At 36.2% G+C, this 144,179-nt stretch overlaps 4 protein-coding genes across 9 annotated transcripts in view; 2 read left to right on the top strand and 2 right to left on the bottom strand.

Annotated features, from left to right (window-relative positions):
- Nucleotides 1-30,378: 30,378 nt before the first annotated feature.
- LOC117412499 (serine/threonine-protein phosphatase 4 regulatory subunit 2-like) lies at nucleotides 30,379-41,985 on the bottom strand. 3 transcript variants are annotated; one of them, XM_058988660.1, is made up of 11 exons: nucleotides 41,767-41,985; nucleotides 41,187-41,268; nucleotides 38,810-38,857; nucleotides 36,991-37,035; nucleotides 34,778-34,948; nucleotides 33,855-33,948; nucleotides 33,546-33,583; nucleotides 33,031-33,105; nucleotides 32,736-32,879; nucleotides 32,258-32,520; nucleotides 30,379-32,083 (listed from the first exon to the last, which is right to left on the bottom strand). In XM_058988660.1, exons 1-11 carry the CDS (start codon nucleotides 41,798-41,800, stop codon nucleotides 31,755-31,757), a joined length of 1,323 nt encoding a protein of 440 aa, XP_058844643.1. In that variant the 5' UTR covers nucleotides 41,801-41,985; the 3' UTR covers nucleotides 30,379-31,754. The 3 variants fall into 3 exon arrangements, with proteins under 3 accessions (XP_058844643.1, XP_058844644.1, XP_058844646.1); XM_058988661.1 differs by lacking the exon at nucleotides 36,991-37,035 and having other exon boundaries at nucleotides 41,767-41,984; XM_058988663.1 differs by lacking the exons at nucleotides 36,991-37,035; nucleotides 38,810-38,857 and having other exon boundaries at nucleotides 41,767-41,984.
- A 1,601-nt stretch (nucleotides 41,986-43,586) lies between these two features.
- Nucleotides 43,587-54,744, bottom strand: gxylt2 (glucoside xylosyltransferase 2). Of its 2 annotated transcripts, XM_034019629.3 has the most exons (7): nucleotides 54,235-54,737; nucleotides 51,549-51,738; nucleotides 50,811-50,942; nucleotides 50,273-50,524; nucleotides 49,944-50,067; nucleotides 48,499-48,671; nucleotides 43,587-47,940 (listed from the first exon to the last, which is right to left on the bottom strand). In XM_034019629.3, the coding sequence occupies exons 1-7, from the start codon at nucleotides 54,507-54,509 to the stop codon at nucleotides 47,761-47,763; spliced, it is 1,326 nt and encodes a 441-aa protein (XP_033875520.1). In that variant the 5' UTR covers nucleotides 54,510-54,737; the 3' UTR covers nucleotides 43,587-47,760. The 2 variants fall into 2 exon arrangements, with proteins under 2 accessions (XP_033875520.1, XP_033875521.3); XM_034019630.3 differs by lacking the exon at nucleotides 49,944-50,067 and having other exon boundaries at nucleotides 54,235-54,744.
- Nucleotides 54,745-55,710: 966 nt separating this feature from the next.
- Nucleotides 55,711-101,649, top strand: shq1 (SHQ1, H/ACA ribonucleoprotein assembly factor). Of its 3 annotated transcripts, none has more exons than XM_034903434.2 (12): nucleotides 55,711-55,805; nucleotides 63,919-64,073; nucleotides 64,261-64,325; nucleotides 66,222-66,344; nucleotides 66,936-67,084; nucleotides 68,286-68,398; nucleotides 69,610-69,737; nucleotides 74,785-74,939; nucleotides 75,762-75,815; nucleotides 77,527-77,650; nucleotides 83,765-83,885; nucleotides 100,793-101,649. In XM_034903434.2, exons 2-12 carry the CDS (start codon nucleotides 63,931-63,933, stop codon nucleotides 101,502-101,504), a joined length of 1,887 nt encoding a protein of 628 aa, XP_034759325.2. In that variant the 5' UTR covers nucleotides 55,711-55,805; nucleotides 63,919-63,930; the 3' UTR covers nucleotides 101,505-101,649. The 3 variants fall into 3 exon arrangements, with proteins under 3 accessions (XP_034759325.2, XP_033877034.3, XP_058844642.1); XM_034021143.3 differs by having other exon boundaries at nucleotides 66,933-67,084; XM_058988659.1 differs by lacking the exon at nucleotides 55,711-55,805 and adding an exon at nucleotides 62,839-62,946 and having other exon boundaries at nucleotides 66,933-67,084.
- Nucleotides 101,650-132,704: 31,055 nt separating this feature from the next.
- rybpb (RING1 and YY1 binding protein b) overlaps nucleotides 132,705-144,179 on the top strand; it is a 21,841-nt gene continuing 10,366 nt past the window's right edge. Inside the window, exons 1-2 of the mRNA XM_058988658.1 lie at nucleotides 132,705-132,846; nucleotides 133,339-133,464. Of these exons, the coding sequence (XP_058844641.1) occupies nucleotides 132,821-132,846; nucleotides 133,339-133,464 (152 nt within the window). The 5' untranslated portion in view covers nucleotides 132,705-132,820. The remainder of the gene's footprint in view (nucleotides 132,847-133,338; nucleotides 133,465-144,179) is intronic.

The following is a 144,179-nucleotide window of genomic DNA, read 5'->3' as shown; positions in this document are numbered from 1 at the left end:
ATGTAGGATCACAATTTCATAAACACAAGTCTAGAGTTTTGAAGTAATAAATAATACATCAATAAATGTAATACTTCAATGACTTGCACTGATGTTGCGTGCACGTATTAGGAAAATGCTCTGATGAAAAAAATGTGACTTTAGTCACTAATGTAAACCCTCCAAGATGTTCTGTAACCCACATTACACTCCATCAAAGAGTCGTGTGTTGTGCTTAGTTGCCCAGGCTTTTAAATATAGGATTATATATTCAGCATTTGTTCCAGAAAATTTCGAAAATTATAATGTATCTAAATAGCTAAAAGCAAAATTATTCTTGATCAGCAATATCAGCCGCAGAGGGTGTATTGCCGAGATAAAAAATAAGAAGCTATGGCTTAATCTTAATCCTAAGAATCCTTCTCATTCTGAGACTCTATTAAACTGTCACTATTTACCTGATTGCCAGATAGCAGAAGAAGTGTAGTATATTATGCAGTATGCAAAGGTAAATGAGCCACCACACTTTCTCCACCAACAAATCAATAAAAAAAAAGAAATTGATAGGACTTTCTATTAGGGGAAAACCTATTTTTACAGAACAAAAAATAAAAAAACTACTACTTTTCCCTGTAATTGTGTTCAGGCTTTGGAATAGCCTATATGGCTAATAGCAGATACAAATAGTGTTGTTTCGCTTCCTCACAGTAAGAAATGATCCATACACACAACTATTACATATTCCAGAATATAAGTTTCAAAACTACATTCATAGCAGCTGCTGCATCATTTTTACTGCCAAAATCCTACTGGAACATAAGAGCACACAGCAATTACAAACAGCAAGCATTTGCAATCATAACAGAATATCTATGTAACAGTTGTAACAGGTACATAAACCTGTTTTATTCACTGGCTATGACCACAGCCATTTCCCATGACCTAGCTGTAACCAGACGCCACTTCTCATGCTTATAGATCAAGAACAAGCTAAAGAAGCGAGCAGGTGCAGCATAGTACCAACACAATGCTTCTCTAAGAGCCAAGCTGTTATATTTACAACTAACTATTCCAAACCCATGCATTCATTACTTCACATCAACGGTAACATATTACCACTGAAGTATAGGTAATGTTCATTTTAATCTGAATTTGAATGGGAAAAACTTTTGACAGCTTTAAATCTATGTGCAGTACTTCAGTCTAGAAATGTTTAAAATATTCACAAAAATAGACAATGCGAACTGTGTATAACTTAGCCCAATATCAATACTACTGCCATATGCTAACAGTTAATTCAGTGTTATTCAATAGGCTTAGCCAATGCTTGGTTTGTTAAAGGATTAATACATCTCCTCTCATCCATAACACATAATCAAGTATGGCACATAATATGTATTTTATTCATTAGTATTTAGTGCAAACCTTAATCCTGGAATCAAAAACTACTTTGATCAGACTTTCTTTCAGTCTGTTAACACAGAGAATTGAAGGGCAGGCAGACATGACGCTGGTATCAAACAGCTCTACAAAAATGAGGTTAAAAAGCTTCTGACCCCTTATGGAAACAATATTTATTAGATATACAGTATATTTAGAGAACTGCAGGAAATGTTCTAATTATGCAAGGTTTTAAATCATTACATGCAACATTAGCATTAACATTAACATGGATACATTTTTAAGTGAAAAATTATCTATAAATTATATATATTTGGTGCAATTTGAATTTTCAATAGTACTCCATTAGGAATCAATTGGGCTCTACTTGCAACTGTGCTGTAATGATAAGACATGGCCAAAAATAAGATGAAATTATCCTAGTTTCTGTGATTACCACTGGTTTAGATTTTTCATTCACTTGTTTTTCATATTTATTCAACCTAAATAAATAACTTAAAATAAGGTGAAAAACTGGAGCAATCTAGGTAAAGTACCTTGCTCAAGGGTACAGCAGCAGTGTCCCCCACCTAGGATTGAACCCACAACCCTCCGGTCAAGAGTCCAGAGATGTATATAGATTTTTAAATGTTTTTTTTTTTTTTTTTTTTTTTTTTTTCATACAATATGTAACAAGAAACATACCATTAAAATCAAGTATTTGTTCCAAGCTACTAGAGCAGGCACACAATGTAGTCCTTGGAGAATAAATTACAGTTTAAGAAATACAATCTGTACAGACTGATAGTTTAAATCAAATGTTAATGTAATTCAGTTTATGTATTTGATTTATTTAAAGAAAATTTGACGGCACAAAATCATTCATGCTTCTCAGGAAAATACAGCAACCAAACGAGCAAGCCAGCTGCAACCATTCTCGTCACCTGGAATCACCTGCAGCTTTCGTTTAAAAAATATTATAATCCAATTAACAAAGCTAAAGATATTGATAATGATCTGCTCATTTTCATTTTAAACAATGCGCAGGTGATTTTCAAGTATAAATCGTCTTCAGTCGTATATAAGTGATAAAGTATCTATTCACCTTGTTGCAATCCTAAATCTCTACCCATATAGAGAACGCCTACTCAATGGAAATTGTATCTTATATATTGAACAACAGTGTTTTAAATGAAGCCTTTTGAGATTCCATAATTCAGTGTCAGATTTGAAATCCCCAATTAGGCTGATGTTCAGTAGAGGATTTTGAATAATTCTGCTCATTATTCAACTGCATTGAAGGGTATTCAGTCATAAAACATGATATCATAGCTCATTATAGCACTACTCTATGCTTAGGCTTTATCACATTCTTTTTTTTTTTTCAAAGTTCAATGGTCTACAAACATCTTTTAATGAAAAAAAAATCTTTGGCATGGATTTACTTTTGCTTTTTGTTCTCAAAATTAAAACTATTTTTAAACGCAGTAGTAGAAAGTTATTTCAACAAACGATAAAGGATTGTTTGTATTCCTTTTATTTGTGCTTGAGCAAAAACCTAGAAATTCTGTCCATCTGTACATATGTGTGGGTGAGTGTCTGTGTTTAACATTAAAATCACAAAGCTTTGTAAATTAGCCCAACACTGAAAACGCATGAATGACAAGAACACAGGTGCGCCTTATATTCCCCACCAAGTATTCCTGTGGTGAGAACCTTGGGTTATCACTTGTGCTCCTCAGTTTACAAAGCAGACACACATGCTTTTAACATGAATCGAAACGGTTAGTAGCCACGAGTGAAATGAATCAGGCCTCTGTTTTGCTGTACCAGTATCTGTTACTTCACTTTTTCTTGCAGTCTGAATGTTTTCTATAGACATGGTGCCCTTTCTGTAGTGACTTGTTCCTGCTTCATTGCCCCATCTATGACTCAGCTAAACTATTTTTCTATTATAGTGGGTCAGCCAGCAGCTGGTACACCTGTGTGCTTAGCTTATCTTTCCTCAACAGCACAACAGGCAAGAGTTTTACACATTGAGTCAAGAGAAATAATTTAATTTAGAAGTTGCTGCCTTTGGGCACATATTCAGTTTAAACACACTATTACATTTACACAAGTGTGGACTAGACCAACCAAATGTTGTACAATATTATCCTAACAATAAGAAAGATGCTAAAAACAGATTTCTGTAGCTGCATGACCAATGAGACTCGAGTTGTCAGACTTTTTTTTTTTTTTTACATTCATAGTTTCTGGATACACAGTATGTCTGCTGTATATATTAATAATAAACAGTTTTGAGAGACCTAAAATAATGCAGTTGGAAGCTAGAAGGTTTGACTGTAATTAGCTCTAAATTCATGCTATACATGAAGAAACATTTAATTATCTTTCTCCAAACTTTTATCGCAGAATACTTTCAATTTGCATGTGGGTATCATATGATAAACTGTAGATTTTATACACATTTTACAAATATTCTCAATTCTTGATTGTGACGACCTGCAGACAATGTTATAAAAAACCAAGATCATCTGCCAATGCCATATGACACACTTATGATTTGTACAATGTACTTCAGTCCATTTTAAATAATTGACCTTAAAATGTTAAGCATTTTTCTTGTTTACAGAAGCTGCTCTTTTAATGCAGTATTGCGCTTGGATAACATCAGGATCGTTGGTTTGATCATTGTCATTCTGCGTGGATAATGCAGCGTCTGTCCCAAATCTGGGGTCATTTCCTAACAAAGTGTGCATACTAGCTGCTGTAAAACTATTCAGATGAATGATTCTAACAGCAGTTCACAGTGTTGCAATCTATCTGACTTTCAAATTCATGACCAAGCCCTCATTTTTCACAGCAAAATGAAAAGACTGATGACACATACCATTAACACTGCTGGCTGTCAGGCATCAATCAGATCTGCAAACAAACAATGTATCCACCTGTAAACACATTATTCATGTCTTCCAGACGTCTGTGTAATTATACAGAAGAATGGTTTCTGCAGATGGCAGTGCAGTGGAAAAGGAATATATTCATTCAAAATACTAATTTGTGTCCACAACTCCAATTTGATGACAAAAGTAGATTTTGTGCAGAATGCACTGAAATTCCATTAACAAACGGGGCAAAATGGGTAAAATAAACTACAATTCAAACATATTTATAAGCTCTGTATTTATTAGCCTAATTAATTGCAGGACGAGCATAGAATGATCAAGAACAACTGGCTACAATGCCATTATTTCAGTGAAACCTGTTTTTGAATGGTTATCATTTTTTTTTATTTTTACAATTTGTTTCACTTCATGTTCATGTATGCCATGTGAACAAAGTTATGTAGAGCTTCTTACCTACAGCTCACCTGTCATACACAATCCTCCACTTCTTCAGCAGGCTCTCTGTCCCGGGGAGGGTGGCATTGGGTGGCATCCTACCCCTTATTCACAAAAGCTATTAGGTGTCTCAGGTTTATGCTTCAGGAAGCAAGTTAATGTTGTATGCCCAGCTATGGTATGAACAATATTGTTTACTGGTGGCATGTTTGAATATGAAAAATGTCTTCATACAAAGAAATATTATACATCAACTGTCAGCATTTTGTGTATTCTATTCTGAAAGAATAAAGTGATTGAAGAGGCGTATTATTTCAGCCCAGGACACAGTATATTGAAAAGCTGCAATGGCATTCTGCCAGGGAGCGATGAAATGTACATCCAAAATGACATTTTGCATAAACGATTTTTGTTGTGATCAGATTTATCACATATTTGCAAATGTCCTTATGATAATATAACAGAGCAATTTTTTTTTTTTTTGTTTAGCATTGCTCAACCCCTAGCAATTAACCAACAAGCCGTGTAGCCTGAAGACATTTGTGTCACTGGTTTGTCAGGCGTTGATTGATGCTTTCACTATCTGCATGCGTTATTGTTGCTCTCTTACAGAAGTACAGGCAACAGGGACTTGCTGTTTAATAGCCCCCATACTGTGACTGCCACACTGCCCAAGGGCTAGGCTATAGTTGCTTAAGTCACATCATAAGCACTTTATTCCTTAGAGACCTGGGAAGTGTTGCAGTTTACAGACTCAGCAGTATTGAAACACATGACTGCATGGAAGTGTATTTTCAGCATTGCAAAATCTTAACCCATAACTGTAAAACTGTTGACAAACTGTTGTAAAACAGAGCAGCTAAGTCTATAAGCACCTGTCTCTTATTTTTTAAAACAATAAAACAGTCATTTACTTTTACTTTAAATGTATAGATCAATGGTTTGTTTATTTTTTAGGGAGACATTGTTTGCTGTTCCAATAAAACAAATGTTAATGTCACTTCATATATGTTCAAGCTTGAAATAACTTGCCATCTGCCCTACTGTCTCCAGTGATTATTGTCTTATCATGTCTTATTATGTGTTGAACCTGTATCACATTTTGGTTAAACAGGTTTCGTTTTAATGAAGAGAACAAAATGTATAAATGTAATCTTTCACTGACCGCATTTCCTTCTTTTATTGTATGTATCAATGTTAGTAAACCTTTTTTTGTGTGTGTTCCAATAATTTTAGCACATTTTATTGATAACTTAAATAACTATGCAATACAACACAGAAATGTCTCACATATATAATCAGAAAGGAAACAGCGTTTCTATGTGTCAATTTGTTTTTGTCTGATCACCAAATGTATTATAGAACACAGAATACATATGTGCTGGAGGATACAAGTATTATCACAACATAAAAAAAATCAGGAGCTGTAACCTTAAATGCATAATGTATACATAATCACTATTGTGTGCTTTGTGAGATGTTCCATTTAACCTCATAAAAATCCATATGCTTAAGCTGCTGAAACAGCATTTGTTAATATTTATTTAACTCACAGTGCACATTAGTGGCAGCCGAATGCCTGTATATCTATAGAGTCCAGTACAACACATATTGTTTTGTCATTATATATGTCAAGCTGCACTTCTTCAAAAATATAACCAAATTATAAACAGCATTAATGTAATTTATAAAGGAAGGTTTTGCCAATATCCAATTACATTGTCAAGTAATGCGGGCCTGTGATTGATGTCTGTGAAAATTAGTCATATTAGGTTAAGAAACTGAGCTGATAAGCATTCATTGAGTCTTGACTTGAATAAAAGAGGTTTCTGGGCTACAATGCAAATAACCTGTATATGTTTTAAGTAAGTATGAAAATCTGAAGGTTCAAGTAAGCATCAACATGTAGCATGTATTTCCTATAGATATGATTAAAGCCCACATTTGCAATACTTGGTCATTTAATTTGTAGTTGCTCTAGCCTTTTATGTTCTACAAGTTTCCTTAATGGGTGCTCACCACAGGGATTCAGCAGCAATGACAGGTCAATCATAAATGAGTCTGCCATTAAAATGTTTTTCCTTATTCCCCCAGCATCTAATATTAAACTACCCGGGAGGTAGAAGTGGATCTTGCAAAATTCTTTTGATATCTGTAGGCATTTTAATATTAATAGACTAACTGAAATTAGGCAGAACATTAGGTTTAGATCATTACTCCTACAGTTTCATCCATTGTCTGCACTGATGATGGCTGTAAATTGACAGATCAGAAAATAACAAAAATAAACTGAACCTAGAAAACCTATTCATGCTTTGAAGTTGTTATTACGGTGCTGTGCTGTAGGATTACTGGCTTCACCAATGTGTGCTGTTCAGTCCCTTTTGTTGGGCTAATGCACTGCAAATGGTCTGTAAGAGTCTGAGCTACAGAACTGTAGAAACAAGAAAGAAAGAGGATATGATACTTTCAAATGCAAGCTGGAGCACTAAACAGTAACGAGTTAAGCCAAGGAAAAATACACTTAGAAAAGACATTTGAGTCTGAGTACACTTACAGACTCAAATCAAAACTCATTTGAATACTTTGCTTCTGATTTTTAAAATCTAATTTGGGTTCCAACCACTTTTCTCCTTGGCTGAAGAAGCGAACAGAGTGAGGATGTTAAGCTTGTATAAGAACCTCCTTCTGTTCTGTCAACGCTAAGCAAATTAGACTGTTTGGCTATGTTCACATACTTCAGCTGCACGCTTATTTGAGCCAAGGAAAGAAGGATGTGTGAATTAATATTTACATATAACAATTAAATATTTGTGTTTTGGGGAATTCTTGCTTTAAAGCACGTAATTATTTTAATTTGCCTGCAAACTATTTGCAAAAAAGACTGCAACAAAAAGATGCTATTAAAACAAAAAGGACAAAAGAGAAATGCCTTGATGCCCAGAATGCCACCATGGTATAAATCACCATTACTACCTATGCAACCTTTGAACTTAGCAGGGGTTTGTTAAGTTCAAAGGTGACATTGTAGTCTTTATTGCTTTGCTGAGCTATAACTCAACATCGTGCATTTTGTGAAAACTGTACACTTGCTCTTGTGCACAAAAATTCCCATAGAATGGCATGCCAATCAGTGATTGCAAATGCTCTTGGAAGTATTCAGGAATTTGTCTGCTACCCGGAGTGAAATCTTCTTATAGATTTATGGTGCTGTAGCTTGCTAAAAGTGAGGCTCTGCATTGCCATGGAACAGCAACAAAGGGTGAAAGCACGTGTGCAAATAGAGTCTGAGATTTCTTCTATACCCTTTACTCTCCTAAAAGGCTCCATTCATTGGTGTTACTGTCTGTAAGTAATATACATTCTAAACTTCTGCTTTCACTTTCAGTGTGTGTGCCAAGGACCGAAAAAGTATATGTATATGTATGAAGCATTCATAACGCCTTTATAAAGACTACAGTACATAACACTGTAAAACTATGTGCATAATCTGTCATAATGACTTTGAAAACCGATATAAGCAGCATGTAAGTATTCAAAAGACGCTGCCTTAATATTTAATACAAAACAAATGTTCTTAGAATTGCAAGTGCATGTGTGTGACTCACAGCCATTAACACTTATACTGTTAAGTATTGAGTTCTGTTTAATGATATTTGACGACACATTAACAATTCTGTAAGTCAAAATTGTAATTTGATCATTATTTAATTTTAATTGAACTTTTTAGACTCATTGGACTGTCATCACCATTCCTTCACAATCAATATAAGCCAGATTTTATTTATTTATTTATTTTAAAGATTGTTAAAAAAAAAAAAAAAAAAAAAACATTTTGGTTGACCCTAAACCAAACCCCCAACCATAAACAACAGTTATATGAACTCTTTGGCAGCTAGGGTATACCTAAATACAACTTCAAAGAATAGTTTTATGCAGTGTAACCACAATTCAATTGCATAATTAGTTATTTATTCAGCAGCTTCCTTGTGTTTTCAATATTGACAAAAATTGGTTATTTGTCTTAAAAAATAACATGAGATTCAAACACTATTGCATTTGCAGCATCGGTGTATTTTTTTATTTTTTTTTAATTATAAAAGGGACGCTGTACTGAAGAAATCTTTAATTTAACTTGAATGCTAATGGTTTGCTCCCACGGACAAAAGGAAATCTGCTATTGTATTACCTCCAGCAATGTAGCTACACAAGTGATGACTATCTGTCACAATGATGAGTAATTTTAATTGGATGAAGTTAAATTAGATTTATTGTCGAATAGTGTTTAAATATGCAGGTTTGGTTCTATTTAAGTGCAAGATTGCTGTGGTTACTGCATATTGTAATCTAACAACAAAGTGTCATCTATTCCAGAAAATCCACCTTTAAGATGCAGAATATAAAAATATTATAACCAGTTCAGTGCAGTGGCAATGAGAAATGTAAGGAAACAAGTTGTGGGGAAAAATGTATTTGAATATAATTCCTTTAAATGGTCTTGTGAAAGAAATTGTCAATCACCTTTTTTTGTAAGAGAGTGTCTATACATTTTAAGATGGTGTGACAGGGTAGCGTCACTGACCAGCTGTTGGGAGACTCAGAGACAATGAAGCTACAGCGCACTTTACTAATCGTTCTATCTAACACCCCTGATCACCTTATTTATACACCTGTGTTTGGAGCCTTAATTAATTATTTAATCACCTATTCAATTCATGGCTCCAGCCACATTCCCATTTGTATTGACAGGGAGCAATTTAACCCCCTCCCTGCCAACCCAGTATCCCCCACACCAACACACACGTGCACACTGCCACAGATGGGTTAGGGTTTTATATGAAAAAATATTATTTTAAAGGTAGATATAATTATTGTATCAATTTAGAAAAGGTCACAATATCACACGGTTTCTTAATGTGGCAGCCAGTTAAATTGGGCAAAACTCTAAAACACACATTTTAGCTGTGTGTTCTTAACTGAAAAACAAAGCTGCAAGTCCACATACACAAAGCAAGACACTTACTGAGGGAGGTTCATCTTAACTACACCTGTGGGCTGCATGTTTGTTCCCATATTATTGTGATTTTTGCCGTTTTATTTGATCGGTTCTCTGGAATTCTCAGCACATCAACCTTCTACAAGAGTGCTTTTCAGCCAATAAAAACAACTCTGATTTTAAAGCGTTTTTGTTTAGTACCAATATAAATGTACATAAAGCCTGAAAAAGAAGATGAAAACAAAAGAGACACCGAAACCACATTGTTCTTCAGCATGGAAACCAATTCCAATGATACATACTACTTTAAAACCAACAGTACAGTTGCTTTAATATGTGTAGCTACCACTATCATACATATGTTCTGCTTATTGGTATTGTTGAGCCAAGGAAGGGCTTTGAACTGATTTACTTCTATAATTGAGCTCCTTCAATACGCCCTGTGGCAGCAGTGTATACAAAGGTATGAATCCTCAGGTCTGAGATAACATTGAGCCTCCTGGGAGAACTGCTTTTCTTGGAAGATTTATAAATCTCTGTTATTTATTTTTCCTCATTGCTGTTTGCATCCTTTAGACCCTTCAGAATGTTTGTATCTCAGTGCTGCAGATTATGTGTTGACCTTGAAGCATCTGGAGTTTAACCCTTTATTTGCTTGGCTTTTATGAACCACGATGTCCAGCTGACACCTCACTGGAAGTTCCTTGGAAACCGATTAATGTTTGAGAATTGCGTTACTTAATTTGATTTCTTTCCAACAGGAAGATATCTGGAATAAGTACTGACAAATAACATAAAGAATGGTTTCTTACTCTATGTTTTTTAGATGCTGATGTACTATAATGAATGTATACTCTGCTAGAATAGTGTGTCCTATATAGGCAAGGCATTGGGTTTCCAATTTGCTGACTTGTTTTGTTAGATGCATCTTGCCAGTTCATTAAGCTCTTAAGCAAATTAACTGTAATTTACTAATGTACTCATGAGATCACTTTCCCTGCTTACCTCCATGAATTTAATGTACATCAGTGAGTTCTAGATGTTGTCCTTCCTTCTTTGTGCTTCTCTCAGGAAGGAGACCTCTGATCACCCGCCACCTTCACAGAATAGACAGGCAGAGCAATACTTCATCTTGACAAAGACTAATTGAGATCTTACACCTTCTGAAACACATTAACCAGCTTGGTTTAAAATGCAAAAATCTCTCCAACCACTTTAAAATAAATTTCCATTATAAGTATTACTTTAAAGTGCATTTACAGTGGAAGCACTGGACTTAAACTTAGGCGTTGCTTGGAGGGTCTATATAAAAATAAATGAAGAAACCATGTTTGTCTGAAGGAAGCTGAAACAAAGTTCTATGGGCTAATACTAACTCACTGTTATTTGTAGGAATTCTACTTCATATATACTACACAAGTGTTTACAACCTTTACACTGAATTTGCCACTAGATGCTTAGACTGACCCACATACAGGTAGTGGACAAAGAAATGGAAACACCTGGGTAAATGAGGGACACCAAGTGTATTGAAAGCAAGGGCTTCCACACAGGTGTGGCTCATGCGTTAATTAAGCAAATAACATCCCAGCATGCTTAGGGTCATGTATAAAAATGCTGGACAGGCCTGGTTGCCTATAATTCTTGAAAGAGAATTATAGTGACTTTAAAAGAGGGGTGATTGTTGGGGTGCATTTGGTAGGAGCTTCAGTGACCAAGACAGCTCAACTTGCTGATGTTTCATGAGCAACGGTGTCTAAGATGATGTCGGCATGGAACTCAGAGGGAAAGACATCATCAGCAAAGGGCAACAGTGGGCGGAAGCGCATACTCCAGGATTGTGATATCCGTGCATTAATTTGAAGTGCAAGGCAAAACAGGTGAGCAACTGCAGATCACTTAACTGCAAATTTCAACCTAGGGTGCGAGCAGCCAGTTTCATCAAAAACAGTCTGCCGAGAACTCCACAGAGCAGGATACCATAGTCGCCCAACACCCTATTAAGTGACTTTATATTGGTGTTTCCATTTTTTTATCCTGTACATTTTCCTTGATTGTATCATGAGTAGCAGTAAGAAAAATGTTAATTACACACCATAGTCTTATGGGAAAATAGCCATTAACCTTTTTGTAATAATTTAAAATGTGTTAATTAGTGTTAAATTCTATAATTCACAAAAACCAATATGATAACTTGCCAGTTTTCTTTTAAACAACCAAATCCATCTATATTTAAACTGGAAAAATAAACACTCCAAAAGCTTATTGAGCTTAGCAGTTGAACTTCACTGTTAAAATAGAAATTAAGTAATTTGTCATATGAAAAGCTACATTTAAAGCAGGCACTAATGGATTTAATGGCTTTTGACTGTTTCAATGTGGTTATTATTTTTGTCAAAATAGCTGGTTCAAATCAGACAAAAATGAACTTGCAAACCTATATCTTCATGCATGCTGGGTTAAGCCAAAATAAACAATACATGTGGTTTCCTATTTTGAAATTCCATTGCCCAAACTAGCTTCAAAATTGTTTTCTTTTTTTTATCATCGACATTTCATCAAACCAGATGTTTAAGGGAACAAAACAGAACAAAGCACTCCTTCTCCAGAGGAAAAAAGCAGAGAGATAGGGGAGTCTTGTGTCTGTGTGTTTATTGATTTGCACAGAGAATGCCCATGAAAGCACTCGGCCTTTGTTCCTACAAAAAATACTATTTGCCAAAACCTGGAATGCAGATTATGAAAAGCGTCTGTATTAAGATCACTGAGATAAGAAGGATAAAATCGAACATGGATTGCATTAAAATCTGTCTGCGCAGTTTGATTCGCTTCATTTCTGCTGATAATGTTGTGAGAACCTTCTTGACTATCAGCAATAAAATAAAAAGTCTCAGTAACTGAAACGGTTAGGGGGTTCTTCTGAGATTGTGGAAACACTGTTTGCTGTTGTATCAGATTGTAAAACTTGGCAATATTACACCTGGTATTCCATACATGTATTACTCCACCTGTGTCCTCCCAAACATTTTCGAAATGTATAAACTTCAAATAAATTGAATACATTTTCAAGACATACTGTATAGAGTGAAGCTCATCAAAACCCAAAGGTTCTTTCCAGCGTTGGGTCTATTTGATATTTCAATCCCTTTCATTTTGCACTTGTGAATGTTAGCATCAAATATGCAGTATTTAGGATTGCATAACAGTCTGGATGCTAAACTAAAGGGGCTGTAATTGCCTGTGTTCATCGAATGCCCTTTTAAAATATGCATGTACAACAAGCTGTGAATTGTTGGCTGATGAGACTGTGAGAGACAATGAGTAGGGTGGATGGCCCGCTGATGAGAAAAACGCATTCTTGGTTGCCTTTAGGAGAACCAATACAAAATTCAATTAGTTTTAAAGTAGATGCTACATTGTTTTGTTTGTAGTGTCATGGAGTATATTAATTACAATTATTTAAAATCTATTCATATACTACATTATACATCTAGATAAATAACACATTGGAAACTGATACAACTTCCATTAAACAGCAGTGCTAACAAAGATTTTTTCCCACCCTTGGCTATAGTTCAGACATATTAGAGATGCACTTTTGATACTGAATGTGAATACACAGTTAAAGTCAGAGGAGCAAGGATTTCTTAAACACACAGTTCATTTTTACACACAAGTTAAAACATACACAAATGCACCATGTAACTGTAGGCTTCGTTGAATTGCCACATCCAATCATTTCAGAGAGTAAGCCTCACCCTGGGTAGGCACTTTTTGGCAATTAAAAAGTGCCAGTGTCTAAATATTTGGAATGAAAAAATGCTGATGCTGGTGAGTATTGCCCAGATTTAAGCACAGCCCAGTACATACTGTACAGTAAAAGTTTATAAGCAATGTGCAACATCTTCAGGTAAACATTCTGGGAGGTCATTCACAACTGCATGTATTGATTAATTGACAGCATGGTCTATTTGTTAATTAACCCCTTAACCTAAATTAATAAGTTTATTAACAACAATTACTATTGGTTCAAGTAAACAGGCCTCTAATCCTTCAGTGGACATCCAAATAATTAATTATTATAATTCGCATTGCTGGCTTGCATATTTTTGGGAATGCTTTACACTTTAAACCATGGACAGAGGACAGTCCTGATCAGCAAACGGGTTGCAACCGCAAGGCGACATTTTAATTACGCAAAGGTCGCGTCTGCAGATCAGAAGTAGAAACTGAGTGTAAAGCAAGTTCTTAAAGATCGTTTCAGCCTCAGAAAATTAGTACTCAGATTTCATTATTATTTCATTATTATTATTTATTTCTTAGATTTCATATACTGCATGCAGCTGATCACCAAGGTTGAAAACGGGAACAGTGTAACAGGCATGATGCACTGCTGTTACAGACTGTGACCTCCCCCCGTTGGTGAGCTGAGGTTTAAAGCTTTATAGCCAAGCCTGCAGAAGGAGACTGGCTCTTGTGTGTAGTGCTTAAGACAGTCAATTGTGGTGTGCATGGTCGTTGGTTCACTCCCTTAGTAATAGATTCTGTTGATGTAATGGTAGAATGCATGCTTTAAATCCTGTAGAGTGTTGTGGTTGTGGATAGTTTATATGTGTTTGAAAAAGCAGTAATTAGTCCATAAAAGTATGGTATGTGGTTTTAAGACCAGTAGGTGTGTGTAGAAAGTATTAGGGAAGGTAATGGATCCAGTGGAAGTTGATATTATACCGTAATAACCGATTTGTGATTTGAATGTGTCAAGAGAGAGTAATGCTGCATGGATGAAACAGCTGCTTCACACCATCTTCTTGTGTTTATTTCACACATATTTAAGCAGGAGAAGTGTATTTGGTGTTTTAACATCCTTTTATATATATTGATTAAAAACATGTCTGATACCGAATGCATGCTTAAGACCTTTGTAAAACCAGAATTAACAAGCACTTGTGTTCTATGGGGTCTTGCGTTTATTATCCCTGTAATAATTACTATGCTGAGATACCCTGTAAAAAGTGACAATGAGACAATAAAAACACACCTGGCATGATTGCGGCACCCAGCAGGAAGCAGCCTGCAAGACTACTTTGACACATAATTGCTCATATTATTTTAAATAATGGGTCAATTCTACGGTTCCCAGCAGAATTTGAATTGGCGAAACTGGCAGTTGTCATGATTAAGAAGCATAAGGATTGTGCTAATGTAGAAATGTGTCATAATCCACTCTCCCAAAGGGAATATTCTTCCTGTCCAAAAAGAAGGGGAAAAACCCATAAGCCTAAAGGTTTGAGCAAAACATATCGCAGGACACAATCTGCCTTTTCAGAGGCAAGCAAGCTCACTGTAAAAGAAATATCACGTTGTATTCAGTGTATTTTTTTCTGCATTAGTTAAGTACAGCAGCTTCTTTCAGATAATATACTGGTACATTAACCAGCAATCTCTAGTGACCAAATTGAAACATGATTACATTTTTGACATTTGACATCTAGTTGTTTTAACCTGTACCTTTGGATCAATGAATCAATCATCTTGGTAGCTAATCAATTATATATCTATAATTCTATACGCAAATAACTTTTCAAGCATGAAAATGACAGCTAGATATCCCAAGGTCCTTTAAGATGTAATGGTAGTACATCTATGGTAATTACAGCATAATGCATTCCAAAGATAACATTGCTGTAATTGACACATTAGATTACATATTTTAAATATTCATAAAAGTAGTAATATAATGAATGTGCACATGTATAATATATTATATTTCTACTTAAAATATATACATGTAGAGTTTGGAGTTAATGTCTGCCTATTTATTTATTGGATAGGAATATATTTGATAGTGAAGGATTGTATCTGAGTATGAAACATTAAACACACACAGATGCATTTTTACACTCCATCCTTATGGTTGATTTTAGCTATTATACTGGATGGAATACACATTCATCATTTCCACTATATATATATATATATATATATATATATATATATATATATATATATATATATATATATATATATATACAGTACTGTGCAAAAGTTTTAGGCAGGTGTGAAAAAATGCTGTAAAGTAAGAATGCTTTCAAAAATAGACATGTTAATAGATTATATTTATCAATTAACTAAATGCAAAGTGAGTGAACAGAAGAAAAATCTAAATCAAATCCATATTTGGTGTGACCACCCTTTGCCTTCAAAACAGCATCAATTCTTCTAGGTACACTTGCACAAAGTCAGGGATTTTGTAGGCATATAGTCAGGTGTATGATTAAACAATTATACCAAACAGGTGCTAATGATCATCAATTCAATATGTAGGTTGAAACACAATCATTAACTGAAACAGAAACAGCTGTGTAGGAGGAATAAAACTGGGTGAGGAACAGCCAAACTCAGCTAACAAGGTGAGGTTGCTGAAGACAGTTTACTGTCAAAAGTCATACACCATGGCAAGACTGAGCACAGCAACAAGACACAAGGTAGTTATACTGCATCAGCAAGGTCTCTCCCAGGCAGAAATTTCAAGGCAGACAGGGGTTTCCAGATGTGCTGTCCAAGCTCTTTTGAAGAAGCACAAAGAAACGGGCAACGTTGAGGACCGTAGACGCAGTGGTCGGCCAAGGAAACTTACTGCAGCAGATGAAAGACACATCATGCTTACTTCCCTTCGCAATCGGAAGATGTCCAGCAGTGCCATCAGCTCAGAATTGGCAGAAAACAGTGGGACCCTGGTACACCCATCTACTGTCCGGAGAAGTCTGGTCAGAAGTGGCCTTCATGGAAGACTTGCGGCCAAAAGACTTGCGGCCATACCATGTGGAAACAAGGCCAAGCGACTCAACTATGCACGAAAACACAGGAACTGGGGTGCAGAAAAATGGTAGCAGGTGCTCTGGACTGATGAGTCAAAATTTGAAATATTTGGCTGTAGCAGAAGGCAGTTTGTTCACCGAAGGGCTGGAGAGCGGTACACGAATGAGTGTCTGCAGGCAACAGTGAAGCATGGTGGAGGTTCCTTGCAAGTTTGGGGCTGCATTTCTGCAAATGGAGTTGGGGATTTGGTCAGAATTAATGGTCTCCTCAATGCTGAGTACAGGCAGATACTTATCCATCATGCAATACCATCAGGGAGGCATCTGATTGGCCCCAAATTTATTCTGCAGCATGACAACGACCCCAAACATACAGCGAAAGTCATTAAGAACTATCTTCAGCGTAAAGAAGAACAAGGAGTCCTGGAAGTGATGGTATGGCCCCCACAGGGCCCTGATCTCAACATCATCGAGTCTGTCTGGGATTACATGAAGAGAGAGAAGCAACTGAGGCTGCCTAAATCCACAGAAGAACTGTGGTTTGTTCTCCAAGATGTTTGGGCCAACCTACCTGCCGAGTTCCTTCAAAAACTGTGTGCAAGTGTACCTAGAAGAATTGATGCTGTTTTGAAGGCAAAGGGTGGTCACACCAAATATTGATTTGATGTAGATTTTTCTTCTGTTCACTCACTTTGCATATTGTTAATTGATAAATATAAACTATTAACATGTCTATTTTTGAAAGCATTCTTACTTTACAGCATTTTTTCACACCTGCTTAAAACTTTTGCACAGTACTGTATATATATATATATAAGCTTCTTACATAATATTTACAAAAATGAAATAAATTATAGTTGGTTGGAATCATGTTAGTGTTTTGTTTTTGTGAAAATGGTGAATTGCCTTTGGCAAGACAGTCAATAATCTGTGAAGGATTCACATTATTAAAAACATAGCTTGTGACATATATTTAAAAAAAAGATAAACCACTGCTGAAACAGACACACAAAAACGAAACTGGAATAATTATTTTGTATCATGTTATGTATTTTGTATTGCATTGTAACTACATTTGTATGTTGGGTGGTAACACTGACATAAAACACAGGGAATACATTTCATGCTTCTTCATTTCTGGGGCATTAAAAGAATGCAGGCACGTCTTTTCTAAACTAAGTTGCAACCACCCTGCTTAATGGAGTTAGACAATTAGACAAGTTGAAAGTATCTTATTTTCTGTTGTACATAGCAATATATCTTTTTTTCTTTTTCTTTGTACTCCTTGGATGCAGGAATCTTTTTTTGAAGACAAATTGAATATGTTGGATTTTGTATTGTGTTCGTTTATCAGATATTACATTGCCACCAGTAATGCTGGTTATTTCTGTTTAAGAAGCATACGATTGGATGTCGAGACAGGGCTTTATCACAATAAGTTTTATTGAGCACTGAATGCAGTAATAACTCTGGGGAGGTATGATCTACAACAGGACATTAAACACACGATAAAGGGAAGGAAATGAACTACTAACTTGGAATGTTCTCGTTGTAAAATGTAGCGAGTTTGACAGCTGAAGCACACGCTGTATTTTCTGCAGTATTGATTTAGCATGTGCCCACTTTGGCCCTGAATGCTCTGCATGCAAAATTATGATGTAGCTGTCATTCAGCACAGTTAATAGGATCATAATTTCACAATATGCTGATGTCCAGCATTATGTAGATGAAAACTACAATGTGGTGCAGAGAATGTTGAAAAATACCTATTCTGTGATCAATTGATAAAACCTGACCTTCTGAACGTTGTTGGAATGGATTATCTACTAAAAGTTTACATTTACCTTAGGGGGTCTAGTGCATGCAATAATTGCTTAGACCCCCAACACACCCACAAAATTCACACATATAAAAGAATAAAATCAATAGTTTTAATTTTCACACTTAAAAGCATTTTCAGATGTCAACTAGAGTAGCTTACAACGGACACAAGCAATTTATTTTTACTGTTTTAATTGTTTTTAGTCTGGAATCAATAGCAATGATTTTTTTTTTTTTTTTTTAACAGTACTCTGCAATTTCTGGTTTATCAGATCTATAAAATTGATGTTTAGATTTATAAAATGATAACAGTATTTCTATCAGGTTGTATTTCTACCAGGTTAGTTTTTTTTTTTTTTTCGAAGATATTACTGTGTAATGATCCTTGACTAATTGGTTACTGCACCTTTAGGTAATGTACTGAACACAGTTCTTTAGCCCCACCAACTGGATTGAATATCTCCCAGTTGCGTGGCGTGTGAAAAGTTATGTAGACATGCACCAGATATATACATAATAATGTGGGTTAACTAGCAGGCTAAATCATAGAAGTACCTGACATGTATGTTATAAAATGGAACTGTGGAACAAGACATATATGCTCTGTTCCTGAAACCACAATCCATGTCCGGACTATACTGGCCTGGATTAAAAAGCAACCTGACCATCATTACAAGTGTATGTAAATGTACCCTAGCATTTTAATTATGAAGTTTCTATCCTCATACCTGCTTTTAAAATGAAGCATATTACAAAAGTATGATGACTGTGTGCAACTACCTCCTACTAACACAGAATCCTGTACACACTATGCCTTTAAACCGTATTAGTTGCCTTTAAACTAGTTTAAAAGTGCTAAATACGTTTAGTGTCCACACTACACAGCGTTTAATACCGTACTAGAGAACCAGACTCGAGACCACCTCGGGGGATAGTCTGGTTCTAAATTAGATTGCATCAGGTAGTGCGGTTTGTCAGAACTGTGGATGCTGTAATATCAAACTACATTTTTTGTGTATCCTCCAATATCCCAAAATGCTTTTTGATATGTTTTGGTGCATGGACATTACAAACACAGTACTCAGAACAGGCGCCTGAAGGAGCGGAGAACGACTATCAATACTGCTGTATCGTATATAATTTCTGATGCGTGTTGTAAAATGGTGGATCATGGAGCGACGTGATCAGATGCTGAAATCAAGGCACATTGATATTTGGAGCGATGAAATTGGTCAAGGAGAACTTCAAAGTTCAAAACAGAACGCACACATTATGATCAACGTTCATGCTAAGAAGTGCTACGTCTTCCGTGGGCATGGGTTCCATATTTGCCAGGCTGTAACCATAAAATACAGAGCATGGTGGGATACTGTCATATTAAGTCCCACAGTCCATTGCTCTCCTAGGAACTGTAACCAGACTATTTTAATAGTGTTTGTACGCATTAAGCCAGACTAAACATGAAACAGTAATTTAGTGTGGACTCTGAGCTGGATTAATGAAAACGTTTTTTGAGTACGGTTCTCGAGATCGGTTATGTAGTGTGGACAGGGCCTTTATCACTTTATCGCAGTTGTTTGATTTATTTATTTTTTGTGATTTCGTACTATAAGTAGAGCAGCACCATCATTTAAATCTAATCCTCTGGCTAGTGCTCATGAAATACATTGACTGTAGGAAGGCATTATGACAGCTTCCTCTCACAGCGCTGGGCCTCTGTCCAGTAGAACGGTGTCAGATTGTGTTGTGGCTTTGTGATCAGCTGAGACCATCAAACCCAAGCTTCAAACCCAGGTTCCAGAAGTGAAATGTGAAATGCTTGTTGCACCTCATATCCCCTCTGGTTACTGACTCTTTTTCTTGAATTTGAATTAAAGAAACGTAGAATTTAGATGGTGCCTGTGGCATTTAGCAGGCCTTCCAAACACCCCATTCAGTAACGGTTGACATTCAATTCATTCCCTGATGGATTCCCTTTCACACATGTACTACTCTGAATCAAAACCTGTATAACTTCTGGGTTTCATACATCTCTGTATTAAAACACTAAACTATATGTTTAATGTAAATATTTAAAAATATAAATGCATGCATTAACGCCCCATTTAAAAATTACTCAAGTTAAGTTGAGCAAACAGTAGTTTAACTTCACTTCTACAGTCAAGATCACCCATGACCATGAAACTATTTGATGCTGACTTTGCAGCAGACTGCCATTCTATAGTCCCTCAATGTTAAGGGTCAAGGTTACTAAGCCACATTAAAACTGTAAAAACAAAATGAATGAATTAAATACTTGTACTGTATATGGCATGGTATAGAGCAGGGGAGTCCAATCCTGGTCCTAGTGGGCCGGTGTCCCTTCTGGTTTTTGTTCCAACTGTGTCCTAAATTACTTAATTGGACCAATCATTACCATATCCATATATATATATATATATATATATATATATATATATATATATATACACACACACACAAACAAATCTTGATCCATACATTTGTGATTTTAACTAATTGTGTTCTTAAAAAGGGTTCGATTGTACACATTTTACTAATATTTAATTTCTTGTCTGTTTAATACACTATGATTCTACATTTTTGTAACTCTATTTTTAATCAGCCATGCTTAGCAACTATTCCTGCAAAGGATTCTTCTGAAAAGACTCCTCAAGATGGATATGTGTCTGTGCAACACTAATATCCCCACCTCAATTCCCCCGCAATCAGCCTTGAAGTCATAGTAAGTCGTGGAAAAAAAAATGACTTAAAAAATGACAAGAGATATTAAACAGATAAGAAATCCAATATTTGAAAGATGATTTAGTTTAAGGTATATTGCACCTGTGTTCATGTTCTCTATATGACAGTCAACTTCACATGAACACCAGTGCTTGAAATAAAATGTATTCTACCTCTGATGTATGCTACTTTGATGTTTCAATGTCTAGCATTCATAATGACAAGAGAGTGGAGCTAACAAAAGCCATCTCAGTCGTGAAATAACTTTCCATCCAACACGCTAACAAGCACTTCACAGATTTCCTCTACCAGCCTTAATGGACAGCAAAATGTACAACAGTACTATCAGCCCACCACTTATGCATAGTATCTCTGGTGTCAGAGCCGAAATTGCACAAATTGCATCTTCATTAGTCTCCCATTCACAATTTTTACAGCCAGATGCAAAGAGCAATGTGCCTCCCACAAAAAAGGTCACTAAAAGCCTTGCCATCCTAATAAACAAAACCCTTCAGATTGCTTAATTGAAGTAGAGGGGGAAATCTAGTGTCATCTTTACAGTGCTTTGCAGTAGTCAATTATGTTACATAATTGAAATAAGTGCAAACAACTATTGGGAGTAAAAAGCTTTGAGAATTAGGTGAGAAACAATAAAGTCTCAGAGAATTTTATGTTTTTAGTGTCATACTAGATGTTGGGTGGAGAATGTCAGTGGCAGTACAATATTATTGAAGTTACTGTCAAATTGTTAAATGTACGGGTAGATTTAAAACAAACTAAACCACAAAACATAATAAATGCCAGTGCATTTGGGTTATGAGCAGTGCCCTGGTAGCTAGCCTTATCTTTGTTCTATTGGTAGTTAGACTGCAATTTTACAGGACAGGTTAATGATTTCAACCTCGGGCATATGTATCCAGATATAGCCCCCGATTGCCTTTTCAGTGGTTAAGGCTGAAGCTTAATTTTTATGTGACCCGACATGCTTCCTTTCCTGTGGAGCATGCAGCTCAAATTTAAGTGGTTATGTACTTGCCCTTTGTATACAATGGGCTTGCAAAGCGCTGTGGGTGACCCAGCATATCAGACCGGTTCATCGGATTAGTTGAGTAAGCACTGCATTAGCCAAACCTGGTAGGTGGGAACTGTTCATTTCCTAGGTTTAGACTCTAATACACTGCTGTCCTTGCTATCCTAGTAGTTGGCTGGATATATCAAAGTATGTGTGTTTCACATAAGGGACTTACGTGAGGATAAGAGGATAGCAAATGTGCATTTTATTAACTCCTTCTGGTATTTTAGATGTTTTGACACTGCTCACTCATCCCTTTAAAACCACTGCAATGCATTCTGTAACAATATTAATCTGTACAAAACATGGTGCAGACAGAAGGCTTTACTGATTGATGACAGTGTACTGTTGTTGCTATAAAGGCATTTATGCACAGCTAAACTTTTTCAAAAAGAGGTGCCGACCATAAGGCACTTTGTATATTAATGTCTCTGCAGAGTTAAAAAAAAAAAATTTAAAATGGTTAACAGCAATGACATATAAGCCTTGTATATTTTGCTCAATGACACTCATAGAGACAAGGTCGGTCGCACACTCAAAAATCTCTTATTCTTTTAGACTTGACCGCTAATAATCATATGCATCAAATTCCTCTTGCATTTTACATATACATTTAACAGTAGACGTATTGGGAATTTATGATTAGAAATAGTCAAGACACTTCCAAAACTATAGGTAGAAAACTGACCAGAATGTGGAAAATCCTTGTAGTAGGGTTTCCATCTTATCAATCTAAGAAACATGTTGAAAATATATTTCCTGGGCTCTACACACCTTAAATTGAGCAGCGTACTATTCTTCATATACATTCTTGCACTAAAAAGGTTTCAGACTAACCATTAAACAATCTGAGCACAGGAATATTATACCTGTGAAAACAATGTAAATAACAATTTTCAATGTTCTGCATGAAGCCTGATTAGGATTCATCAAACCACGTAATCACAAGTGTAAGACAGTGGTCCAGCTGAAACCTAAGACTACACACTGGAATACATTGTAATGGTTATTCTAGCCAAAATAATATTCCATGAAACATGAGAAGCTGTCAGTGTTTTTTTTTTTTTATGTTATGGTACATAGGAAATTCCCAGTAAGTAACCCTTAATAGCAAGAGCTTGTTGGCAGGGCTCCATAAATTAGGTTTGACTCATTTGGTTTCTTTATGTAAATTTATAAGGGATCAAGAAAATATTGAACGCATTTTTCTGTTTAAATTCAGATATAATCTGCATGTTCATCCTCGTGGTAACAGGAAAAGGAGACATCATTTTAATGCAATGCAGAGGCAAATGAGATAAGGAATGAGTCTGAATATGTTCACAAATCCACATGGAGCCAGGATGAACAATAATAGAGAAAGTGTTTGCCCTGGGCTGTTAGAAATTAGTTTTTTACAGCTAATTGTGTCAATGGTTCACTCGAGGAAAGCGTCACGTCAATGCTTTAAGCAAGAAGAATCATTTAACTGCAGCTTTAAATTAAATAAATAAGACAAGGTTTCCCTTGCCCAGGGTCTCATAGAAGATCTGGCAATTGCCATTATTTTGATAGGAACCAATTGTCTGTTAGGGCAAACCTTGACAAGTTTCTAAAGCTGTTTTAGTGAAACATCTCTTTTTGCCGCCCCTTGCTTCTAAAGCTGAATAGCAGCCTTTGTTGGTCCCTACAGTACATCAATTCTCCATAGCTTTTAAGGATGTCACTTGGTGTCAGCACTGGTGAATATGCAAGGGAGCAGGGGAAGAAGTCACTAGCAGAAGGCTGGTTTTCATTCATCAGTTAAGTAGGGTTCAACTAAAGAGAATCTCTGGAGAAAAAAGTGTTACAACAGATCAGGAGACCAAATGATGTTTAGGCAGAGCATACATCACCGCCACGCCAGATGGCAGAGATTTTTAAAGGGAATTGGGATTATTATTAAAATGCTTATTGATATTCCTCTAGAAAGATGTGAAATATAAATGTCAGTCCCTAACCTTCTAGGCCATCCACAGACTACAGTAAAGAACATCTTTTTTCTCTCAAACATTTACCATTCATCAACATGACACAAACACGTCTATTGGAAGGAATAGTGTACTACTCCATTTAGCAGACATTTCAGCTACACATTAAAACATAGGTGCTTTCTAGAGTTGGACTTATTTAGTTAGTTTTCAGCCTTCTTATCTAAATTCAAGTAGATGTGATTTTTAGAAGTGCTACTACAGCAATAAACACTAAAAGAAGCTTGTGTTTTTGATAACAAAGGTGATGATTGTAAGTAGATCTTGGCAACAAAATTAACATGTGGGGTTACAATTAACCCTTGTCTAATCCCACTACCCCCACAGAGCATCCCCCTGCATCAAGCACCATCTGCTTCATCTTCTGCATGCTGGTTACTTTAAACCTCTGTAACAGGCCTGTCATCAACAGTTTGATGCAGTCGGCTTTGTGGACGCATAACATTGTTGTTGTTTGGATCCGGCCAAACTACTATGCCGAAAAAGGTTAGAGGTTATATACAGTTTATATCTTCTATTAGATCCCCCCCCCCCCCAAACACACACACACACCCCACAAGCATGCAAACTGCAACATATATTCAAGTAAGGTCAGATTACAGGTTAACCCTAACTCTAACAAATGTCGGTATATAGCCCAAGTGCTGATCTAAATCATCCATCGCCTCTTGTGCAATTTTCTGAATGGCTTCTTCAAGCACATCCTATTGTCTTCTCTTTAATCTGAATGAACGTTTTTAAAAACAACACAGGAGGAAAGCGGGCCTTATAATTCAATTCGGTACACTGCTGAGATATCCATCTAATGAAAATTGTCACCTGGTTGGCTTTTCTTACAAGCCACGATGACTGCTGAAAAATACTACGCAATGTAAGGTGGACGAATTGAGGCTGAGTAACTAGATTACAGGGAAAAGCCCCTCTAGCACAAGAGCCCTTGGTTTATTTAATTAAAAAGAGTACCAGATACCTATATTTAATTGTGCACGAGTCAATCAGAATACAGCTGAAAAAACATCCTGCCAGCATTTCAGCAGGTTACATTGTTCTCTACTGTTCCCACAGTGTCAAAGCGGTACAGTATAAAAGGGTAGAAAGCTAGATAAAAACAACAGTGTCTGCCTAACGATAGTGTATAAAAGCTGAACTGTCGAAGGATGAAGTGGAGACACAAAGAAATTACATTTTAGTGAAAAATAAATTGATCATTGTGCAGCTTCAAGTACATTCCTTTTTAAATATCACTGCGTACAATAACTTTAGGCACATTCTGTTTCAGAATCTTCTTGCATATCAGTAACTTTAGTTATTGTAAACCTTTTTAACGTGTTTGGTTGAAAACTAAACAGCTCCCCCTTTTGGTTAAAAAATACATTACAGTATAATTTGCTTTAATTCACAACAGAAGGATAACAACAACAAAAAATGTGTTGGAAAGCTGATAAGCTACCTGCATGGGCAAGCTGTTCAAATCTTGAATAAGCACAACTGGACTACTGGGTAAACAAACTAAAAAAAACGTGTGTCTGGCCAATTCCATAAAATGATATATCAACCGAAGCATTCATCAGGCAAGCCAAATCAGACATTCCGCATAGTGCAATGATGTAGTGTAGTGTGGCATCACTTTACTGGTAACTTCACACACAGCAGTGTAACACAATCATGTAATCAATGCACAATATAATATACATGTTAATATATGTACTTTTCTACAAGCACTGGAAATCCTGCATGCTACATTTTCATGTTAACCGTGTTCATTTCCAGTAGATCTTCTGCTCTTTAACACCTCAAATGTATTCAATTCAATGTATGCACATTTAATTGTGAACAATTTGATATGGTAGCACCATAAAAGTGATTGACTAGTTACCATGTGACATTTCAACACACAGCTTAGGTAAAGAGGAACATGTTCCTTTCTCTTTCTGAAACATTTCCCTGAGACAGGCTTCTTACTTTTTATCAGTGGAATATAAAATCCATTACCTGTACTTTTTAAGATAGTAGGTATTTCATAGACTGAGAATGAACACTGCTTATTAAAAAAAAGAAAAAAAAAGGTAATGGTGACTTCATGGCACAATATGAAGGTTCTCCTTAGAATGAACTGTATGGGCCGTTGCATTAAAACACAGAGCCAGTATAATAAGCAGTCTTCACAGACTGTCCCTTTTGTTTAGTTATAAAATGAAGCTGTCTTGGTTGGGACACAGGGTTACAATGAACAATTGAGAATTGATATAAAAATAATTTTATATTCCGGGCTAAAATAAAAGTGCTTCTCTTTTCTTCCGTTTTAAATTAATACATATATTACTGTCATCCCACGTAAAATGGAGTTATGAGCATAATATCTTACAAGTGACTTCAAGGTTATTAAAAACAACATTTCATGTTATATTATCCAACATACTTACAAATTACTTTTGTCATTTATAAGAGGTCACTATATTGTGATGAAATGTTAAAATGAGTCATGGAGTAATTTGAATATAGTTCAAAATTTCTGGTGAATTGAAATAATCCATTGTAATTATCCTAATTTGTTAGGCACAGCAACTGTCCAAGCTGACTAGCAAGCGAGATTTCGATTTGAAGTTCTCAGAAAAGACACAGAAGAAACAGTAATTGTATTGGCAAAAAAATCAAAGATAGTAACAGGCCAGTATACGCACAGTATACAGCTTTGTTATGGATGTCATTTTAACTTTGTATCACTTTAGCTGTATGGCCTTCTAAATCATCTTTATAGTTTAAATTAGGATGCAACAACTCAGCCAGGAGCTATAAAAAAAACCTTCATAAACAAGCTGCAGAATAAACCTTTGTAATACCTGCCTTGGGTTTGACCCCAAACACAAATTTAGCCTAATCCTCGAATTGCATTGAAATTATGTAAACTTTTTGCCTCTCCCAGTAAATAAGCAGAAAAGAGATCAACTAATGAAGTCTACCATATTGCTTAAAGCTGTACATCCAGAATAGTTTACTAATTAATTATGTACGTATCATTCACTGGCTAAATTATTTGACTAAAAAAACAACAAATTCCATTGTAGTACTGTGCCAAAGTTATATACAATGCTTAGATCTCAATCATGTTTATTAAAGACCATTTACAGCTACAGTGCTCCCTCACTAAGATGCTTCACTATAAAGCCCACACCCCAATTCACCCGAATTTAACCAGAACACAACTATTAGCCTGTCTCCATGTGCCACCTAAATGAAATTGAATTATGGGCAACTTGTATTGGACCGGCTTTCCTTACAGCACATTACAATATCTTACCTTTTCCTAATGCATCTTACATACGCTTTTTAAAAAAAAGTGTATCATACTTGTAAATCTTGATGTCAGGGATGCGCAGAAACTGTGAAATTAGCCCAATACCGCGATTTTTACAATATTCTTAAAAAAATAAAAACAGATTATTTCATAATTATTTGTATTTGTATGTTCCAGAAGTCCAGTGAAAACTGTGAAGCACGAAACACATTACATTTTGGCCTGACAGATGCATTTGTTTGTGCAAATATCGCTCTTGAAAAACAACCAAAGGTTAGGTAAATTCTTCAGACTGAGTGTAATGATTCCTCAGCCCATCTGAGACATGAATATACTTACCTAAAGTTGCAGAGTATCACAAGCAGGATATTCTGGAGTCTGGTTGCTTGTCAGTGGTCACTGACGAGTCGACTGATGTCCAAGAACAGTGGGTTACACGTTGTATTTGTTTTGCAAGACCTAAATGGTGAACATGCACCTGAAGCAGTCCTTGCAGATACACTTTACTTAGAGGGCCTCAGGCTGTTAATTACAACACCGTAAAGTACTTCAATAACTTTGGTGTTGATTTTTATGTCAGTGCATTTATCTCTATTTAATGTTTACAAAAAATTATAATAACCTCCACACATAATGCATAAAATAGTTCCATGCACATTCCGTGAAATATGACACTGCCGTGAATTTGAAAGATAATTTCTGCGATTTTCACAGGGCTTTAATCGTACTATAACATTGGTAATAGATTTGAAGATGTGATGCTGTTTATTAGATCAACTATGATATAAAATCACCAACTTTCAAAACCTTAAAAGTCTCTTCTGGTATACCTGTGAAACTCAACTGTAAAATTTAAATACAGAACATGTGGCACCCTCAAGTGGAGTATTAATTCAGTCAGGATGGCCTGTCAGCTGAACATGCAGCAGATATCCATTGGGTGCAGGGTAATGTTCCAAGGTTAGGACCACCTTCGTGTAAAGTTCAGTATTCAAACAGCAAACTGTACTTAATGTAATTTGAAAAATAACACAAACTTTCTTTTGGGAAAGAAATGCATCGCGATTGTAAAAAGCAGCATGTGATTACATTTCAGCAGCAATTCCTTCTTTTTAGCTAAAGTATATCACTTTGGAACAGATGGATTTAATGGTTTACTGTATTTTTAAAGAAATTGCTCCAGCTTTAACCCAGATTAAGGACAGACTTGGCGATGCCATGAATCTCAAAATCTCAGTAATATAACTGCATAGGTTTACAGTCCTGTAATGTTTTTTGTTTGTTAACTGGCCATTTAAAATCGCAGTTACCAGTACATTCTATTAGTGAGCATTTTAATGCAAGCAAACATAGGACAATTTTAAGAAGCACCAATCTTTTGGTAATTTTTCAAGGACCAGAAATCTGGATACTTTGTGAAACCCTGGCATAAACATCACAATGTGTCATTTTTAAAACATCACTGGCAGAGGGTTCTAATGTTAAGCTCAATGATTTCTTCAAAGACTAGCTAGCCTGAGAAACATCAGCCTCAGAGACATCAATCCTTTGGAACATTCAGCTGTATAAATTGTGTTTCTTCGACAGAATCCATACATGGGATGCAAATGCTTACATAAAACATAATGCTTAAATCCCCTTTAATTCCCTTCAATAAAAGCAAAGTAACATTATTCTCACAGATATCCAAAATGCAGATTTTCTTATTAAAACAAGATTACACACCCTTTTGCCTTGTGTCGCTTTTAGTAGTACACATGTCGTAAAGGTCTGTACAGGTTTCACAAAATTTATATACCAATAATTAAACTAGGCTTGACAGTTATGCAATGAAAACTCAGTATTACAATGACATTTCCAAATACAGAATATATTAGATATAAATAATGGTAATGTCAAACAAGAACTGGTTAAAATATCCGGACAACTAACATTACCCACATTCACATCCTGTCAGTATGAAGGATTCAGCCCCTTAATCTCTAGCATTTGCTTATCCATATCAAATTACTACTCATTTTATTTCAAGCTGTAGCCAATTCCCTATTGACCCTATCTTATTTCCTAAGAGATGGGCATTCAAAAACTACAGTTAAATGGCTGCCCATGACGTACTCCATAACTGGGATTTGGAAAATCCAGATTTATTTCCTTTGAGAATAGAAGCAAATTTCAATATAAATTAAACCAACAGACATCATATTAATTTTAAAGACTTAAGTACATTGCAATACAATCCAACATAAACACTCAAGTATACATTCTATTAATGGACTATTAATTGAAACACTGAAAAGGTTCAGACTTTCAGAGTACTGTTTATGTTCTATGGGTGTAAACTTTATTTCCCATTAGCAGAAAAGAAGTGTTCAATGTAAACATCATACATAATCCAATTTAACTTATTTTGAATTGATGCAGAAAGCATAATTGTATTTTAATGGTAGATTAAAATAATATTATTGGATTTATTAAGTAATCATTATGATACGTAAGCATCATCCTGTTCTCCATGCTATATAGACTGCATGTTATATAGGGATAAAGAATGCAATATAGCATATTAGTGTTTTTGCTCATGTAATATACTGTACAAGCAAATCACTGTAACCCAAAGCAGCTCAGTTATGTGCACACTATATCTGGAATACTACAGCATTATTTAGTAATTTAGCTTATACAAATGGTGTTTGCTGACTTCCATAGTTGGTGTTTTCACAGCAAAGCAGCAGTTACTCTGTAGACCATAACAAGCTTTAAAGTTAAATTTCCCAAACCAAAATACTGGTTACATAAAAATATATATATATACATTCAAATGCTACGGTTAGGAGGGGAGACACAGAACAAATTATTTAAAATCTTTTATTGCTGCCAAAAGTAAAATAGTTGTGTCACTGATACAAATAAAGCATACCCAAATTTATAACTTTAACATTTATTGCTTTATATGAATACTGTATTGAAAGCCCAAGCATTCAGTTTACACACAGAAATTATACAATTGTATACCGTTTCACAAAGGCCGTGAACACTTATTACAATCTACAAAATCTACTTTACAGAAATTTAAAAATTCTAAATATATCAAAAAGTACAGTTGCAGAAACAGGTACAAACTTGACAGCCAGTAATTGTAACAAGTGTTGTAGCTGACAGGACGTGGAATATACAAAGGGGGTTGTACGCTGAAAATATCTGGAGACTGAAGCAGTATTTGTGCTTTGAGCTGGTCTTCAAATATGAAACAACCACTGGCTGTCAAAGTAGTATGTTCAAAAAATAATTCAGTTCAAAATTGTATATAAATTACGGTGGTTCAATTCACCCCTAAAATTATATTTTGTATTGGGCTTTTTTTACAACATAATGTTAACATGCTAGATTGCTCTTCCAATACAGTCCGTGGTATGTCTAAGAAATGACCTCTGCATACATAAATCATTTTAGAATAGCCGACTTATACAGTCACACCATTTGAAAAATATGAGTTAATAACTTCAGTTTTTTTTTTCTAATCGGTGCAATTATATTTGCTAGAAAAGGCATTCATTCTTTAACTCAAAGCTTCAGTCAAACAGCTTGTAATTAGCTCAGTCCCTCGCATTAACCACTCTCCTGTAGCTAACTGAAACCCACTGATACAGGCACCTCAATGTATATGTGGTGAACAGTTTGACTTGCTTTCTTGGAATGTGTTTTAAACCTGGCAATTCAACACATTGTTGATTTTAGGGTTTCACATAGGTTAGGTTTTATGAGACGGAGATATTGAAACCTTGGCTTGTACAATTTTAGAAAAGTACATCTTGGAGACAGGAAAAAAAAGGATTGTATGAGCTGCACCATTCTAACAATGTTAAGAGTATTAAAAATGAAATTTGGAATTCTAAAATGAAACCCTAAAATGTGTTTAAATGTTGAAAGAACGTTGAAGAATGAAAAACCTGCCACAAAAGTCAGAAAACCAGACAAAAGCTTGTATAACTAAATGTAATGAGATCCAAAAAAGTTGTCATTATAATTATAACTTTCCAGTTTAAAAACTTTATTCTAAATAAAAATCTATACACAAACCACTGATTTGACCAAAACAAGAATGTCAGCGGTAAGCCTGATCTGAAGGAGCTGGTATTCACAGTACTTAGGATGAGCAACTCTTCCAGGTTTGAACTCCTTTGAGAAGTCATGGAGAACCTTCTCTTTTGAAAAGCTAAATGTCCACTTTTATTACATATATTTTTTACAGTGTAAAATCAGCGCCTCAAGGAAAATACTGCACCAAAAATATTCTAGAATTAGTCTTGTTCCATAGGTTCTTCTGCAGTATCTGTAGCTTCAGTGCCATTTTCCATTGCACTCTCTGATGGAATTTCAGGAGTTTCAGCAGATGAAGTTGTCCCTGGTTCTTCATTCGCACTGCATTCTTCACTGGTGCTACTGACAGGGGCAGTATTCTCACTGGTTTCCCTGGCTCCAGGGCTCAAATCCTTCTCCGTCTGCTCCTCTGACTGGTCCATTTGATTACTTTCCTCAGTAGAATCTTCAGTGCCAGCAGAGACTTCACTCTGAGCTTTCTCACCACTGGCTGGCCCATCTGGGGTTTTAGTCTGCGTGCTTGAAGGCTCTGAAAATATAAAAACGCCAAGATTAATAAGGTATGTGCTTACAATGTACATTATGAAGTCAGCATTTTCAAATTGACCGCCGCCCCCCCCCCCCCCCCCCGTGTATTAACCACACTTCCATATAATTAAGGTAATCTTTTCAACAGTATAAACTCTTAAAATGAATATACTACCTTCCTCTTGTAACCCTTGTTGGTCTGCACACGGACTGCTCTCCTTCTCCCCCTCTTGATCAGCTGAAGATGTTTCAGCTTCCTCTGGCATTTCAGAAGAGCTTTCACTGGGTGCAGCTTGGGGAGTTTCCTTCTCTTCTTCCTCTTTGTCAAACTTCAGCCTTTTTACCTCATGACCCTCAGCCTCCATAGGGTCCTCTTCCTCAAGGTGTTTATTTTTAACTGGGCTGCCCAGAGCACCTTCCTCTTCTGTTGAAGATTCACTTTGAAAAGAAAAGCATTTTTATTTAGTTAGCAGTCTTGAAAAACAGCAGTTAGAAAAGGTATGCTTTTATCAGATATGCTAAACCACTGTGGCAAACAACAATCAAATACAGAAAGTGTAATGTCAATAAGAATGACAACAGCTTTAAGGCAGCATATTTTATTGAAGAGATTTAAGCAGTTTATTTATTTATTTTTTACATTAAATCTTTACCCGTGAGTCTTTTCCTCTGTCTGCTCTACTGTAGGTTCTTTATTTTCCGTACTGTCAGGTAAACCATTTGTTGCTAAAGGACTTGATAACGAAAGCTTTGGTCTAATCATTGGTCTTGGTTTTCCAGGCCCGTTTACATTGGTTCTGAAAAACAATTACAATAAATTACTACAGAATATACATCAGCATAAATAATAATTATGCAAACTCCAGAGTTAATACAAGATCTTCACTTTTGCCAAAGGCAGTTCGACACTTTTGCCACACTTTCCCTCAAATGATTTGACAGTCTTACCTGTCTGAATACCCAGGAGAATTACCAGGAAACATAACTCCATTCATTCTGTTCAAACTACTGGAACCATTTTTCCTAAAAAAAAAGAGAATGGAACTGAATTACAAAAGGAAATCATCTGAACTGTTATTTCGTGATACTCATAACTGAATGATTGTACCATCTGAAATCTTCAGCTACAGAAGATGCAGAAAATAACACTGCCAAAAAAACTCCAGCTGTTAACTGCACACAACTTTCTGCAGTCAATTCATGCCCTTTGGTCAACAAAGATTTTTGCACATTGCGCAAAATCAACAGGAGGTAACCTCCCTCCCTTATTCATACGCATAGATTTGCATAATGATTTTAAAATGTACATTACTGCATTATTTTGTACAGAGTAAACATGTATCTAAGCTAAGAGTACATGTAACCATGCTTTTAGGAGCTCATTTATTGTAAGGCATAGAACATGAACAAATGTAATATATTCTAAAATTGCAGAACATTTTTTTTTTTTTAAGTTTACTTACTCTGATGTTGGATAAACACAGCTGACAACCATAACATTCTAAGAAAAAAAAAAAAAGTGTTACTAAGATACTGATGGTACCTTTCTTTTATATGCTTTTGTCTTTTTGAAATCAATACCGACAACAAATATTCTATCAAGTATTAGGCTATTTAAAAGTGCTAATGCAAGGGCAGATTAAATTCAACAAGATGTGCTCCAGTTGTGTAGTTCCTATTAAATGTATGAGAAATGTATCCATAAATGCATGTGTTGGATCTCGATTCTTCAAAGAGCATCACTTCCACAACAATGATTTAATCATGATTACCTTTTCTACACCTCTGAGAAATTTGTCTGTCCCTGCATAATTCCTCTTAGGATCAGTAAGTAATTCACAGAGTCGCTGAATGGTAAAGGGAATTCTGAAATTGACAGAAGAAAAGAACATTGCTTTATTTATAGATACAAATTGCAACAGATTCAAGAATACAATTAATTCTCCAGGAAATACATTTCTAATACTTATAAAAAGGGGACATTAGAATTGAATAAGTAGGGTTTTGAGTATATTAAATAACTAGCATATTAAATGGCAGTAGACAAAGTATGTCAACTGTGCATATTAAAGTCTTCAGAGATCTTTCCATCTAAATAAACATAGTCCTTGATTATTCTTCCTGACAGTACATACAAATTAAACACTCACTAACAGTAAACTTGGGGTTTTACTACTGTAAGTGGATAGGCCCATAACTCATACTTCATTAACCACAGCAGATGGCGCTATTTCACTATATGACAAATTTACATTCCAGATCATTTAATGAGTGTCAAATTTAATGCATCAAAGATTCTAAAACAGAAAACATATTAATACATGTAAACAAATAAAGTAAAAACCCTGGGGCAGTATTACAGAACACTTTCCTAACTTGCTTTCCTATCTTATCTTTCATGCCTAGGATAGGATTTTTCGTAAATTGGTACTACAAAAGCATTTCCTAAGGCAGCAGTGTTTACAATTTCCCAAGTGCCTCATCCTATCCTAACATTAGTTAGGAAATCCTATCTAACGCCAATGTTATCCATACATGACTGATCGAGTCTGAATAGTGTAAGTTACAGCTCAAGCTTCAGATAACTGTCACCAGAACACATAAATTACGGCGTCGATTCAGTTGTGGCAAAAACACGGGGCTCTACATTTTACTTGGGAAGAGAAAAAAGGTGGAATTGGTCCTATAAACGTACCCATTATATCCATCTACGATTTTAAGTATCCGTTCCTTCATTTTCTCAAAGGGAATGTATTCCACATTAGGGTTAGCAGGTCCTCGTTGTTCAGGGGCTGAGGCTCTAAAATCATCCATCACCTTCTCAAGTTTAAACAGGAAGTAGCTTTTGAACTGCGACCATTGAATCCTGGAGAAAGAAGGAAATAAAAAAACAAACAGTCACCATCAAACTAAACGTACAGTACTGTATATATTTACAACACCGTTGCAATCAGAAATGTGTTCTTCAGAGCAATAAAAAGCAAAGCAATTTATTTAATTATATATATATATAAATGAACCCTTTCAGTAACTTATTTAAATATCTAAAATTAGGAAGTGTGTGTGTGGGAAATTACAGCTACAAAAGTCCAAGATTTATCAGATGAATATGAAAATTATTTTACTACACACATCCCCTGCCACAGCTGTAACAAAATGAGAGAGGATCAGGAAAGTCCCTGTGACCTACAAAGACGCCTCCACTACATTCCACCCCAGCAAGGGATACATTATTTTCTCTTTATAGCCATCAACAGACAGTGAGATGACTTGAACAAGTCAAACACTAAATCTTTGTTCTGTGATGCTCATTGGGAATGCATTTAAACCTTTGTTAAAATACACTAGAAAACTATGCATTGCTTAGACATTCAGACCGCCAAACACATGCATTAGCCATGTTTGTGGTACTTAACCCGTAAATCAGTACTTTTACGGATTACAAAGGAGTTTGCAAACTACGGAAGGACTCAGCTTGTCTTTGTCTTCTCTCCTTCAAAGACAGGGTTAAGTTGATATTAAAAAAATAAAATAAATCATTCAGTACATTGCTGCTCTTGAACAAAATACAACTTTCACATTCATATCCACTATTTTCACCTATAGAAATATGACAGGCCATCAGCAATGCAGCTCCCGCAAATGGCAATAGTATAGTTAAAAGCGGAATAGTGACTGGTAACAAAATGAAACCAGTCTTTGTATAAAAAAAGAAAACAACAATAAATAATAAACTAGCCATTTTTGTTTTTGGTAAAGTGGTCCTCATTTCAAAAGTGACTGCTTCAAAAAGTTCAACATACATAATTTCCCGATTCCAGGTTGTAGCTGGCACCTCTAAATTATACTGCTCCTTGACCTCCCTGATGGTCCTACAGACATAGAATCCATCCATATATTTAAACAGAAATGCATCCCAACACCGATTCAGCAAAATAACCCGCTACACTGTGACTACTATGCACAGGCTGCAGCACGAATTCACAGCTTTTCTTCACTCCAGAAGAATAAAGTTGCAGTTTCTCACCATGTCCATGTAGTACAAAATGGGTAAGAAATCAGTCCAGAAAACGTTATTCAACCACCCCTCTTCAATCTCAAATTCTGCAAGGCACAGCAAGACAAAGAATCGTTCCTGTGGCTGCCTCCCCAAAATTCTAATTGTGTAAGGGACTGGTCCATCACACAGATGTCTGTGCCACACCAGCGTAGCATACAGCTTTCCACACTACTTGTGCCCAGTGATGCTTCCACATGGATTTCTGTCACACATTTCAACCAGTAGTGGGATTACCGTCAGACGTTAAAAACCAGTGATACTTGCCAACATGAAAAACATAAAATGATATACTGTAGAAATACATGAGCAAGGAAGGTTAATTAAGACCCCAAAAGCAATCTAGTAAATTATAAATCAATACCTCAAAACCAGAATGACTAATTTCCTAATTATTTTTTTGTCATAAAATGCTAACTGACTACCATTATTTCTCAGTACCTCACATTTAGTCCAAGCTGTGTTTAAAATTATGAAGTTTGACAAATGTACCTAGACTTAACAAGTGGCCCTTCTGAAGGGAAAGAATTAAAAAGAAAAAAAAAAAAAAAAGGATTTGCTACGTGTGTCAAAACCTACATTTCCTAAAAATCAGTGTGAACAATCTCATTTTGATCTTTAAACCTCTTTATGCATGCTTACATCCATCATTTATGAACATTTTCCAACCAAAAAAAAGCAATCCGTTCCAAGTCAAGTGTCATTTACCATGTGTAGTCTTCAATCTTCCCTGTTAAAGGGACCAGCTTTGTATTTGCTGGGAATTCAATGCAATTCAAACAGAAAACTGTACCCAACTACAGTATTTCAAGGGTACAAAAAATCAAAACCTAGGTATAATATTTAATTACCACGCTTGTTCAGAACAAATTCCCTTTTCTTCATTGGTGTGAGAACTGAATAGAGAAAAAGAAAATTATGGGATATTTAACAGGAATTTGAAGACTTTATTAAATTGACAGTTTCATTTCAACAAGAACATAAATTAATTTTAACTATCAAGAGTTCTAACAACCAAATACAAAACTGCTTTCAATGTCAGGTGTCATATTCAGCACTGATCAGAGAAAGAATTGGGAGATGTCAGAGTGTGTGGACTGTCGATTAATTTCCTTAAAGGAGTGACCTCTATTAGGATGCAATCGTTAGGACATAAACAAACAATGATAGCGCTGTACAGTCATTTTGAAAACCAAACCAATCAGACAGCAATCCATTGCGCTAAACAACCCAAAATCAAATTACAAAAAGGTTTCAGATTCCAATCGTGGTATGGCACGGAGCATTTAAACCTTTCTAGTCTTACTGTGTTCCAGAATTGTCTAGAAAACTGTTCCGGAAGGCTGCACTTACACTTGTATGAAACAGCAGGGTGTACTTCTCTCAGGAGAAGAGAATATGAGCATGCGTACTATGCAAGGTGAAGACATCTCACACTATGGTGTAATAAAGGGCGCCATCATATGAAGTGAACGTTGAAGAGGATTAGAAAAGCTTTTGGAAAGGTAAGCAACATACATTTAATCTTATTTTACTTTTACTATGTTAGTGTAATGTATAACGCAGTGACTATTTAAAATCACTGTATTTAATGCTACCACCTAGTTAATCAAAGGAAAGCAGCAAGGTGAGAACGCAGCTGGCTTGGGTGCAGTGCCTGCTGGGAATTTTCTCAAATTGTTCTGGAACGTGTCCTCAGTGTGGTTACACTGGCAAATATTCAGGCTGTACCAAAATCTAATCCCCTAAGACCTATATCGTCACATAGTGCGACTCAATCATTCTTAAGTTACAGATTTACAAAAATGTGTGGTTTTACAAATCATAAAATTGATTAAAATGGTCACTGTACATTAGGCCTATCAGATTTGGACTCCTTGTGATAAAAACATTTGTACCATCAGTACTGTTTAAAGTTTATGATAAACTCCCCCTCCCTTTCCACGTTGTGCTTTTCCAAAAATGTTGATACTGCAAAAACTTCAGGAGTTTTTTTTTTTTTTTTTTTACTTGTACTTGAGCATTTTGTTAAATATTCAGGATGTTAACATTCAGCAGCTTCTATTACAAGCCCAGGCAAAAGTTTTTATATAGTACAATAGGGTGTATGCTGTGTTCACTAATTTGCATCATATGCGCACAAGCTTTTGGGTTACACATGCAACACTTAAATCCAACCACTAAATTTACAATGTTAACTTTTTACAATATAATAAAATTATCTTCATATTATAAACAAGTTTGTGTTCAGAAATGCGTTTAAAGACAGCTAGTATGAAACTGTGGACATTCAACTTATTTGATATTATTATTATTATGGAGTCATTTAGCAGATGCTTTTATCCAAAGCAACTTAGACTAGGGGGTAAAATATGCACCAACAACTGCTGCCGTCACTTACAAATAGGACCTTGGTTTTATGTCTCATCTGAAAGACGGCGCACAAGGAAGTTAAGTGCCTTGCTCAGGGTCACACACAGTGAGTCAGTAGCTGAGTGGGGACCTCCTGGTATCAAGCCCCTTTCTTTAACCACTGGACCACTAAGTCAGCCATCCATATTAAACTTGGCACCCAAATATGTTGTGGAATTAAAAAAACAGGCCAAAAAAGATACAATACATCTAAAACTCTACAAATTAAAACATTCTTTAGGTAAAATATTTAGTTACCAAGCCTGTTCAGGACAAGTTCCTCGTTCTTCATCTGGGCGAGAACAACTGAATGTGGAAAAATAGAAATGTTGTAGGTATTTAAAAAAAAAACTAAAACCAATATCATAATCTGTATGTATTGAAATCATTCAGTGGTTTACACAAAACAGAAAACAAATGATATAATTATTGCAATATGAGAAGATATCTAACATAGTAAGATAAACAACTTTACTAGATATTTGTTAGTCAGGAAGTTTGGCAAGGTATCCATTGAGCTTTCAAAAATAAACTTTTGAATACTTTTGATGCAAGTTCATCACAGTGCCCCCTCGCTACAACGTGTCTCGGGGGACACACAATATGAGCGTTACAACCGAAGAGCGTTATAAACGGGGGATGGGGTGGGGTGCGCCGCGGAACACATAACACACATTGGCTAAAATACATAATAAAATAACTCCCTCTCTAATGCACATACAGTGATACAAAAATGTAACTTTCTGTGAATTAATCATGCATAAAGCACCATGTAATCAACGCTATATTTGTTTACAAAAAAAAGGTAACATTCCCTCTCGTGGATCATTTTAATTAGCAGTTTTTAAACTATAAATAGCCTGGCTAAACGGCGGTCGGGAGTTCAGTTCGAAGCGACAGACAAGCAAACCAAGTGCGAGAAGGAGAGCGGGTCGGGCGAGGGGAAGAGGGAATGGGCTCGCCCCAGGTTCGGCTGCCGGAGCGGGGCTGAAGCAAAGCTGAAGCGTCTCGTCTCCCAGAGAGCCGCAGCTCCTCTCGCAGCACAAAAGTAAATACATTAGGAAAGATAACCACGTAATAGGCCTAATATTTATTTAGTTGTAAAACGAATACTGAATAAGATGTCTGTGTTATAAAGTGCCAGCACAGCTTTTCTTGAGTTCAGATACTGTATCAAAAGGGAGACAGAAACGGAAGTTAGACTGAGAAGTTGTTGACAGTTTGAACAACACCGGTATTGTATTTACTGTAGAAATATTGCATGAATCACTAGCACAGGGGATTGGGGGAGTCGGGACATGCTGTAGGAACGTTATATCCGAGGCGTGTTTTAATCGAGAGCCTTATAGCGAGGGAGGACTGTATATCAAATCACATTGTCCTTAGGGCTATAGATATATATTGTTTTTTACATTTGGGTTACATTTTGTCACAGACTTCCATGTCACACAGTTTAGCATGAGTGTTGCATTCAGTTAAGGTACAAACCACAAATGTGCAGTAGCTTATGTCAAGTATAACTACATATATATGAATAGTATTAGCATAAAGATTATTTTTGGATTGACAAAAGTACAACAATTTAGTTTACATTAAGAGCAAATTAACCTGTACGGTAGTTTGAAATAATAATACTAATCTACACAAAGTGATGCCCACCGTAATATAATATTAGAACATTCAGATTTCATTAGTAAGAAAGATCTAGTTTTTTAGTATTGGAAAAAGATCATGCTCCGTACCCAATTTGCAGTTCACTAAAAGTCAGTTCATTGTGCCTTCATGCAAATGATGTAATTATTGTTTGCACAGCTGTTTTTACATTCCAATATAAGATACATTACATGCAGCCTTTATAATCCACTTGTATTCTTTATTTACAAGAACATTTTATGTTTATAGTACCAGGATAACTAGTAAGAGGTCAGACCTTGACCAATATTGCTAGTTCAATTACAGAAATTGAGCATCACAGTCCCTCTTATTTGGGCCAACCTCTACTAACATTTCTATTTTTAATCTACCTTTACACAGAAATGTTTTGGATTAACCCTATATTCCTAAATCTTGCTTTTAGGCATAAGTTGTTTTCTGACACCTCAACATTACAATAATCTATAGTCTGATGATTACAAACAAATTGAAGTCATGGAGTAGTGTAATAGCCTGCCTCCTTTGGCATAATGTAGCAATGTAAATCTTTTTGCTCAGCAAATGTGCATGGAGTCACTAAGAAATGTTTTTAGATTAGTTGCATTAGTTTTTGTAGCCACAACAGCATTTATCAATATAGGGTCACAGACTTATGGCCAGAATACTGGCAAAACACAACCCCAATACAAATCTGTCATAAAAGTGGTACTGGTGTAAAAATTGTGGTCCTTAAAAAGTGTATAGGGTTCCCTTTTATTTAAATGTAGAAAGGAATGGTTTTGCTAAAAGTTATATTTTGTGCATACTCTGCAATAAACATTTGATTTAACCCGTTATAATACTTTTATACGTACTCACTGAACAAGCTATAGCATGTTTAAACCTAACTGCAGTTCCCACAGCCCCCAGTGGAGCCAGACAGTCTCTGAGATCTCTCTCACATTCTACCCAGAATAAATAATAGGCCTCTTCTCTGACTCACATTGTCTCTCCAGTTTTTGCGACATGACAAAGAAACTGGTCCAAAACTGGACACACTTCCTTCTTCCCTTCCTTCTCAAAATCTGCAGGGGAAAAGTTAAAATTAAAACAGTAGAAAAATAATTGTAGTGAAATACACAAAGCATTCAAAACAGTCTTACTAGCCTTTAGTACAATATGCTTCAAAAGTTAACAGCAATACGCAAGCGAAATGGTAAAACAATATATAGATTACTGCCTGTTTCGTAAAAAAATAAACTTTGTCGATAAAGAAATATATTATTATTGAGGCCTTACATAATACAATGTTAGTTTACAGTCGCTAAACAGTAACCAGTATTGAGTAAACAACATAACACACGTAACGCATTAAACCAACCCAAAACTATTCTCGCATACGTCTTTCGTTATCAGAAATTTAAAATACCAATGTAATAACCCTTTTGTTTGCAAATTATGTTAGAAAAATGAACACACAACATACAGGCACATTGAACACATTACAACACTTTTCGCTTATTTCCCGCCACAATAATTCTTTCTTAGCAAAGTAAAGGTAGAATTATAAAACATGTATTAACCTTTCAGAGCCTCTAGAAGTGTGTCGATTTCCATGATTATGGTGTGAAATGTAGAAGCTATTTTTCTATCTACCTCCCCCTTATTCCAACAGGAAACAGACAGAAAGCTACGGCGACGGAGACAAAAATCAGCACTTCAATATGGCGCCCGTGACGTCACTGGCTACTGCCTTCAAACTCACGGAGCATGTAATGTGCGTCCGAGCTCCCGAGGGAATAGCATGGTATGACAACTATGCAGAGCCATAGCAAAACAGCATAATGTACACATAACGTCGTCCTACTACACTGGTTGAAGGCATGGCACTGTGTAAGCAGCTGGTAAGAGCCAGTCAAGCAGCTGCAACAGTAACAGATTATTATTCTCTGGTTTACATTTTGATTAGACTGCTATTGTTTTGCAGTACTATAGTATTATTATTATTATTATTATTATTATTATTATCATTATTATTATTATGTGTTTATTTAGCAGACGCCTTTATCCAAGGCGACTTACAGACACTAGGGTGTGTGAACTATGCATCAGCTGCAGAGTCACTTACAATTATGTCTCACCCGAAAGACGGAGCACAAGGAGGTTAAGTGACTTGCTCAGGGTCACACAATGAGTCAGTGGCTGAGGTGGGGTTTGAACCGGGGACCTCCTGGTTACAAGCCCTTTTCTTTAACCACTGGACCACACAGCCTCCTTTATAACCATCATATGCTGGTTATATAGCATTATCCCCAGTTAACACTAACTTTCAAATCAGTGTCTGCTAGAATTTTTTATTTATTTGTTTTGCTAAAATAATAGTGTTATTCACTGCTGGGTGGTATGTTGAAGTTCATAATTGTGTAGCATATTTCTATGGATTGTACATGTTGCGCTTGGCATCATATAGTTACTCATTCACAAATAACGCTCATACACACAGCACATATCGGTATGTGCAACTAGTTTAGCCAAGGACAGAAAGTAAACCACTGGCAGCTTTAAATAAATAGATTCATTGTTTGGGTATTGTTCATATTGAATTCAAACATGGAGCATTTACTTCAGGTTCCACAGACCCCAATTTGCACTAATTTGGGACTACCTAATGCTTCCTTAGGTAAAGTAGTCTGAGATCAGTATTAATCTGGGTCTGTGTAACCACCCCATAGAGACCTATAGTGCAGGCCTAATTATTGTTGTTGTAAATGTTACCTTCAGATAAGCAGAATTAAAAGAGATTTATTTTAGTTATAACCCACCCTTTCTTTTCAGTGATACAGTGGTGAGTATAATACATCTTTTAAAACTACCTTGCTTAAAATATGTACATTTACAGTAGCTGTATTTTAGTACCTCTTGTCTATCTAAATGTTCCTCTTCATGATAGTAGCATGTGCTTTTGATAATTGTGAATTAAAGTATCAGTGGAATTTAAAATCTCTTGTCATTAGTAGTAACTTTGCCTATGGCAGTGTAGAGCTGAGCAGTTTATGTTTCTTGCTGGCATGTCTTGCTAGGAATGTCTTGCTTATGATGATATCTATAGAAAAAAAAGTTCTCTGTCTACATATTATATTTTTGTGCATAGTATTTAAGGTTACAGTATACATACGAATAAATTACCAATGTAGTGGCGTGTCCTTTTGAATACAGTATTGAGCATTGATACTTTATCGGCATTACAAGTATGCAAATAGGATCATGTTAAAGTGAACTAGTACAACAGTAGTTGAAAATACAATTTTTGCACAGAACAGAGCAGCACAACTGCAATATACATGAATTGGGATTTGACTGTATGTAGCAAGTATCATAGCAACACAATGAAACACAGCAGCTGTATTTAAAAACACTTGACATGCATATTTATTACAAAAGCTTTCACAAAAAAAAATGTTTTAACAAAAGTAAAACTGACAATAAGTTTAAGTTTGTTCTCCTTTGGAGATGTAAATGTTTTGTGCACATTTCACATTTAAAAAAAAAAAAAATACAAAATACACAAGAATATAAAACCTAGCCTTTTTGTGTACATTTCCAGTTAGAATTCACGACAAGCAATACTGCATTTAAATCACAACATTATGGGATGTATGTACATATAAAAAATCACAACACTATACGGCAGCATAAATATACTCATTTTAGGCAGGAGAACAAACGAACTACATAGTATTAGTTATTCAACATTCTTAACACTATGTGCTTCAGGCTATTTCATACATGTTATATAGATTTATTTTAAATTAATCCTTCAACAGTGTTTTTTTTTAATACACAATAACTACTTCTTGGCATATTTTGATGTCCATTAGAGATGTTCATATTCTTTATTCTTACAAACACTGCTCCAAACATTAAGTGATACTCGGAGATGTGTTCTAAGTCGCCCTGAATCCTGTATTTTATTATGCCCAGCACCTAGCAGAAAGCCAAGCTGCTGACAGTCCAGTTTGTTTACATTTTACCAATGTAGCTTTAGCTGTGGGGACAATATTACTTATCACTAATAACAACATCTTCAAACTCTGTCACAGCTTTGGAGCATAAGTGGCACAAAAAGGGAATCACAGTCTTTCTTTTGTTAAGTTACACATTTTACAGGAATCACAGAGATGATATTTTCAACATGGGTGTTTAAGGTAATCCTGTAAAGCTTTTTTTTTTTTTAAAAAATGTATATGACGTTCACTGGAAATAAATCATAATATTAAGTAATGCAGTAAGAAATGAATATATATTTTGCAAACACATCGCAAACCAGCATTAAAGAAACAATCCAGTAATAGCTTCTTACTAATGTGCAAGGCGCTGTAAGTATGCATACCCCTATATCCCTAATCATAACATCTAACAATAATTGTGATCACTGATGTCCTAAAATTGTTTAAGATCAGAGATTTTACTGCACAAATATAAATGAACTAATGCCTGAATCCGGTTTAAAGCTGTATGACAGTCAGGACAGCAACTGTATTTTTACAGAACATAAGTTTTCCTTTGATAAGGCTGCAATGCTGCTGCCACAAATTGTATAGCAGAAATGTCTTTATCATGACCCACAGACCATTTGATGAAAATATTTAATGATGCATGAATAAAATAGTAATAAAGGTTCCAGCTGCTTAGTATGCATCATATGAATATAGATATACTGGTGTCAGCCGTAATGGTTTTCAAATACCAAATTATTTCATTTCTTTCAGGCTTTTAAGTCCTATTATGCGAGTTTCACATATAAGTGCTTGTGGTACATGCTTTATGAAACACACTCTTGCTGAGAACCAGCAAAATGAATATTAGAGCACACTGAAAACTAAATTGGTCTTTAATTGGATCAACCTATAATCTGGTCTGAAAGTTTTGCCTGAACTTATCAAGAAAATGTAATAAAAGAGAATTCGGTCTCTCTTGTAATTTGATTAAAGTGGCTGTTCATCTATGGGCTATATGTAGACCTGCTACTATTCAAAGTTTAGTTCTGCCAAATCGACAATTAAAATCGACGTTTATTTTTGAGATAATTTATCATTTTATTTTTCAATAATACTTTTTATTCCATTGAGAAACGTACAAGTCTCATTTTGCGAAACCCCCTTTCATATTCAACATGCAACAAAGTCATGGTTACCTAGGAACTGGATAACATTCCAATTGAAAAACGGTTGGTACAACATAAACGCAGAATATCACCATACAAAGAAAGATCCCACACAAATTTAAAAAATCAGCCCAAATAAGCCATAGAAAACGCAGCATCTGAAAGTGTATTAGACAGACGTTTTATTCTAAGGCATAAGTACACATTTTTATATCATAAAAATGTAATAGGTCTTTTGAAAGTCAACTAAATGAATGCAAATTCTAGTGCTGGTTCAGACAACAAGATCTGTCGCACCAGAGTGAAATGACTAACAGTCAAACTACAGTACTAAGGAACCACTCAGATGACCAACAGCGACTACTAGCCACTCACAGTGGAATGGAGACGGGACAGACAATAAGTGTAAAAACTACACAAACTAGAGAATTTCAAAATTATTATTTTTTGTAAGAAAATAAAAACATAGGGAGTTGTTTTACCAATATTTATCCTATGTAAATTTATTTTGATTGAACTTCGATTTAAAATTGAAAAGTAGCAAGCCTAAATATATGTGATGGTGTCACTAGACATTAATAAACACCGCTGATCTGGTCCAGGACATGCTGGGTGGGTAATAGGCATCAACTGAGCTGCAAGATGCCTGCCTAGTGCTTCTGAGAAGATGGCAAAATGCAGTAAGACACACTGAAATGTTTCTAAAATTGTGCAAATTGATTGACTGAGAGGGACAACAAACAGCCTGCAGTATTTTAGTTTGTCCAGGACAGTGATCTCTCTGAACAACACCAATTGTGGTTGTATATCAATAATAAGAGCACTCCTAAGTGTAAACAAATATCACACAATATTTACATGTGTTACTAAAATATCCATTTCAAAACCAGGGAAGCTTTTTGTTAACAGACATTTTTACCAAAGCAGCTTAAAGATACAATCTAATTTGTTCTAGCTAAAACACTTTTAAGAGTCCACATTAAACAAAGTTTTAGATGGAATACTGGGGCCTTGTTTGAAATGTCTTTGTTTCCACAACACTGTGACGGCCTTGTGTTGTCACTCCACTGTGACAGTATCAGGCCGGCAAAGCGCAATACTATCATAGCACGTAATTTAAAAAAATGTTGTGGAAACAATGTGGCATGGTTTTGAGAGTGTGAAAATGTCACAGTGTAGTGGGAAACAAGGCGTTATTTATTAACTATTGGTTTTCCACTGGGTCTGACCATGTATTCCTGCCAAAGTAGAATATTTTAAATTATTCTGCAAATTTCTTCATTTAAATGCACACATTTCGCAAAGACTAAAAGCGAGCTATTTGAACACAACAGCTACCAGTAGGTTAAATACGATTTTCTGTCTGAACAAAGTAATTTGGAAAATATAACAATTCCTAAGCATAGTATTTCAAACATTTTTGAAATGCACACGGCTAGTATTAAAGTAGCTACAGAATGTTGCCAGTTTTATCCCACACCCCCCAAAATAGGTATACTCTAGTAATGGCACCATATGTATTAGTTATGAATTATGCATCTCCTCTATCACTTAAAATTTAGCACCAGTTGAAGCAGATCTTACAATTGTATACGATGGGCTTCTTGTATGTGTTTTTTTTTTGGTGTTTTGAGAACAGAGACTCAATAGTTTCATGCAACAGGTGGCAGCTTCACTATGTAATTACTATTACATCAAATTCCAGAGGTATTCCTTGTTCTTTCATGAAATACATGCACCAAAGTGTTGCACTGTTTGCCAAAGCAAGATCTGTCAATATTACCAGTAATGGAATACAAAAAGCTTCCATTTTTAAAGATGATGTAATGAGATGAATTCTCAAGTGTACATTAGAGACAGTTAACCTATTGAGTTATTAGCAAATTTACACTCTACAGTTACACTATTGTGCTCTATTACCAAATCTGGCAGTGTAGCTCAACTGCAAAGAATAATCAATGTATTTATTTAATAAAACACTTGTTTGTCAGTCTTATGAACTAACTGTGTAGCTTACACCATTCTCTGTACACCTGTGGTAAAGCTCTAAAGGCCCGTACAGTAGCATTCCCAGTGCTGTTAAGATGGACTGCTTTGAAATACCTTTTCAGGTCTATAAAATGCTGAAAGTGTTGCTTATATTACCTTGCCTTGGCACCATCTCCTGAAAATATAATCAATGTGTTGTACGACTCATACAAAAAAAATATATATACTGATTTTGTGCAAAAGGGCGGACAAAATCTGTTTTTTCGGCTTCTTCATGTTGCACTCCATTTGAGTTCCTCTCTGGGAGAGTGAGGACTAAGTGGTTCCATTCTGAGCTTAAGCAGGCGTGTTTGTTTGCAGGCTTTGAAAACAACATGCCTTTGCATTTGCTTGCCGTTTGTGTAGAAAAGTCTGGAAAGTCCTTTCAGTTCGGAGGGTGTTTCAGGTGGACAATTACACGTTGCTCGTAGACTTTCCTCATTGTCTTCTCAACCTGTTTCAGAAACACCTGTGGAATCCGACCACACAATGTATTCACAGTTTCCAGAAACTTTGTTTGGAGAGGATAGAACATCGACTGGAACAAGTTATCTTCAAAAGGATACTAAAAACAAAGAAAACGTAAATTAAGATTTAAAAGACGGTTTGGTTATTAACACGTCCATACCTTATTCAGTGGTGTAGGCCTGGAATTAGTAAGACAATTAGACTATAGATATAACAAATTGACTGTGCCATTAATAATTAGGTTAATTTAATTAACTCCATATGAGCCTAAAGTTAAAAATAACACAAATCAATAGTCAATTTTTTTTTTTATTATACAGAGTTACACTTTAAGTCTGGGGTAGCTCCAATGAATATTTCTCACTTTATTATAACTTGGTTAACTTTAGAATCCATCCAGTTAAAAAAAAAAATCCTGTCAATAATCTTCAATTACTAATACTGTACAATTGGGCCAAAACAATTTGCATACCATTACTAATCCTTATATAACGTGGTGTAGGAAGCTTTGTCAAAAAAATTGGAGGTTAAGTGTTTAAGCTCAGAGACATGGGGCTATTTTCTCAAATAATTTATAACCCTGCCAAATAGAGGTTAATTTAAGAACCCTGCTGTTCTGGCAGTTTGACTGTCAGTATTCAATATGTTTACTCACATCATGTATTGCCTCATACACAGCTTTAAAGGCTGGCTGTTTGTCGTCATGGTAAACCCCACGGTTTCCATGGAGAATGGACACTCCTTCCTCCTCTGCCCCAGGGCAGTTACTTCCGTACATACAGTGGTCTGGTCTGTAGTTCCACTGACAGGGGAATGAATAAAGGCACTCTGGAGATTAAAATAAAGCACAATAGAATGATAAGAATACATATCACCATTAGGCAATGAAAAACAAAAAACAAATCAGAAACACTACATACAGTAGTTATATTATCATTAAAATAAATCAATAAATACCACTATAACATCCTAAGAACAGATTTTTATTTTTAAAAAGCAGAAGGGCTAAAAAAAAAAAAACAGAAAGAGGATCCTCACCACCTCACAGCAACTCTTTATGCAACCAATTGCATAAAAAAAAAAAATCAGCAAGAAAAATTTGAGATTTCACACTTTGCCACAGTGAATTACATCAACTACATATCCAGTGCCAAATATAAATTCTTTTTTTTTTTTTTTTTGCTTTTAGAATGAGTTGCTCTGCTGGTTATCATTCATTGTCACTCATTGTTATCTGAACTTGAAATAAGTGTCTTAATTAAATCCCAACATGCATCACTCCCAGGCACAAGGTAATGGCTGCCAAAACCCAGCCTGGCACCAAAGGTTTGATAACACTGCCTAGTAATCAGCACCTGCGGTTATCACAATCACACATGTGCGGTGTGGGGGTCTGCAGTATTCAAGTCTGTGTAAATCTGTCACCAATACACCTCTCAGTTGGAAAAACAGGATTAAACACTGTTCATGCTGCCAAACGTATTCAATAATAAAAAAAAAAACATACCTTATAATCTATGACAGTGTTTTTTTAAAATTAGGAATGCTACCAAGTTACAGTAGATGCATTTAGAAAAGGGGTGCTAATCAGATACTTTATATCATTTACATTTTCAAAATATTTAATTTCTTACCAGTGTGTTAGGAGTAATTCTCTATTGCTATTTCTGCTTAGATTGTTTACTAGGCTTACTTACTTATTAAAATTACCCTTTTCAACCATTGGCTCTGCTTGTAAAAAAACTCCTAACTTCTGCATTTCAGAAGCAAGGTGGTTTTGGAAATAACCACAAGGGGTGTGCAATTTCAGCCCCTTCTACAACGGTGAGTTTCTAAATCACTATTCAAAAAGGTTGAAGCAGAAACAATGAACACAAATAACATGATTTTAAACAGGTAAGACATTAAAATAGTATGAACATGTGGACATTAAATACCTAGGTTTCTAGTGCACTTATACTGTAAAGTATGGTACATAATGTTTCTCAGTCCTTTGAACCTATTAACATTAATTATAACTAAGTCAACTTGCTTTGCAATGACTGCCTGATTACCATCCCTGCTTTAACAAACCTTCCAACAAGATGCCCATACATGTACCTGGATTATAATGGAATATGATATTCAACAAGTCCTGGTCTCCCCAGGTGATATGATTCTTGTACTTTTGATACAGAGGGTGCAGGAGATCCTCCCAGGCCAGCCCACTCGGGATCATGCTATTCTGGATGGTAAAACATCAACAGGTAACTATCAGTTTACACTTTTTATCTTATTGGGCACCATTGTAGGATTTCTCGTATTACAAAATCAAAGTGTCCCCGGGTGCATAAAGGGAACTGCATATCTGATCAAATGGTTTGTAAGTGAAAAAGATCAGCACAAGTAAAAACCAGTTTATTGAAAGAATCCTCAGAAATCATGCCTACCTTAAACAGGGTGTTTCTTATCCGAGTGAGATTCATCAGCATCACCCCCGAATTCACCCCTGTCTTTCCATGAAAAGGATGACGTGCGAATCGACTATACCAACCAATCTTTGGTATTTCATGTTCGGGTGCCATTGCTGCTAGCTGAGTTGTATTGAACTCTTTGAGAAAGCTCCAAATGTCATCCATCGGTCTGAGGAAGAGAACGTCAGTGTCCACATACAGCAGAGAGTCCACCTCCTTCAGGATCACCTGCCAGTTAAAGTGACAAAAAGACATGCATTGCACCTTCTGGATGACTTCTCAGCAAGTACATGACAACGATTTCAATATAAGTAACCAAGGAGTGCTTCCAAGTTGGAGTCTAACCTCCGTTTGAATTGGGTGTTTTCAATGACACTGTCCCGTTAGAGGAAGAGCCTTTTGCATTAGATATAAGGACCTGCCTACTTTTGGACAATAAAGATCCCAGCAAGGGCGGAACTAAGCTGATGGTGCAACACAGAAATTGACAGAAAAAGTGAGGAAAGTGTCCTACCGGAAGAAAGAGTCGCTGTGCTGCACAAGGCTTGAATAATTTTTTCCATTCCTGGGCATTCCCCACTGAAAACGTGATTGAGTAGATGCTGTACTGAAACTTTAATGTAAATGGATGAGGCCACTTGTTCAGCTGGAACAAGAAAAAGAAAAATGTGTTGGAACATTAACATTAAATACATTCAAACTGACACACTTGTGTAGCAGGCATACACAACTCTAGGGGTCCAACGGCATGATGTTGCTCAGCCATCTAGTGCTGAAAGAAAACCATTGGTTAGACCATTAATACACTCAACATGCCAGGCTAAATGGGGCATAGGCATCAACAATTCTACATGCAACATTACTACCAGTATAAGAGAAGCACCTGAACTTGACCCAGCAGCTACCAAAAATGCCAACTTTGAAGAAATATAATAAATGTAGGCCATAGTATCAATGTTAATTTCAGGCATTTACTGTTTGTGCAAGTAGTAAGATGGAGTCAGGTAACAGTAAAGTAGCATCTTAGTAACTTATTTCCCCCAGCTCTGGGTAGTATGCACATACACACTAATTTATTAGAATATGGTTTAAATGGTTAAAACAATAACTTAAAAAAATAAAAAAGTTTTACCCTTAAAAGAAAAGTACTGCAGTATATTGGGCATAGTCCCCCATTACAAGTTTACTTCATATCTGTGGATCTCTGTGGATCTAAGATTTGTTAGAAATATTGAACACACAGCCTACCTACCCCCTTTTCAAACTGTGGCTTTAGGGAATCCTCAGCAAAGATGTGAAATTTGATCTTCTTGATGCTGAAGAGAAGAGCAGATTTCAGCATGGTCAGTGTCTCGTCCACACGATCCCCACAGGCCACCACGGCCAAGTGCATCCATTCCTCAGAAACTGGCTTACGGGGAGGCTTTGGTTCACCGAGTCTCCTAAAAGTATAACAGAGAAGACTTATCGCTTTGATGCGCGATTGAGAATGTGGAAGAAAAATTCACAGGTCTAGAAAAAACATTATTTGTTAGATTACCCAACTAATTCTGTAGGGGATCAGAGACCAATACATCTATTCAGTCAGTCAGTATACATACTGCAGAGGAATCTCAAAAATACTATAAAACTGTACAAGTAAAGTCAAAGCCTGCTTTTGTGGCTGTATGCACTTGATCAGTTGATAAACCCAGCTATGAACTCTCTTAACTATTGCACTGAAATTCAAACCCCACTTCTCCCTCCCTCTCCACTTCTAAAGAATTTTGTTCAGAAGTTGAGGAAATTTCTCATTTAACATTTTTGTTTTCTCCTGGATACCTCTAGAGCAGTAGTTGGCTTTATGTTTTCTTAGAATGGTAAGTGTACGGAAAGGGTTACTAAGAGAGCTTTTGCTGAGTCATTGGGATACTTTAACAGGGACAAAGTTCTATGATCTAGCAGCTACAAGGAATCTAACTAAATTTTATTATTTTCTTATGTCCTTAAAATACAACTTTGTGTGTAACACTGACCTCATATTTAGTTGGGACTCCAATTTGCATAGATAAAAAGGGAGGTCAAAGAACAGAGCAGTATCTCAGATAACACTGCTTAGTTACTGTAATGAGGGAACAGAAGATTTAGACTGTCACGCCAGTAATACTCCAAGAACCAATTGAAGTGTGGGTCAGCACAGCTTATATCCATTTTACACCACTAAATATCATCTGCCAAGAGATTTGAAAACCTATAGGATATGAGTTTTAGAATTCTGAATTGTGACACCAATCATGTGTGCAGCACTGGACATCTGAGCTCCTCCAATGAATCCTCTTGTCACATTTGTCATTTGTGACAAACTGGCTTCAAACAGGGAGATGCAGATTTTATAAACTATAAGTCAGTGATAGAGTCTGTCGGAGGGCCTGCATAGTTACACACATTTGTATTTTATTTTTTGTTCCCTTCAGAAGGAAGAAGTTGTCTTATAATTAATCAAGTACATAATACCAAAACAACTACATTGTAAGGGATACTTACTGCAATGGGTTAGGTTGTTATATTTAATGGGAAGCATTAAAAAGGGTCCAAGGGTGAACTTAAACTGCATGCCCCTGTTCTATTCCATTAATGTTACAACAGATGCAGAACATTATCATGTTTGCAGTACACAGTACACCCTAAGCATATTAGCCTTATAGCATTTTTGGCTGCAGTAACACGATTTATCTTTGTAGTCTTCAAAAGGGAACACAATTTCCTTGAAAACAAGGATCATTCCATTCTCTTAAACCAAATAAAGAAAAACGCTTGCTCCGCAATGTAAAACCAAAAAGCACAGTATTCTGAAATGTGAAAATCTGTATTATAAAAGTTGTGAGGTCATCAGTCTAATCTCTTGACTGATTGATTAATCTGAATTATGCCATTAGTTGTTCTAGGGATTTTTTTTATAGATCACATGGCCTACAACATGAATAACGGACTTAACCAACTACAAAGCCAGCTCAAGGTGACCTTAATTTAAATTGCCATTGTTTTCTTTTGACAGTCAGACAGAAGGTGTGTAGAATGTGGCTCTACACCGAACCAGTTGAAGCCAGCATGCCAAGGTCTTACCACCACATCTTCCGTTTACATATTTGCACAGGATGTAGGCTATTTCTTTATAACGTACCGGTACTTTTACTTGTGTAAGAACATTCTACACTTTGGTATTGCGTCTGACCAAAATATTATATATAAATAAAAATGTAATTATACTTTAAGCAGTCCTCCTCGATCATGGTTTTAATGTCGTTAGTACCTTCCTGTGACAGTCTTTGGTGCAAATTAAAATCTCATGCTGAATCTTCCTCATATATAATAACCACTCTTCATTTATTTCTGTGTTTGGTTGGCAGTTGTGAAACTGTATTGCAATTCTATTTTAGATTTAGACCGTAGGTCCATATGTTTTTTTTTTTTGACGTTTGGTCTCTATGGGTACAGAACAGGATGCAAGACTCTTTTTCTAATGGGTGATTGTAATTCTGCGGCAGTTTTCAAAGACGTCCTTAAAAATGAGATGCATATTTTAGACTAGTACAGTTCCAGAATGAATAAGTGGATACGCCTTACTGGTGTTATTTTTAACTGTGAAAAAAAATACAGAAAATATGAAGTAAAAGATACCGGATCCTATAATTAACTGGTCGTAAGACTAAAATAGCATGTAGGGAACTTTGCAAGGATTATGCCGAAAAGCCTTGTCAGTGTTTACTCACCGCACTAATAATCCCTTGAGGTAATGCGCATGGATGTTTTTTATTCATTTATTTTTATTTATTCGTATAGTAAAATGCAGTAAATAATGTTTTAATCCGGCACATCATGGTTGAGTTAATTGCAGCCAATTCAGACTGAACTATAAAGTTTTCAACATTTTAACAACAGACGACAACTTTAGATCTTACCTTGGGTTTGCATGATTACTCCCTCTTCTGTTTGGTAGTTTACTTGATTTTCTGTTCAGACGTGGCTGTTTTTGTGAAACTTGAGCCACCGGACGAGGTTTTTGTGCTAACTCAACAGAAACAATGTTTCCCAAACCAGAGGAAGTTTGCACATAGTTTTCCTTTGCAACTTGTTTCAAAGGCGGCTCATCCGCAGCATTACTTACAAAATGATACAAAAGTAACAAAACTCCAAAACAGAGAATGATCGCTACAATCTTGCAGTGAATTCTCATCTTGCAAAACGGCTCCGGTCCCGTGGAAGTACGTCAGAGTCTTCCTTCATGGTTGTGGGTAGGAAATTAAACACAGACTTCACATTTTACGAGTATTTTCTCTCCCGTGGCATTGTGCAGGCTAATACTGAGCAGAGCGCCTCAGTACAGACGTCTAAACATTACTCAGTGGAGGAGGGCTCTGGACTGTATCCTAATATCTATAAAAGGAGCGTAATAAAAACCAACGTCCTGCATCCTATTTAACAATATGTAGCGTTGGTTACTTTCAATAACGCTTCTGATACATATATTGTGTGAGTGGAAAAAATGCAGTAAAATAGTGTATTTAAACCTAGTATGCAATATTAACCCCCAGAGCAACACCATGATAACTACTAGCATGCCACTGCTACTTGCCACTGTGTGGCACTAACCACAAATTAATTGTGCAGAGTGAGTAATGTTTAGGGCAGCAGTGTGGAGTAGTGGTTTGGGCTCTGGACTCTTGACCGGAGGGTCGTGGTGTCAATCCCAGGTGGGGGGACACTGCTGCTGTACTCTTGAGCAAGGTACTTTACCTAGATTGATCCAGTAAAAACCCAACTGTATAAATGGGTAATTGTATGTAAAAATAATGTGATATCTTGTAACAATTGTAAGTCTCCCTGGATAAGGGCGTCTGCTAAAAAATAAATAATAATAGACTGGTCAAACTATACCTAACCGCACTTTCAAACCGAGTACCACAATGAATTAGCACAACAGAAACGTTCGCACAATTCTAAACCAATGCGACCGCAAAATAACCACGACCTGTGGTAGCTGTCAATTATGCATTATGTAACATTTAAAAGCCGATAATAATAATAATAATAATAATAATAATAATAATAATAATAATAATAATAGCACCCCCAAAATATGTATTGCTGATATGCTCAAAAAAGCACTGGTACTGACAACCTATTTCGGTTCTTTTTTGTTTTTTTTGTTACAAAATTATTAAAAATAATGATGCTAGTTCATCTTTGTTTACAAATGATCACACTAATACGTTTATTAATACATCAACAGTATTAATCTTTAAAGTTTAATATTTTTTCTAAGTTATCGTAACTGATTTACTTCAACAGCAGCAATAACAAAAACAAAAGCAACAAAACGCGTTCTATACCCACAGCTCAGACATGAGCAGACAAATAAATTGGTAATGAGGATATATTCTAATAAATACGGTACAAGCATGGTCCCTGCCGTAGTCTGAATTGTAATCCACGAGTTCCGGAAAAAAACAGAAGCATTTTGCTTGTAAAGGTATGTTTTTTCTAAACGTATACCTTCCCTGAGTATCTTGTTACGACTTTAGGTTGTTTTATTTATTGAAGTAGTTATGTTACGCTGTTAAACGCTATTTTCTACAGATATTTTGTTTATGGCCTAGTATGTATTAAATCAAACACCGTAGCTTCGTTAAGGCAGTGCATTCACACATTCAATATATTCACTATATAAGTGTAAGCAAAATGTAGTACATGTAGGCAAACAGATTGTGCTCAGTAAGTTTATTTTGTATTTTTTTTATTTTGTTATACATTTTCTGTAATACTACTTTGCTCTTCGTTGTGTTACTACTACGCACTTGTTAATGTTAACTAGTGGCAGGAAAACAGTCGATACCAAATTAGATGCTATAATATTAACTCCAGTTGTAATGTTGTCTCCTGGGATAAAACCTGCTATATCGAGAAAGAATCTGACTTCACTAAATCCGTAGACCCTGGATATCATGCGTCCTCCTTCGCTCTGTTTTAGTTTATTTTTATTTTGCATGTGTTGCCTGATCTTGAACTCCCCCTGCAGTCTGGAATTAGTAATACACACAATGTTAAGTGACTTTTTTTGCACACTATGAGCTCATAAAGGGAGAGCTGCTTTTCACATAAGTATTTAAATTGTTATAAAAACTGTTGTATTTGCATTTTATATCAACGTACCTATTACACACTGCATTGGTTCTATTAGTATTACCATATTTTGCGATTACTAGACTTTAAAGGATATTATTTGTGTTGCTTTCTTTCATATAAACAATGTTTAAAACTTGCTTATTGGTGTAAGCGCCACACGGTCTATGGAAATAGAATGTGCAAAGCAGAGAAAGAATCGATAAGCCACTAGAGGGAGACAGGAGTTGCGTACAGTATACTTTGGATAAAAATAATTAATGTAGCATTTATTTATTTATTTATTTATTTATTTATTTATTTATTTTTGTGTGTGTAAATGTCCACTCGGGTCATTCCATGAAAAAAAAAACACCCAAAAAGTATCATGTATAACCATATCGCTTCAGATTTACACCAAATGCTTTATTTTGGGCTGTTTCAGGCAACATATAAAAACTTTGCAGCCTAATCGGGTAAAGGGGTCAAAAGTTATAGAAGTCAATATTTGGCCGACAGGAGACCCTGCCCAATCAACAGTTTCATTTTATTTTATTGTGAATTGCACGAGAATTCTAAAAAAAAAAAACAAAAAAAAAAACCAGCACACAAACAAACTGAGCTGAAGTTACCCCAGAACCAAGGTTAGAGCCTCATCAGTAAGTTCTAGCCTGTATACTAGAAGGTTGTTGACTTGCATTCCCAGCAGTACCATACAGTGTTTTGGGGGAAAAGACATTCCTGTTTTTAACATTTTTTATTTTTTTGCCAAATATGTGTAACTAAGACCCTATTCACACGACTGTGCTGGCCCAGGGCCGCCTCATATTTAGGTCTGCAACCCGTTCACTTTTGAGGTTTAAGTCTTCTTTACCCGTTCACATATGTGACTGAAAAGCAGGCCTAAAATGTGGCAGTAATCCTTGATTTGTAGAAAATGTTTCTTATCAATATATTAATGTATTTTGTTTCAATGCAGCACAGTAGCAATTTAATGGCATATATATATATATATATATATATATATATATATATATATATATATATATATTGTAGCGATCTCGGTTAACGCAGGCAGGCGCATCACACAGGGCGAGGCAATCCACACACAGACGGAGGGCGGGCGCAAACCCGGGACCTCATGCACTAAAGCATAGCGACTGACAAGCAAAGCTCACGACTGACCCCCTAATATGACTGCTCCCTCCTAAGGAAAGATTAAATAATAATTAATTATTCAATAACCGGTTACACCCAGGCTGCGGTCTGTAGGTAGAGCGCTCTGCCGTGGCGCTACGTAACATAAGTTAGCTTTTATTGAACGATGTGTCACGGAGAGAGAACTTTCAAAGTGGTGGAAAATGGAGCACTAGTGCTGTTTTTGGATGAATTTATGGAAGATTGTGCAGAAAATCTACTGTTAAATGGCTCTATTGCACTTGCATCAAGAGCCAACACCATGGCTTTAGCGGCAGTGAATTCAAACACATGCAGGAGTCTTGTATGGATTGAAAACTACGTTGAGAGCATTGTTCCTCAGTACTGTGATTGTTCTATATTGCATGTTTTATTTACAGGTGGCTACAGTGCAGTTTACGCTTGCAATTAGGAGGTTTCTATTATATGTAAGTGTTGTTGTACAGCAAAATAAAAAATAAAACTTTCCAAAAATAGAATAATTTATTTTTTCAACAATTATTCAACCCAGTAACATTTTCATTCAGCAAATCAAATAAATCAAAACTTTCCAAAGAAATGATTTCTTCAACGATTCTTTAAATACGTCTGTGAATGACTTTGTTTTGCAACTGTTTGCGTTTCCATGAGCTCCTGCATCTACCTTTTCTGGTCCTCTGCAAAGTCTTACAATTTAAGTACTACTGTTTGTTTTTTCTCGCCAATATGATTTAAGTCTTATAGTACATATATCATTTTGTTTTTAATGTGCTTTTGGTTTGATAGTAATGTAACACTGCAAAAGTACCTAATTTTAGTAAAGTTCTCTTATTCTAACACCCCCTTTGTACACTGTGAAGATACACTGTGAAGCCATTATTTTATTTTTTTTAAATGCTGTTAAGAAAATATTAATGTAAGGCCGAGCGAACAAACAATAACAAGCTTAGCATTTCAAATGCTGCATGCGATGCTGCAGATTCACTATGTTTAAAAGGAAAAATAGTCAAATAATTGCGCTGTTAATTTAAATAAACATTTATTATTATTATTTTTTTTTTTTACGAAAAAGAAAGCACAGAGATGTGTTGGTGAATAAGTCCAATATGTGGTGGAAATTACACCACAGTCGCCACACTGGTATTGTACCTCTGCCATTTTGAAACGCCAACTGAGTAAGCGCTTCAGAATGTTAGCGAACGTTACGAAACGCTCTCGACGTGAAGCTCGTTCAATAGAAAGCGCCACATAACGCTCTGGAGCGCTCTGCCTATTGAACGCACCCCTGGAATCATTTATACAAAAATAAACTATTATTCTATTTACAGTAAACATTCATATAATTTACACTACACATGTTTCTTCTCCTTTATACGTATTTAACATGCATGAATAATGTCTTTGTTTACAAACATGATCGTTAAACTATTCTGTTTACTTGTTATTGTTATAATTGTCATTATTATTCTCTAGTCCTTAACCATTACCAGTAAAGACTGAACATTAGCATTACCCCTTTGCTTGGAAGATTACCTAACATATGGCTATAATAAAACTCTTGTTCCACATGTAGCTATGGCAACTTCATTAAGGGAAGCGCCCTGATCTAAATATAGCAATACACCGTCATATATCAAACACACTTTGCTCAGCAATTTGCATGATACATAATAAACCACTGCTCTATCACCAGTAGAATAACATTAACAATAATAATCACAATAACTGGCATTGAAATGTTACAGTGAAAATACAAATTGTTACGCCTTCAAATTCCAAGCAAGTTACTTATTAGACAAGTCATTTAAAGCAAAGTTGCCTGTCTTAATGTTTATATATGGCACGTGTATTGATTTGGTTATTATCAAACAAACAAAAAAAAGCCTTTAATGTTTTTTTGCCCCTCCCCAAATGTAAAACAAAAAATCTCCGACATCATAGAAAGTCTGTGTTTTTCCTTGTTATTCTGCAGCAAACGGATTTCTAGGATCCCTGCTACTGAGCTACATAATCAGATTGGTAATACGAAAAGTCTACTTTGCGTTCATATAGATGTAAAGGCCGGACCTGGTCCTGGATTGCAGGCCCTGGGCCACATTGAAACGGCGGCCTAAATCTGGGCCGGCCCTGGGCTGCCTTTTCTTTTTTGGAGCGTTCACATATGAGAAAAGGCAGCACTGAGGTGGCCCTAAAGTGTGAATTGGGTCTAAATCACATTCTTACATGGGCATCCCAGTGTTTGCTGCATACTTAGCTGAATCATATAAACCTTACTTGAGCGGGCCTATCATTTATGACTACACCCACAACGAGAGTGAATCAGAAATGTATGTATGAACTGATTAAACAAATACATGAATTTGGAGATGGGACATAGGTTGGTCTTTGCTTTGGACAAGGTGACTTTTGTTTTACCTTTAGAGCAATGGGTACTGTAGCTTCAAGATTCATGAATATCATTTTCATATTTCTGAAAAATATAATACAATACTGAAAAATGAATTAGAAAGTAATGGAGTCTGAAGTAAACCAATAGTAGACAAAAGATACTTGCATATTAATATGCAATCAGTCTTATCGCTCATGATGGCTGCTACCAATATGTCCTTCTGTTCCTTGTTTTCAAGATAAATTTCATTTTAAAACCAGCTGACCTGAAAGAAAAGTATCAATCTTTTTGATGGTTTGCTGTGGGCCATTAGTTACCCACAGCCTCATCAGCTTCACTGCAGTAATTAGCTTTTTTTTTTAAATGAAATGTTACAGCTAATTAAGGATTTTAAAAAAAAAGTCTGCCAGTAAAACTTGAAACCACATGTCTGGCAAACTTTTTTTTTTCATTTTAAACAAAACCTGTCAGAGATTCATGTAAATAAATGTTTATTGTTGCTGGCAATAAATGATATGAATCAGTACAGAGATTATAACATATTTCTGCAGGTTGATTGAATTTTGCTTTACATTGATATCTTATAATGGCAATCTTAAATTTGAATTAGCAAAGTACAATATATTTATTGTAATCACTCCTTTGTTTATAAGCTAAGCTTTTTTTTTTTTTTTTTTACAGTAATTAATTAAAATTACTGTAACATTTGGTAGAGATCATTGTCATACTGAACTCTGCCACAAGATGGGGTCGTTGGTATGTGTTGGCTAATTTTGTTGTAGATGTTTCTGTTCCTTGTAATTTCTATAATGCTGAAAAGTATGCTACTGTTAATAATGACTGTTATTCCTCATTTCTGTTAACAGGTAATATTTGGCAAGTTGTTTTTAACCCTTAGAAATAATCTACCGAAATCAAATAGTATCTATTACAGTATCTAATTCATGCACTAGCCATTTCACGACTGGAAGCTTGGCTTTAGATTGTGCTTGTGGTCTCCTTAGTAACAGTACACAACACTATAAAACCACAAAACAATTAAAATGCCATTGCATATCCTGGCTTTGTGGGGAATCTCATATTACTGTATTTCGTGCCACAAAATGCAGTTGTCTCGCAACTTTTAACCAGCCCTAAATTAAACTGCCTCCCCTTGGAAATACTAATATTCCCTCCACACACTAGTACTGTGGCATTATTGTACAAGGACGTGTTTTTTTTATTTAATTATAAATCCATACCATACCAGTTTCATTTATATACGGCACCATACCAGGGTGATTTACAAAAATATACAGCAAGCCAAAAGAGTTCCAAAGTGCTCGCTAGTAAAAGGCCAAATCAAAGAAATATGTTTTAAGCTTAGAGTTAAAAATACTCAGTCACCTTCCGGATAAAATTTGGTAGTGCGTTCCAAAGTGAGGGAGCTTAATGGTGTATTTGGAATTAACAAACAACCATGATTTGCAGATCTGAATGCATGAGTTGACTATAATGAATAAGTAACGCACACAAATAGGCAAGGCCAGAATCATGATTAACCTTATAAGTGAAGGAGCAGCATTTGAAATCAATGCGCTGCTTCACGGGAATCCAATGTAGTGACCTTAAAACTCAGGGAAATCGGGCAAATACACTTAGTGTGTGTAAGTATTGTTGAAAGAAATCGATTAAATCAACAGTGAAAGTTAAAAAAAAAAAAAAAAAAACACACACACTTTGAAGTTTAACAATCCCAAGTTTTGACACATGACTGAACAAAAGTGTGAATATGATTACTTATAACTGTGTTAAATTTGTTTTGAGTTAACTTAAATGAATTCCCTGGGGAGGCGTTGCTCCACGCTGATTGGTGTAGGTCCCCAGAGAGGCGGGCTGGTATCTGATTGCTGTCACTTTTGATGAAGAGCTTTGGCTCGGGGCAAGCAAGCCTGAGTGAGTGGAGAAACACGCTTACTTTGAAAGAAATGATTCTTGACATCTTTCTCATGATCCTGTTGAAAGAGAGCAGGCTGTTCTGTTATTACGCTTTAGATGGCACAGAGCAGACAACCGCGTGTTGATATTAAAATGAAAAGTGGCAGGGCTTATGAAAACATACGCTTTCCTTCCTGACAGAATGTATCCCCAATCATTTAACCAAAAAAGAAGTGCCGTATTGCTGTAACATTACTTATTTCTTTTTGTATGACGATCAAACAGAGGGATACTGGCATGCAGGGTTTAATTTGGGGGAGGTTCAGCCATTTGTCAGTATAGAATACCTGCAATGGAGTGTAAAGAGATGGGGTTAAAATAAACATGTACTCTGAGTAGAGAGGAGGGGTTACAGAACTCACTGAGGAATTGTATGTTGCAATAGTATGCTGTTTTATTTGCTTGGCCATAACTGCACTGCAAACTGTGAAAATGTTTGTGGTAATTCATCTGGTTTCACAGACCCTTGTTACCTTACATTGTGTACAAATGCAAATGTAAGCCAGAATGTAGCCATGAAGTTCAGTCCTACTTCACTCTGTGATGGTTGCCTTTGGATACATTTTGTTTTGGGTATTAAACAAAGTCTGTCTTTTTTTTTTTTTTTTTTAAACTAGACTATGCCTTCTCAGTCACAATAAAAGAAGAAACATCTGACTCTTATGCTTTAGTCTACATTATACATTTGTACTGCTGCACACGCAAGTGCTCCCTTCTAAATGTGTTTCAAATAAACAGACCATCATGTTTTCATACTGTATAAGGTAAAGAGGGAAAATCAGACGTTTGTTTAGGTAAGATGCTGCACACAAAATATTGATAGCAGTACCACTTATATATAAAAAATACTATTTGTAAATACTGTTCACCTGCTTCACTCCAACATTTCCCTTTTTGTTTTAATCTTCATGGACCTTTGTGCCTGTTGACACATGGGATCCCTGTGGAGCGCCTGGATCGCTAGATAAGGGTGAGCGCTTCAGTATTCCACAGCCTCGATCCCTGTCTTCAGATTGCATTGCATCTCTCAGGATGGAGTTCATGTTGCCCTCTGGGTCCCATGTTGATCCTGGTGTTTTTTTTGGATTTTGTTCAGGATTTCCCTGCTGTGGGGATTATACAGAGCCTGACTGTGATGCCAATCTCTTATTTCCTCTAACCAGTGTAGTTTCTGAGCCACAGTCCAGATGTGGGTCTAATGCATTTGCCTGAAAATAAATTGTGTGAAGACTTTTGTAACGTTCAATCAAGATTTATTATTGTTTCTGTAGTGTACTGTTTGTCAAGGTTCCTGTTTTTAATTGAAGTAAGATTGATAACATTAGACCTTTGTATTCAGGTGTACATGTTGTTACTTAGATGCTTATCTGGTGAATTCCCCTCAAGACTGCCGGGGGGGTGAGTAGTTGCCCGCCCTGGCTTGGGAGTGCTATCTCTTTGATCTCATTTCAGCTCAAAAGCCTTTTACAAGCATTCATAATGAAGCTTTTCTTTAGTACACCTAGTGCATTTGATCAAGCATGGATGCTTGAAGGTACATTACCTGGAGCTTCATTGTGGATTCTAATTTTAAATTCTCAAACATTTTGCTACGTCCATTCAACTCTCAGGAGCTGTAAAAATGTGTGCTGAAACGATTCTCTACAGTGTTGAGCCTAGAGTTGAGTGAATTAAAACTAGGAAATGAATTTTAATTACATTGTTAATTAAAGACTGTTAAATGTCAATGAACAATTTTACATTATAGTTCACATTTTAACCACAGTATTTCGAATTAAAATAAGCTCATTTTGCTTTCTTTTCATGTCAAATTAACCAGATTCCAAGAACATCCTCACCTGACTTGATCTGGTTTAAACCAACCTTGTGTAGTGACAGCGACATGTATATTAAGCAAAATATTTCCATTTACTAAAGTGTATGATCTGCTTTTGAATTGAAGGGCTGCTGAATCATGATCACTCCAGCATTTGAACTGAGTCAAGAGCAACATTTCCTCACCATAACGGTCCACGTTCCCTACGCAAGAGCGTCAGAGTTTGACCTCTACATCGATGGAGAGGATTTTAAATTGTACGCCAAACCATATTTCCTGAGGCAAGTAGCACTGGGATTGTAGCCTTTTAGATCTTTCGAAGCGTTTCTTTGCTCTCGTTCATTTTTAGTATGCCCTCTGATCTTTTCTAATAACAAAGCTATTTTGTCAATGAGGGTTTGCAGTGAACCGAATTACAGAATGCCAAACGAATAACGTCTCGTCTTTGATCTACATTTCTAATCACAGATTGACCCTCCCGGGGAGGATTGTGGAGGATGGAAGAGAAAAGGCCTCTTTTGATGTCGATAAAGGTAATGATTTCCATATGAAACATGCTTAACATGCAGTCCATGGTGTGGACAGTTTTATTGTACTCTGTTCTTCTGTTTTGATAAGAGCAGAGAGAGGTGGTTTGTTGGTTTGTCTCATTCAGTTAGAAATTGGTATTGATGAAGTGAACTAAACTGATGGAAATCAATGTTTTCATTTACTTTTGGAATATCTGTGATAGGTTGATAAGTAAGGAGAATACTTCATTGGGGCAAGACTGAGGTGCTCTGTCAATCTTCATTGTATCTGATGAAAGAGAGCAGTGTAATTGAATAATTATCTTTAGTGTTGAATACCACTAATAAAGACCATTGGAGATACTGTGGCTGACAAAGTACTACTGCAACTTGCTTTGATTTTTGCTCTCTGCTGATTGAATTGAATGAGAGAGATGTACATCTCAATATTCCTCCCTGGCTACAGATACAGTGGTCGGTATAGTAACCATTTCTGTTTGTTGCATATGCATTGATTTATACATGATCTATGCAGCCTCTGCAAAACAAGGTCCCTGCCCAGGAGGTAGGTTTTTATCTGTTGTATGTGGAGAATACGTTTGTCCAGTGAAACCAAGCTGCACAGCGAAGAATTGATTAAACCACTATCTGATGCGAGAGTGAGACATTAATCGATTTCCCCCTTATGCGGTTATCTACAAGTGCTTGTTGAATTTAAGTTGCCAGTGCTCACGTTAGTTACAAAGCAGAGCCTTGCTTTTAACAGAGGACGTTTTAATAATCAATTCAATTTCACTGTATATTAAAGAGAGACCATACATATATACAGGTATGTGTTTTTAATTACCACATACGTGTATCATGGGGAGCATGCTGTATGTCTGGATTAATGAAATAGCGATTTACTATAGGACAGGGAAATGACACTATTTTAAAAATGTTTCCACAGCCATGTTGTCATAGCTTTTATAAAAATAATATGTAGAATTCATGTTTTGTTTGAGTTTCGTGTACAACTTTAACGTCAAACAATGATGTTTTTTCAGCTGATAGAATTTGTTAATATTTTTCACAGTAATGCATGTTTGTCCTCTGCTGTGTGGAGCAAAACTGTTGGAGGCAGCATGCTTCTTACATTCTTTACCAAGTTATCATACTAGTTTACTAAAACTTAAGATGCCTTTCAGCTCGAAGTCCAGTCCCATCCCACCCCCCACCCCCCCTCTTCTCTCTTCTGCATTACTAGGCATTTGGGATTCTAAAATACATTGCGTTGCTGTAAAATCCAGCCCTGCCCCAGTATTCAAGGTTCACCACTGTGCAGTTTCCTAGATTAAAACAAGCTTTTTGATTACAAGACAATTTATTAAGGATTTTAATTATAAAGATTTAAAGATGTTTAATTTGTGCGCTTTAATTTCCGTATACCTTATTTCCTTAACTCGCACTTGGAACATGTGTAATTTGTAAGTGGTTCAACAGCAGCTGGTTATAAAATTACTTTACTGGATACTCCTGTTTGCATGTGTAATTAGTAACCATTTAAGTATTTCTCCTGGACTACTGAAATCTCTTTATCAGCATGCTGCCAGAGCAATCAGTTATATGAAGGGGGTTTTAAGGTAAATGCTGTGTTGTAGTAATTAAAGTTTTATAGGCACGTTTCAAATGCCTAATTGCTGTGTGATAGTTGTCTTTGAGCTGTGAAATTGAGTGTTTTGGTTAACCGATTTAAAAACTCCTAATTTATCTTTTTTTTCTTTCATTTTTATTCATGCTTTTAGAATGATGAGCGAGGGGATTGGGTTTTTATAAACTGACACCTCATAAAAATGTACATTTATTAATTAACAGTGCGTTGTCTGTGTTATGTAAGGTTCAGTTTCTTTCTGTTAATTTGATCATTATTTCTCTTTGCAGGACTCTTTACAATCCGGATCCCTAAAGAGACCCCAGGTCAGCATTTTGAAGGGCTGGATATGCTGACTGCTCTTCTTGCACCAAAAGGATCCCGATCTGCCAAACCGTTGGTGGAGGAGATGGGTATGTTTACAGTCCTGTCAGTTAGTCAAGTGTTGTTAACAAGAACAGCACCGAACAGGTTTCTTTTGACACAGATGGGGTTCCTTTGTACAGAAATTTGCATCTAATAACAAAGCTGTGCTAAGCCTGTTGTAGCCAGCCCAAAGTTTAACTCAGAAACTGCAAAAGCCTAATTTCTTTTTTTTTATAATGTGAATGACAAGATTCCCTGTAGTTCAGCACATTCTCTAAAATAAAATGTATTTCCCTAAGCCGCTTTTTTTAAAACCTAAATTTCAGTTTGACGTGTAATTTGTAAGTATACAGCAGCTAGTTTAATGGATACTCCTGTTTGCACCTGTGATTGGGCACAGTCAGTCATGTGACGGCCCATAGTTCCGTTCCTTTACACAACATTATCTCATGATGCACCTACTTTATTCTGTCATTGTTCTTCTAATGGAGGAAATACCGGTACTGTGGGGCATGTGTTACCTCTAGCAAAAAGTCTCCCAAACCATCCTCCACCCAGCTCTTAATAATTACTCACAGAGACCTGAGGTCTCATTTCCAGTGAGTTCCCTCAGTACAACTGGCATCTTATTCTAGAAGGATGTGCTGTGACTGAGGAAGAGGAGGAGGAGGAATTTGACTGGCAGATTGATCAGACCCCGTACGTCGTGACCACAGAGGAGGAATTGAACTCTCTATGTAAATATGGCTTTGGAAATCAAAGAGCAGGCGTCTTCACCCGACTTCAGGTATGTCTTTCAACTGGAAACTGAAGGAAAGCAAATTTAAAGGGGACCTTTTAAGAATGTCCTTGCGTTGTAGAAACATAAATGGGAAATTTTGTTTTAGAAGGTTGTGCAAATATGCCGATATTGTATGTGGTTACTGTTTTGCTTTGTCTTGCATTGGAACACTCTCCCATTCTATGGAGATTTGGCATCTTAACCAGCGTGGGAAACAAGTAGATGTGGTGTATTGTACAAACATATTGAAGAAAATACGTTTTGGGTGTCACATTCTTACATGTTAATTTACCTTTTTTTTTTCTATTTTATCATATGGAATTGTTTTGTGTGATGTATCCCTCTTGTAATTTCAGTATTTATTTTAATTACACCATGGAGACATTTAATCTCGCCATTGAAATAAATTGTACAGTCCATGTAAATAAAGACCTGGCCTTCACAGTGTGAAGCTTATTGCTGCATTATTCCCCTGTGTCATTTAGATTTTTCTGAAGAAGGTTTAGCCTTGTGAACTCTCTCAGTAGAAGCTTGTAGTGAATACTAAGAAAAACAATCATAAAATATTTATGTTAATTGTTTTATAGGGAGAAGCTGAGCTAGTAGAAGGAACCCACAGCAGGGCGTTCTTACAAGTGTGAATGGAAACTAACTGCTGTTACTGGTCACAAAAAAAGAGTTCTAGTGTGAAGCTGTGAACCCTCTCCTCCCATTTGAACAACTGGTACTTCCTATTTGAGCCTAGTAAAATTGGTCCAGTGCAAATCTTGTTTTTAGAGTAGGTTTTCTTTGGGATGGGAAACTGACTCGTGTCCCTAGAGGGAAAATTGTTTGCAATTGTACTGGTGGCTATTGTGTTACTTTCATTTTTAATCCTGTAATTAACGTAGAATTTCAAATTATATATATATATATATATATAATATAATATATATATTTTGCTTCATTTAGTGCCCCGGCAAATGTTAACAAAGTGGGAGATGTGAGCAGTTTATTTGAAGATTATTGCAGATTCTAACTGAAAATAACTAGAAATGTGAAATAGAAATGAACATATAAAAAGACTAGTATATGACCTATAGAAGTTGGTAATAAGACCTATTGTATGCAAATGCTTTCAACAATGTTTAGCATTACATGGTTTCATTTTGGAACACCAGCCTCACAAGTACTTTGAGCTGTTAAAGCAGAGCTGTGTGTCTATTAGGATGAACTGGGCGACGTCATTGATGTGAAGAGTCCAGACAACACCACCGCAGCTGAGCGGAGACAGAACCGTCTGGCTGCTGAACAGGCCAAGTTCGATCCTGATCATTACCTGTAAGTAGCTCCTCCTTCTCCAACTACACCCTTAATCAAACTGTGTAGATGAGATATCTTTTTTTACTACTGTAATATAATATGCGGTCTTGGGTTAGCAGGCTACATTGATTTGGAACAGTGTGCTTTGCGAATAAATAGCTCTTGTGAATGATCTGTAAAACGACAGCTTTTGCATCTCTTATTTCACTTTTATTATTGTCTTTCCAAAAATTAATTCTACTCGTAATTTACTTTAGCTACTTCAGATTACCTTGCTGTTCTGTGTACATAAGTCTATAATGTACATTTAGAAATACAATCTGCAAGTATAACCAAAAAACGATTTTCTATATTCATAATGTGAGTCTTTTTTTTAACCCTTTAATGTTTTTCTAACTATCTAAAGCACTAATGAAATAGACAGTGTATTTATCTGCTCTTGATGCAGCTCATAAATCATGACACAGCACCTATAAAAACATGATGGTGTTTACTGCATCGTTTTGCAGTGTGATTAAACTGTGTTTTCTTTGTTCATTTGTCAAGCATATGTAGTAGACAGATACAATGTTTATGTGTACTGCTAAAGAGAGAAAAAAATGACAGCCCTTCAGTCTGGAGAAGATATTCCTCCGGCTGCATGATCACTCTGACTCTTGAATGCAAGGTTAAATATGCAGCCCTCTTGCTTGCTCATCAAATATAATTTGCATAGTGAGAGCAAGCTTCAATTGGAAAGCAAAAATAGAAGTTTGAGAAATTTGAGTGTGACCATTCAAGATTTCATGTTGACTCTCAGTGTTTAGAATAGATATACATATACATATATATATATATACTGTAATCATATGTGCATTTTTTTCCTATGGTTTATCTAAGACACAGTATCTATAAAACTTTGCATGAGGCATGCTTATGAAAGGATGAGTTCAGTTGGGTGTAAACCTTCAAAAAAGACAGATGCATGAAAGGTAAAGACATGTTATCGTGCCAATCTGAGCTAATTGACAAAATTAAATAAATGTGTTAAACTTTGGTATATTTTTAGATAGCTCTTGATATAAAATGCAGCTGATATGCTGCTTTAAAATGCAGACAAATCTGGATTATTTGCAATTTAAGTCTATAGCAACAATGTTGAGAGCTTGTTGTCAAAATGGTTGTTTTTTATAACATGCTATTGGTATTACATTAGGCATATTATTGTTATGCATTGTTTGATTTTCCAGTGCAGACTTGTTTGAAGATGATTACATCCACCACCTTTTGAAATACCAGCCATGGTGGATTGAAGCTAGAAATGAAAGAGAGAAAAAGCTACGAACATGTCTTGAACAGCATACAGAGGAAGCAACAGGTGACTAATTTGTTATATAAAGTTTGCTGGGGTGTATTTATTAAAGTCAGCAATTTTACAGTGTGATAAAGCAAACAAAGATCAAGGCCAAGTTTACAGAACAAACAACAAAAATACAGGACAGAGACACACAATCAGTGGTTTGAGTATAAACACAAAAGGTAGAAACCATAGTTACTACAAGTATAACTATTGCAGCTTTAACAACTTGGAAACGTCTAGACAGAGCCAATGAGACACGGACTCCAGGGATATACTATTGCCAGGAGTGGATTGACACAACTGAGATGTTAGGAACTGGTTTTAAAAAGTATTTTTGGATCACTGACTAGAATTTAACCAACATCCATGAGAAAGGGATGCGGATATCCAGGGAGTTGAGTTAGAGCTTAGAAGCCATGTGCAAAGAAAAACTTTAAAAGTAAGTTGGGATGAGTGCATGAACTACCATAGTTAGTACAAAATTGAGGGTCCAGATCTTTTTATTAACCAGGGCCTACTGGGCTGATTAATTATTCCAGTAACACAACTCTGAACAAATTGCTAAGCTTGGGAGAAAATGTTCCTCTTTAGATTTTAACATTCTAATTTGGCCATTGCATCTGGATAGTGAGTGGATTTCAAGAAATAAAGGTGTTCGTCCCAATCACAATTCCCTGACTTCTTTGACTAAAAAGGAAACAGATTCCTTTGTTGGGGAAAGCCTCTCGGACAAGGTTTCAGGTTACAAAGAGATAAAAGGTTAGTGGCTTATCTTGTCTAGCACACACCTTTTATGATTGGAATGTTTACTCGCTTATGGCTGGCTGATGTGTTTATTAAGGAATAATACTAATTTGAAAAATATGAACTCATCTCCTGAACCTGTGGGTCATTCTTTTGTGTTTCAAAATTTATTTATGTCACTAACTGGATACAGTATACCAACGGTTATGAGCTGGCTGCCAGCTGAAGTTCCCTCCAGATGTATCTGGGGGCTCAGCAGTAAGTGGGACAAATAAGAAGTGCCATATTTCGTTCCTTGTCAAACACTGGTCTGTAGTTTTACCTCATGTTCCCTTCTTGGGATACTGTATACTATTTATTATTACATGGAATGTTGTCGTACAAGTGTGCCGTATTTATCCACGGAACACCATCAAACAGGAAACCTCTGTTGAAGACATTTTACTGACATGTTATTGATGTAAAAGGGTTTTCATCTCATTTTTTTTTTTCTTAGTTAGGTTTCATTTGTAGCATGGTTTTATAAGACTCTCTTGTTTAGCACAGTTTTTTTCCTATAACTGCAGGTCGATAATGATAGATGTGCTACATTTGTTGCTAACAAACTACTTTTAATTATTCATAATCAGTGAAGGTTGAGTGTTTTGGCACTTTATTCTTCTGGAGCACAATGTTGAGAATGTGTGGATTGATCATAATTACTGACTGTGGTGTGAGAAAGCAAAGCTGGAATGCAATGCTCTATCATTAACCCAAGCAGTGTGATCCCACTGGAGTGTACTCATACCCTATGCCAGTATATGAATCTGCAAGGTGTACAAAATATAACTGTTCATTCTAAAATCCCCATCTCTGGTGTAGGTCACATCTCTACAGTAAATAATGTTTTCTAGAAGTCGAATTTCACCAATTGGGGTGGAAAATACAGTTCTGGCCAGAAGTTTTGCATCCCCGATAGAATTAACTTATTTTGTTCCATAAAGTCCAATGAAATGGGCTGAATAATGTTACATTGACATATTGAATTAGATACCACTTTGTAGTTTTCCATATACTTAATGAAAAACTGAACTACTATTATGGCTTCTGGTAGACTTTTGCGATATCATTTTGTAGTTTCTTTGATTACATGATGCTAAATTAAATATCTAAATTATGTTATATATATATATATATAATATGCCTCGGCCCTAAAATTATTGGTAATGCAAAACGTTTAGCCATAGCTGTATATCTGTAGAATGGTAGGTTGAAAAGATGGAAATCTCCCTTGCAGTCAGAGATATATATGGGATCAAGTTGATAAGCTTAACATGGCACAGATAACCCTTTTGTTTGTTTGTTTTTTGTTTAATAAATAAACCCAGTTGACCTCTTTCAGATTGAAGTGATAAATGTTTCCTTTTATTCATTGTTCCTGTGCTGTAAGCGCATCTTAAGGTTAAGGTTTGAAACATTTCTAAAAATGCCTTATAAATAAAACAAGTGTACTAGGACTGAGGTGAATGTGTGTTTTTTTTTTTTTTTTTTTTTTTTTTACTTAACTAATATATTTTTATAATTAAAACAGAAAGGAACTTGTTAATTGCAAAACAAGATCCATATAATTTCCTAGAAAATGTGATCAAAACGAAAAAATCCACAGTAGCCATTAAGAGCGTGAGTGACTAATTTAAACTTTGATCCTCAGTTATGAAAAGGTTTACCAGTGTATTGTAAGACAACACGTAGAAGCAAACAGCTCATGAAATCACTGTTTGAGTAGTGCTATACATGGCATATTGACTTCAACCTGTCACATTAGTTTGCTTTTTTTCTGAGATGAAAGCGATAAGGGGTTTAGGAACTGGTTCATGAAGAGGCTGTTCAGTTGTGCACAGTCTGTTGATAGCGGCATGTTAATACTGCTGAGCTTACAGCTTGAATGAATGGCTTACAGTCAGAGCTTATGTTACTATTGGATGTCATATGAGTAAAGCAGGATTTAGATTTAAAAAGATAGCATTATCTCTGTAGGGTGCTTTGGTTAAAAAAAGCGAGCTTCAAATTGAAATCTCCAGGAGCCTGTTACCTGAATTCCCATAGCAAAGTGACAGAAATATAACTCTGTACTGCACACATTTTCCTTTGAAGAGCAGTCATCGCGGATGAACTAGAAGAGTTTGCCTGGGCAGAATTGGTTTTAAATGATACACCATTAGAAACCTGTATGGTTAACCTTACTTTTAAACAATGTATATAACATTTAAAATCATAAGCGCACAGAGCTGCTAAATATTTAACTAAAGAATCCCACAGTATTTAACAAGAATTTGTAAACACTTGTTCTATACGGTCTTTTTAACATTTTACACTATTAAGCCTCTATAACGTTTCCACAGTTGTATTTATCCTGGGTACATCAGACACAAGTTTTCATTTACATGCTTGAATGCGCTGACAGTCATGTGTTTAATTGTGCCCAACCATTTTGAGGTAACCTTACTTAAGGGAGTAATATAGATAGAAATGCCTTAGGAGGTGATGTCTAAACATGCCACACTGCTGTTGTCAGGTGATTGTAACCTCAGCTGCACCACCTGACAGAAGCAGGCGATGGGGGAGCTGTGTTCTGCTGGCTGTTTGAAAGAGAGGCGTGCTGGCAGGAGAGCTGAGGGGAAAGAAAAGTAACCAGAGGGAATTGTTTTACCTGAACAAACACTGATAAAAGATGGGATGGGGGGGGGGGGGGGGGCACAGAACCCATTATGATTCACAAGAGAAAGAGTTGAAAGAAATACAGGCACATGCAGAACAGTACTGACTAGAACTCCATATATCGCTTTCTTGTCTTGTTTTCTAGAGACAGCTTTCTCTCCTGGGCTCTGAGATGCCTTTTTTATTTATAGTGCAGAAGTTCGTAATAAATTGCTGCAGTTCTGTTCAGGAAGAATTCAGGTATTCTCAGATGCCTGAAACATCCCTCTGGAGGTTGCCTTTTGTGATAATGACTGTTTCATCATGCAGGGAGAATGTTGTTCTCTCAGAAGGCAGGGGGTTGTGCCAAGAATATAATTGTAAACAGTTGTGGTGAGGGATTGTGGATTACAAAGCGTACAAAGGTCATCAAAGGGGCTGGAGGGTTGTTGAGTATGTTTTCCTGTTAGTCAGGTTGGACATTCTCTTACTTCAGAAGTGGAATGTGCTTTCAGGGGTATAATATATAACTTTATATACAGATGAAGTCGTTCGGATTCATTCACAACTTTTTACATCTGCATGTTTTAGAGACTGCAGCCTTCATTACACATGTGCATTCATGAAATGTGCATGCACTAGTCAAAGAAAAAAAAGAGGCTGTGAAAAATATGCATGCTCAAAATACCAGTTGTGTGATCTATGAGCTATACTGTATAAATATGTTAAAATAATTTGGGTCTAGTCTTACTGCTGTGCCACAGTGACAGTATTTTACCATTTGGTGGTATTGTGTAGCAAGTTAAAATCCCAAATGAAGAAACCATAGTTGAATATGTTGCCACTGGTGGCACTTTGTGCTAATAAAAATAAAATTGAAAGTGTGTATAAATAGCATTGAAGAGAAATAAGTTTCAGTCCAAATATCTCTCCGCAGACTGTGGCATTATGTGTGCGAGAATCGTCAGTATGAGAGTGTAATATGTAAATGGAAGGGAGTGCAGTCTGTGGGGCTCATGCACTCCTGGATGCTTTGTATAGTGATGATTGTATAGTGTAATCCTGCCAGTGCTTCACCGATCGTTCTATGGCACTGCTGTGTATTAAATAATCATTCAGAACAGTACACTAAAGTTAAATGTAAACTTGAATGATTTGCGCACAGTTTTATTTTTGCTAGTTGCAAGAGAGAAAAAAAAATGCTGTTCTTGGATTGATTGCATTGGAAAGCAGATAATTGTCTCACCTTGTATTCTCGCTGCCAAGGGCCTGCAGTCAGACTGTATTTCTATGCTAATCCATCTGTGCCACACAAGGTGAAGCTGCCTGCTTCAGGCTATGAGAGATGTAGCTGCTGGAAGAGGTCTCTATGCACATGTTGTTTGTGAAGTGATGCAATAGTCTTCAGTACAAGCACAGAGACCTGCCCATAAAAGGTGTTTACCGTATGCATTGAACAAAATGCCATTTTAAGCAGTATTCTTGAATCTGGGGCATGTGCTGGATGTACTGGAAATGCATTAGAAAGACTTTAAGCATCAGAAGAGACTCGTATGCCTGTACTTAAAAACAAAGAAAGAATATATGATATTCAGAAAGCATTGGGTCTTGTAACGTCTGTGATTGGATTCTGTCTTTGCTTTAGTGACTTTTTCAGAAGAGGAAAAGGAGCAGCTGAGAAAATTCACCAACAAATCCTACCTGTTAGATAAAAAAGCCTCTCAGCAAGTATGGATCAGCCTAGTTGATATAATTCTGGCATATGCCTATGAAGTCCGTGCCACTGAAGGAGAAACAAATGTAAGTGATTATTTTCAGCTCAATTTCATTTGCATGACAAACTTCGCAATGGTACGAGTAAGATCAGGGTCCTTTCTTCATCTATTATGTAAGTATTGCTTTTAGTGTCTCTATACACGATTCCCAGCCCAATAAGACATCTCATAAGAAGAACTACTAGATTACTTTGGTGTTTTTAGCACAACAAATGCCGCACTGCCTATGTGATCAGTTTTGTATTCCGTCTTTTGTAATCATTCTGTACAATGTGATTATTCTATTAAAGGAAAACTACATACTGTGCTTATATTATTTATTAATACATTTTAACCAGCATAACTGGAAAATGAAATATGTAAAACAACTCCTAATTTATAATTTTAGTGCAATTAAAAGATCAATGTTGAGCAGCTGAAGAGTTCTCTGAATATTGTAAATAGAAACCCTATGTTATACACAACAGTTTTGTACTTTTTTATTTCCTGGATTGAGAGTTCAGACTCACCTACTGTATTAGATAATTATGTACACTAACGACACAGTCTGTTCTTAAATTGATTTTACAATACAATGCTTCTCTCTTAGAGGTTTTTTTTGTTTTGTTTTGTTTTTTAACATCTCTTCATTTGGCTCACTGTTAGATATAGATGCTGTCTAAAGAGAAAAGTTAATCGACTGCATTCAAGGTCTTGTAACATCTGTCTCAATGCTATGTTGTGCATTTGGAAGCAGATCTCAGCATTATTGAGCATCTTTGAAATAAACGTTTATTTGTTCATAAATAATAGATCTATTTTTTGTAGGTTATGTGTTTACACTGCTAATGGTGCTGTGAAATTTCAGGTTGAATCAGCGTGGAATATAAGGAAGTTGAGTGGAACGCTCAGCTGGCTGGAGGTAAGACACGATAAAACAAACTTGATGGGTGTTTTTTTGAAAGTGTGGGTTTGAAAACAATAATATAAATGAAGTGATTTTGAAAGGGTAGTATTTGGGCTGCTGTAGAGACAGCTGAGTGAGAAAAACCCTTAACTTAAACATCAAGACAGTTTGTTGTAAACAGAAAGATACCTTTTGTTAAAAAAAAAAAAAAAAAAAGAAGTTTCTCTATCCTTTTTATGTCTGTGTCTCCCCTCATATTTCGTGAAAGAAATGAAAGAAAGAAGCATTTCCTGAGCACACTAGATAATTGAAACTGGAATGAGTGGGTCTGTTGATTTGAGGAGAGGATGGGGAGAAGTATCCCAGCTGTTTGGGCTGGAGCCAGGCCTGATGCATTATTCGCATTTTATCTGATAAATGAGACATCATGCATCCTGGGGCCTGCTACCTCCTACACCAGCAGCCTTCAGCAGAACCAAGATAAATGAGCTGACATGTCAGGAGGAGATCTTCTTTTATTGTGAATTCATTTTTAAAAGGAGTTCAATTTATTGTATCTCCTCGGTTTCATATCAGAGCTTCCTGATGCAATAAATTAACTATTGATGTATTGCCAATTCATTTTCATAGTGGATGGGTAGTGTTATTGCTTCTACTGTGTGTCATTTCATTTCTACTTTTGCCAGCTTTATAACCTTGACACGTGAAACAGACAAAGCTGTACGATCCTTGCATTTAATTTATTTAGCAACGTTATGTTGTAATGCAAGCAGATAGAGATTCCGGTCTTTGAAAAATTATGTTTAATGTCATATTGATCATGCAGATAATACTAAGGTATTTCTTATTCATGTGAAAATAAAGTACTGTATGACATTATACAAGTTGAATGATCTCATAACCATGCATACTATACTTTAGAAAACTCTGCCTCCAAACATAATGGTAATGACTGTACCACTCTCGAAACGCAGTCAGAGCATGGTTGCAATGATTAACAAATCTATTTTGCAATTAATTCTTTTATAGAACCATTCTTTTTTTTTGCCGTTAAAGCAAGATAACCCGTCTCCTGAAAGAATTGAGCAGATTAAATGCTTCTGACGATTAAAACACAGGCTTTACTGGAGTCTTTTAAGTTCTCCACAAGTATTTACTTTCTCTAAAAGGAAGTCATTAGGAGTAATTGGTCTGTAAACTGCTGCAATTAGTTCTGAGTTACCCTGTTTTTTGGTAATCCTTTCATTACTCTAACTGCCAGTGAATCAGAGGTGTTGTTATAACAGAAATTAAAATGATAAATGCTGACTAATTACTACCTCCACTGAAATATTAGTATTTTGTTGAAAATCTCAGGGACATGGTGCTACAAAAGTTACTGTTAATTACATTTTATTTATAAAAATAAAAATGTTCTAATTTACATTTGAAGGATTCCATTCTCAGGCAATACCTGACATCAGATAATAGAAACCAAGTACCGTATATGAGATGCATCTAGAACCACGCAAATTGTTTTCAAATGGGCCGTTCTCTTTTCACAGTTAATGCGTTCATATTTCATCTGCGAGTCAGAAGACAAGATCATGGCATTCCCTACGATACACTGCACTCTGAACCCCAAAAGCTGCAAGCTGGTGCTTATTGTCTATCTCCATATTGTGATTGGATCGGACTGTATTAGCAGCATTTCACTGTAATGTTGATCCTTTGTTTTATCTTTCAGTCATACAACTCAATTCAAAACGTCTTGGAGTCGTGTGGAAGACGAGTGCTGTGTTATCCTCTGTACAGACACTTCAAACTTATAGTGGCAGCAATACATGACACCAGTGTGATATTACAGCTGGGTAAGATATTTATATAAATGTGATTTTTTTTTTTTTTTTTGTACAAATTTAGTCGTCGCCAGTGGTTTTTACCCCGGTTTTCTCCCTAATTTGGAATGGCCATTATTATTATTTTTATCCCGGTTTATCGCTGCAACTCCCGCACCTACTCGGGGAAACGCCTCCCGAAACGTGTCCTGCCAAGCCATCTTTTTTCGTGCTGCAGGTCTACAGCGAAGCCACCAGACCCATAGAGCCGGAGGACAACACAGATCTGAGTGGCTTCTACAGCAGACCTGCAGGCACCCTATCGGCCACAGGAGTCGCTGGTGCGCGGTGAACCGAGGATTACCCTGCCGACTTGAACCCTCCCCACCCAGACGGCGCTCGGCTAATTATGCGCCGCCCCTGGGAACTCCCGGCCACGATCGGCAATGGCATAACCTGGACCCCACACGGAGCGCCTTTACTGGATGCGCCACTCGGGAGCCCCTTTGTTGCATTTTTATTAATATATATATATATATATATATATATATATATATATATATATATATATATATCTATATATCTACACAAGTATTGCAACAACAGTAATTTTTGGGGGGGGGGGTTTTAATAATGAAAAAAGTCTCCCTAAGGCTTTAATCCACATTAATCACTGTTGCTATTATCTTAAGCATGCTGTGCAATAACTTAACTGTACCTTATCCACGGTCCACCATGAACATCAAAACCTCAATAGTTTGTAAAGTTTATAATTTTGTTTTCTAAACCTTAAACCATTTAGACCTGAAATATATTGATATTGTCTTTGATTCAGCAGGGCACTAAGAACCAAGCAGTAAGTTTTACGGTGTAAATACATTTAGGGTTTATAAGATTAGCAGTTCCGTCAGTTTAACAAGTGTTTCATTTGCTAAGGCTTTCACACATTTTAAGTGCTGGTTTAGCATTTATGTGCAGGTCACAAGTTGCCTACCTCACTTGTTACATATAGACAGCTTGTATACAGTAAAGTTTAACAATTTTGTAATGCAATCTTTACTTCCCATTTTATCTTTGTCTTTGTGCGTCTCACATTTCAGAGCAGTCAGGAAACTGACATAACCTTGCTAATTTGCTTCCTGACCGTAGGGCTCTGTTGATACCTTTAAGACTGTGGTATGTCTCTTGAACACAAAGCCCAAGGATTAACCTAGAACTAGCGGATGTAACTTGCTGGCTACAAACTGTGCTTTGTTTTAAGCCTGTTCCTAATCAACTACCTATTACAGACTAAGCCCGATGATGGGTATTGCTTACAGCTAGCCTATCCTAACTGATACATTAAAACCATTACACCAGGTTTGAATCAGTACACTGATGATGGCACTATTTGAAACATCTTTCTACTTCACTGAGGTTTACTTTATACATTTTGAAGCTATGGATAAATTAGGCCTGGAAAAAACTGAGTTGCAGATGTGCATGTAATACCCCAACAATAAATATGTATGGGCTATCATTTTTTTTTTTTGCACCAATTGTACAAATTTTAATTTAATTCTCCAGTTTTACTGAGCACTTTGAGCTGACAGTTTTATGAAAGGCACTTTTGCTGTAGGCTATGTGTCTGTGTATGTCCTACTACTGTAGAGTAAATGTCCATAAATATCCCATAACTCTAGTAGGAGTGTGACAACACTGTACTCTAATGGTCAAAGAAGCTGTTGGAACAATGTAATGCACTACTTGAGTTCTCGGATGGGCAAGGTGAAGTCAGCAAACCTAGACCAGCAGTCGATCAGCTGTACACTATGCTGCTTCAGAGTGGGCTGTGATTTCTCCTGGATCTCATTACTCATGATACACAGATAATTGATCATCAAATGCAGTGGCAGTCAAACTAAATACCATGCAAGAAGTAATATGCGATGTAAGCTTGTAAAGACTAATACAAAGCTGAGGAGTGAACTACATATTCTTACCAGAACTATGCTTTATTTTTTTAATATATTGTATAGTTAAACATCTCTTTGGGGTATTGCTAATTTATACATTTATTTGCCTACCTACAAGTAGTAGCTTTATATTTGTAAACACAGGTTGCAAGTGAAGGTTAAAGTAAACATCAGTAAACGTTAGAAAAGCAAACCCATTAATATCTGCGCAGAGGTTATAACCTTCTAGGAAATTTTTTATATGCGTGAATATTTGAAGTCGGTTGGCAGGGTGTCAAGTATTTGCGAGTGGCTGTTGAATTAACTGACCAGGCCTGCAGTGGGAGGAATGGGGGCTCGTGCTGATGACATGGTGAATGTATTGCCAAGTAACTGGGCAAGAAAAAAAAACTTCATCTACAACCAAGGAGGCCAGCGTGTGAAGTGCTGTGTGCAAGGATCTCAATCAGCTAGTCTACTGTTGCTTGCAGGTGTCGCCTGTACTCTGTTTACTGCTGGAATTGTCTTTTTCTGCTGGCTGCTTTGTTCCTGCTTTAGAAATCTGATATCTCTCTCCACTTAAAACCCTTATCTTACGGTAGTCCATGAGGAGTCTGTGAACAGCCAAAAGATACGTTCTGTTTAGTTTGTTTTAATGTTATCTGGAAGCTTTTTTTGAAGCATCAAGATTAAAAGCTCTTATGTGGTTTACTGGTAAAGAACAGTTTTTATATATATATATATTCAGTGGAGTAAAAGTGACCAGTGAATTTTCCAACAGCTAGGCAAAGTTGCTGGAGTACTAATCCTCTTTTACTGTTAAGCCATGTCTCCTCAGGATATACACTGAACTACCATGGGAGGCCCATTAGCCTTTAAAGCTGTTTTTCACACTTGTCATTTGTGAGAACCAGTTGAGCCACGATTGCCTGAACTGAATTCCACATAGCCAGAGTCTGTGTGAATATGAGATCATATTCAACTATGAAGTGGTTCATACCATTTTTATGAGGCTTGATCTGTTTATTAGTAATAACCTTGCAGGTTATTTTAGATAATGATAGTAAGAGCACAGCTAGTCTATTATTATTATTATTATTATTATTATTATTATTATTATTTATTTCTTAGCAGACGCCCTTATCCAGGGCGACTTACAATTGTTACAAGATATCACATTATACATTATTTCACATTATACAGATATACCTAAAGTACCTTGCTCAAGGGTACAACAGCAGTGTCCCCCACTGGGGATTGAACCCACAACCCTCCAGTCAAGAGTCCAGAGCCCTAACCACTACTCCACACTGCTGCCGCAGTCTATAAAACACATTCTAGATATTGGGTAAAAAAACGACACAATACATATTTTGCATTTCACAATCTGGTGGTGTGATGTTAGGACTAAAAAGATTGTAGCCTAGATGCTTGTACATATGTGTATATATATATATAAACATTTGCCTTATGTTCTCCTTTCCACATGTGCAAACAATACAAAAACCAGGAACAGTGTATACATATTGAGCCCCAATGCAAATGAAAACCTCAAAGCTTGCAGTTTATATCCTGATCTAATACTGCAAATGTGTCCCAATCTCCGTACCATGGCACTGGCTCCAGCCAAATCTCCTTTTGTCTGTCTGCCTTACTTTTCTGTGATTCTTCCCTAGGGCTTACACACACACGATTAACTAACTCAACTTGTCATCGCAGTAAAAAACAGATGACTGTAGAAATCATAGCCTTGCTAACAGCTTGGCACTCTGGGCCATTGATGAAACAAAACCAGGCATTTATTGCATTCAGATATCCTTAAGGGAGAGGAAAACGGGATCGGATTACTTTGAAACTCTGATGCAAGCTTTCAGGATTTTGGCCAACTTAATGGTGCTCACTCGAAGGTCCTTGTTTAAATGAAAAACAAATGTTTGTGTAAGGTTTCCCTGAGTTTACACTGTGTGTTTTTGTATAAACTGGAATGTCACTGGGTAGTGCCAACAGGGGTCTGATTAGGGGGAGAAGGAGAGCAGGAGGTTGATCACAGCAGGCGCGTGAAGGAAGAGCAGAATGAAAAGTTTAGTGTGTTGTTTTGTTTCTTTGTTTGGTGTTGATGGTGTGGCTTTTGTAACTGGTTAAAATCAGCCACTATTGCAGAAAAGACCATTGCCTGCACTTGATCATTTTTTTTTTTTTTTACAGTGTTATCAAAAGTTCTTTAATAAAAAAGGACATGGTTGGTAAACGCCTACTAAAGAAAACAAAGTAGTCCACTTTTCAACAACCAAGAAAGTATTTGCCTAGATCTATTATCTGCATTTTTTTTTTTTTTTTTTGTTGAGTCCTGTTGCATAGCTGTTTTTACATTTTCCATTACAGGTTTTACTGTGTACTATGCTATGCAATGGGAGTCCTGTAATTATCGGGACGACTAGGATCGAAATTGTCCAGTTATATTGCAGAATGATCTGTGTCCTTTGAGATGCCGCTATGTACATTTATTGGTGACCTTTGCTTTTAGATGGCATCCTGGCTTTTTTCACCAAAGGATCTGTTTTTAAGAAATAAGAGACGCTGTTAAATGTTATTGACTTGTACATTTTTAGTAGTATAGCTTGGTAATACTCATGGGTAAGTTCAAGCTTTAGAATATTACAGTATTTAATTTTCATAGCGTTCCACCCTACTGTATAAATACAGTACATTGGGTAATGCACTGCACAGTGCAGTATTCTGAAGGTTGGCAGTGCATTTCAGTGTTTACTCTAAAGGTGGTGTGGTAAAGAATGTTTCTCTTCTAATGTATCAAGCTGTGTGCAATATCAATGTCAGGTTGAGGGCGGAACATTGTTTGATTAAAGAGAGTTTCTATTCATGCTGGATTGACTACAGCTGAAGATAATTTAACGTTGTTGCAAGACAACACACAAAGTAGGTATTGTTATTCAGTCATTTGCAAGTTAATACTGATTATCTTTGATTGTTCACGTGTGTTAACAACATTCCTAAAAATACTGCTGTTTAAACCTCAACTTGATGGAGATGCTTAAGCCGTGTTTCCATCTGCCACTGGGGCCGACTTGAAAGCGATTTTAAATCGATCCTGTTTGTTTCCATTAGTAGCAAATCAAGATCAAACCGATTATAATTGGGACTCTGTCAGCCCCCCAGTTAGCACTGCAAAACACCATTGCACTGATGGTGAAACTATCAGCAGTAGGTCTAGCGTGTAACCAACATCCTGTTTATTACTTGCTACAGTCTAAAACGCAAGAGAATGTCTGAAACAGTCCTGCTGCCAAAGACACCTTTATCAACGTGATAAGGATCTAATGTGATCTGATCCTGTTATCTGTGGCTGCAGGATCAAAGGACCTTGAACAAAGCTAAACTAATACCCGAGCATGTGTTAGAACATGTACCTGCATTTGACGAGTAACTGATACACAAAACATTTTAATCTGCTGCTACCAGTTTTATTTACCTTTGTTTCCTGAACAAGATTTAAAAATGTGTGATTCGTTGAATGAAGTCACTAATTACATATCTGCATAAGTCTGGTAAAACTTGGAACCAGATTCCTAGTAGGTGACCCCTACTTTGTATAATTTTTTGTGCAAGCTTTTCCAGCACTGTCCATAGAATAAACTTGTTTGTTCCAATTCTAAGGGTAGCTTATTTAATATATATTTAATGGTTTGTGCAGTGATTTGTGAAGGGGTAGAAGGGGGCAAATGATTAAATGTACCACATAAATATAATATTAAAATTGTTTCACCGGGAAAACCTCATTGTTTTCATGATACACTAAAACATTAAGCACAGTTCTCCAATGCCTATTGGGTGTCGGCTTTTAATTTGACAGTTAACACTGTGAAACTGCTTAATCTGCTGCAATTAACAATGAAGAAGTGTGCTGAAATAGATGGTGAAATAATCATGCCAGTCACCACAGTAATAGCTTTTAAAAGCAGGATTGTCAGCAATACTGTGCCGTAACCAAATAACCATCCTTGCATTAGTTAAAGTATGAATTTTATGTTTTTTTTTTGTTTTTTTTTTTTTTTGTTTTTTTTTTTTTAGCATATTACAATGTTTTTTTAATATTGCATAAAATCATTTTGGCAGTGAAACTGCTAATACCGTTGATTTCCTGTTATGTTGGCACTACAACAATTTCTATTAAGTGATATATTTTCTTTTTATCCAGGAAAAGCCTGCGTCCTGAAGTGCTTGTTGGCTATTCACAGGATTTTCCGAGAGAATGACCCTGCCTACATCCTTAATGATCTTTACATTTCAGACTACTGTGTCTGGATTCAAAAGGCCAAGTAAGTCATGAACCACTTATAACGTTGACTGACTAATCTGTATAGAATGAACAGGAGCTGAGGAGGATGCAGTGAGACAACATTGAGAATGCCACATCGTCCTTGATGGATACAGCTTGACAATTTGATTACTAATCTGTAGAACACATTGTGCCACTGCACAGACTAGCTCCAATGGGTATTAGTGTTAGAGGCTGGCACGGAACCGGGTACCTGCCGTGGAAAATACCTGGGTACCCGGATCTTTCTCGGGTAATGATTAATGTGTTATTGTTTTCTGTAAAACATTGATATCCTGTCCGTTAAGAAAAGGCTTAATGCAAAGTTTGTTTTAACGTTGTCTTTATTATGCCAGCCAGAGACCCACGCTTACATCTGTATTGTCATATTTTCTACATTTTCTTTAAATTCTCAAATTAATAAATCGATACCCGGGTAGTAAAAAGAGACCCGGGTAGGGTTCGGGTAGAGCAGTTTTGTATCTCTAAAATACTGATTTTCTTAGTAAGTACAGTATCAGCTTCTCTTCCTGCACTAAAAACCTATTTATTGTATAAAACCAATAACAGGTTCACTCTCATTCTGCTTAACATATCCCTTTAATTAAGGCTGTTTAGCGTGTTTCCACCTTTCGTTATGGTGTCTACTCATGTGTTTGAAACAAAGCGAGTAAACATGACATGCATGAATGAGATACATTCCTTAACCTGTTAATAATGTCTTGTTCTGGATTACACTACTCAATTAGGCATTCAGAGCTTATCAACACACACGATAAACAGTTCAGAATACCCTTAATATATTCTGATAAACATATGTGCTAGACTGAAGAGGAGCCTGGAGTGAGCACAGCAGACCGTGTTTACACTTGGCTTTTAATATGCAGGCAAGCCAGATGGAAAACTGCATCTTTAACCTCAAAGGTCTTCCTAATATTTCATCTCTTCAGTGGGCCCTTCTGCTAAGTGAGATTGCTGAAGCTCCACGTGCTGCCAGCTGTATATGCAGTTGTGAATACAGTATATACAATGTGTGTGGATTTTTATTTCATCTTCATGCACCAACTTCTGTTATATGAAAGCCCTAATTTATAAAACAATGTATTTCATAGCGTAGCCATACATTTAAATATGTGTACAGTAACAAAATGACAAAAGCCAATTCAGCAGTCTTGTATGTTTTAAATAAAACAAACATTTTGTGTAAAAGTAAACATAAATAAGACATGCTTTATTATTAGAGTCCCACAATTCACTTATATTATGCATTTGCTGTCTGTGTTGTTGCACTAGAGATTTTAGTTTTCTTGTGAGTAAGGATACTGCACTATGTTGCATTTGATTGCTTATAAGTATGATTCCAGTAATCTTAAAACCACTTATGCAGATTTTGTGCATTTCTCACTTACAGCAGTGTAAGCTAATGCAGTCTAAAGCGGTTAGTTGAACATTGTGTATAATTTACAGCTTTCACTTGAGCCCTGCGGTCTACTACTTGACTGCCCTGACTTATAATTTAGTACTGCATCTGAGACGGTGTAGCGATAATAAATCTTAAAACATTTAGAAAAACTAAAACCCTGTACGAAATCGATTTGCATGAGCCCATACAGCTAGCAATGTAAATCTCGGTGCAAAGATTTTATTTACCTTCTGGGTATGTCTTTGGTAAGTATATTTACAGTATTGTAGTGAAGGTATAGATACAGGCATAAATTTAAAAACAAAAAAAGTAGTTGTGTCTTACGTGAGTTGTTTACTGTTACTAAAGGATTGTCCATTTTATTGACTTTTTTATATTCCAACAACACTTTTATTCGGTAGTGCAAACCTGAAGGAGCAGTCAAAATAGCATTTTACCACATGTGGTGTTGGGCGTATCACAATTGAAAACAGAGTTTCAGTTCGGTTACAGTATTAAAATCTAGTTCCATTTTGTTCTACTTTGAGAGGGAACCCATTGAAATGCACGCCTCATATTTACAAGACGTCCTGCAGGATAGCAGCAGCACCACCACACAACAGCACCAAGGCTGCAAGCTTGAGAAATCAGAGTATATGTATAGCATTTAAAAATGTGTGAACTGCCTCTCATGCAGCTGAGATTACCTGCAGTGTTGAAAGCTGTAATCAGTGTCGGTGGTTGAACTTCCTCCAAGCCAGCAGAGGAATAGATGGAGGACAGCACACCCTAATGTTACCTCTCCGCTCTTCTTTTTAAGTTACGGCCAGCAATGTGAGAAATCGGGCTCCTTCTAAATCTGCTCTTAACAGATCAGACTTACAATAGGTTATCCAACCAGAAATCAATCTCGCCTGAGTTTAATAGATTTACCAGTTGAAAGAGATCCAGGCAACTATATAGGGAAAGCAGTTCATCTTAACCAGTTCACTGCATATTTGCTGGCACATGATTATTTTATTATATTATTTCAAAATACTAAAATGACTACCTAAAACTTTAGTAGAAAAGCCTTTTTGGTATTGCCATAGAGACCAGTCTCCTCAAGAAACTGTATGCAATACTGTGGATACTGTGTAGAGTTTAGCTGATAATAATTGACATAGAAACACAGTTTGCTGGTCCATCAATTATTGGCTGTTTAGATGCATGTAAACCTTGCCAAGTCGATTTAATTCTAACAAAACCCCATTAGCGAGTGTACGAAGTGTGCCATTTTTAAGGATAAAGTGTGCCATATTTAAGTAGAAGGATAAATTTTACAATTTTTTTTTTCAGACTGATTCATGACATTCTAAAAGCAAACGTGCATCTGAAATCCCTTTTGAGTTCTGTGGTGCTGAAGGGATGCTGTTCCTGGCATGACGTCCACTTTGGGGGCCTGTAACCATTTACCCTGTAACACTGACATTGCATATGAGTCTCAGATAACCTTCAGAAACTGCAGAGGCGACCACAGTGGTTCAGGAGTTCTCCCAAGTACAAAAGTTTGACAGACACACAGGGTGCCTCCATATACCCCCAGATTCTGATGTTCTTAAAGGCAGAATACATTTACACAATCCAAAGTGTGCACAAATCATTCTCATCCGTCATTCATTACATTTGGCTTTGCATGACGTTTTTCATAACGTCCTTAAAACGTTTGAGCTCTGCAAGGTTCTACTAGTAAGTGACTGATTTGATTATTATTTGACTTCATCGCCTGTGCAAGCTTCCTGCTGGTTGAATTAATTGCTGCTGTTAACAAGATGATTCAGTGTGATGTCGTGTGTCTGCCCGCCCCCCCCTCCCTCCCCACCATTGTTTAGAGAAAAAATAAAAAATGTTGTAACTGTTAGCCTACGTTTATGTAGCATTGAATCTCAAACAACACCAATATAGGCTAATAGTCATGGCATTATCCTGTTAAATGAAGGATAATCATGTTATGAGATCTTCACTCTGCACTGAACTCTAGTTGCCAAACTGTATGAGATAATAAGTGTGTCTCTCTCCTTAATTGAATAGACTCGTACTGAGTTGCGACACTTTCTGCTTCGTACACCCGATTCAGACTCTAATTAGTCATTATTTTTTACAGCCCCATAGGACTATTTTGTCTAAAGGAAGTTTTGCCTGAGATCCAATGAATAGACCCGATTTTAACTATTTAAGTATTGTAAATCATTTGTATTAAAAAAAAGCAATTTAATGCAATTTGTATATATTCTAACATAAATTAAAACTAGTACTTTATCTGATTTGTTTCATTTTTTATCTTCTGCCATTATAACGGATTGATTATTTGACAAATAATTAATAAGCTATTTTTGATTGATGCAACAATAACATTAGTTGTAGTCTTTAATATACATTCTCTATCTCTTTCTTACCATTTGACATAATAGGCATTCATGTCAGAAAAGATATACTGTACCTTATCTAATGATCTATCACTTGTCTTTCAGCCGTGTCCTAGAGGCATTATGCTGGTTTAGTATTCTTGTCTGCCAAGAATCCTTTCACTAATTTACAACACAGTAAATACTTCAGAGTAATTGAAAAACAGCCATAGTTCCACTCATAGAAGTAGGGAGAAGAGAGAGAGATAGACATTTGCAAAAGCACTGCATCGTTCAGTTTCTGTTGTACTACCTTTTATGTACTGCAGTAACACTTCAGTTTGTACAGCGAGTGAATGACATGATTGAGCTTCACTTGCAATGTTAACAAATCAGCTGAACCCGCCAGACTAATTGCCAGTAACAACCTAAGGTGGTGAATAAAAGAGTAGTTGTTAATCAAACCAATGCATTAATTGAGCTGAAGCATTGTACTGTGCTGTGTGTGAACCATACTTGAAGCCTTTTTTTTTTTTTTTAAATCAAATGATATCTGTCGCCATGAGGTATTTCATTGTACTTTTGCAGAATATAGTGCTCGATAAGGCCCTAACATCACAGTTCACTTGCAAATGAAAACGCACAAAAACAACTAAAGATCAGATAAAAAAAATAAAATAATAATCAATACATTATAGTATCTGAAACTGTTTAATGATTAACTGTTAAATTACCCTAGCTTGTCTCGTTCGCTTTGATTTGGCTGCATTTTTGTCAGGTGAAACTGGAGGAAGTGCTGTGTAACTGCACAATGTAAGATGGACTGATTTGACATTAGAGAGATATTAAAAAAACTGCAGGCTGTGACGGATAGTCAGATAAATTGTAACTTTGAAGAGATGGGCTTTGTATCAGAAAACTGGTGACGGGAGTTGGAAATTGCGTGACGGGTAAGTGCATTTGTTACATATATATATAATGGGGATTGATTTTATTCTTAATACAAGGGTGGGAAAACACAACTGATGTGTATCTGGGTAACGGATATCCGAGTTCTGACTGTAGTAAGAATCATAAAAAAAACTAAAAAGCTAAATATTTGTAAAGAAAAGTCACTCTAAGTAAAGCAGATTCATACTTTTGAAGCCTTATGTGTGGAAATTTTAAAGTAATCGGTGGTACCAAGTCAAAGTTATTCATGGACTGAACTGATACTGAAGTAATTGCCACAGGTTTATTTGTCTGATTTCTAAATGAATACAATAGAATTGTGAAACAGTGTGACTTGATTAATAACAATGTTTTATAGTATAGTTTCTACTTTTCCAGAATATCCATCAATGACTTTAGTTCTAGGTTAGGCCAACTAAAATACATTACCAAAGCTGATGTATCATCATACAGTGACTGTGTTTTTTTAATTTTAAGAATAACACCCATCAACACTTTGGAAACAAAATACCTTAGCAGTAGTCTTGAGGTGAGAAAGATACTAATCAGCTTATAAACCTATAGTTTGCCACCATACATTCTACAGGAAGTGGACATAGTAAATCTACATCTACATCTTTAATGTCAGGAAGCATTGGTAACAGAAAATAACAACGCTTGTTCCTAAAATGAAGATGTAAATATGCTTAAAACAAGTCTTAGTCCTGTTCTGTGGCGGCTGTTATGTTTATCTCTCATGCATTCTCGGATTGCTGGTGGTGATTGCTAGGTGTGGATGCTGTGGTTACTACGGTGTAAGGTTTGGATACAAGAGTATTGCAGTAGCTTTTGATTGTTTTGTTGTTTCATTGTATTTTATTGTTGTTTAAGTTGTTGTAGCTAACAAAATATAGGCCTTCACTGCAAAATGAAGGCCTAAATGTGTTGATGGAGTTTGTTTGACCTTTTTTAAGGTCAGTTTCAGAGATGTTAAATTACTACACCCCCTGTTCTCATTAAGAATCAAACCAGTTTGCAGTGTTATAACATAATGATTGGCAAGTCTGGTGGCAGTGCTTCACTGTGGGAAGTGTGAAGCTCCCATAAATAAGCAGAATATTAATTGCATTCACAGTGTGTTGATATAAGGATTGTGTTGACCGTTTCTTTAGCTGTGTGTCACTCCTAGCACATACCGTCATACAAACTGATTTTAAAGAGCAAGGGTTTAAAGAAAATCAAACATTTTCAAGTGATGACCTGGGACTGACCAGCAGGGCAGAAAGGGTTCAATACATTCTGAAGTAGATGGCTCCTGCCTTGTACTATCAGGATATCTAATTGGTTGTGTATTTTGACCTTGTCGAGATATATACAGTATAGTGGCACCAAACAAGCTTGTACAAGAACATGTGAGTCTTTACCAGGTACTTTTGCACTCATATCATTTACTGTACACTAGCAAAGTTTCAGCAGTCCTAAACTTGTTCATGCATGGTTTGTTAGGTACTGTACCAAAACAAATTATTTTCTCATAGCAATGAGTTATTCAAGTAGTGTTTTCACATTGTAATGATACCAAAGCACACATCACTGCATGATCCTCAAGCAAGTACAAAATTAGGATTTCTACAGCAATTGAACGTTCTAAATTCTTAAAAGCAGAATACATTAACCATGTGCTGCATGCTTAACTCACTCCAAAGATCTACTGTCACTCACAAAATAGCCAACTCTCCTTTTTGCTCAGCTTCGTCTCCTGAGTCTTTCTCGGCTGCTTGCTATGCTGTCATATATACCATAATGATAACTACCCAGAAGAGTGAGATTGTGCCTAACCACCTCCCAATCCCACCTCACTGGTCTGTTTGGTAGCACAGGTGCTGGCTGGATAGGATTTACCCTCCTTCACGTATTGTTTGTGCTGTATTTCAGTCCTGACATCTATTAATATGGATATAAATAAAATGATATCCACTCTTGTTTTTTTTCTCTGCCCCTGATTGAATATCTGTTCACCTTGTACTGTACATACACAGCTCATAAGACGTCAGGCAGGTTAGACTTTCCAGCCATTCTTTAATTGAGATATATTGCCAGTAGATGGATTTGCACTGCCTTAATATTCATTGTGCAGACAGAATGGCTAGTCAGCACTGCTTAGATGGTGTAACTCCAAATCTTCTGGGAGGACACCCATCCCCCATAAGCTTTATGGCTTCCTTCCAAGTGCTTCACTGAGCATTAGGGTTAAGGGTTAGGTACAGCTCTGTAATCTACCACCACCTGTGCAGTATTTTCTCTACATTAAATTACACAGAACAAGATACCCAAGGGAAAGCTGTTATGCTAGAAGAGATAGTAAGATGTATCCTCTCAAAAACAGTAAACTAAATACAGTTATTTCAGTAAAGATAGAGGGCTTTGAAGCAAATGCAAAGGGAGATTTTCTGAGTGGAATAACATTCTCAAACTATCAAGACACAGGTTACTTGCAGGAAGATGTTCTCTTTTTCTGAGTAGTTTCTTGCTAGTTTGTGTAGTTTTAATGTGTTAAGAAGATATAGAAATATTGAACTGATACAACATATGTCAACTGTTGGTTATCTATCCAACAGCCCCAAATAATCTTAAACATTAAAATGCCAAGTCAAAATAAGGAGACTGATTCACGGCTGGCTGTGTTCTGTGTGATTGAAAAGAGCAATCGGGCAGGGATGCTTTTCTTGAATAATCCAATTCGGCAGAATTACTGTGCTTCTCGTCAAGAGGAAAGCTCAAAGTAGTTTGAAGCACTATGCAATCTGCATTGAGAAGGGTGTCAGCGTTGTGCTGTGGCTGTAAGGTTAATTTCACATATTCATGTATCCAGGTGCCCTGCTGATCAGAGATGAGTAAAATCACTGTAGGTGTTAACACAGGTCAGTTTTACTGATTTGGTCACAGCATGATTTATTTTATACATGAAACCACTAACCCTACCTCGCCACCTCCCTTCCGCTTGCTTGCCATTAGGTTAATACTGCTTAAAGGGATTTTATACCATGCAATAGTGGTTACTAGTACCCAGTTTGACTTGGAACAAGTGATGGACCATTAATCATGTGTCTTTTAAAAATAATCTTTTTTTTTTTCTTCTTTATGGTGAATAAAACTGCAATATGTATTTTTTTACATCTACATAATTGTGTTTCAAGAAGCAAGTCCCTGTATCTCTATTTCACACATTTACTTTTAAGAAGCTCACAAAACATAATGATCTCTCAGTGTTAAACTGGTGTTAGATTATATATATATATATATATATATATATATATATATATATATATATATATATATAACATTATACAATCTGGGATTTTAATACAGCACAATGTGTAACTGACAAGTCTGTGTACGAGCATCATCTTCTATCTGAAATCAAACGGAACTCGCCTGCCCACGGCTGTCTTACCTGTGAAACACTGTGCTTGGGCGACGGCTAGCACGCCCCACAGAGCACTGAACACACGCCACCATTCTTTAATTATGTTATATTGTTGGTTTTGAAGACAGTTTCCACTCCGAGGGGCGGACACCACTTTGTATCTTGCGCTGATTAACCCCATGAGTGAATACAACACTTATTTGTTACTGACCCTCCCAGCAGGTGGTGCGAATGTGAGGATCCTGATGATGGAGTATATATATATATGTGTGTGTGTGTGTATGTGTGTGTGTCTATATATATATATATAGATATATATATATATATATATATATGTATGTATATATATATATATATATATATGTATGTATATATATATATATATATATATATATATATATATATATATATATATATATATATATATATATATATATGTATATGTGTGTGTGTGTGTGTGTATATATATATATATATATATATAAAACATGGACTGTAGAGGAGGGCTGTAGTAGACAATTATTGACCCGAGGGAAGACTGTTGTTTCCGACAGGAAAATGTTCGGTGCAGGTAACAATAGTCTTCCTGAGGGGCACTTAACTTTCCGCTATGGCTGACTCTGCAGTACATATTTAATATATGAATCAGGCAACAAAATAAGTGGGGCAATGTTTGATAGTAAGTATTATAGTAAGTACATATTGACATTTTGTTTAAATGTAGTTGATACAGCATAAGTAAATAAATAAATAACAGAAAATGTTTTTGAAGTTCATACCGCATAGTTAGCACAGTTTTTCTCTGAAACATGTATTTGTTTAGTTATTTGTATTAATTTTAGTATTGTTTAATTATATTTGTTAATTGTTTTATTATGAAATTATCCCCTGCACCTGGTGATCATTGTAAATTAGAGCCAGGTGCAGGGTATTTAAAGAAAGCAGCCACTCTCTTCGGGGCTGCTGTGTGCATAAGCCTGTGCGTGTGCGTGTGCGTGTGCGTGTGTGTGTGTGTGTACAGCCGTAGTGAAAAGAAAGGTAGTGTAAAACCTTTTGGTTTGTGAAAAACTGAGTGTTTTTGTTTGTTTTGTTTAACAGGTGAACAGCTTAGCTGTCCTGTTTTATAGTTTAGGTTCCTGTTTATGTTTAGTTATTGCTCAAGTAGAGCTAGGTGTTTGTTTTCCTTTATTTTTATTTAGTATCATTAAAAATAGTGCGTCAGTGCTTTCAAAACCTCAAGTTCAGTGTCTGGGTCTGCTTTTAAAGGGGCAACGAACCGCAGAGAGGAAGCTGGTTCACATTTATATATATATATATATATATATATATATATATATATATATATATATATATATATATATATATATATATTGCAGATGGTTTGTTCCTTAAAGAAAGTGCTGTGAAAGAGAATTTTTTAAACTGAAACACCAACTGAGGATCTCTTTTATTTATTTATTTATATAGGAAATTACTCATACGCTCACAAAATGCAGTGAGCTGGATTGGAAATAGAAAAAGCAAGTGCAAAAGCACATTTTCAAGAAAGGTATAAAGTAATTCTAAGAAAACTAACAAGAATGACACTGCTGTCTCCGGCAATTAGTTTGTTTATTTCTTTGTTTTTGTTTTTTCAGGTCTAACGATTGTTTTATTCCTGTCACAAAATGTGCCTTTGTCTTTGCACTTCAAAGTAAGGCACTGAGACTTGAAACTGAAGAGCACAAAAAAGCAATGCAGATAAGATCTGTCAATGGAAAAAGTACTCATTTAGGTTTTTGTGATGTGGTGGATTTAAATTTGATTGTCTTGGTGTACACAGTATCTAAACCAGGCAGTTAAAACAGTTACTTTAAATACTGTTGCAGGTTCTTGAAAAGTGTGGGCTTTGTGAACATTGATATCCAGGAAAGCAGAATAAAGTCAGTATACATATCTGTCAATTTAAGGGCCTTGCATTGTGAGATTAAATTATCTGTAATTATGGGTGGCTGACAGGTGCCATAGAATGTTAGGCGTGATTACTGTAGCCTAGATGTCACCCAAATCCATTCTCAAATTCTAATGCTTTCATTCGCAAAAAAAACCAAACACCTACTAATAATGCTTTGATCTGTTTAGAGGCCTGGAGTACATCAAGATTATACAGCAATACAATAACAACTAGTAGCCATAGCAGCACTATACATTTTATATTAAAAATGTGTATGATTGAAAACTGAAGTCAGGCTTTGTCTGCAGTTATTTTGTATTCTAGGTTGAAACTGTCTTCAAAAACCAAATCTGATTCTTCCATTGTTGGCTTGCCATGACACAGATTTACTACACAGCCAGAAGCCCTGTATGGAATATAGATATAGAACTAAATGGCTTTCTTTCCAGTGTAGAAGCAAATCCATCTGTTTTGGGGGATGTTCATGAGAAAGTGTGGTATAATTGAAATGCCATTATGTTCAGGTATTTTTGTCTCATTATGCAATGGGAGGTTCTTCAGGGCCCCCAAAACAGCAAGCTTTTGAAATGTTAGCTAAATAATGACTTCCCTCTGGGAAATAGGTCTTTCAAGTCACTCCACTGATCGATGGAATGCTTTTTGTTGATCCTGGCCGTCTCCGGGAGTCGTGTGCTACATTATCAGCTGCCTGCCCTGGTGTCAGCATGTCATGCCTTCGCAGGTCAGTGGGATCTGGCAAAGGAAATGAAACACTGCAGTTACTGCAGGATTAATAGCAGGCCTCCCATGATAGGAAGTGGTGAAAAGTTGATTGATTGTCTGCAGTAAAACTACAGTAGGAAACAGGATATAAGGTTTCTATTTTTACTTGTTTTTCATATGTTCTGTGTTAGGAGATGGAGATGGGAAGTTTGTCAAGCGATTTAAAAAAAAAAAAATGTAATCTTGGTTTTAATCACATATTTAATTGATACAATTACTGCAATTCCTGCATCCAGCTTTATTATTATTATTATTATTATTGTTATTATTATTATTTTAAAGTTCTTCTCTATGGAAGGCCATCTGGGTCAAAAACTTACTTGAAAACGTGTCGATGGCCACTGTTTACTGTGGAGAAATGGCAATGGCAAGGAATGAAAAAAAAAGATAAAAATAAATAAAATGCAGTGTCAACTTTATGTACTGTTTATTTCGGGAATAAACAAAACACCGTGTAACTTGAACTGCTATTTGGTAACCTTTGTTTTGTAGTTAATTCACTGGGGTAAAGTAAGGCCTACACAACATATGCTTTACTCCTGGGATATTTTTCTACTTTGTGTTACATATTGTAACATCTTGCTGTAAAATAAAGGCACACACACAAGGGTCACGCCCCCCCGACCCTGCCTGCGTTCTGAGCAATATAATGGCTTGTATTACTTTTTGAAAACAAACGAACAAATATTTAAATTATGAGCGAATATCCGAACATGAAAATCCTGTGTTTGCCCCAGCACTAGTATCAAGTATTCCTTTAAGCTAATAGTACAATCTAGACAGTCTGAAACTGCGACACAAGATGACCCTTACCCTCTTTATTTATGGAACTTAGTAGCAGAATATTTGTTGTCAGGTACCTGATTTTTATTCATCACCAGCCTCAAACTCTAAGTTAAAGGACAGGTTTCATTAAATAAAATATAGAATCAATTTCAAATAATGCATTCCTCTACAGTACCAATGTTTATGCTATGAGTTACATCCAGCTTCTTCAGTATTACCTGGTGGACAAAAGCCCAATTATATTAATTTTGTAGGTTACTGATGTGCTTTTTTTTTTTTTTTTTGTTAAATAGAGGGAAAACATATATGCTTTTTTGTAGGCATTGTGAATTGTGCTGGAAACACCTTTTAATTGAAGTCTATTAGGAGGTGATCTTTGATTTTAATGCCCATTGGTTGGAAAAAGTAGTTTCTTAAGTAATTGCCCATTTAAATGCTGTATTGTTGTCTGACCACATAAAATCTCACTTTATTCATGATAAATTAGGCTGGCCCAGATACTGCTGTGTAGCAACACATAGAGGTCAGCTGTTAATGAAGGGAAATCTGCATGCTGCCTAGCCATTGTACTAGAGGTGAATTGGAGTGATTTCAATTATTGCCTGAAAAGAAAATGCATTAAATATATGAAAAATACATCTTGCTTATTTTAAAAACACTGTTTCTTTCAAGGCTGAAGTTCTTTAATTAACTATCCCAATATATTCTGTTGAATCCAATTATATTCAGCTTGGAGAGTTTACATGGATCCAAGATGCATTGATTTATTACTGCATGTATATACTGTGTGATGGATGTGTTTTATCGTTCATATGGAAACTGTTTTATGTAGACCATTTGGATGTTAGTAAATCTACAATAGTATCTCCTTAACTAAATCAGAATTGAACATGCTAATAGTACATTGTATACTGTGTATGCATATACTATATTAAGAAAGATAAAATATAAATCCACTTGACGTAGAATTCTTAGTTGGAAAACTCCAATATGATTGTATTCTGTTGCCATAAGAATGTATTGGATAATCTAACAAGACATTGAAATGCAACGCAGATTGGAGATTTGATAAAATATTATTGGGCACTGCTGGTGATAAACAATTGGAGGACTACATCAACATCACGTTCAGTAAAGATGTATAGTATATCTGTTCTGTGCTGGGAATATTGGCATTGGGAGGCCTCCCGTGAGGGTTAGTTAAAAGTCAGTTTATGTGATGTTGTACTTTTGAGCCTACACACATAAATCCATAACAAACCTCCTGTCAGTTATACACAGGCTCCAAGACAATCTCTCAAGGTGATGTGAAATATGTAAATTATTTTATGAATTTACCATCGCTAATAAAATCACACCAGGCTTCTGTGTAAAAAATATACTCTTTTTGAGAACAAAAATGTACATATCCTATTTTTCAAATCTGCATTTCTTTTTGCCAATGGCATAGACCATCATGTTTTGTAGAGATGAGGCTTAAGCCACCATTAATGATTTATCTGCAAGTGGACTTGATTTAAGTAGCTTAAGCAGGTTCACAATTGGTTGTACAGTTGCTCCGTGAATATTGGATGTTTTAAGGTAATGCTTGTTCTGATTTTTATACTGGGGGGGGGGGGGGGGGGGGTTACTTTGGGATCAAGGGTGTGACGTCTTTGTAGGAAGTGAAAACAATAGCTCCCCCTTTTCCTTAACATGTCTTTAGCTGCACAATACCCACTTCACACACAGGAAGTGATTGTAGTGTAAAGAGAAATCCTCTCATTAAAGACAGGGAAACCAGTCAGGAAAAGATTGTTGGAATGCCCTGTTAACTTATTTAATAAAGTCTGCCTAACACACCAGGAGAGTCAGATAATCTGCTATTGCTCCACATTCAGGCAGGCCGTTGCCAGGCCGTTGTCAATACAAGCACATTTTTTAAATGAGTTTTCTACTGAATCACATCAGGCTGCTTGAAAGTAAAGTCTGTATTACTGAGATGATGGCTCTAGAGGGAAACAGATTGGCTTAGACTAGCCATGCAGTTTAATCATAATTATAAATGTGCATTATAAATAATACTCTTGGTGTTTTTCATTTTTACTTCACAACCTCTTCTGGGAGTGATTCCCAGTAAGGGTATCTGCTTTCATGCACACTATAAAGCTTGGTGCATCTGGGGCACTGACTGCAGGGCTTGAGTTCAGGAGGCACTGTAGCTGGTTGGTCTTTGTCCAAGATGCAGAGAATAATTAGGGCCCAGAGGAAGAGAACAGTTGGAGATGTATGCTGGAGCTCTGGAGAGCAGCTCACTGCAAAATACAAGCTGCAAAATTATTTTTCAAATTATAAACAGAAAAAAAATGGTCATGTTGTGCTTTGAGTGTTTTGTTGCCCCCATCTTTCAAATGCTCTGCACACTACAAATATAAGAGACAACTTTAAATAAAATGAGGGATTTTCATACGGATTAGGTGGGGGGGGGGGGGGGAAACTCCTGCAGAATTCAAATCTCTTTTCAATAGCTGAATTCGAGACATGGCAGTAGGAGCAGCATGGACAGCATACTTGTCTCATTATGGTATAATCGTATAACTTGCTATTGTGAACAAGTCCAGTCTTCACTCCCATCAATTGATCACTTAAGTAGATTGAAGCAGTCATGCAGCAGGAAACAGAAAGAGTGGCTTCAGCTCTGACCTTGATGACTGTCGGGGATCTGTGGAGAACTAGATAAGTGAATAGAAAAAAAGGCACTCAGGGCTACTTCAGAACAATGCTTCTAAATTGGCCATTTAAAGACATAAAATGTGGACCGTGCAAGGAAGGTCGTTTTACATTTTGTCCTTTCAATGTGGGGATGTGGGGGTGGGGAGAGGACCTTGTGCCACTATCCTCCAACAAGTATTGAATAAGTATGGAGAAAGACTGCTTTCTGAAGATAATGGTTTCTTTGAATACCGTAAAACTTCAAATAATTGCCGGGTCTCAAATAATGATCTGTCTCCAATAAGCACCGGGTCTGCTGGCAAATATTGTAAATAAACGCCGGGTCTCTGTCATTGCCATTGAAGATGAGGAGGAGCTTGAGCGTAATGAACTGCTAATAAGTGACAGGATTAATAAATAATAATAATAATAGAAAACATAATTTAAGGTAGGCCTAGATGTAATGAATATTTGTTTAATACAGTTATTACGTTATTGAACATTTTTATAATTTTAAACGTGCTGAAAATAGGCCAGATACAAACCTCTTGATGTATTTTAACTTGTTTTGTTGTATTAGCAATGTACAAGTTTGAGATTAAACAATAAATTATTTTTGATAATTATACTTATTGCATTCTATGATTTTTATTATTATTATTATTATTATTATTATTATTATTATTATTATTATTATTATTAACAATGGTAGATCTAATTCCATTTTTAAATTCAAATTCGTATACTGTTTGTTTATTTTCCAATGTTTTACATACCATAGCCTTGTTAACCAGTGCATATATAAAGACTGTAATAATACTTTCACTTTATACTTGAGAGTGTACAATACAATGTAATTTTGTTATAAAACAAAACTGTTACTTACTTCCCACTGACACACAACCTTTTAACAAAGTTGCTGGAATGTTTAAATTGAGTTACGACGTTGCTACAAGGTTGTGTGTTAGCGGATTCTCAATGACGCATGTGAAGCTAGAGATCTAATATAAACACCAGTCTCCAATGCGTGCCAGGTCTGCTGACAAATATTGTAAATAAACACCAGAGGTGTTTAATTGAAGTTTTATGGTAGATAATTGTCACATCTTCAAGAGAAATATGTCCCATAAGTGTAGTGTTAACCCACATTTTATCCATCTACTATTCATAAACCACTGGGTGGGACATTATAGAACTCAAATGGAAATGCTCTCTTTATCATTTCCGAATTGTTCTTGCTTTCCAATTTATTTTTTTTGTAATGGAGGCTGTGTGGTCCAGTAGTTAAAGAAACCGGCTTGTAACCAGAAGGTCCCCAGTTCAAATCCCACCTCAGCCACTGACTTATTGTGTGACCCTGAGCAAGTCACTTAACCTCCTTGTGCTCCGTCTTTCGGGTGAGATGTAATTGTAAGTGACTCTGCAACTGATGCATAGTTCACACACCCTAGTCTCTGTAAGTCGCCTTGGATAAAGGCGTCTGCTAAATAAACAAATAATAATAATAATAAATAACAACTAAAACCGAATATCAGATGCCTCTAAGTTTAAATAACAAAATAAGTTGCCTACTGGTTTTATGGTGCGACTAAACATGTGAAAGCCAGACTCTCATTCATACCATACTTCAGGGGTTAAGACTGTGTGATCTGGTGATGCTTGCTTGCTGTCTGTTTGTGTGTGTAGTACTCCCTAATCTGACTGAGTTCATTATCAGCTCACTGTACAATCACTATTTTAAGGATGATATGGGTTAGGATGAGTTTAAACAGCCAAAGAAAACCTTTCAGTGCTTTGGAAGTATCAATATTAATTGAATATATTTTACATAGCCCCCCTGGGTTATTTTATGATTGCTTTTACAAGTATAAAATAACAGGCATTGAATTTGTGAACAGCTTTTAACATGTTTAGATTTCATGGGTGGTTTGTTTTGATAATCATAAAATATTGTAAAGCACTTTCAATGTTTGGGCAAAGCATGCTTTTGGGTATTAAAATGTGTGTGTTTCTTCATGGTAGAGATGTTTAGGGATGTGTATACAATTATAAAACTTAAACTTAGTACCAGATTAATACTGTAAAGCCATAAATATTTGCAAGCCTTTTATTATGCCTTTTTTTTGCTTATGAAAAAAAAGCAAACATGTTTGGCACCAATATCAAATTCCACTAACAATACATACTCTGTATATTGCAACAGGTTCCTAACATTTCTGGAGAAAAATAGGTTTTATGGGTGTGATTCATTAAATATTTTGGTCTCAAATATTTATGGCTTTACAGTATTTGTCTAGAAACCCAAGGCTTGGTATGCTTTGCCAAATCTTCTTTATTGGAAGTAGAAACACTGATGAGGTTTATGCAGATATTAATCTATTTAGTAAAATAAAAGACTGTGGTAGTAACTAGCATGTCAGTAGCCTTTAGGTATCCCTAGATATATTTGAAAACCAGAAGGTTTTATTTGTTCATTTATTTTTAATTGGGGGAGCTATTTAAACATTCCGTTCAAGCTGCACAGGATTCTTGTTACAGAGTTGTATTAATGTTGTATTTTTTTTATACACAGATCCAAAAAAGTGGTTGCTCTCGCTGAGGTCCTCCTGAAAACCAAGCTCCGAAAGGCAGACCTAGGTTTTGAATTGGAGGAGCTGGAAGCAGCAGCTCTGTTAGTACAGGAAGAAGAAAACCGACTAACAGCAGCTTGTCAAGTCTCCAGGCAAAGGCAGAGCTCTTCAGAGAGCGAGGAGGAGACGGGGGACTCTGGTGAATCAAGCAGCTGTTCTTCAAGCGGGACAGACGAGTCCGATTCAGAGAAGGGAGATTCTCCAGGCAGAGCTAAAGACGTACAAATCAAACAACCAAGCATTGTGGAGCAAAAGGCTGGTCCTCCAGGAGCAACGATCATCCCTGTGGCAAATCCTAGAGCTGAGCAGTTAGACTGTGCTGCAGAACTGCTAGCTGATGAAAATGCAGCTCTTTCAGATTCCGCTGTGAAAAAGGTTCAAAGTGCCTCTTCGTCGATAACCAGAAAACTAATAGAAGAACTCGGGGTGCAAGTGCACTCAGTAGTGAAGATCTCCGAGTGGTCTGAAGGGGCTGCTTCTGAAAGCTGTAACATGCTGCAGGATGAACAAGCAAAGCCTTCTGTAGAAAGCACAGAGCACACAGTGCCGGGACCAGCAGCAGCAGCTCAACAGGGGAATTTCTTAGAGGTGTGTCCTAAGAGAAGCCCCTTGCTAATCATAGCAAACAGCCATGAGGATGTAGAAGATTCTTAGAGTGTGACATGAATGCAGAGAGAGATAAGAGACTTCAAGACTGGTGCCAGGAGGTCTTAACCCCTTCCTACTGCTTGCTTGCAAAGCATGACTAACTAATTAGCAGGATTAACTTGATGCATAATTAAATTAACTTCCACCCATACTCATTGGCAGTGTCAGTCTTTTGGAAACCAGCATTGTAGAATTCTCTGAAGCATGAGCAGTAAGCATTCAATTGTCATTGTTTTTTTTTTTTGTTTTTTTTGTTTTTAAATATATACTCCTTGAGAGAGAAAAAAGATAATGTTTTGTCTTAACAAGATTCTGCAATTATCTCCAACATAAAACCATAAAACTCATAGAAAGAGTGTCTATCTTAAACATTTCTGTTTTCGATACTGTAGTTTAAATTTCACCTGACCTAACTTGTTTCATTCTCTCAGATCTTTCCTAATATTGTATTTGTATGCCTTAGGTGTGCATTGATCAAATCACAGTGCCAGGTGGATGATTAATTACTGTAAACATCTGTTACAGTCATAAGATATAGGAGTACTAAAATGAAACTAATGATTTTAATGTAAAACCATAGACTCATATTTCAAGTTTCTTTTTGGGACTTAATTTAAAATGAATTGAATTATTTTTGTCCTTACATAAATCTGTTGTCAACATATTTTGGCAGGAATAAACATTATGAATGAAGTACTGTACTTTTTTAAGTTATTTTGAGAGCTTTTGACATATCGGTCTATGGAAGGTCTTGTTTACTTTCACATGGGCACATCTATAAATTATAATGTTTTGCAGGACCTGTACCAACTTACTTGTTTCAACGGAATACAATTTTTGTAATGAGATCTGAATGCAGCCACTTTAAAAGGAAATGCTTATTTCTATAAGCGACAATAAGTATTACAATACACTAATCCTGAAAAAAGAACAGATTTTGTTTGCAGATTGACACTTGAGGCGCAGTTATTCAAATGTAAATACAAAGAGACCCAGTCTACTGTAACCTAATCCAGGAAATGATTTGACAACAAGAAGGATTTACTGTTAGAAATGTGTCCCTTTTGTCTTCATCTTTATTTGCTGTCAGGAGTTTATGAGCGCAGATCATGTGTTTAATGTAAATGCAAACAAATCCCTTTCCTGTCTGCGTTGCTGTCTGGTGCTGTTAGGGTTAAATTACCACATTTATTTCTGCAGCGAGTGTTCCTTGGGGGCAAGTCGTTCAGTGCTCAAAATGAATGGTGACATCAAAGGTGTTGGGCTAACACCTTTCTGTGTCCTTAAGGAACCAGATTTCAGTTACTGTGCAAGATGTTCATTTTAGATTTAGAGTACTGTATTCATTTAGCTGATGTTTGGATGTTGCTGCAGAATAGCACTGCAAGGTTACAGGCAGGTTACAGGCATGCCTGAGGGTATGTAGATTCTCACCAACACACTGACTGCAAGTCAAGTCCAGCAGAACAAGATTCAGAACATCCTTTTGGAATCTTACACATCTCAGTTAATAAGCTTCATGAATTGCTCCGTTTAGTTCTAATTGTGGGTCCACATTGTTCCCGTACCATTACCTGATGTCGGGGGGTTATGTATAAAACGTACCAGGACCAGGAGAAGTGGGGGTTTATTAGAAGGAGATGTTCTTCCAAGGCAAGTTCATCTGCCTCATATCTTTTGAACTTGGATGACAATTTTAGCGTCAGATGATGAGGCGAGCACAAGGTTTCGGCTTATTAGACAAACCATTTTAAATCTTTGTCAGGAGCTGGAGGGGGAAACAAAGAGACAAACCTTGTGTAATTCTGCAGCGCACGTTCTTGTAAAAATGACTATTGCCCTTGGATGTGCCACGATGTTGCGTGGATTTGGCAGAAGTGTCATGACCTAATCCAATAATTGTTTTAGGTGGAATTGTACTATATACAGCTATATACACACATAAGACCAGTGGAATAGCCACTACTGGTGCCAACAGCTTCTCTGTGGAGATGTGCTGCTTTTCTTTGTCCTGCCATCTCTTTTGACAATCCAGCATGCTTCATTTTACAACCCAGTCAGCATTATGTGTTCTGTTACCTCTGACCAAATTTATGTTCTTTGTTTTATTGATGCACTTTTTTCTCCAACTAATTTCTTTGCATTTGTCACAACCTCTTCTCTAAGACTATTAAGTTCTTTGATTGGAGAATTGTGGCTTTCTTTGCCATCCTCTCAGACTGGTTTGATTTCCACTACCACAAGATACACTTTCTAGTCCACTCTGATGCAGTTAAAGGAATCGGACAGGTTAATTGTTGGAAACCTGTCAGTAATCTTCCATCAGCAAAAAAAAAAAAACATCAGTGTATTGATAGACAATATGGAAATACTGCCTGTTTTTATGCATTATGTCTAGTCGAGTAACTGCACTTGTAGGCACCTAGTAAGGCTGCCTTTTAGCCTTGTGCATTCTCATCCAGTAACGTCTTGTACCCTGAACCTCTGTGATTTCCACCTGATGCAGTCAAAAGAGCTGTTACAATCTCACAAAGACAACCATTGATTACGCTGTTGAATATATTGTATTAAACAGTGCAAGTGGCATGTGGGAGTGATTTATTCTTGTGTTGTGAAAGGAGAAGCACAGTTGACACAGCTCAATATCGTCAGAGCTTTCATTGGTGTCTCAAGGCTGGAGAAAACAAACAAGGAAGCACATGTCAGACAGATAAATGACTTTGCTTTTTCGAGCTCTGTAGGACCCATTTGTTTCCAAGATAAGAGAAGGTCTCTAAACCAGTAACAAGATAGGATCAGGGAACTAGAACAGAATGAACCAGGCACTGGAAAATAAATAAGTACATTAATAGATAGTATTCAGAAAAATATATATATATATATATATTTGAAAGTTGAATGTACTGTATATTGCATGGTATGAATATATATATATATATATTTTAATAGATCCATGTTATGTAAGTCGCCAGTAAGTTTTTAATTTCCTGATGCAAATATTTTTCACTTTCCTCTTTCTTTCAAACCTTTACAAAATTGAATTTCCACTAATGAACTAGTGCGTCTGGTATTCGGATTTCTTGTAACATATTTATATATCTGAAAATAAATAAATATTTATAAATAAATGTATTAAACTGATCTTGAGTGATCGTTTATATCTGTTATGTGGAGTCAAAAATAATCTTTTTATATCTTTTTTTTTTTTTTTTTTTTTTTTTTCTCCTGGTTCTTTTATTATCACAATCATGTCAGGTTTGCAAGATAATTTCAAATAAAGTAGCCATCAAAATGCTTCAGCATTCAGCTTCAAGTTCATCAATACAAGTTTCTGTTTTAATTTGAGAAGCTCCAGCATACATGTGTATGATCATCTAATAAGCTGATTTAATGCAAGCTGCAGCCTCAGTTCCAAGTTCTGGATTCCGAGCATGTCTGTTCATTGTATCAGCACCCTCATTATTCATGCATAACACAGTTTAGGCTGAATCACGCTGCACAGCATTCCTTCCACCCAGTTGTGACAATTATGATTACTCATACATTTAGTTGCTGTATGGCTGACCTTCTCAAGAGGAATATGCCATGCTTCCTGGTGAGAGACTGTTTGATGAAATGGTTTACATTGCCATTCTATCCTTTAGTGAATACCACAAATGGGGGGAGGGGCTGGGACTTATTACATTCTATAATTTGTTCATTCTTGCTGTTTGATAATCAGTGAAAGTAAAAACTGTTTTGTATTCTGTACCTATGAGACAAAATCACCTGGTAGTGGTAACTAAAGTTGACATTTAAAACACATAAGGTAACTTTTCTAGTAGTTTTTTATCAGATATAAATATATACTGTATAAAACTGGTTGTTTTCTTCCTGAGGTTTTGGTGTGTGTTTATTATTATTTGTTTATTTAGCAGACGCCTTTATCCAAGGCGACTTACAGAGACTAGGGTGTGTGAACTATGCATCAGCTGCAGAGTCACTTACAATTACGTAATAATAATAATAATAATACAAAATCAACAGATGCACAAGAAGGTTTGGTAAATCAATTTTGAATAAAGTTTCAAAGTTTTCAAAGTTTCAAAGGGTGTGTGAACTATGCATTAGCTGCAGAGTCACTTACAACTATGTCTCACCCGAAAGATGGAGCACAAGGAGGTTAAGTGACTTACTCAGGGTCACACAATGAATTCAGTGGCTAAGGTGGGATTTGAACCGGAGACCTCCTGGTTACAAGCCCGTTTCTTTAACCACTGGACCACACAGCCTCCTGCATATGATTTTAGAATTTTGTGTTCAAACAATACTGTGCACTAGGTTTTAGTACCCTACAAAGAAACCTTCCTCCCAATAAAATTATGAGGTGCCTATATCACAAATGTGTTTCATATATCTCAGCAATAGGTTTTGTCTTTGTACAGCTAATGTACTGAACTTTTCTATTCTTTGGATTTATATAGTACTTTATTTAAAGGAGTCTCAGTTTTGTCTGATTTGTGGCATGGTCTACACAAGGGAGGAACAATGCATAGAAACCACCCAAGAAGCAGTTTCTACTCCCTCAATGGTGAACCTAACCTTTGTTGTCAGGAGACTAATGATCCCCATTCTGCCCTGTAGCATAATACAGTTTGAAATTCTTGTCATGGCGAATGGCTGTCTTGATAGAGGTTACATCTGCAGTGTATGGGAATTGCAATCGTCAGTAATATCATAGTGATAAAGTGAGATGTGCTTCTCACACAGTTTTTCATCCCAAAGTGGTCCCTGCATTTCCATATTTCCCATCATGCTACCAACCTGCTCCAGAGTTCAATAGCCATCCCACAGGCAGAGGCAGAAGCATTCATTTCAGTTTGGATGTTTCACTGTGTGCTGACGGAATGTGGGGTCTACAGAAACAAGGTAAATTATTCATGGCATGTGGTAAGCAGTGTTATCAAAACAAAACTTATTGCAGAGCCGAGACAGAAGTCTAAAAATGCTATGAGTTAGCAGGGAGTAATCCACCTCCAGGCATCAACATGTATCCTTAAAAAGGGAAGGTTTTTACCCTTGAGCCAACCTTTAGTAAAATCTATTTCCAAATAGGAAATGCTTAAGCTTAAAACAACAGCCTCCTGCTTTTATCAGATGTGAAAAACTTGTGATGTGATATCTATTACCATCATAATTGCACGGTAACTCAGAATATTAGTAAAGGCTCCAGTCTTTAGCATGTTTCTTTTTATGTATGTAGGGAAAATGGCTCTAATCCAGGTTTCAATGTTGAGACATGCCTGTACACAACGGTCAGTGCAATAGCATATAAATATAAACGCTGATAAACTGATTGAAAGTTGCAATGGAAGCAATAGTTAGTTGTAATGCCTCTTTAACCCCTGTTGTTTCTGTATTATTTTGCTATTCAGTTTGAATTGCTGCATAGGTCTTTTTCTACATACAATAGAACTGACCATTTGGGGACTGAGGTACTTCAAGTCTTGTCAGGCTTTATCTAAAGTTCAATATTAATCTACAGCCAGTAATGGCACAATGCAACAGAGTAACACTCTATGAAAGCACAGGACTCTTAAAGAAGGTGTGGGAAAATGGAGAATATAAAACCAAATTGCTGCCTTTTGAGTTCTACAAAACCATTAACTTGCATAAACTATTCCTCAATTTTATGATGACAATTTTACAAGTTAAAACTAGCAGATGACATTGCAAGAATGAACAGTTAAGGTATTGTGCTTGAGTACTTCTATTATTTTTTATGCCATTTAATATTGTTTTATTTTGCTTTCACCTCCTTCAAAACAGGACTTATAGATCCAAAACCAGATCTGGGGTTAATATTCGAATGTATTATTTTAACTGGTGTTTTATGTTGCAGTGGACTTCAGTTTAAAACTGTTCTGAGGCCATCTCCTCTGAGCACTACCACAACGAAAGGTATGTCTATAGTGATTATATTCTTGCCACATTTTAACGGCACATAAATTGCTTGCACTGTGATGGAGGTTCACCCTATGCAAGATTGCTGTCCCTGCAGCTGCATTTTCAGTATTACCTCTGAATAGCAGTCTTGGAGCTGTGATGAGGTTGGTATTCACTCCTCATTCTGAGCATGCAGCAAATGTCTATTTAATCTTTCACACCAGGAACATCCATCAAAAGTCTAACAATCTCATGTCCAGTCTAGAAATAATATGATAAAAGCAGAATGCATTCAGCTTTGCAATATTCTTCCTTATTCCAACTGTACACATGATAGATTCTGTTTTTTGAGTACTGCTATATCTATTGAGAAACATGATTGCTTTAGCTTTAATAAAGCAGTATTCTAAAAGGTTCACAAACTTAATGAACAACAATAGACATTCAATATTAAGATTATAAACATTCAGGTGACTTAAGTTGGGAAATGCTGAGCTAAATTCTGGCAATATATTTTGCAAGACAAAAATTTGTGATTGAAATAAGACGTACTATTTTTGCCCAGGTCTAGGTAAATCCTTGCAGTTTCAGTCGAGTCTTATTCCTTGGAGGTTAAATCCTTGCAGTTTCAGTCGAGTCTTATTCCTTGGAGGTTAAGTGATCCAAGAAAAGATTGATGGCCCCAGAGAAGGAATGAATCAGTATTGGGAATACACACCAAACTGATGCAATTGTTGCAATATAGTCTCCATAATGCTGGACAACCAACATAGAAAAAACAATAAAACTAGAGCTTTAAATATTGAAATATCCCTAGTTTTATATTGGGTTGGAAAGATAAAATATTGTGTTTTTCTTTTACAAAGTTATTTCTCCTGCAAGTGTTTTATTCCCCATAGTAGAAAAAACAACAGGCAGCCTGTAACATTGTTTTCCTCCCAGATAATAATATAAGGCATTTATGCATTCAAATAATACAATACTACCCTGAGTTATGATAGATAAGGTTCCTATAAAAAAAAAAAAATTAAAAATAATGAGCTTAAATTTTAATTTAACATTAGATATAGCTTTCCTTGGGGTGTTTTTGTTTTTAAAATTTCAGAACCTTAAAATACTGCTATTTTTCTTCTTAATGTTCATATTTTTCCTATCAAAAAACTATATATATATATATATTTCGCATGATAATATTGTTTCCTGTGTGGCTGCTTGAGTAGAATAAATGGAATTTAGAAAAAAAAAAATTCATCCCTCAATTTATTTCTCCCTTTGGTAATGATAACTGCTCCTGGTTGATCAATATACATTTTCCTGCTAGTTTACAGCAGTGGATTATCTCACAGAGTAGGGCAGTCCTATTGGACAATCTTATCAGTCTTGACCCTGTACACTTACTGGCGAGACAGCTGATTTATAAAAACATGACACAGGTTTACAGCACATGCTGTTAATCTGTTTCCCAGTTTATTTAGCAGTATTTACAGTTAAACATGCCGTACTCAAATGTTACTGATTTTGGAGCACTGAAATCCAGTTTGGAATGTCATTTTTTTGCTGGTGCTTCATTTTCATTAAACTCTTCTCTCATTGTTCCCTTGTGTAAATAATTATCAACAATAATCACTTGTTTACGAATGGAGACACTTCTTCTTCTTCTTTTTTTTTTTTTTTTTTTTTTTTTTTTTTAGAGCACAATCACAAACATATCTCAGACAAATCTGTTTCAGTTTGTATTTATTTTTTAATTAATGTTTTCAGTTTTTGACTGCTTTATCTATACTATTAAATATCATTTGAATGTATTGTATATTTGGAAGAACTATACTCCAAGCCCTACTATCAGATTTTACAGATTTACAGTTTTACAACAATTAACAAATATTGCAGATCAGGGTACGACGATATTTGCCAAATTATGCAAATGCTCATTCTGTATAACAACCACAATATTAAAGTCCTTAGCATTACGATTCAAATTGCTCTTTTATTTTAGTCTTTATCAAGTGAAACTAGTTGGTAAAAGTGCTAAACGGTACTGCCGCAGCAAAAGCCCTCTTGACTCATTTAGAGCTAATCAAGTGTAAATCCTTCAGATTGCTTCATGCCACAGCTGTCATAGTGATTTATATTAATTGGAGTGATTAGTACAAGCCTTCAATCACTCCATAGTCACTGTCTGCAATCTGTCATAGCTCTTAATAGGGAAGCTTACCATTTCAATGCGTTCCATATTGGACACTATATATTTTGCGTGCTGTGTGTGTGGCTGAATGAAAATGGCTAATTAGTACTGCCAGAGAGCTTTACACTGCCCACTGCCAGGGCGATCTACAGCATTTAACACGTTTTAATCTATCACCATTTACTGCATGAAGAGTAATCCGCTTCTTAAAAGCTTCAGCAGAGCATTTTGTTTTTATTCAGTTGACCTCGGGGTGCTGAAAACTGGGGTAGAAGTAGCATGGAATTGGTCTTCCATGACATGTTTTGGAGGTGTGCCATCTCCGATTTGTAGCTGTAGGAGAGCTTGCTCATTATCTGGATGATATTGTGTCATTCGGAGTCGATCAGCTGCTAATGATGCTACATTTTCTGTTTTCATTTGCAGCTCTGAATACTAAAGACAGATGTTCATTGTACAGGTTGGACTTAAGAACTTAAGTCAGCTACCTGGTGCACTGCTGCATTTACTTATCACTCCTGTCAAATACCTGTGACGAGTGAAATTATCTGTACCAGTTTGTTTTATTTCATGAAAGTCTTTTAAGCCATTTAGTTCAAGCTAAGTTCCGGTAGGGAGGTAATTCAGCCACTGAATTCAGACCCTAAAAAGACATAGTTTCATTAAATCTACCCCTTTCCAGGCAATGCTCAATTTGATTTCCTTTTTGAGAAGCTGGTATAACCATAGGCTTGACCATCTGTTCTCAAACAGCAGCCTAACCCAATATCCTACTTTGCACAATACAGCAGCGCTTTGTATTCTATGCTTACTCTACAGCTAAACCCCATGTTGAGTTCACATTAGATGTTAAACATACTGATTAGCTGACTGGTATAGAATAGGCAAATCTCACATGTACACTCATCACTAAAGAAGATGTATGTGTTGTATATTCTTGAAGTACTGAATCAGGGGCAAAAAGCTAACCAACATTTTACTTAATATATGCATATGTATTGGTTTTACTGTGTATCACAAGCAACTCTTCTTTCATAGTCACGGTAAAACACAGAAGCGTTATGCTAATGTATCCTGTGAGTATGGATTTGGGTTATGTTAGAAAGGTACTAAATACATGCTTTGTTCTAAGAATGCAGGTGATGGTTAATCTGTCCCTGGGCCTTTCTAGATAATGTATCACCTTTTATCTGTTAAACAGTTTCATGCTGGCTTGACTGCAACAGGAACATCTATTTAGTAGACCTGGGCAGTTTTACAATCACCTTGATTTAATACAGATATATTAGAAAATATTAAGAAGGCATGTGATGCGAAGGAGCTGAACTATACGGTATATAAGTCCACAATGTTGAAACTGTTTTTATTTTTTCATAAATATCATAAAATATGCTAAATAATGGATCCTATTCTTTAGAATGCTATTAGTATGTGTACAATTTTGTAGATTTTCAAATTTTATATTAATTACATTTCTATGAAAGATATTAAATTCAGTTTGCTTTTTGACATTTAAGATCATTCATACCATGTCCCCTGAATAACTGAAGAGGTCGATCTCACCCTGTGCTGCTCTGCATAATCTAAGAATCCCATCATCTCCTTGTTATTTACTGCATATCATCAGTGTATTAAAGATGTCAGGAGCAGAGCTATTTCAAAAATAGCCTGACTGACAATTAAACATGAAGTTACCAGTTGATTCTTTCATGGTGTCATTAGCACAGGCTACAACAACGCAATTACATAACACAAATGTAATTAATTCCACTTAAGAAGTGATGACTTAATTAGTGTTCTTAGTTCTTATTTGTATGAACAACATATTCATAGATCCCTCTTAGTTTTTATTATGCTCATTTGTCCATCCAGTCCTTAATCTTGACTAATTCCAGACATGGAGGGTATTGTTGTGATTTAGAAATGTTTTTGACATATAATTAGGCATGCAGATTTTGGATCAAAAGCATAAAACATATATACTACAAGTTGCATGCTTTAGCACGTGTCATTGTAGAAGTTCTATATCTAAAATTTATTTTGCCTTCTGTAATTACAGTACTATTATTTACTCTGATATTTGTTAACCTTCTAACCAACATGTAGTTTAATAAAATACTTTTCTAAATATGACTCAAACCATTTTTAAGCATAACTGCTTTTGACTTTGTTGCCCGCTTGATCATCAAGTATCGCTCAGTCCATTTTGAAAAGCATATATAAACACTGTGTAATGTGAAGCAAGCAAGAAAGTGGCAAACAGTCAAGATAGAAGAATATTCAACACAAGATGCAATTATAAGTAATCTATGTAGATTCAGGACAGACCTATAAGAACATGCTAAGGAATAGGGATCCTTTGTTTGAAGCAACTGACCTGCCCTGTTTACATGAGGCATTAGGGGAGAAGCTTTCTAATGACATGGTGACAACCCCCATGACATATTACACCTTGTTTGTTTAACGGAGCTCCCATGATGACTGGTCATGAGAAATCATAGTGAGCTTTTTTTTCATACAAGAAGCCAAGGATTATTAATAGCCTTTCAGGTCTATTGATTTTTTGTCATATAATGTAAATCTGGCTATAGCAACCCCCCCCCCCCCCCCCAAATACAAATGATACGCTGACTGCAAAATTGACCATGCGGACCCATTTTTGAATTGCTTTGTTTATTCATATATGTTATGTTTACATATCTGAAGATGCTTACATTAATCACACTCAACTAAATCAATATGTATTTGGGGTCTTGTGCAGAGTGTAAAACATAAATTGCTTTTATAGATCTTGAGGTCTTTTCCTTCAGAATAGGCTACTTTTAACAAGCTCGGATTACGGTTTGGGTCAAGGTGAGGGTTATGTACAGCATCTATGGATGCATAGATATTTCCTAGCAGATGTGATTCATTTGTATGCGTTTTTTTTTTTTTTTTTTTAGATCTGCAACGGTCACCTTTTGGACAGTGTTTAGTGTGATTTTATTAAAGTGCTTTTAAATGCATGCATTGAATTGCAATAACAATGTGAACAATTCAAGCATACAATGACTCTTTATGACAGTTTTTTCCCATATACAGTCAACTTAACAACCTACATGTAAAGTAGTCATGATATCCTGCCTAGTGAAAATGGGAACTGATTAAGATCCATCACACGTCATTTGAATGAGATTAATGCTCGACAAGTCTTTTGACTTGTAGCATTTGAGATTTTTAATCATGCAATTATAACTTGATTCTATAAAATATCATTAAGTAAATCTCCATTCATAATAAAATCTTCATACATGTTGTACATTACAGGGTTCAGTAGTGGCATAATTTTAGAGATCAAATCAATACTGTGGCTAATATACATATATTTTTGATATGTAGGGTGATTGAAGAGGCTAGACATTTACATGGAAGAGAACAGTGTCTTACTCACAACTATAGCGTACTGTAGTACTTGGCATACAATTATTTACATTTTTTCCTAAGATTAAACATTCATCATGGTACTTTGATTAAGGTTTCATATATATATATGTAGCTATAATAATAATAATGTTAATCATAATAATAATGATAATACAGTGCTCCCCCTTTATAACGCTGTAGTCGGGAGCCATAGTTAAAAGACTGTGCTATTTGTGTTCCTCCTTATAATGAGAATACTAGTGTTAGTGTAATGATATTATTAAATGGGAGCCTGATAACCTTTTTCCACAGTATAAAGGGCCGCCTTATAAAGGGGGAGCACTGTAATTAGGTAATTAGAAAAACTTTAACATGCATTAGTAGAAGCATAACTATACAGCTGTTTTATATTTACAATAACATTTTGGGTCATCACTGAATAAAACCGTAATGCTATGTTGCTGGCTTGTTTGGGTTTGTGGTCGTTAAGCCCGTTGCTAAGCAAGTTCGCATTTTATGTAGTGCACACAATTGATGATTGGTCAGTTGCAATGTCTTTGCACACTGCCCGCCTTCTGAAAGCCGTTTTCTTTATGTAAAAAGAGAGCAGTGAATGATTGATATTATTTAAAATATGTTTCCAAAAACCATTTTTTATCAGTTTAAAAATAAAAAATAAATATTCTAAATAGGCCTTTGGGGGTGTTTTTTCATTTAAAACCTGAAAACTTCCAGCCCTACTCACAACATTATCTATCAACATTGTTATCTAGCCTATCAATCAAACTAGCTCGATAAGTAGCTAGTTCAAAACACATCTTGAATGTCTGTGTTTTGGCTTGCTACTGTGTTTTTCCAAGCAGAATCTCCCCACTTTGTCCAACGTATTCACCATGTCAGGTTGCCCTAAACTTACCATATGCTTTACTGGCACACTGTGGCTTAGAAGATGTTGTACATCATGTACGGATTTACTCCTTGTTCATTATAGCATTAGTTAATTCCAGCATATTCAATTACAAACATGAACTAGTCTCTGAAGCCAGGAATTATCACTCATTTGTTTTTACGGTACGCAAACTTAGCTTAAGGAAACACAGGAGCTCTGTTTAATCTTACATAATGTCTGCACGCATCAATTGGATGTACTGTCCTTTACTGGCATTACAATAAACCCCTACACTAATCTTTGATGATTTATTCTAAGAATTCTCGCTGTTCCCATATGAAAAAAGAAATTAGTCCTGTTGAACGTATATTGGGTAGATCACCATTTCTGAGGCTTCCTAATAAATCTGCCACACACTCTAGGTAACTCCTCGCACACTGTTCAGTCAATAGAGGAGGCTGTGTGGTCCAGTGATTAAAGAAACGGGCTTGTAATCAGGAGGTCCCCAGTTCAAATCCCACCTCAGCCACTGACTCATTGTGTGACCCCAAGTCACTTAACCTCCTTGTGCTCCGTCTTTCGGGTGAGACGTAGTTGTAAGTGACTCTGCAGCTGATACATAGATCACACACCCTAGTCTCTGTAACTCGCCTTGGATAAAAGGCATCTGCTAAATAAACAAATAATAATAATACAGCTTGCTCACTCCCTGCCCTCGGTGTCTGGGTTATTGTATGTATTGATTGATGCTTTTCAGATGCTTGGGTAGATAATTGTCTTCTGGGATGTCTGCCATTGTTAAAAGCGTGTGGTATGGCAGACCTTGAATTCTTGCAGGATACCCATATCCTGAGTTTGGAACCAACTGTCTCCTTAAGCTGCAGAGCTCTGGTACTGAATTAATTGTTTTCCTTATTTACCTCACTCAGAATACGCATGTGAGGTGGACATTTGTCTGTGCTAAGATGTTTCAGTGGTTTTACCACATGTCTTACAATGTGCTCCTAGAAAAACTATTTTAATGTAATCTTTTTATTGTTTTTTTTTTTTTTTTTACAAATTCTGAAAAATGAAGAGAATATGAGTACATGCTTTCTATGTTATGTTCTTCTCTAAGAACATCTCTGTAGTATTTTATCTTCAGAGTGAAAATGTTTTATGCTTTTCCAACCCATTCTTAAAATTTGTAATTTAAAAACGCCCTCCTTGCTCTGATATTTATTGAATTATTTACAGGGGCATGCATGGGGATTCTTTAAATTCACTTTCCATTTATCTCTGTCGTCAGCCTGTCATGTTGGCTGATCTCCATAGGCTATAATAGCCCTTCACCAGCATCCCTGGACTTGAAACAGATCTAATATATCTCAGATCAATGCCTGGTAAGTGTTTGCACAGCAGGACTTGGCTGAATATAAAATTCATGAATGTCAGTTGGACATGAGCCTGTTTTCAATTATTTTTTTTAAGTATCTGACCTGAATATACCAACAAAAGAGCTTTGTCCTTTCGAAGTGGTTACTATGTATATTAACATTGTCAAAAATGGTTGATATTTTACTGGGTGTAGAATACTAGTATATATACCTCTCTTTTATTTTGCATTTTGTACTTTCTTTGTACAAAAACAAACTGGGTAATTATTTATAATAAGTGTTTGTAATTATGAATGAATGAATGCCTTTATTGTCACTATACACATGTACAATGAGATTAAGAGCCACTCCTTTTTTCAGTGCCAACATGTACATAAGATAAATAAGATAAATAAAATAAATATAACAACATAAGATAAAATAAATAGTGCCCGGGGGGGGAGGTGAGGGGGGCTGTAAAGTGCACAGTTCTGAGACGCTATATACCTATACTGTGAAGTCAATGCATGTGTAAGTTTAGAGTGGTTATGACTTTTGGGAAAAAACTATTCTTGAATCTGTTAGTCCTTGTTCTGATGCACCTGTAACGTCTCCCTGAGGGCAACAGGTTAAAAAGATCAGAACCAGGATGGGAGCTGTCCTTAATGATGTTTTTTCCTCTGCTGAGGCAGCGGGAGATGTAATTAAAATGTAATTACACACGAGTTAATATATTTCCTATTGAATTAAGTTATTATTTTGAATTATATTTAAGTTATTAACAAGTTGATATATTCCTCACATTTAAACTTACTCTCACATTAATTCATTGTGAATGGTGAGTCTTTTCTTACTACTTTGTACAACAGAAAACGGTGTAAAAACTTGTCCTAGTAAAATTTATTGAGTTTCTGAGCAATCAGATGTTGATTGCTCACTTTTCTTGCTTACAGACATACCTTGCCCAGACAATCTTTGGTTACATGGTCCCAGTATGGTACTTTCTCCACTTACAGACCACACATTCCTCAGTAGATTTTGGCAAACTGTGTATGCTAGAGTACAACAAAGGGAATTCCCCTTCTAACCACATCTGTATGCAATTAGGAAGGCACAGCCTTTTGTGCTGCTTTTATGTTTCACTTTTAAGTACCCTAGGATTGCATTAGGAGTGTATTTAAACAACCACTGAGCACAGATCGTTCATGCTCATAGTGCTCCAAAGCCACTTGACAAAACTTGACCTGAGCCTGAGAGGAAGAGGTGCGCTCTGGGTGCTGTTGAAACGTAGTTCCCTCCATACTGGTTGTGTGAACTCATGCAGAATCATGGGAAGGTGGTGGAGGGAGGGACATTGTTTTGACTATTGCAGGCCGTGGATAAATCCATCAACACAAACAGAAAAGCAAATGAAACACATGTATGCCGGCTTATTCTATAAAAATATGTATCTCAACTTGGGAAGATCCTTCAAAAAGCATTATGCCTGCAAGCTGTATTAGAAATTACCTGCTGGTCGGCCTATCCCATGCATGGTCATTGGTAAACACAGCTATCAGTCCCACCTGATGACAGCGTGTGAAATACAAGCCTGAAATCAATCAAGGGTACGCTAGCTAATGTCTGTATACAGTTATAACCAGCAGCCAAACCCCATTGTAAGTTGCATATGTTTCTTTCTAAGCTGCTAGACAGATCTGTTGTCTAGTCTAGTTATGTACCACTATTTTTTAGTTACGTGAACACATATTTTTCTCCAAGGAAAGGTAAACATTGGATTGTGTTAAGCCTTTACTTTAGGCTGTGATGGAGCAAAAGATTGGATGGATAATGCTGTATATCTGGCATTTCAGCAGGTGTCTTTATGCCAGCCACTGTCCAATAAATTGTATTTTGACTACTAATTATTTGACTAACATAAGGAGCCATGCTGAAATTAGTCATAGATAGCTATCCAGGTCCTTTTTGGAGAATACAACGTAGATTGGGAATTTGATTCCCTACATGGGAGTTTCACTTTCAGGCATATACAGTACATGAAACGAGCTATGAAGGGCTGGTCATATGGGATATTTTTTAGTAGTTACATGGATCAATGCATTTCACATCATGGTGTTACAGCCCAAGGCACACATTTCAATTTTGCAGCATATGAGATAACAGATACGGGTTTCAAGCTGTGGTGAAACTGTTTTACATGTCTCCAAAGAAAATCTTTACTTTTTAAAAAATTGTTAATGCAAGCATATTAGTGTTAGTGAAGGAGGGAATTATTCCTTCATTCTGAATAGCCTGGTGCAAAATATGAATGAGGATAGGATCCGAGAAAAACAAATTAAACAACCCAGGTTAGGAATACATCTTCATTTGGCAGGAAGCTATCCAAAAGAATGAAATCAAGGCAGGTCATTTTGGAATCAGCTCATTACCAAGATTATGTACAATAGCAATATTTGTCATGACTTCAAGGCATTCAGCAAACTCAAGACTAATGAAAATAAGGCCTGTCTCACAGGAATACACATTTCATGTGGAAATGAGATGAACGTGTTACTAACACTGCATTGTTTCCTTCTAGTGTAGCACCTAACACTCCACTTTAGAGTCTGCATAATGAGGGTTACCGAAAACAGGAGTTGGTATATAATGCTCGTTTTTGTTATTCATTTTAACTTATTAAGGACCATTGTCCTATGCAACACAACACACAATGTTCTTTGCTATATGAACAGGAACATCTGTTCGAGATGAATTCATGTTGATTAAGAGTCAGCTTTAAATAAGCATCATGGGATATGTCATGACGAGATATCAATTCACCAGGGAGCACGTGCAAATTAATACAGCATTAATAACACTATAACAAGCAGTCACAGCATTGGTAACCTTGACAACAGATTAACAAATCAATATGATGTCTGACATCAGTTCAAGTTCTAATGATAATCCACATTTGGTTACTTTTATTATATTTTTTTATATATATATTTGTATTTCAAATAAATATCTAAATTGTGTCATTAAAGGTATTTGAGATATTAATGACATAGCTCATTACAAGTGTAATGCAGAAGCATGACACCAAGGTTATGTAATATCTTACCCACGTAATTCAGTTGTGAGTCTTGCTCATGGAAATGAACGCCTCAATGCAGTCTATAAGTCCTGCATCACTTTGCGGCAGTTTAGGAGACTACCAGGTCAGCTGATCAGCTGTAGAGAAATCCTATGCTCATCTGAACTGAGGATAAAAATAGCATTTCTCTCATAGAGAACCAATGCAGACTTTCTTACATTACAACAATGCAGCTCCATGCAAAGCATCTGTTAACAATATAGAATTACAAAATGCAAACAAGCCACTTTACATGTTGCACGATATACAAATATTTTAAAATAAGATGATTTAAAAAAAAAGTATGCAAAAAAATACATTGTGTAAATCATTATAACAATTATAAATATGGAGTGCAACAGCTACAGAGCAGTGTGATTTTTACTGGGACTGACAACATTTAAATGCCACAAGAAAGTAAATAATATAATGTTTGTTTCATTATTATTATTATTATTATTATTATTATTATTATTATTATTATTATTATAGCCCTGTACACTGTGATTACAAGCACATCACGTCATGCATTTCATTCCAATTTCTAATTCCTCCTTGTACAACAAAAGGCTTTTGAAAAAATAGATTGAAAATATCTCTTTCATACACTCCCTATGTTTTTTTTTTTTAGTAGGGAATTTATTAATAAGATTCTCATTGCCAACAAAACCCTTCCGGAAGTGGTTCCAGCCAAAATACAATGATGCTTCCTTTTCTCAGGAGAAGGAAAATACAGCATGGCCATCTCTTTTTCCTTTATTATCCTTTATACATAATTTACTTAACCTTTAGCCCATAAAATCAGATCAAACCCTCTGTGTTCATAAATGCAAGGTTGAAGGTACTAATTAAAGGAGATACTTTTATAATCTTAGCACTCATTCAAGCCATAACTACCACAGAGGGTGTCGTTAAGATTTTGCACAAGACATTCAGAATAGACCAGGTATAGCAGTACATCTGAAGGTACCAGAACAGCACTAAAATATAGATTTTCCTAAACAAGAATTATTATACAAATTCACATTTTTTTGTACACTGAACTTCTAGAAGCACATATAATAGGTAATGCCTTTATCTAATTTCTACAAGTATTTCCACAAAGTGTCTTTCAGAATGCTTTACTTTATGTGTCTGTGTGTCAATGGCAGAAAAGATGAAGTCTGTGCGCATTCCACTCTACCACTGACCAGCTAGGTTTTGCAAATTTCCAGTACATGTTGAAATAGCCATTGCAAAGGCTGTTTTCTTCTATTCGTTCACTATCCTTTACTTTATATGCTCATCAGAATCCAATGTTCATACTTGTGCTCTAATTCTTAATATTTTACTGCTCAGTGAGAAGGAGAACGGTGCTAAATTTGTCAGAGAATGATGCACAGCCTGGTTGATGGAGAGCGCTGTGTCTTCTAATCATGTGTCAGGGCTCAGGGAAGGCAACGTGTCCACAATAGAGTGAGGATGTTGTGGAGAGTCTGAGACAGTTATCCTTTCAGTAACCGCCATCTGCCATCCTTATCATTACTCCTAAGAGCTCTTTAGTTGTGAAACGCGCAGCATTTCTCAGGTTCAAAACTGTAACCTTCCTTGGAGACCCAGCTGACAGATCTGACGTGTGTGTCATGTCCTGCTACTGTTTAGAACACGATCTTTGTCATTGTGATTGGCAGCAGTTGTTAGCATCTCTCATGTACATCCTGGCAAGAGCATGGAAACACAAGTAAAACTACAGGGACCATACATTGCAATTGAAATACAGCATTAGCCTGCAATTTAACACAAAGAAATATTAGTATATAACTTTTCAAAAATAACACAACTTACACAGATACACATAATATACAGGTTTAATTGACATAAACTGCATTTTTTTTTTCGTAAATGACTAAAAGTTGTTGCTAATTAATAGAATTGATCAAACTTTTGATGCAGTTATTTTATTTTATTTACTTAGACCCATTAAATAGTAAATATTATTTAACACTGCTGTAAACAAACAAAACATTTTTCTAAGCTAATTGACAGCTTCCAATTTAAAAATTACTATGACGCATTGCAGTTACCTGGCAGAAAGTTCTGAATGTTGCACTAAGATTTGGGCAGTGACAGGGCTGACCCAAACAATTAAAATACTGTAATAGCAAAAAAAATGTGCATCATGGTTATATTACGAGGATCAGCCCATTGTAACGTTAGGTTACTTACCGTAACCCTGGTTCCTTGAAAGAAAAAACAACCACCAAAACATTACATATGGGATATGCCTGCTTATTGGTAGGTGTTTTCTGAGCTCTCTATACCAGAGCTGCCGATAGGTGAATGGAAAGACTCCAATTCCACAGACTGGTTCATGCGGAAAGCTGTGATCACCTTGGGGAGGAAAGCAGGGTTTGTACGCAGTGACACCCTGCTGCCGTCGTCCCAAATACGCATACAGGAGCTGTGCACCGACAGCGTCTGCAGCTCATTGACCCGCTTTGCGGAGGTGACAGCAAAGAGGAAGGCTGTCGTCATAGACAGACGCTTCAACTGTATGGAGTGTATAGGCTCAAACGGGGGCCTTCGTGAGAGCCTCCAGTACAACATCAAGGCTCCATTCGGGGAGAACGACCCTCCTGGGAGGGCATAACCACCGAGCGCCTTTGAGAAACCAGATAGCTAAAAATGTGTACCCAGAGATACCGAATCTACAGAGCATGGCAGAGATAGCTGCTAAATACACCTTCAATGTGGACTGTGACCTACCCCATCAAGGGCCGAGCACCGAGTGCACTGAGCACCAGGTACTGTACTCTCTGGGCGCTATGCGCACCTAAGGCACAGACCACTGCGGGGCTAGTAAAAATATAGCCCCGTGGAAGACAAGGCCTGGTGTTGCTTTTTTTTGTTTTTTTGTTCTGTTTTTTTATATCTGTAGCACAACATGGGCAAGCGGGAGTACCATGTGTGCACTGCAGATGTGCCAGCGAGGTATTTCGTCAACAACTATATATATATATATATATATATATATATATATATATATATATATATATATATATATATATATATATATATATAACTGCTAACAGCAGCCAGCAGAGTGGCTCAGCATTGGGGGTAAGGTGAAGCCTAGCTCCGTTGGCGTGTTTCCACACGAGTGAAGACTGGAAGGGCGTGCAGGTTGCTGAGGAAAGATAGAAAGAAAAAAGGCTGAATCAGGAGTCACTGATTCCGTGAAAGCGGCAAGCCAGCTTTCAGTCTGAAAGGCAAGGGAACAGCAGTTGACTCTTTTTTCAAAAAAACGCTCAGATACCAACACAGAGGGTCTTACCTTACTGTCTTGAGAGTCAAAAAGAGAAATGGCTTTCGTGGAATGACAGTTTTAATCCCTCGGTAGGCGGGACCGAGGACATCATCCCAGGAAGGGGCCTATTGGCAGCTCTGGTATAGAGAGCTCAGAAAATACCTACCAATAGGCAGGCATATCCCATACATAATGTTGTTGGTGGTCGTCTTCGAATTGAAAGGGAACCTACTGTATTGTTTACTCTCTTGGACTGAAACCATGATATGGTGAACGGAATGCTATTTCCGTAGCAGCAATTCCAAGTCACGTTTCTCACAATGGCTGTACGTTTTGCTTGCTCACCCTCTTATCGAGCTGTTAATTGTTCCCTTCCTCCTATCTCTTTCACCCACAACAGCACCGAGCACAAAGGCTCTATAATCCACAGTCCTTTGAGGAATTATAAAAGGCATGTCCTTTCCCACCCACTTGGGATGTAGTGCTTTCTTCATAGTCACTGCACACAGAGAAGCCTCTTCTTATACGTTGCCAATACCACCCCAGCTTTATCTTTCAAAGAAAAATTGTGTTATTATAAATCGTGTAAAAAAACGGAAAGCTTTGTTAGCGTTTGATTTTAACAGAAGTTTGACTAGAAGTAGCTCGTATTTCAGTTTATAAATGCTCAAAATTAGTAGTCTACAGCATTTTCTTTTATCTGTAATATATATTTTTATATATTACCAGTAATGTCACTAAACTATTAAAGAAAAAAACTGCATGTGGAGCATTTATATCTTGTTTTATCTTAGTACAATTTTACTGTCTGGAATAAAAGCATAGTAAACCTAGTCCATATTCATTTTGACCCATGCAGACACCCGGACAACAAATCTACTCCAGGGTTTGCCAAATTTGTTATAATAGGGCTTTTGCACGTGTGTTGTAGATAGTTATACTGTGCCTTCCGAGTCTGTAACCCATCCTCTTGTAGATGCCACTCAAACTGAAGTAAAGGCCAGGTCTTTAGGATGGACGTGTGTCTGGCTGGATTCAACCTTATAATTTATGCTAATTTGAAGAAGAAAAAAAAAAAAACAAGCGTCTTGTCACTGTGTTGTATGCAATTACGTCATTGATCGAATTCGATCAAAATTATAATGGGCCATCCTTAAAGGAACTGTAGCAGATGGGGATCCTCTCCTACTAAGTTTCTAAATATCTATATTAAAAGTTTCCTCGTCATGTTTTTTCTCAGGCCCTCGTGTCTGTTCACTACACAGCTGTATTGATCTTGTTGGAGGCGAGACACACACAGCAGAAGAACCTCTTTGAAACTCAGGATAACAGTTCCACTGAGTCCTTGCACTACTGAGAAATATGAGAAGAAATGCATAGATGTGCTCCACAGACAAAGCACACATCTCTGTGATGTTTGTACTTGTATACCACAAGACGAGAGAACAGAAACTGCTGGACCTCCGAAGGGATTCTAGAACAGCTTTTGAACTAAACACATGCAGCGAAGAGCTGTTAAAAATGTTGCCTTTTTTATCAAGGTAAATTAGTTAACTTGTTCACTACCCATTTCAAAGTGACAGTGATCAATACAGCTCACATTTTAATGGACAGCTTTTAAAGGTTCATTAAGTTGGATTGGATACAATAAATAAATGTTTCCTTGTTAGTTGTAACTGCCTAGCTATAAGAAAACCAAACACAGTTAATTTACGGAAGCATTAGGAGTTGCATCTTTTGAAAGTTAAAAAAAAAAAAAGATCTTACAAACAAATGGACTACTGGTAAATATAACACATAATTTACCTATATACTGGCAGGTTTGCTGATATCCTTTATTCTTGGTTCTGAGTGACTAGGTCACTTGGGATTAGAATTTGCTTTTCTATACATATGTGTTTGTAACGGTCACTATCAAAAAAGAATGCAACTAAGATGCAACCTGGGATTTATACTAACAGCCTTTTGATATAACGGCAAATTCACTAAGAGCTGCCTTTAATTCCAGTGCATTTATAAGTTAATGTAAAATAATTTATTATTTATTATTTATTTCTTAGCAGACGCCCTTATCCAGGGCGACTTACAGTTGTATACAAAAAATACATATCAAGAAGTACGGCTTGATAATTTCACATGACCTTTGTTAGCACCTGCTCTCAGAGTTGCCTGCAGTCCTGTACTGACTGCAAAATGAGTTGGTCGATGTCGATAAAGAACTCTCCTGTAACAAAGAAGGACTGAGGTAAGCACTGTTCAAGTCTGGATTAAATGTTCTCTTTAAGAAACATTTAGAACACTGAAATGTTGTTTTAAAAAATCTATGGCACTTTTAGTTAATTCTAATCCAGGGCCTCATTCTTCTATTGATTATTGAATTGGGGTTTTCTCCAGGCCTTTTTCAAATCAAGTTGTTAATTGCTTAATTGGAGGCTCAGTTTTAGTTATATTGCAACCTGTAAACAGTGGTGGATTCTGATAATTCCTCAGAAATGATTGCATTGATTTTATATGGTTAACCACCTGAACAGACAACATATGTGCTGTATGTGCTACAGAACAGCTGTTACTTCTTATTCTGCTCTGGAAGTCAATCAAGGAAAACCCACCCAATGAAAATCCTGTCAACAATGCAGATTTCAAAACTAAAGCTGCTTTTGTGTGTTATACTATCATCTTTATTGTTTGTTTATATAAAAAAAATATTCCCATAGTTTAGCCTTCTTATTTCATTTGAATACTGTTTACATTCTAGTCCTGACACAATAACAACAGTAAAAGGTTATGTACAGTATGTGATCTACAAGCAGAGATTCAGTGCCAACTATTTTCCTGTACTCTGAAACAACTCTAAACAGCCTTAATAACTGCTTGCTGACCTTAATTAACTTCCATTTCTGAAGTTGTTCAACTCTCTCAAGCCTTTTTCAAGTCACATGTCTGCAAAACTAGAATTAAAAAATACATACAATAATAATTTACAACCTTTCTTGTTTGTAAACAAAACTTGTAGGTTCCAAAAGCTACTATGCTACGTCAATTACTGTACTGTGAATCATGCCAGTGTAAGGCATATCAATTAGAAAAAAACCCTTAAAAAATTCCTTGCGTCATTTTACAGCACATTTGAGTGATCCCGAACAAAATGACTATCCCTACCACAGCTTGCTGTTTGTGCTTCACAATGCAGATTTGGGACGACCCCTGACTCAGCATCCCACCGAGATCCTGTGTGCCGCTTGATTTCGAGCCACGTCCTTTCAGTGAAAGTGTTGTGCCCTTGGCTTTTTGGGGTTTAAAATAGCAGCAAGAAGGCTTTCTAAGGTTCAGCATCTCCAATCTTCCTAAACTTGAAGGAATTTGTGTTCTGTAACGTGTTGCCTTCAGACTAGTGCTGTTACCACCTTCTTTTTACTTAAGTCTGCTTGGTCTACTTTTGTACATGCAAGTTGCTGAGTGATCTCTGTTGTGTTTGGTGTTTTATATTTGATTACTTATTTTCACAGGTACCCCCCTTTGAATTCTGGTATGGGTCTAGATTACTGCTGTGAGTCTATTGGTGGTGTTTTAGTTTTAAGAGGTAGATATGATGTTTTTTAAAGTTATGTAGTACAGTCTGTGGTTTATACATTGTTATCTGGAGGGAAAGGGCTGTGCATTGTCTGAAACACAAACTGACACTATGTTCCGTAGCAATAATTAGTATTAGTGCAGCATAGTGGTACTGTACTGGACGTTAACATCTGGTACAAGACAACACTCTCTGTAAGCGTGATCTTTTCCAGATTGAAAAGGTATCCCTTAAGGCAGTAATTTATAGTACATTGAGCCTAGGCACACAGCAATTGCTATGTAGGTCTCATTCAATAAACTGAAACCTCCCTGACCTATTTATTCTATTACCTAAGCAAAAAGAATTGTCAATGTTCCGCAGACTACCAAACAAACCTTGCTGCTCAGATTTTGGATCAAAGCTATAGGTATTCAGGTTTAAATGTGAATTGTTAAAGAACAAATGTATTCCTTTACTAAATATAAGAAACAGCATTATTCAACAAGACTTTAAGAAATAGCAATTGCCTTTGTCAGTTTATCCTATACAGACTATACCATTTACCACAGATTGTATTTCAGCTCTTAAGAAATCTTTATTTGTTGTAATGAACAGCTGTTCTGCCGCAACATAAAAACGCAGGATATGGAACAGCAATCTAACATCTCTGCTGGCTCTTAAAACGCAAATGAACTCCTATTAGACAAAGAGACACTAATTAGCAAAACAGCTTCAAACCTCATACACAAGAATAAAGAACATTTATACTGTATATAAACTCAAAACTATTCGCTGTCTCTCTCTGTAAATATATTCTATTCTCCTACTTCCTGTAACCACATCTTTGTTTCTTTTGATAGAATATTGAAATTCCTCTCGTTCCTCACCTGACTAATCATTCTGCTTGACTCTTGTTTTAAAGGTCTCCCATGCAATATCTTTCCTTTCAAATTTCAGTTTTGTGGCTTCACAGCAACCCTAAGGATTATGCTCTTCCGAGTTTCTATTTCCTCTCCATGTGGTTTCTAACATACATGCAGTAAATCTCTGCTCTGTTGTTACAGAAGTACCCCACTGTTGAGTAAACGACTGGTCAAGCTGACTGCAAATGTCATATGCTGCCTGAAACTCTGCCAAGTTCTTGAGGAGTAATCTCAGCTCCTGAAGACTTGGCAAGCATTTTGGTGCTCCTCCTCATCTGTCCCCTATGACCAGTTTTTAAGCTGCTTCTGGTTTCCTGCCAATTTTTTTTTGGCCCTTGTGTTTCAATGGTCAGCAAGTGAAGCATGCAGGAACATGTATGGAGAAAGCTAACTGGCTGACAAATCTGCACGCTTGTGCTCAGTTTGAGGGTATTCAGACACTGCTCCCTTGCCACGTCATTCCCAGGGGACCTGACCTCTGTTAAACCCACACAAAAGGGTCCGTCCTTACTCCGTTTACAAGGATACTAGCTTCATTATGCAAAATAGAAAGCCATGCTGTTTTAACCCTGTCACCTGGAGGCGTGCGTGTGTTTGGGGGAGGGGGGTTAATGGGGATGTGTTAACAACCTGAAAACTGTCTTCCCATGATGCACCCATCAGAACTAGTTGCATTCTGCTTTATTTGAGGTGCAAATAGACACAAGTACCTGCTTTAAAAGGAAGAATGCAAACTGCTGTGCATAGTTTAATTGAAGACACTGAAAGTCAAAACATTATTTAAAACGACAAATACAATAAAGAGACGCACAATCATACACGATCAATGCAAGATATTGATATTTGTTTCCTAGAAAGTGAAACTCAATAAATAATTAATCCTACCGGGAATATGACTAGTATCCCCTAGTCAAGATCTGAGTGCATATGTTTGTAGTGGGATAGACAATTTAGTGTAAAACAAAGTTAAAGTCTGATTTTAAATATTTGATTTATGGTTATTAATAAACAGGAATGGATAACTGTTGCAAACTTTTAAGATCAGAAAATGGAAAGAACTAAAATGAAAAGCACATTTACTGTACTGATTAGTTCCTTCAGATTTCATAATTTATTCAACTACCAACCTACCTATCAATCTTTTTATTATTTTATTTGTACTCGACTAACATCTTGTTTGAGATACTGTAAACAGACTAATAAAATCAAATTATAAATAAAATGAAATCATAGATACAGACTCAAATCAAAAATCTTAAAGCTAGTTCCACAGACCCAGATTAGCACTAGTCTTGGACTACCTAATGTTACCCTAGGTAAAGTGGTCCAAGATTAGTGCAAATCGGGGTCTGTGAAACCAGCCATTATAGTTAATGTAGAATATAATCCCAAAGAGGCTGTCAGTCATTTACTTGGAGGTAAAACACGTTAACATCTCTGGATAATGTATATGAAACATGTTACAGTCAGAACCTCTTCAATCAAGTCCCTTTGGAAACTTAAAACAGAGGCATACTTATTAAGAGAGTCTGGATTAAGGCTGTATTATACTATGGAAGGTTTGATAATGTTGTCAGAATTACCAAGTAATAAAAATGCAGAGGATTTTATTATACAATCAAAGTTTTATCAGGATGGGACCAAATTATGGTCTATTTTATTATGTGAGTTGGTCAAAACCATAGCCACTCAACACCACAACTGCAATTAACCATTACAGTCTTATTTTTTTTTAAAAAAGGAAATGAAAACGAATTTGAGTGGTTAAAAAAAAAAAAAAACATGCACACATCTGGTTCTTGTTTCCCTTAACCACTTAAAATCTGTTTCTTATTTATAAAGCTCTTATCTGGCAAAAGTGATATTTGTATTTATTTAAGGAAACTTTTAAATAATGTACAAGTTTTTAGTTGTACAAGTTTTCATTACATCTGAGCTTTAAAAAAAAGAAGGGTATAGCAGTTATTCAAAGACAGTTTTGTGTCTAAAACCCTACTGGGATTATGGAAGACATGTAACAATATTAGTTCAATCTCATTAATTACAGGGTCACTGGACATTGAGTTAGGACACCCCACCGATTTGCCCCAAGGCTTTATCTGTGAAGGCTGATGCACATCAAGTGACTTGATCAGGTGACATGTGGCTTGCAAAAAAGCCACACAGGAACCAAGTACAAGTGTCTAATGTCCAAGAGGAAAACTTAATGATAGTTATATTGCAACTTGCAAGTGTTTTGGTAGCAGAAGCAGACAGAGTGACAGTCACATCCCAGCTGTTTGTCTTCCTTTTTTGTGTAAAAATTGGTGGAAGGAGGGGGGGGGGGGGAACCGCCATCACAAAGACAAATGGTGCTCAGAAGAAATTATCATTCTGTGTCGGGATAAACCTTGTATTGGTGGCATAGGCATACTTTAGCAGAAACAATGACAGCCCAGTTAAACAGCATTGTCTACAAATCTTTTTGACCAAAACTTTCCACAGGGAAGAAAATTCAATGGGAATAAATAAGTGGCTATTGGGATGTCATTGCTGACTATTCTATGGTGCCGGGAACATTCATAATGGAATCCTAAACAATGGGTAATGAGGTCCAATTAATCAAGTTTCCCCCTCCCCAGAGAGCGTGTGACTCCACCTGCATGTAACACAAGTTTGTAGTGATGACAGCTCCGTGATCGTGTGGGGTCTTGTTCTTCTAGAACTTGGATTGCCATTTGATATCTGAATTACAGTCAAACTGGCTTACAATGGCTGTTCAAGGTCCATCAAAATGTGTGAACGTTTTTGCCAGATTTAACATAAGTAATATTGTATATAGTACAGGAATTTGTTACAGTGATCACTAAATAAAGGTGGTTCTGTAACAGCAGTATTTAATATCAGCCCATGTCAACCAGCGCCATTTATGTTCAGTTTTGGCAATGGGTTTATCCAAGAGGATAACACAGCCATCCATAGAGATAATGCTGTTCTGGACTGGTTTCACTATATACAACACTAAAATTCTCTTCTGCGAAACCTCCGTTTCACTGAGGATTAATGGGAGGCTGCATATGCCACATTAATGGAAGAATGGACTGCATTACAGCTTACCACCCTACAGAATATTGTGGAGTCAATGCCTTGATGAATTAAAGCCATCATAACAGCCAAAGGGGGTCCCAAAGCATGAATGTGTTTGATTAAATATGCAGGCAGTCTAATTTATCTTATTGGTTAATACGTGACAAAATCAAAATGAGTACATTCTTCTCTTTGCTACCAACCTAAGATCATCTACTGTTTTTGCCTTTTTTGGTTTACTAGCTTCCCTTCCATATGTAGGATTTATACTTCCTATACTTAACCTCTAGGATTTAAATCAGAGAAGGTATAAAAACTGCCAGTGTTAATAGGAATATTTATTTTCTTATGGAAACTGCAAAAAGATTAATAATGTGTATTTTTGATACTGCACTATATTATTTTGAACAGAAAATCACCTAGCGTACGAAAAGAGGTTAGCGTTTTAGGATGCAGTTTTTAACAACATAACTTGCCTCTTCAGTGCAAATTGCCAAAAAATGTAGAAGTGTGAGCGTGTCATTCAAATGCATTGTAAAATATGAATTCTTCCCAAATACTGAGGAAGCAGATATTTGTCACATCGAGTAGCTGTCAATGGAACTCCAAAGAGACCAAGCTACCTTGGTGATTTCTGTTTGCCAGCTTGTTAGTGTTAAGCTGATTACCATACCGGTTATTAGACATGAAGATTTGTGGGAATATGTCTAGCATTATGTTAATAGGCTTTCATAGCCATCATTCAAAGATTTAATTAGGTATATATTTTTTGCATCTGAAGTACTTACAAAAATAAAAGGTTAACAACACTCATTCTACATTTTAAACAATTCTAGTTATCCAAATAAGATTTTTTTTGCAGGTGACTGCAAATAGATGACAAATTCTCAGTGCACAATTTTAATTTTAAAGCTTTTTTTTTTTTAAGAATATCAGGGTATAGCGTTGTAAACCAAGATACATCTTGTATTGACTATATACACTCCTTGCAATAGGGCAAAGAGGAACTTTAATCGTTTGTGCTGTCTTCTTAAACTGTTATTAATTGGCATCCTGTTCTGCTTTTCATGGGTTTTTTAATTGTCTACTTATAGGCTTTTGGTTGCATGGAGTTCCATTGAATAAGAGCCAGTTTTGGAAATGCACTAGCTGAAAGGGTAGGTGCCGTATTTATTATGATTCAAGAATATCTTTTGGTCAGTGCACTAAGATTAGGTGTTTGTAAAGCTAGGGTATACTCACATATTTCAATATAAAGTGTGAAATTATTTAAAAAATAAGTTCATAAAAAAGTTGTGTATTAGCAATCGTTCATTTTGTTTGTACAACCTGCAGTGTACTCATGAAGCGATGCGTTGAAACTTGCTGTCTGTTTTCAACAACTTCCAGCAATAACAGCTGTAATCTTTCTGTCCCACTTGTCTTCATACGAGAGCACACCCATGCTAAAGCACACATTGCTTCTTTTAAAATCGCTTAGATTCAACAGAGCTAGGATGATTCAGTTCTGTTAGACAATTAACTTGAAATGATTCAGACAGGATAGTGATTAATCAAGGTTTAAATGCTGACCAGTGTTCAGTGCTTTAATACCCCCCCCCCCCCCCCCCCATTCTAAATACAATTCTTTATTCTCCAATTTTTTTCCTATATATTATGAACATTCCTTTATATAATATTTCTGCTGAAATTTTACCCTGGCTTATTTAATACTATATGGATTGTTTCCATGGGCAACACAATTAACACTATACTACACTACACAGTGTATGTAGTATTGCATTTTGGTAGGATGCTTCGAGCTATCAAAATCTCTTATCAATACACTCCAGTGCTATTATCTTTCAATGTAACATCATCACAGTTATTGTTGCTGCTGTAAATGCTCAACAGAAAACAATTGTTCTTGTGCACTGTTGCTTGGTTCCTCTTGTGTGTTGTCTGTTCCAAACTATTATTTGCAACTTGTTATCTGCCCAGTCTTTATCTTAGCTGACAGACGTAAACTCTAACCTTGTATTAGTCTGTCATTCATTTATATTGTTTTGTTGTTTCTTTTTAAGAATAAATCAAGCTGTTTTCAAACAGGAACTCAGCTCAGGAACAAAACAAGATATTTTATAAATGCTGTTTAAGGAAGGCTAATAACATTTTACAGCAACACCACAGAAGTTATAGTTTTCAATGTCAGCAGCAAGAGGGATAAATAGATTCATATTCACTTCAGGGTATAGCATTATACTGCTCATGTCTCTATGCTAAATATCTACTACATAACACAGTTTCTTATGTATTACTACAATCTGAACACCTCTTCATTTATATTACAGTGCTTGATCTTTCTTTATACATTCTCCCTTAACATTATACAAATAGTGCTAGCATTCGCATCATTATCACTGGTCCGCCTTTTTTTTTGTCTTGGGGATATTTTGGTCCTTTGCAATGTTTTTTGAGAGTGCAGCACTAGAAGTGATTTCATACCAAGGTAAAGCAGCTACTTCAACTTCTTTACTGCTGCATTTGAAATTCCTGCACATTTCTTAAGTATGGTACATCCCACCCACTGTGGTCCAGTGGTTAAAGAAAAAGGCTTGTAACCAGGAGGTCCCCTGTTCAAATCCCACCTCAGCCACTGACTCATTGTGTGACCCTGAGCAAGTCACTTAACCACCTTGTGCTCCGTCTTTCGGGTGAGACATAGTTGTAAGTGACTCTGCAGCTAATGCATAGTTCACACACCCTTTGAAACTTTGAAACTTTGAAAACTTTGAAACTTTATTCAAAATCGATTTACCAAACCTTCTTGTGCATCTGTTGATTTTGTATTATTATTATTATTATTATTATTATTATTATTATTATTATTATTAGATACAGGCATCTAATCTTACTAAAAACACTTCAACATTATTTCTCTAGCATGCTTGATAAAAAACTATTTCTTAAATGAAAACTAAAGTGGGCAGGCGGATAAACTTGGTATGTGTGTAATAAAATATATGAAGGTTAGCATTCATAAGGAAATAATATTAAGCAGAAATATGTATACACTATTAAGACGAGAAAACAACTTTAGTATATCTTGGATACAATGTTACTGTATATTAATAAACTGTATTTTGAGTTATTTTACTGTCAGAAAAGGTGAAACTAGAACAGGGGTAAGTCTCTGAAAATATGCATGCAGTATAACATTGAGAGGGACCAGACGTTGTACTGCCGATCCAACCAAATGTAGCCAACTGATACCCAGTTACTACCAGTGCTCAGTAGTTGTTTTATTCTTCACGGCAGCACTGAGGTTGCTAATCAGTTATGTTGTTCATCATAACCCGTCCACCCCCACAAACCCCTCCACCCCCACCACGTTTTTCGTGGTGCAATTGACCCCACACCTTTCGCAAATCCAGGTTACCTTTTCTCATATACTAACCAGACTTTTAAACCCAGGCGGTCGGTGATTGGTCGGTTGATAGTCACGCGGTGCGCAGGAGCCTTGCCCTGCTCGAGTCGGTCAGTGAATGTGAGACTGGCAGGCAGCTTCAGCAGCAGCACTAACTGGATACTCTGCACACTTAATTACGAAACCTTTTCTTCTTTTGGAAGACAAATTCCTGATCATGGGCGACAAGAAAAGCCCAACAAGGTACTAAACTGTTTAGCTGAGACGTTCATTTGTCGTTTTATGCGGGTTTTGAGTTAATTTCATGCCGGTAATGTGTCGATTTTCGGACGTTTTCGCAAGGATTGTCTCTCCCTTTCTGTTTTTTTGTGCCAGTGCTAATCTCGTATAGTGCAGCTATGGCGGCTGGTCTCTCATTCTCTCTACTCTCTAGTCACTTTCAGACAAAGGGAAATTTGCAAGGGATACGCCTGGTATTATTTAACTGAAATGGGGTTATACTACATGTTAATTAAAACACTGTCGCCGAACGTCGTTTTGGGGTTCGATTTACGTTTTTTATTGTAAACTGACAAAGGGAAAACCTGGATGAGATATGTGTATATGTAGTTTCTTATTATTATTTTTTTGACATGTGGAGTTTATTAATTTAATATGTTGATAAGACTCAAATGTTACTGGGTTTCATGTCCAGGAATGCTTTTTATTTACCCGGTATTTTGTTAAATTCCCAAGGCCAAAAAGACAAGCCAAACCTGCGGCAGACGACGGCTTTTGGGATTGTAGTGTCTGCACCTTTAGGAACAGCGCTGAAGCCTTCAAATGCAGCATCTGTGATGTCAGGAAAGGCACATCCACTAGGTATGTTTTTTGTTGTGGTGTATGTGTTTTGTTTTGGTTTTTTTTGCAATATACTAAAAGAAATGCGTTATAAGCTATAAACGTTTGTATTAATTAAATTCTATTTATACCACGTAATCAAGTCTGCTATGATCTTTGACTTGTTGATTTATGAGATTGCAGGCACCTCTACAGTACCAGGATATTACTGTACATTAGATTTTGTTACTGTGGTTAATACTTTAGGTAATGCAATTTGAATGCATACTTAGTTACTGGTTTGTTTTATGCATTGATCAATAGACAGGTTTTTTTATTATTATTATTATTTATTTATTTATTTAAAAGGTGTTTTGCCCATCCTATCTACATTTACTGTATACTTTAAAATATCATCTTAAATCCCAGAGCTGAATGTTGTTTTTTTGTTTGTTTTTTTAATCCTGTAATTTAGGATTGTTGAATAATGCAACAATCCTAAATTACATTTCTGTTGTGGCAAGGTTTAGTTTTTAGACTGATAATACAGTACTTTTTTCAGACAAGTATCTTAAATGGGTGTGACATTTGGCAATAGGTGAAGAATGAATATTAAGATTAAAAACAAATGTGAAATATATGCCACTTGTATAATGTTAACAAAAAAACAACGAAACAAACAAATTCAGCTAGCACAATGATCAGGAGGAACAACTGAATTGCAGACATTTGAAGCTGTTCCTCCTGGCTATCTGCAGGGTGGGTACCAGTCAAATAAGGTTCAGCTTTTAATAACATTGATCAATGACTTCTACATGGTATAGGCATATTAAAGCTGTTTGTTTTTCTTATGAAAAGGCCTTGGACAGTAATTACTGGTCATAGCAAACATCACAGTACCTTTTTATGAATGGGAAAGTAATGTTATATATATATAATTGTTTTTTAATTAACATAAATTACAAGAATGATGTATTTCATTACTAATTGTTTGGGTAAGTCATGTGTAAGATTAGACCCTCTTTTATAACAAAACGAGATTTAGTGTAATGCAGTGTTTATTTTTCCATAAGACAGGTGTATGTTCAATGAGTGCTAATGAAAGGTTCTGATTCATACTGTAGAGGGAGTCCCACATTCATAAGTTCTTCACTGATACATTAACTTAACTTAAAACTTGGTCAGTTGAGAATTTGAATGGGCAATATTCTACTGTACCTGTTACAGAATTTAAAAAAAAAAAAAAAAAGTATCCCAAATACTGTTCAAATAAATAACACTAACTTGGGAACCTGTTGTAAGTAATTTGTAATATCACTTTAGATTCAATCATTTTAAAATGTCTTACTGTTTAATATTCTTACCAAACTATTGTTTAGGTATTGCGGTTTCTTTTACACATTTCCACCTGGCTAAGATAATGGAATAGTATAGCGGAATATCGATAAACAATTGGCCATTCTGTGATACGTTTATGAACAACATTAGGGGAATTGGTGCACATCATTCTATGTGGGAGGTACTCTGAGTAATTTATAACCTAATTTAATAATTCCCATGTATGAAGTGTTTCATGTGTGGTTGTGTTATGACTGTTGGTTGACGCACATGTGTGGGGAGGGGAAACACTTCAGAAAGTCTTATCGCCTTGGAGAATCTGAGAGTTTCTATTTTTTTTTTTTTATAAATGACTGAAGCAAAACAGCTGATAAATAAAAAAAAGTTTGTTTACAGTAATTCTGGCATTAGCAGATGGAGAATTGGCATGAGTGGGCCCTTTAGCAGTTTAATGACTTGCTTCCAGTTACCTCACTCCAGTAAGTATAAACATGAGGTATGATTATACAGATTAACTTTCAGATTTGCACTGAAGTTTCACTTCATAATATTTTAGTTGATTCATACCTGGAAGCAATGGTCATATAATTTACAGTAATATACAAATTGCCTTTATTTCTGAATCTTAATGTACTTAAAGTATCTAGTATATATCTCTATGTAATTTTAGTGTATTGTGAGGGAGAATCTCTGTGGCATAAACATTAAAATTCACAAGCCCCCAAAACTTAATTATAACTTACAAACAATTTACAACAGCGGTGGGAGTCATTTAGTATAGGCAACCAACACAAGATGATATGCATGTAAGCCCTTTTCTTCCTGACTGTACTTCATGCTGACCATGCCAATCCGTTTCGTATAGTGGTCCATGGTTTCAGCAGCAGCTTGCTTTGCCATCGGCAGCTCAGTCTCCATGCGCTGAAGCATAGAAGGGGAGTGAAGAAGTTACTTTGTCGGCTGACATAATGTTAAATCAACATGTACATTTTATATCGGTATAGGGTGCATTTATTTTGCACCGTTAGTGTAGGGCTCCTCATTTTTCTTGGGAATGGCAAATTCCGTTTTCTGTTTTGACCAATTTATTAAGAATTAACAACGTGATTTGAACATAAATAACATTTTTACATTAAAAATCTATTGAATTCATTTTTAAGTCCCAGAGACAGATTTTTCCTGAAAACTACATTCTTAAAGCAATCCACTAGTAACAATGTACAGTCAACAAATAAAGGTGTTTTGAAAAAAAAAACAGCTTATTGCTGGCATTACAATATACAGACTAGTCAAAAGAGGGGCATAATTACAAAAATATACCATTTTCATAATTACAAATTAAATACAACGTTCAGGACACCTATCTATCCTGTCTGTAGTTTCATCTGCAACAAAGCAGACTGGTTTATGCTGAACTTGCTGTAAAACTGCTTGCATGTGTTTCTCTTTACCCTGGTCAGACAGAGTTGCTTTAGTTAGAGCAGAGCTCTTCAACTAGTTTTTTTTTTTTTTTTTTTTTAATTTAAGGGGGCCAGACTGGAAAAAAGTTAGGAGTAGGCGGGCCAGAGTATTTTACTCTGCACATGTTTAAGCAATAGTATATATTACATAACTTCTTGTTCATATATTGAACAAGACTTCCACATTTTACCATATGAATAGTACGTTAATAATAGAACAATGTGAACATTTAACAGTGTGTCATTAAACATTTTAAAATGTATGTGACATATCAGTAGTATAACTTAAGAAGAAATCAGCGCTTCTACTTTTGAGCTTCTAACTACTGAGCCCTCTGGATACGTATTTCTAAAAGCTCCTTGTTTGGGGGGTGCGGGGGGGGGGGGGGGGGGTTGATTGTTTCAGGTACTTTTCACTTTTCTGTATATACAACTCCAAAATTATTCCACAGAACAGAACTCTCACAAAACAGCTAGTTTGGTTTTTTAATCAACTTGACTCACACAGCACACAAGCAGCACCACAGCAGAGACACAGTCCATCAGCATAACGCCCACAAAACCATCTGTTTTCTCGTTATCCAGTGATCCAAATAAACATACACAAACGTTTTATACAAGCGTCATCGCTGGGCTTCTGGGCAGTGTAGTTTTCAAAGCAATCCATTATTTTTTATAAGAGAATAACAGGGGTAAAAGACTGTTTGCGCAGTATATATATAAATAAAAGGTGCAGTTGCAAAGTAGAATTCCATTCCCAAAATGCCTAATTCCTTTCCCAATGCCTAATTTCGTGATTCCGTCTGTGATTCCACGGTTGTGGAAAATCAATAGCCCTACGTTAAGCTGTGACTTAATCCTAAGTAATTCTATTGAGATGCGTAACATGACAAACTCCAGACTCCTAAACCTGAAAAGTCTGTGGTCCTGCAATCCTTAGTGACAAATACTTAATGATTTTGATCTGTTTTAAATGGACATTACCTGTCTACAGGTATGGGCAAGACCTGGGACTTGAATACACTCAGAGCTGGAGCTGGAGGTGGAGGTTCCTGACTTGGAGCTTAAAATCCTGTTTCATCTGTTTTGTTCCTGAAATAATTTTATACACCCAGAAGTGGTGGTCTAGCTACATACCTATCTTTTGTTTCAAATGAATCTTGCATTCAAAGAACTGTCTGGCTTCTACGTAACCTACATGCTACTATATTTATATTAACAGAACACTTTCTCAGGTTTAAATGGTCTTGGGTTTATAGGGACAGCATAAGGTTGCTCTGCACAAAGCATATATGCTACTATACTATTTTGTTTAAAGTATTACAGCATATTAAAAGTTCCAAATGAATGCTATCAGGCTAAGAGATCTTGTATAAACACTGATTGCAGATGAGTGGAGGCATTTGATTGTTTGCAGAAAAAGGAAATGGGTTTATCCTCAAAACCATTAAGAATAAATTAGAATGCTGTCTAGATGAGTATGCATGCTCTAGCCAGCGGGACTCTCTAAATTGTAACCGGAGAGAGGATGTACACTTTTGCTGCTCATTTTATGTAATGATATTTTTCCCTGCATGTGTGAGAGTGCACACAAGAGCTGTTTTCTCTTGCTGGGATTGTGAAAAGAAAGGCTGTGTTTTGATGGACGGCAGCGCTGTGATGGACTCAGTCAGCCAGTGGTCTCCTGGGGATAGGAGGATGGAGCACATCATTACTCTAAGAAGGGGGAGGTATTGCTGTGAAATACTAATACAGGATGAGGTCTGTGAAGTAGTGCTTTTACTGTGGTTCTGTGACGTGGATATTTTGCAACAAGGATCACTTCAATACATTTAAAAAGTAAAACCTTCCAATGCATTGATGCAAAAAAATCATATTTATCCTTAAGCAGTTTTTTACCTTGATGGAAAATTAAAGGAAAAATAGCCCAATATAATACATTCTACAGTAAATTATAACAGAAAAAGACCCACCAAATAAACATGCCTATATTAAATTAGACTGATGTATTGACATTGATGTGACATCCTGACTTATAGTGCTTTTTACATATGGTGACATACAATCTTGTCAATAGTATAGATGATAAATGATATATTAAGAATTTAAGGGGTAGAACAAAGTAAAAGCTAGTCAGGCACCATGCTAAATTTAGCATGTTATGTTGTTGTAGTAACCGGAGGCTGCTTGTCTGCTGTTAAATTCTGACTCTTCAATGGTTATGATCAATTTTCATGGATTTTTTAAATATATGTACTGTGTTTCCATCCATTGCTTGTTGTACAGTACAAAAACACAGTGTGATGGCATAGAGAAAGTAAAAGTACTGTATTACAGTCTGTAGAAAACCACTGTATTACAGTTAAGAAGCTTGTGACTAATTTGGTAATTAATACTTTGTGCACAGTGTGTAAATGAGATGTAATCAACTAAGTAATATTACATTAGAAATGAAAACATCATTGCAATGTGAAGTGTGTGTACATATATATATATATATATTAATTACACACACACACACACACACACACACACACACACACAGAGAGAGTAGTCTCCGTGTATAGGAACATCTCCTAAGAGAATGCTTTGCCTAAGGGAACACCCTTGTGGTGTAACAGATTTTTTCCATTGTAAATGCTCCGGCTAAAGGAACAGGAACTCCGTTTAAAAGAACACCTTCTTGGCACCGATAACTATTTGTTCACAATGGATACAGTACTGTTTTGTAAAAAAAGCGACTTGTCATCGCGAGAGTGTCTTGAGGGACATTGGTTTATTAAATCTATCTGGGAACCGCCATCATATCATAGAATTAATTTGTATTATGATTTCCACAAGTGCACCTCATCGCTACAAAATGGCATGTAAACAAACTGCAAAATGCGCCGCTGTTTCTCTTGCTACACAAAGTTGGAAATTGTTCGAGCTCTTGAAAAAAAACCTGAATCAGACCCAAGTAGCCGAGCAAATTTGGCGTTTCCCATTCTGGTGAGTTGCTTCACGCTTCTGTTAAATAATGTGCATGTCTTGTATATTGCTGCTGCATTTTGTAACGTGTGTAGGGGTGCTGTGTTACTTTAGTTTTACAGTTTATTAACATTAAGTTAACCCTAAGTAACACCCATTATTTTTGCCTCTGCCATTGTGATAGACCGAAACTCCCACCAGCTAATTTTATAGTACAGGGGACAGTAACTCCTGCAAATAACTAGGTGCTAATCCATTCAGGGCCTTGTAAGTTAACAGCAAAATCTTAAAATCAATTCTATACTGCACAGGGAGCCAGTGTAAAGAGGCCAGAACAGGGGTAATATGTTCACTTTTCCTGTTTCCTAGCCAGAATTCTAGCAGCGGTATTTTAAACAAGCTGCAAGCGGGATACCACACCTTTTGGGACACCAGAAAAAAGTGCATTACAATAATCAATTCTAGATTAAACAAAGGCATGCATTAGTCTCTCCGCATCAGGTATGGAAATAATTGGTCTAAGTTTGGCTACATTTCTCAAATGGTAAAACAATACTTCAGTAACTTCTCTAATGAGTCTCAAATGATAGATTAGGATCAAAGTTGACCCCCAAACTCTTACTTTCTAGTTTAAGTTTTGATGAGAGACTGCAAGGGTCGAGCTCATGTAATCCCACATTTCCTTTTAGTTGGTTCTGTGAGCACATTAGCATAACCTCGGTTTTATCTGAATTCAACATTAGAAAGTTCTGTGACATCCAATGCTTGATGTCTGTAAGGCAAGTAACTAATAACACCCAGTCAGAAGAAATTCATGGATTTAGGGACAAATATAGCTGGGTATTATCAGCGTAGCAATGGAAGTTCACTCCGTGTCTGCGGATAATGTTACCCAACAGTAGCATATATAATGAAAACAACAAAGGACCTAGAAAGGAGCCCTGTGGAACACCACAGACAACTTCCGATTTAATACCAATATTACATCCACAAACTGAAACCTATCAAAGATAAGATTTGAACCAGGATAGGACAAGGCCAGACAGTTTGACTGTGCTTTCAAGATGATTCAGTAGGATGGAATGGTCTACAGTATCAAAGGAACCACTTGGATCTAGAAGAATTAAAACTGATGGAAAGCCCGAGTCAGAGCTTATCAGCAGATCGTTCACAACTCTGACAAGGGCCATCTCGGTGCTATGTGCTGCACGAAAAACACACTGAAACTTCTTGAATGTACCGTTAAGAGTTAGAAATTCTTGTAATTGAATTGCAACAGCTCTCTCTAGAACCTTATCTAAGAATGGTAGGTTGGAGATTGGCCTATGGTTATTGAGGACTTTAGGTAGCTATTGGAAAAGCCTCTGCTTAAGAAACACAATTTGGACCCTAAAGTGCTGAGGGAACTGTTTCAATTAAATTAGAATATGATGATCTAGCCAATTTATTGATTCATATTGTTTCTGGTGGCTAATTCCGTCTTGTAGAACAATTCTGCTTCCCGAGGGGTGTTCTCTTAGCTGGAGACTACTGTGTGTGTGTGTGTGTGTATAGTACTCCTTTGTTTTAACATTTGCATAGCATCTGCTTAAACCAGATGAATTTTTACACCAGGCATCAGCTTTTAACTATTTAGCATGGATTTCATTGAGTGTTCAGGAAATACATTGACACATTAACATGAAACACATTGCTGTAAATATTTGAATTTTGTAACCATAGTTTTACAAACAAAATACAGTCTACATTAGAATGCTTGGATAAAGGTTTCCAATAAGTCAGTTAAATGGTCTGAAATTGAGAGACCCTTTACCACTCAGATTTTTTGTTTTCTGATTATCTGTAGTTATTGTCTGGTATTTTAAACACTGACATGAGAGGCTGGAGTTGAAAATGAAATCACTACAACTTCCATGTATTGCAGAATGACCCCAACCCAATTCCATTATACAGTAGTTATTGTCCAATTAACTATTTGCAAGCTGGTTTGTTATAACCAGTAACAAGGGGTGTACTTTGTGTTTTGCTCAGTATGCCAATGTAAACCTACATTCAGATCAAGGGAAGTCATGAACAAACATGTTTTGGGTAAATTGTATGTAGATAATGTTTTGGGTAAATTGCATTTCAGCAAAGCCACAGTGCCATTTTCAATGGTTTAAATGCACCAAAATGCATAGTAGTTCCTCATACACTAGGTTTCCCTCCTATCTTTTGTTTTGGTGGCAGCATAATTTAACTACTCTAAAAGCTGAGTTATACTGTATATATTGACAGATTTGAGACTATTATAATCTTCATTCAATACATACATTTTTTGTTTTTCGTTTAAGTCATGAGTGGTATGTCTAGGCCCAAGGAGCATGTACTGTAAACCTAGAAGTCTCCGCCACCATGTATTGTTACACTGGGATTTAGAAGATATCCAAAAGCTGTGTCTGAGAATTTGACCTTTGTGGGGTCAAGCCATTTTTGTCCCAGCATGTCTGCCCTCTGTTTGGTTAAAAGGTTAAGATAATTCTTTTGATTGTTCTTAAGACATCCTGCTAAGTGCAGCTAAAGAAGCTGTTTTTCGATAGCCTTTTTTCCCACCAGGTTAAAATTGAACCCATCTGGAGCAGTTTAGGCTTTGGCTTCTCTCCTAACATACTAATTGTTACTTTGAAACTAGAGGAAGCAACAGAAGAAAGCTCTAGAAAGTAGTATTTAGGTACTGTGTGTATATAAAGGGTTAAACTCCTAGTGAATAACCTCATTCCAATGGTCAGTAGTGATTGTTCTCTAATTCTTCTTGGGATAAAGATGGGTGCGTCTAATTGCATAAGAGAATTTAGAACAGTGTGTGCTGAGGGACTCAATAGCCCCAGAATCAGAACTGACATGAATTCATTTCTTGCCTGCGTGAGTATGATGGAAATGAGAGAAACTGCATTTCTAAAAGTTTACAAGGTTTTTAACTTTAGTGATAACACTGTCTGGCCCTTTGTGTTAAACATATTTGAAAAAGGTCATTCTGAGTTCAGAGTACCACATACTGTAGGGCTGCCCTGACACTATAAAAATCAAGAGATCTTGGCCATGGATTTTTTGTAATATTTGATTTTGTCATTTGAATATACTGTAGTACATACAGTACTGTAGTCTACTATAATTTAGTTCAGTAAAGATGCATTATTTTGTTATAGCACATGCTTTTTATTAAGCAGCTAATTACAATTAGGAGGTATGTTTGAATACTTAACATACATTTGAAATTATTATTAATGGCTTGTATAGACTGTTTAGCTGATATATATTCAGCAATCACAGAAGCCTACTGAAGATTCTTCTCTGCCCTACTGTAGCACTGTACATTGAGTGTATCTGGCAGTGAGTAATTGCTGGTCCTCTACAATATACCACACTTGAAAAAGCAGTCCACTTAATTGGGAGTTTCCTGGTCTGCTCTTGAGTGAAGTGTTTGATCTTATGCTGTTGATCGAAAAAACTTTATTACCCGGAATTATGCATATTTGCTTTACCACTGCAGTATGCCTTAGCCATTTTAAACTTGGTTGCCTTTTCATTCATGTTTTGATTTCGTATGTGAATGTGTTCGAAGTTATTGATTTGAGGTGTAAAGCAGAATTAATTCCCTAATTGTATCACGGGTGGGGGTGGTGGTATTTGAAAAACTAGTCATCGTTTGAGTATTATTCATGAAGCTTGTAGAGTAGTAGGAACATTTTCTCTTTTAAAGAGAACTATGCAATTTCTATTGAGACCGTTAAACATTTAACATTAGGCTTATTAGAAAAGGTCATGATGCAGCATTTAGCTTTTTTTTTTTGCTGCATTGGAGCTTTATTTTGGCTGTATACTGTAAAAACAGGTGTGTGTTGTTTCTTCTGGTTTTCAACACCATTCCATAAACAAGTGTAAGGTTCCTCACTTAAATTCTGGGTTTTCTCCTTGACATTCAGCCTTGACCATGTTTGAATATCCCATTTGAAATCCAATCGCATTGTTTGGCGCAACATAAATTACACCAAATTGTGGCAAGCTGTGAGGGGGGTGGGGGTGCTTGAGGAAAACTTCCATGATGGGATACGCAATTAAAGGCTTACATTTGCACTTTTATTTTCTACATAAACATACTTCAATTACAATAATTATGGTCTGAATCCCACTGAGTAAATGCTTGTTCTGTCTTAATCTCTGTGTGCAGCATTTAGCACTATCTAGTATAATCTGAGTCAACAAAAAACTGACATGCCCTCTGATTAGGCATCATATGAAGTTCATTATGGAATGATCTTATTTTGTATCAGCTCTGTTGTATTTCAACAGTTAAATCATTCAAGAATGTTAAGGCTGGCTAATTTTCTACAGTAAAGTGGCTTTTCATTTGCAAGAAGATCGATTTCACAAATGTAAACATGATTGGATGATTAAGGATCAATGTCCCAGAGTGATTAAGGATCAATGTTTTTTTGTGTTCTAAGTTTTGCAACAAATACTATACACTCAGTATAGCACTAAAATGATTTATGTACTGCACCGTAAAACATTTAACTTATACAGTACAAACTGAAAATAACTATTAAATATAGCCTTTCTGGTCAGATGCATAAATTGAGGAGATGTTATTTAGCCTAGTTATGCAGCCAGGTAGCCTAAATGGGTAAATGACAAACACTCAAACGCACAAAGATAGCAAAATGCATGAGCCGTTGATTATCCAAGCTAAGCCAACCCAGTTATAAATAAGTGACGTTGTCTTTTGGTGATCAAGAATGCATCTTGCTATAACAAAAATAGGAGCAAGCCTAGACAAAGTAGATGCATAAATAACATTTGGACCACTAACTTTGTCTGCCACCTTGGGTATCTACTATTTCAATATAGAAAACCAAGGTTTTTAATGGAAGTGCCATTTAATCGCATACTGCACTTTTAAAGAGAATTATATGGATGGGCTAAATATTTCTACCACCCTGCCCAAAGGGG

This window comes from Acipenser ruthenus, chromosome 16 (genome assembly GCF_902713425.1).
Source record: "Acipenser ruthenus chromosome 16, fAciRut3.2 maternal haplotype, whole genome shotgun sequence".
NCBI lineage: Eukaryota > Metazoa > Chordata > Actinopteri > Acipenseriformes > Acipenseridae > Acipenser > Acipenser ruthenus.
The sequence above is the reverse complement of the archived record's forward strand: the minus strand, read 5'-3'. Positions and strand labels throughout refer to the sequence as shown.

What these genes read in the sequence shown, in the direction of transcription:
- LOC117412499 (XM_058988660.1), bottom strand. Translation starts at nt 41,800, where the DNA reads ATGGAAATCGACACACTTCTAGAGGCTCTGAAAG. An exon ending in TTCTCAGAGGTGTAGAAAAG is followed by an intron (nt 33,584 to 33,854) that starts GTAATCATGATT and finishes TTTTTTTCTTAG; the next exon opens with AATGTTATGGTTGTCAGCTG. An exon ending in TCTCCTGGGTATTCAGACAG is followed by an intron (nt 32,880 to 33,030) that starts GTAAGACTGTCA and finishes ATTGTTTTTCAG; the next exon opens with AACCAATGTAAACGGGCCTG.
- gxylt2 (XM_034019629.3), bottom strand. Translation starts at nt 54,509, where the DNA reads ATGAGAATTCACTGCAAGATTGTAGCGATCATTCTCTGTTTTGGAGTT. An exon ending in AGCCACAGTTTGAAAAGGGG is followed by an intron (nt 50,943 to 51,548) that starts GTAGGTAGGCTG and finishes TTCTTGTTCCAG; the next exon opens with CTGAACAAGTGGCCTCATCC. An exon ending in CATATTCCATTATAATCCAG is followed by an intron (nt 48,672 to 49,943) that starts GTACATGTATGG and finishes TTTAATCTCCAG; the next exon opens with AGTGCCTTTATTCATTCCCC.
- shq1 (XM_034021143.3), top strand. Translation starts at nt 63,931, where the DNA reads ATGATCACTCCAGCATTTGAACTGAGTCAAGAGCAACATTTCCTCACC. An exon ending in GCCAAACCATATTTCCTGAG is followed by an intron (nt 64,074 to 64,260) that starts GCAAGTAGCACT and finishes TTCTAATCACAG; the next exon opens with ATTGACCCTCCCGGGGAGGA. An exon ending in CCACTGAAGGAGAAACAAAT is followed by an intron (nt 74,940 to 75,761) that starts GTAAGTGATTAT and finishes GTGAAATTTCAG; the next exon opens with GTTGAATCAGCGTGGAATAT.